This window comes from Polypterus senegalus, chromosome 3 (assembly GCF_016835505.1).
Source record: "Polypterus senegalus isolate Bchr_013 chromosome 3, ASM1683550v1, whole genome shotgun sequence".
Classification (NCBI taxonomy): Eukaryota; Metazoa; Chordata; class Cladistia; order Polypteriformes; family Polypteridae; genus Polypterus; species Polypterus senegalus.
This window is the reverse complement of record NC_053156.1, coordinates 115,381,690-115,525,868: the sequence shown is the minus strand read 5'-3', so window position 1 is coordinate 115,525,868 and position 144,179 is coordinate 115,381,690. Positions and strand designations below refer to the sequence as shown.

General features: G+C 37.9%; 2 protein-coding genes across 9 annotated transcripts in view; both read left to right on the top strand.

Moving 5' to 3' along the window:
* LOC120525496 (nuclear receptor coactivator 7-like) overlaps positions 1-38,009 on the top strand; it is a 179,874-nt gene extending 141,865 nt beyond the window's left edge. For 6 of the 7 annotated variants that reach the window (XM_039747841.1, XM_039747842.1, XM_039747844.1 and 3 more), the window contains 6 exons: positions 24,713-24,860; positions 29,605-29,730; positions 34,385-34,537; positions 35,139-35,234; positions 35,324-35,397; positions 36,336-38,009. In XM_039747841.1, the coding sequence (XP_039603775.1) occupies positions 24,713-24,860; positions 29,605-29,730; positions 34,385-34,537; positions 35,139-35,234; positions 35,324-35,397; positions 36,336-36,471 (733 nt within the window). In that variant the 3' untranslated portion in view covers positions 36,472-38,009. Of the gene's footprint in view, positions 1-24,712; positions 24,861-27,936; positions 28,202-29,604; positions 29,731-34,384; positions 34,538-35,138; positions 35,235-35,323; positions 35,398-36,335 lie in introns of those variants that run through there. The other variant, XM_039747846.1, reaches the window with a different exon arrangement.
* Positions 38,010-48,836: 10,827 nt separating this feature from the next.
* On the top strand, positions 48,837-122,574 carry ube3d (ubiquitin protein ligase E3D). 2 transcript variants are annotated; one of them, XR_005632963.1, is made up of 11 exons: positions 48,837-49,017; positions 73,901-74,103; positions 74,740-74,830; positions 82,940-83,171; positions 84,878-84,947; positions 91,261-91,339; positions 92,437-92,545; positions 94,354-94,523; positions 95,590-95,728; positions 106,355-106,461; positions 122,370-122,574. XR_005632963.1 is itself a non-coding variant. In XM_039747839.1 (10 exons), exons 1-10 carry the CDS (start codon positions 48,917-48,919, stop codon positions 122,403-122,405), a joined length of 1,230 nt encoding a protein of 409 aa, XP_039603773.1. In that variant the 5' UTR covers positions 48,837-48,916; the 3' UTR covers positions 122,406-122,573. The 2 variants fall into 2 exon arrangements, 1 of the variants encoding a protein (XP_039603773.1); XM_039747839.1 differs by lacking the exon at positions 106,355-106,461 and having other exon boundaries at positions 122,370-122,573.
* Positions 122,575-144,179: the final 21,605 nt, after the last annotated feature.

Here is a 144,179-nt window from a genome sequence, read left to right as displayed (position 1 = left end):
AGACTTAAACCGCAAAATGGAGTTAAGTAAAATAACAGAAGTATGCAAAATGTATATTATATGATTATACTATCATTTGATAAAAGTACTTTAAGAAGTCACTTAATCCATTTCTCCTTACATTTGTATTTATAAACCTGTATATTCTGTGTTAATCCATTTTGGTTAGGAAACACAATTGTATTTCTGAATGTCTTTACTACAACACCACCATTTATTTTATATAGAAAATCTTCTTCATATTTAAATGCAGCAAAGTATTTTAGAAATAGTTAGAAAAGCGGTAAAATGGAAGAATTCCTAGTTTGTTTTCAGTCATTAAAATGGTAAAAGTTAATGTCTGATTTGATAACATACACTATGGTCAGTTAGCCAGAGAGGAGAGGAAAAGAAAAAAATTGTAGCTGGAGAGATGATGAAGTAACCTCTAGGGGTTCCAAGACCAAACATTTATTTCAGGTACAAATGGTATGCAAGCAGGCTAATTCTGTCAACCATTTATCACAGAGCTGTTTCCTGAGAGCTGGAATGAGCATGCTGGTGCCCCAGTTTAATATACAGGGTAGATGGTTACCTGCAACTTTTTACAGCAAAATTATATTTAGCTTTGTCGTACTCAAGAGCATAGCACTCTTCTATAACAATATAAACACAAACAGCATCTTGGATGAGAATAATTTAAAGAATTATGTCATATTGATGCATCATGTTTTTTGAAAGTTCACACAATATCTTATCAAAAACAAACTGATACATGGCATTAATATTGTATCCTCAAATTTTATTTTCAGACTCAAGTTAGGTCTCTCCAATTAGTTTCTCTGTTAAACTTATCATTAGTCTGACTTTAAGGGCTATTCTGAGGTACAATATGTCATTTACAGTGTCATACACATTTAGTTGATCACAGCCAGTGTTCTGTGTATACAGCTGCATTAAAATTTGTTATGCTTGGACTATTAAGAGGCTCCTCATTTTAGTAAAGGTGAGGTTTAGGTTTCTAAAACATGTTCACACTGTGCCATTTTTGGGCTAATATTAGTAAGGAGCATTTTCACAACCTCCAATATACTTGTTAGTAGTCTAGAGCACAGTTCTGTTAACGGTGAGTTTCTTATTTATTTTTTTTAATTATTGAATTTATTTTTGTGACGGCATAAGGCACAATCCATTTCCTAAGTTTGAACATTTGAAAATTTGTGATAGAAGCATTGTTGGAACATTCAACCTATCGTGATCAACTGCTGAATATTTTGGGGTAGGGTACTTTTATGTATTAAAGTTGTACATTTCATAAATACATCAATATTTGTTAGATATTACAGGCTGACTAGTAAACAGTCTGTTTTTGTGCTGTCTTACTATTTCCAGCCTAAAAGTAGTTTTGCCTGAAATCAAAGGTCCGTGTTTATATGTGACTCCAGGATGCTCTCTGCGTGTACAGCACAGTATTTTCTCTGACTTGGCTGTGATGCTGTCTCCTCACTGTAGTCATGGCTACTTTGCAGAATATTTCATCTGCTAAAGTTTTTTTTCAGTATTTAAAAAAGTTATTGTCTTATTTATTCTTACCATAATGCTGCTTGTAATTATGATTACTTTCACTTTTAACTCGTATTGAAGCAATAATGGAACAGTTCTCCTTGTCCTCTTCTGTTTTGTTTATTTTAATCCATATCAAGTATACATTATTTCCTTATTTATATTTCAGTAAATGACATGCAGATACTATTTAATTTTGCCATTCTTGCCTTCACTGGTCCAGTTGCTTTACAGTTAAGCAAGAGAAACAATAGTGTTGCTTTACAGATTTGCTTCACAATTTTTCTCTATTGCTCACTAGTGTGTGCACATGTACATGCACACCCATTAACTAAAAGCGGGAGTGAGGTTAAGTTTAATGTTCTTGTGAGTGGGTGATATGCATGTCACTTTTCATTCATGTGAGCAGTTTCTATCATTCTTTGTCAGCAAAATTGATACTATCCGCTGTGGCATTGTTCAAACTGGCTATAAACTTCCTACTGTTAATCATGACATTGTCTTAGAATCCTTTGATCTAGTCTCACTTTCACAGTTAAAAAGAACTATTGACACCCTTAAACCAGCTCCCAGCCCCCTCAATATTGTACTACCATGCCTCTTAGTGGAAGCCTTTGACGTTTTGGGCCCATTCTTACTAGCCATTATCAATGATTCTCTAAGTGCGGGGGTTATGCCCCCATTATCATGGTGTTGAAACGGTTGTTGACGCTTGAAAGTATTCAACGACATTTCTATTGTTACCGGCAGTCCTTCTCCTCCTTGACCTATCCATTGCCTTTGACACTATTGACCATGAGATATTGCTGATGCGGCTTGAACATTTTGTTGGGCTTAAAGAGGCTGCTCTTAACTGGTTCAGGTCATATTTAACTGGTAGAAATTTTTTTTAGTGACTTTAAATTCCTCTTTTTCATCTAGTGCTCCTCTTAAATATGGTGTTCCTCAGGGATCCATTTTGGGTATTATTTTATTCTCTATATACCTTCATCCTATTGGAGCTATTTTTAGGAAATGTAACATTTCTTTTCACTGCTATGCTGATGATACTCAGGTTTATATTCCTGTCTGCAACTCTGCAATAACTCAACTCCACAACTGTCTTTCTGAACTAAGACCCTGCATGGCAAATAATTTTCTGGATCTGAATCAAAATAAAACAGAGGTGCTTATAGTGGGTCCATCAGCTAAAGCCCAAATTGGTCTTGGATGTCTTGGCTCTTTCTCTGTCTTTTGCAAACCTCAAGTCCACAATCTAGGTGTTACCTTTGACAGTAACCACTATTTTGAGAAACAAGTAAATTCTGTAGTCAAGATTTGCTTTTTCCAGCTTTGTCTATTAGGTAAGATCAAGCCGCCTTATCTTCTAGGGATCTTGAGAAAGCTACTCATGCTTTTATCTTTTCTTGCCTTGATTACTGCAACTCTCTGTATTCTGGGATTAACAAATCCCCGATACACAGGTTACAGTTGCTCCAGAATGCTGCCGCTCGCTTTCTGGTTGGGGCAAGAAAGTATGGCTCTGTTTCTCCTATTTTAGCTTCTTTACACTGGCTGCTTGTCAGTTTTCAAATTGATTTTAAAATCTTGTTGCAAGTTTTTAAATCTTTACATGGGCTTGCTCTTGCCTATTTATTTGAATTGTGTGTTTTACACCAGCCATCCAGAGTTAGATCTTCTGTTCAGATGTCTCTTGTTGTCCCTCGTACAAAGTGTAAAACCAAGGGGGACAGGGCTTGTGCAGCTGCTGCTCCTCGCCTGTGAAACTCTTTACCTCATCATATAAAGGAGTCGTCTACAATTGAACTGTTCAAAACAAGATTAAAGACTCATTTCTATGCACTTGCATTCCATGACCTTCAGTAATACTGATGGTTTCTTCATTGTGATTATATAATATTACTTCTATTTTTTATGTATTTTATCTATGTTCATATATTTAATTTCTATTTATGTTATTTGTTTGTTTTCTTTTCTTTTTTTATTCTATTGTTGTAAAGCACTTTGGCCACAGCATTCCTATGTTGTTTTAAATGTGCTATATAAAGACATTGACATCGGCATGTCTTCTTTGCACTGTGCTGACCTATTGTATCATATTTAGAACTTTGTTTGTTATTCTGGAGTCTGCCTAACCTATCTGTCCTTGAAATTCACAATTCATGATACATAGCACCGTGTCTGTCAGTTTTGCTCGTCTTCCCTTTTGTAAGCAGCGTGATTGCGTCAAATATAAACCAAGCTTGGTGGGGGGAGTTTGTTATAGCATTCTGGCATGCTGTAAGCAGCTGACTATAAAAACAACACCAAAGATACAATTGTTCATGAAGATTTGTGTCTTTTGTTTTTATCAGATTGTGTTTGAGCAGGAAAATATTGTATGGTCCAAAGATCCAAAACATCTGCTAGTCTGTTGGACTATGTGAATCTGTTGTTTGGCATTGAAACCTTGTAGTCCCTGGTGTCTGTGCTACTACGGGAGAAGGATATCTCCTTAGTACTTCATAACACAAAATAAACTGACATGATGCTTGTTTCTGCAGTATTTGTTAAAAGATGCTACAAAAGTTGAACATTCATTTGTCATAGCTAAAGGCAGCACTTGAAATATGGTTATTGGATGTCTCCATTAAATGTGACAGAAGGTAGCACTTGGAGTGCAGTTATTTATATAATATATACGTTTTAAACCAATTAATTTTCATGTTGTTTCTATTATTGTAGTTTGTGTAATATGTTATGGTCCTATCCTAATCCCTTGGGCAAACTTTCAGTATTGGGAATTGCTTTAACCCCTGAGAGTACTTTGGTCAAGTGGCATTGGCATAGAATGCCACCACAGAATATTGGAAAATGAAAACAAAGTTACAAAACTTATTAGTAATCAGAAAAAAAAACATTTTTAGGGATTAGATTTTATGAAAACATACTAGTTGCTGTTAATGTATCCATGGTGTAAAATATGTGATAATGCAGTATTAATTTTAATCTTTTACCACAGATGCACTATAAATAAATTAATAAAAAGTCAAAATTAAAAGAAAACGGGCTTTCAACAGTTTTTTTGAAATGTTCAGCAGGACTAGCCTCATATACCTGTACTAGCATTTTTTTTTTCCAGATTTTAGGTGCATAAAAGCAAAAGACTGCCGCACCAGGGGCCTCATGCATAACGCTATGCATAGAATTCACACTATAACATGGCGTAAGCACAAAAGCGGAAATGTTCTTACGCACAAAAAAATCCAGATGCATAAATCTGTGCGAACGCCAACTTCCACTTTCTTCTGCTACATAAATCCCGGTCAGCGTGAAAAGTAACGCACGTCCACGCGCCTGCTTTCCTGCCCTAACTCCTCCCAGAATTACGCCTCTTTGAATATTCAAATCAATATAAAGAGCCCTTAAGCTCAGCCTTCTGTGAAAAGACAATGGCAAAAGCACGGGGGAAAAATAGAAGAATTTCAGCGAATACCAAGTGGAAGCAAGGAAAAACGTACTATTTATTGGTTTAAACAGTGGTATAAAAAACAAAAGGAATTTGATCAAGTGACAGAGTGTCGGAGAAACTCTAAAACTCAAGTTCACAAAGTCGCACAGTGCTCGAAATAAAAAAGAAGTTGTCACATATCAAAGTCGCTGTGAAAAGGTGAGTAGTAGCCCACCGTCTGAGTGTCGTATGAAAGCTTATTAGGGTACAGAGAAAAAAAAATAGGCACACAGTGCCTAGGGAAAAAGCAAGAACTGTCAACTTTAATCTCGAAATTTCCACTTTAATCACGTAGTTTATTTTGTCACTAGCAACATACCCGTGCTTCGCAGCGGAGAAGTAGTGGGTTAAAGAAGTAATGAAAAAGAAAAGGAAAGATTTGGAAAATCGCAATATTTTGCTCACCAAAAATTTGGATTATTTGTAAACAAAATCCATCCTCCTCTCTTTCCTCAAAAACAGTTCAATCACTCTGTCGTATGGATTATCCATGCGCCTCAGTTCCATCAAAAAGTCCCTTTCTATCGCCATTGAAGCTAATGCTAAAAGTCGAACCTGTGGCTTCTATCCAATCAATGGGTCTGAATACGGTGACGTCGTACTGACACCAACTCAAAATCTGATTGGTTGAAGCAAGATTGGTTGAAGCAACAGGTTAATCGACATTTATTATGTGTTAGAGTGTCTGCACAATGAATTGTGAAGGCCTCTCTGCCTGGCAACAAATGATGGCTGAAATGTGATTGGTTAAATGCTTTAATATGAAAATGCATGCCTGGAAGCAGCACAACCATCGGAAAAGCTATGAAAGGAAGCGAACAGACTATTTGGAATTATTTAATAAGTATTCATGGACAAAATATAATTAACATCAGTTTGTGATTCAGATACTTTTACTTATGAATATGCTTAGCACAGTCCTTCACCCGCAAATACTTACCTTATATGGATAGGCACTCAATTACGTGGGAGGCGTGATAATGTGAGACGCAACTCCGCCTCCCACGGCCATCGAGCTTCAGTCTATTACAGTATATGGACGAAATAATAGGTTCCAGTAATGACCATTACGCGTAGAATTTCGAAATGTAACCTGCCCAACTTTTGTAAGTAAGCTGTAAGGAATGAGCCTGCCAAATTTCAGCCTTCTACCTACACGGGAAGTTGGAGAATTAGTGATGAGTGAGTGAGTCAGTCAGTCAGTCAGTTAGTCAGTGAGGGCTTTGCCTTTTATTAGTATACAGGGTGGGCCATTTATATGGGTACACCTTAATAAAATGGGAATGGTTGGTGATATTAACTTCCTGTTTGTGGCACATTAGTATATGTGAGGGGGAAAACTTTTCAAGATGGGTGGTGACCGTGGTGGCCATTTTGAAGTCGGCCATTTTGGATCCAACTTTTGTTTTTTCAATAGGAAGAGGGTCATGTGACACATCAAACTTATTGGGAATTTCACAAGAAAAACAATGGTGTGCTTGGTTTTAACGTAACTTTATTCTTTCACGAGTTATTTACAAGTTTCTCTTTGTTTACAGCCATTGACATGTCGCAGAGGTTAACACATGAGGAGCGGATAGAAATTGTGTTGATGTCTGGTGAACGCAGTAACCGGGTCATTGCAGCAGATTTCAATGCAAGACACCCTACGAGACCACCCATTTCCCATGCTACAGTTAGCAAACTGCTTGCTAAGTTTCGTGAAACTGGTTCAGTGTTGGATTTGCCAAAATGTGAACGCATGAAAACTGTCACTAATGAAGAAACATCAGTGGCTGTCCTAGCTTCATTCAGCAAGAGCCCACATCGTAGCACTCGCCACATGTCACTGGAGAGTGGCATTAGTCGAACATCCCTTCGGCGGATATTAGCTACTCACAAATGGCACCCTTACAAACTCCAGCTACTGCAGCATCTCAACGAGGATGACTCAGATCGGCGCACTGAATTTGCAGAATGGGCAAAACAAAAATTGGAACAGGACCCTCAGTTTACACAGAAGATTTTGTTCAGTGATGAGGCAAACTTTTATGTGAATGGTGAAGTTAACAAACAAAACCACCGCTATTGGTCCACACCATGATAGAACAATTTGAATCCACCTGGCCTTACTCCCCTTCCATTTAGTCTCTTGCACACACAATATATCAACCTTCCTTCTCTCTGTCATATATGCTAACTCCCCCTTACCAGTCATACTGCCAACATTCAAAGTTCCTACTCTCTGTTCCACTCTCTTTACTTTCCAATTCTCCTTTTTCTTCTTTCACCAACAGTAGCCCAGTTTCTGCCAGCACCATGTTGGCTAACAGTACTGCTGGCTGTCGTTGTTAACCCGGGACTTGACTGAGCCGGTATGGAAATTTGTATTGTTGTCCGCATATTGATTTGGCAAAACTTAACACCGAATGCCCTTCCTGACGTAACCCTCCCCATTTATCCAGGCTTGGGACCGGCAAGAAGAAACACACTGGTTTGTGGATCCTCTGTGGCTGGGTTATAATATCTCGCTTCACTCACCCACCCCCGGGTTTCGTTTACCGGATATACAGTTTAAAGAGATTATTTTCATGGTAATTGTTACATGTGCATTATTTTCACTTTTACTTTAAAAGTTTTGTAAAAACAGTACTTGTCCTTTATTTCTGTGGTTACATCTCCTTCTCGCAGGACGTATAATGCTGCTCGCATTGTTGGGGGGGGCTTCTGCGACTGAACGCTCGCTAAGGAGATGCCATCGGATCATCTCCTGTCTTACTGCTGCTGGCGAACTACGTGTTCTGCTTGTCTTGCTGCCCGATCATTTCTTAGCCTGTACAGCAGTTGTCCTTTTGCAATTTCATGTCTCTGTCGATTGGGTTGTAAATTAGTATGACTGAACGCACGTTAAGGAGAAGCAGTCGAATCATCTGCTGGCGAGCTGCATGTTTTGCTTGTTGTTGTTTTAAAAGCTGGGAGCACATGAAACAAGCATGTCTGCCAGAAGCAATCCCACAACTGCTAGGTAAGATGTCCGTGAACTTGTTTTAAATGATGTCTCACTGCCTTGTCTCGCTTGATGTTGTAAAAACAATACTTGTCCTTCATTTCTGGCCCCGGGCGTGGTTAAATCTTTCTCGCAGGAAATTGCTCACATTGTGAAGGGGGGTGTGGGTGAATGAATGCATGCTAAGGAGAAGCAGTCGGATCACTTGCTGCCGAGCTGCCTGTTCTGCTTGTCGCGCTGCCCGATCATTTCAAAGCCTGTACAGCAGCTGTCCTTTTGCCACTTCGTGTCTCTGCAGATTGCGTTGTGAAAGGGGAGTTAGGATGGTTGAACACACGCTAAGGAGAAGCAGTCGGATCATCTGCTGGCTTGTTGCTGCTGCTGAGCTGCCTGTTCTGCTTGTCGCGCTGCACGATCATTTCAAAGCCTGTACAGCAGCTGTCTATTTGCCACTTTGCATCTCTGGCGGTCGCATTGTGGGGGTGGTTAGGGTGGCTGAACGCATGCAAGGAGAAGTGGTTGGATCATCTGGTGGCTTTCTACTGCCTGTGAGCCACTTGTCTCTTGTCGTTGTTTTAAGAGCTGGGAGCAAGTTAAAGTGTCTCTTGCGGGACTTCAGATTGTCTTCCGAGAAGATAACGTCTCGTCTCCCTGTGTCCCTCCCCAAGATTTTTTTTTATAATAGAGAGATGTGTGTGTGTGTGTGTGTATGGATGGATGGATACTTTATTAATCCCCAAGGAGAAATTCACATAATCCAGCAGCAGCATACTGATACAAAAAATATTAAATTACAGACAATAACTTTGTATAATGTTAACGTTCAGCCCCACCCCCCCAAAAGGGTGGAATTGAAGAGTCGCATAGTGTGGGGGAGGAACGATCTCCTGAGTCTGTCAGTGGAGCAGGACAGTGACAGCAGTCTGTCGCTGAAGCTGCTCCTCTGCCTGGAGATGACACTCTTCAGTGGATGCAGTGGATTTTCCATGATTGACAGGAGACTGCTCAGCACCCGTCGTTCTGCCACGGATGTTAAACTGTCCAGCTTCATTCCTACAATAGAGCCTGCCTTTCTCATAAGTTTGTCCAGGTGTGAGGCGCCCTTCTTCTTTATGCTGCCTACCCAGCACACCATCGTGTAGAAGAGGGCACTCGCCACAACTGTCTGGTAGAACATTTGCAGCATCTTATTGCAGATGTTGAAGGACGGCAGCCTTCTAAGGAAGTATAGTCGGTTCTGACCTTTCTTACACAGAGCATCAGTATTGGCAGTCCAGTCCAATTTATCATACAGCTACACTCCCAGGTATTTATAGGTCTGCACCCTCTGCACACAGTCTCCTCTGATGATCACGGGGTCCATGAGGGGCCTGGGCCTCCTAAAATCAACCACCAGTTCCTTGGTCTTGCTGGTGTTCAGGTGTAAGTGGTTTGAGTCGCACCATTTAACAAAGTCCTTGATTAGCTTCCTGTACTACTCCTCCTGCCCACTCCTAATGCAGCCCACGATAGCAGTGTTGTCAGCGAACTTTTGCACGTGGCAGGACTCCGAGTTGTATTGGAAGTCTGATGTATATAGGCTGAACAGGATCGGAGAAAGTACAGTCCCCTGCGGCGCTCCTGTGTTGCTGACCACAATGGCAGACCTGCAGTTTCCGAGTCGCACATACTGAGATCTGTCTGTAAGATAGTCCGCAATCCATGCCACCAGGTATGAATCTACTCCCATCTCTGTCAGCTTGTCCCTAAGGAGCAGAGGTTGGATACTGTTGAAGGTGCTAGAGAAGTCCAAAAACATAATTCTTACTGCACAACTTCCTCTGTCCAAGTGGGAGGGGGATCGGTTGTAGCATATAGATGATGGCATCCTCCGCTTCCACCTTCTCCTGGTATGCAAACTGTAGAGGGTCGAGGGCACTGTGGCCTCAGGTGGTGAAGCAGCAGCCGCTCCATGGTCTTCATCACATGTGACGTCAGAGCGACAGGCTGGAAGTCATTCAGCTCACTAGAACGTGATACCTTTGGGACTGGGGTGATACAAGATATTTTCCAAAGCCTTGGGACTCTCCCCTGTTCCAGGCTCAGGTTGAAGATGCACTGTAGAGGACTCCCCAACTCCAACGCACAGGCCTTCAGCAGTAGTGGCGATACTCCATCTGGACCCGCTGCTTTGCTGGCACGAAGTCTCCTCCGCTCTCTGCTCACCTGCAGTGCTGTAAATGTGGGTGGGGATGTCTCTCCTATGCTGGTACCAGCAGAAGGATGGTTGGAGGATGCAGTACTCCGAGGTGAGCGTGGGTTAGGGTGGTCAAACCTGTTAAAGAAGTTGTTCATTTGGTTTGCTCTTCCATGTCTCTCTCGATGGTGGCACCCCGCTTCGAGCTGCAGCCAGTGATGATCTTCATCCCATCCCACCCCACATTTCCTTCATGCTGTTATTCTGCAACTTCTGCTCCAGCTTTCTCCTGTACTGCTCCTTCAACGCCTTTAGCTGGACTTGGAGTTCCTTCTGCACGCACTTGAGCTCATGCTGATCATTGCCTTTAAAAGCCCTTTTCTCCTGGTTCAATAGGCCCTTGATGTCACTTGTAATCCATGGCTTGTTGTTAGCATAGCAGCGTACTGTTCTTACTGGAACTACAATGTCCATACAGAAGTTGATGTAATCAGTAGTGCAGTCAACAACCCCGTCAATGTTCTCACTATGTGATCCCTGCAGGATATCCCAGTCCGTAGTTCCAAAGCAGTCTCTCAGAGCCTGCTCTGCCTCAGGTGACCACTTCCTATATAATATACTAGCAGAATACCCGCGCTTCGCAGCGGAGAAGTAGTGTGTTAAAGAAGTTATGAAAAAGAAAAGCAAACATTTTAAAAATAACGTAAGATGATTGTTAATGTAATTGTTTTGTCATTGATATGAGTGTTGTTGTAATATCTATCTATTTATATTATATATCATGTTACGTTATTATTAAAATGTTTCTTTTTACTTCTCCGCTGCCAATACTTGCAGGTATTTTGCTATATATATATATATATATACAGTGGAGGAAATAATTATTTGACCCCTCACTGATTTTGTAAGTTTGTCCAATGACAAAGAAATGAAAAGTCTCAGAACAGTATCATTTCAATGGTAGGTTTATTTCAACAGTGGCAGATTGCACATCAAAAGGAAAATCGAAAAAATAACTTTAAATAAAAGATAGAAATTGATTTGCATTTCATTGAGGGAAATAAGTTTTTGAACCCCTACCAACCATTAAGAGTTCTGGCTCCCACAGAGTGGTTAGACACTTCTACTCAATTAGTCACCCTCATTAAGGACACCTGTCTTAACTAGTCACCTGTATAAAAGACACCTGTCCACAGAATCAATCAATCAAGCAGACTCCACACTCTACAAAATGGGAAAGACCAAAGAGCTGTCCAAGGATGTCAGAGACAAAATTGTAGACCTGCACAAGGCTGAAATGGGCTACAAAACCATTAGCAAGAAGCTGGGAGAGAAGGTGACAACTGTTGGTGCAATTGTTCGAAAATGGAAGGAGCACAAAATGACCATCAATCGACCTCGCTCTGGGGCTCCACGCAAGATCTCACCTCGTGGGGTGTCAATGGTTCTGAGAAAGGTGAAAAGAATCCTAGAACTACGGGAGGAGTTAGTTAATGACCTCAAATTAGCAGGGACCACAGTCACCAAGAAAACCATTGGAAACACATTACACGCAATGGATTAAAATCCTGCAGGGCTCGCAAGGTCCCCTGCTCAAGAAGGCACATGTGCAGGCCCGTCTGAAGTTTGCCAATGAACACCTGAATGATTCAGAGAGTGACTGGGAGAAGGTGCTGTGGTCTGATGAGACCAAAATAGAGCTCTTTGGCATTAACTCAACTCGCTGTGTTTGGAGGAAGAAAAATGCTGCCTATGACCCCCAAAACACCGTCCCCACCGTCAAGCATGGGGGTGGAAACATTTTGCTTTGGGGGTGTTTTACTGCTAAGGGCACAGGACAACTTAATCGCATTAGCGGGAAAATGGGCCGAGCCATGTATCGTGAAATCCTGAGCGACAATCTCCTTCCCTCTGCCAGGAAACTGAAAATGGGTCGTGGATGGGTGTTCCAGCACGACAGTGACCCAAAACATACAGCAAAGGCAACAAAGGAGTGGCTCAAGAAGAAGCACATTAAGATCATGGAGTGGCCTAGTCAGTCTCCGGACCTTAATCCAATAGAAAACCTATGGAGGGAGCTCAAGCTCAGTGTAGCGCAGAGACAGCCTCGAAACCTTAGGGATTTAGAGATGATCTGCAAAGAGGAGTGGACCAACATTCCTCCTAAAATGTGCGCAAACTTGGTCATCAATTACAAGAAACGTTTGACCTCTGTGCTTGCAAACAAGGGTTTTTCCACTAAGTATTAAGTCTTTTTTTGTTAGAGGGTTCAAAAACTTATTTCCCTCAATGAAATGCAAATCAATTTCTATCTTTTATTTAAAGTTATTTTTCGATTTTCCTTTTGATGTGCAATCTGCCACTGTTGAAATAAACCTACCATTGAAATGATACTGTTCTGAGACTTTTCATTTCTTTGTCATTGGACAAACTTACAAAATCAGTGAGGGGTCAAATAATTATTTCCTCCACTGTATATATATATATATATATAGCAAAATACCTGCGATTGGCAGCGGAGAAGTAAAAAGAAACATTTTAATAATAACGTAACATGATTGACAATGTAATTGTTTTGTCATTGTCATGAGTGTTGCTGGCATATATATATATATATATATATATACACACACAGACACATATATAAACATATATATACATATAAACATATATATATACAGTTATATATATATATACATATACACACATACATATATATATATATACACATACTGTATATATACACACACACATATATACATACTGTATATACAACATATACATATCTACATATATACTGTATATACACATATATATACAAATCTACATATATATATCTACATATATATATATTAGGTGGGACTCGATTAAAAAATTAATCCAATTAATTAGAGGCTGTGTAAAATTAATCTTGATTAATCGTATGTAATCGCTACGTAAATTTGCCCCAAATGCAAATGTTTTTTTTTTAATTTAAAACGGTTTTAGTGGGCGACAGAATCAAATAATAGACATGGACATGAATATTGTAAACTGAAGCTGTTTTAATTTCTGAAAAAAAGCTTTTAAACTGCATTTGAATTCAAAACAGAAACAAAAATATCATCCCTGGTTAAAATTGGGCAGACTTAAAAATAAAGTGGTAGTTTAAGTACTTTAAGTACATTTTCAGAATAGTATTGTCTTTAAATAATAATAACCAAAATTTCAACATAAAGTGCAGTTTTCTTCTTAAAAAATAAGTCAGAAACATAAAAGGTAATTTGACCAGCTTACTCTTTAAACTCTGAGTAACATTAGCCAAAATTATTTTGTACATTAGGCTAAAACAGTGTGATCATTGAACATTTTGTAATTAGATGTATTTAGAATTACTAGCGGTCACGGAAGTCCAATGATCCCCAGTAAGAGCCACAAAGTCCGCTTTCTGTAATGCATCTAATTTTGCTTGCTTTTCAGTGTGCACAAAACCATGCTTTTATCAAGGCTTGCTCGGGTAGTCGAAATGATCAGTCGTAGGAGCGCGCTTTATTCCGACTCTAACATTTTTGTAGCTGTGATGTGTGCATCAGTGTAATGGATGTACCAGGAAATCATGCATTGACAAAAGTTCCGTTTGCTTGGAATTGAAAGTGTGATTAAATCGTTATTTTTAGCGCGTTATGGAGTACATGCATCAAGCTTCTCAGCTGTGCTTGTGCTAAGAAAGGGAAAATTTTAAAAATAGCGTAACATGATTCTCGTTAACCTAATATTTTTCATACGTCCCAAACCAAGGAGATCGAAGGTAAAATGAATCGGGTAGCGTACATAGTCAGTACATCCCTCTCGGGAATCGAACCTCGAATGTCGGCGTTAGAGAAGACTCTACAATTAGCCACAGCGTGTGGCTTGTCTATGCTAAAGTATGTATTGTAGATCGGGGTATATATATACATTTATATATATACCCGTGTACCGCAGTGGAGAAGTAGAAGTTATGAAAAGAAAAGGGAACATTTTAAAAATAGCGTAACATGATTGTCAATATACAGTAATTGTTTTGTGAGTGTTATTGAATGTTGCTGTCATCAAGGATTTGATTATCATTATTTCTTTCAATCAGGCTCGTATTTGTAGGATGTGTTCAAGTTACATTCCGTGTTTGTCAATCGTTGTAAAGATAAGAGGTTTCATTCATCGATTAGTTCCTTACTGCATCAATAAACAGCTCGTCTTCCTTTTTATCTGTGATGTGACAAACTGCATGCACGGTTTTTTTACACTGTCTTCCTTTAGCAGGACATTCACTTTTTCCACCGTGTGCTTTGTTTCCGCAGTAGCTGCACTTATGAATATGATTGTATGTATAAGACGCTTCATATTTTTTGCTGCCTTCTCAATTGTGTAATTCGGTTTTGTTCAGCACTCTTTGGAACTGTTGCTTTTGTCTGCGCATTGCGTCAGTTCACGTGAGCAGCTTGGTGTTCTTGCATCGAAGGTTCCCAGCTGTACTGGTGCCATCTCGTGTAATGTCAGCTAAGACCCGGCACTTAAAAGTTTCTCTCGCAGTTTCAATGAGTTTGTGCCAAACACCACCCTGACCATCTCATCTTCCTCTGCATAAGCACAGTCCTTCACCCGTGAATATTTACGGCAGTGTTTGTATTGGATTGCGCTGATGGGCGGCCTTATATGGGCAGGCACTAAATTACAAGCGCTAGTGGCAGCCTGTCTATGAACTTAATTTAATATAAACTTACGGTTCACGCCGTGCTTTGTTTCGCAGTAGCTGTACTTATGAATATGCTTGTATGCATCATTTGCTTCATAATGTTTTCTGCCTTCTCAATTGTGAAATGGCGTTTTGTGCTCATCGCTGTTTGGAGTTCTTCCTTGTTCTCTACGTACTTACGTAGGAGGCGTGATGATGTCACACGAAACTCCGCCCACGCCATCTCAACTCAAGACTCCATTACATTATATGGGGAAAAATAGCTTCCAGTTATGACCCTTATGCGTAGAATTTCGAAATGAAACCTGCCCAACTTTTGTAAGTAAGCTGTAAGGAATAAGCCTGCCAAATTTCAGCCTTCTACCTACACGGGAAGTTGGAGAATTAGTGATGAGTGAGTGAGGGCTTTGCCTTTTATATATATATATATATATATATATATATATATATATATATAGTATATATATATATATATATATATATATATATATATATATATATATATATATATATATATATATATATATATATATTTATAGATTTAAACTTAATTTTTGTCATGACAGAGCTAGCCTAAACATTTTACATTATAGAGATTGGAATTTGTATTTTTTTATCTAATAATGTCAATATGTACCATCTGAGCTAAGAACAGAACATAGCTTGGTTGGTTTTACAATGTTTAGTCTTTATTTAATGCCTTAGTTTTTGTAGAAAAATTAAGACAATGAAGTTCTAATTCAACAAGTACTGTATAGGACTAGGGATTTTAAGGAAACTGGTGGTATCTCTTTGGTAACATTGATTGCAGTGTGCAAGACATGCTGAAATTTTGTTAATCTGCATGTTATACATTAAAAGTTCTAAATTTCAGTCCTGGAGCCCACTGTGGCTTTTGTCTCAACAAATATGTGCTTTAAATTTGACTCTTACCTTAATTTAGCAAGCAGATGTTTCTGTGTTTTGATATCAATCCCAAAACTGGATTTGCTCAATTTTTATTGTAATGTGGAAAACAGGTGTGTATGGTGAATTCAAAAAGTATTTAGGCCCCTTCACTTTTCTTCACATTTTCCTTTATTTTAGCTTTATACTAAAATCATTTTAAAAATTGCCCTTGAGTGACAAAGTTAAACTTTGACTTTTTACTTTTTTTTTTGGAATTTTTTGCAAATTTTTTAAAAATAAAACACTAACATGTCACTTTGATAAAAGTATTCAGACCCTTTGATATGACACTTGAAATCTGGTTCAGGTGCATCCGATTCTATTGATCATCGTTGAGATATTTTTTGGAACTCACAAATGATCAATTCATTTGTTTGGACATGTTTAGGAAAGGCGCACACCCTTCTCTATAAGGTCCTGCAGTTGTCTATATGTATCAGAGTAAAAACCAAGCCATGAGCTTGAAGTAATTTACTGCAGAACTTACAGAAAAGATTGTGTTGAGGCAAAGGTTCTGGAGAACGCTACAAAAAATATCTGAAGTACTGAAAGTTCCCAAGAGCATAGTATCCTTCATAATTCTTAAGTGAAAGGAGTTTGTAACAACCACAACGTTTCCTAGAGCTGTCCACCCAGCCAAACTGAGCAATAAGGGGAGTAAGTGCCAATGTAAGATAGGTCACCAAGAACCTGGTTGAGGAACAGAGAGCTTGTGAGGAGATGGAGGAAAATACCATAAGGAAATCATCACTGCAATGCTTCACCGATCTAGACAGAAGCCTCTCCTCAGTAAAAGACAAATGGAAGCTCCCTTTGAGTTTGGAAAAAATGCACCAAAAGGACTCTGTGAGAAACAAGATTTACTGGTCTGATGAAACCAAGATTATCATAATGCCTGGCTTAAACTAGGCACCACTCATCACATGTGCAACACCATTCCAACACTGTTGCTTGTTGGAGACAGCAATATGCTCTGAGGTTGTTTTTCAGTGGCAGGGACTGGGAGACTAGTCAGGACTGAGAAAAAGAGTGAATAGAGCAAAGGAAAGAGAGAGATTTTTAATAAAAAAACTTGTTCAGAGTCCTTTGAACCTCAGACTGGGCTGGAGGTTTACCTTCCAACAGGACAATGACCACAAGCACAAAGCAAATATATTAAAGCAGTGGTTTAGAGACAACCCTAGAAATATCCTTCAGTTGCCTAGCCAGAGCCCAGATTTGAACCTCTGGAGCAACTTGAAATTAGCTGTCTGCCGAAAGTCTCCATTCAACGTTGAGTTTGTGAAGATCTGCAGAGAAGAATGGCTGAAAATCTCCATATCCAGCTTTGAGAAGCTTGTCACATAATACCCAGAGGCTGGAATCACTGCCAGAAAGTGCTTCAACTATCCATCCATCCATTGTCCAACCCGCTGAATCCGAACACAGGGTCACGGGGGTCTGCTGGAGCCAATCCGATCCAACACAGGGCACAAGGCAGGAACCAATCCTGGGCAGGGTGCCAACCCACCGCAGTTTTTGCTTTGTCATCCTGAGGTGTTGTTGAGTGCTGCTTCACATGGGTGGAAAAATTATACTAGATTAAGGCAGCAACCTAGCAAAATGTGAAGGAAATGAAGGGGCTTGAATACTTTTAGAATCAACCATACATCACATGGAGAAAACTTTGCGTGATTTTTCTTTCTTTTTTTATTGTTAAATTTTGATTTTAACATTGTCATTATCATCATTATTTTCATTCCTCTTTTTCCAGATGTTCTAATTATTTAGCCTTTAATTGTTATTGACTACACTTCTAAGATTATAACACTAAAGCAGATGCAGTTTTTCAACATTTGGCATTATTTGCTTTGGAGTCTCCTTCTCTTGTTGTTACCTGTCTTTATTAGGATACAATCAAGGAAGGAAAAAAGACAAAACAGTTAAATGTCTAAAGCTATGGCAAAAATACATACCTTTCTAAATTTCATATAAATGTAAATCTCACACCATTGCTCATTTCTAAATGTGGAATAAGAAATGATAAAAAGAAGACCAACTAATTAAGCAATGAAGTCAGGTACAGGTAACATGACTCGCTGATTGTGAAAGTGGTTGGAACAAAAACATGCAACCACAAGGTGCTCCAAGGACTGTACTTATATGTCAAAGGTTCTACAGGATGTTTAACCTATTTAGCAGCATTTTATTCTATTAACCAGCTTGGTGAAAACGGAAACCCGGCTGCTTAAAGCAAGAAATCTTTTCAAATTACTGAGTTCAACTTGTCAAGCAGAAAAACAGTTATTAAATTTGGGTTTTGTGACAGTTGATAGAGTAAAGACACTGAATGCTCACTCTTCAAGTTTTTTTTCACATTTTTTGAAAAAGAAAGTACTTTTGGCTCTAGCTGCTCTTAACTTAATTTAACCTTTATTTAACTAAGTGTATGCATACGGGAGAAGAGAGATCTGGTAACAAATAATTGTTTTAAATCCTTATAAAGACTGGAGCAGTATTATTTGTGACATTTTGGTTGAATGCTATCTGCCTACACTGTTTCCTGTTTATGTAGCTTGTGTATCTTCCAAGGCTTACGTCTGCCAAGGAGAATCGTATTTACCATTTAGTTGTATCTTTAGTATCTGCCTGAAAAGCTGATCTGAATGGTATAGTTAATATCTCTGTGGTCTTAGTCGGATCATGTCCATAATATCTGAAGATCATAATGTTGATTGAAAACGTAAAAATAAATGCAGCCTTTTAAATTCTGTCTTTCTTGATTATTTCTTAATACTATACAGGACTGCATCAGGCCAGACAAAAGTCTGCTTATCTCATAGACACAGACTTATCCTGACTAGCAGTTCTTTATTTCTTGAAGCCATCCTTGCACTACCCCTTTAATGAAACAGGGACTTAACTAGGGCAGTGTATAATGATCAACTTTAAAAAAATGTGCTACTCAAAATTTAACTTTGAAAATAGAACTACATTTTGGCAATGATCTGTACAAGAACAGACTTGAAGTTAAAACTAAAAAGGAATGTAATAAAGCAAAATATGCAGATTTTATGCCTGGGTGAATGAACAGTGGAAATTAAAGATGCTACTGTAATTTTTTTTCTTAACTTTGCGTTTAAAATTTTTTTTAAATCATGTAGTTTGCTGGATAGTTAATTTTTAAAATTACGTTCACATTAGTCATAACGACTTTGACATGTTTTGTGAAGAAGTTATTGTGCAACATTAGATGAAGATGAAACATTATATCAGATTAGTTGACATTTTCTACTGTATATGCCTTGGTGTATGTGCTTGCCTGGTAATAGACTTGTTACCCATCTGCAACTCCCTCATGTTTGTACTTGTTCCTGCTGGTATGAGTACTTGTTAATGCTAATGGCACTGTATTAGATAAGAAAATTTTTTAAATGGATGTATGCTGACATGCCTTGTTGCTGCCCGTTCTAATTTTTCTCTTGTGTTGCCATACAAAGAAGATAAACAGAGCGATTGTTTGTTAGTGAAGATGTACACGTCCACAAGAGATTAGTTAAAGATGACTCAACATCTCAGAACCTCGTATAATATGTCATTTTTCTAATACTTTGCTGTATTTAGGGACATTTTCATTGTACAGGATCATTACCACTTTAATTATTACAACCTTGAAATAGTTAACACTGAATAATTAATGTCTCTTGTTGCTGACAAGATTTTTTTATGTTACTTAACTGCTTTGGATCTCTGCATCTTACTTGATAAGGGCAGGTTTCAGCTCATTCTGAAAGAGCAGTTACTGAATTTACACTAGTATTATCCTCAGGGAAAATTACATTAATATTTTCTGATGTACATCATCACAAGGCCTATCATTTTGAAGATACTTTGGCAATCTGCATTCTAGTATCTGCAGATAAATAGCTTATTATTCAATACTAGCAAAATACCCGCGCTTCGCAACAAAGTAATGCCTTAAAATTTTTATTAAGAAGAAAATTAAACCTTTTTAAACTGAGGGAAAATATACCAAAAGTATTTGTTAAGGATCTCTTTGTATACCACATTGTGAGTTCGGCCCTCCGGTTGTAATATGACCAAGCTGTGCGCTGAGCTTACTCTTGAGCATGCAATGTACAGTTGGCCATGTGAACAGTAATCTTGTTTCAAATCTCACAGCTTGGATTGCTGCTGTCATAATCGGTTTGAGTTTCATGGTTTGTTTTCATTACATTAGTATTTGCAGGACTTGTGTTGAAGAGACATTCGGTATCTGTCAAGCGTTGTAAGTATACAACCGGTTTCATCGATAACTTCACATTCAGCTTTTAAGAGTTTAAACATTCATAAACATCAAAGTGTCCACTACTGAAATCATCACCTGTGAATCTAAGATGTTTAAGAGGCATTGGCGGTTGTCGAAAGGTGTAAAATATTTGGCCATTTCGGTACACTTGAAAGCGACAGCCAAACAATTCAGGGGCAGCCATCAACTCACATGCAGATCCATAGGTGAAGGGCTTAAGCATTTCACTCTTATAGTGCTCCTGTGTAGTATAATTATCTCCTGTACCATCATAAGTCCACACCTTGAACCTGTCCCAGTCATTCAATACATAAGACACGATGTTCCTCCAGATATCAAGAGTGAGCCTGATATGGCCGTGCAATATGTAACAAAGAGAATGGAAAAGGTAGGTGCCATCTCCGGGCATGGAAACCACTCGGTAAGTGACAGTTCTTTGATCGATGGTGATCACCTCGATAGACATGTTAATGGGGGTACGGTTGGAATGATAAAGGAAATGGGTACCTGAACAATGTAAAGTAAGTCTAAAATACCTACACAATAACTACAATCGTAATAAATGAACAATAAAACAGCGGAGAAGCTGTGGATTAAATAAAAAGGCTGTAGTTATCAGCAGGGAGACGTGAATCCCATGGCGAAGCAAGGAAGGGAATGTAGAGACTGGAGCGACGGACGGCCTTATATAGGCAGGCAGCCAACAATGTGGGAGGCATTGGGATGGGGGACCCAACGCCGCCTCACACGGTGACCGAGCTGCAGGCTATGGAGGTATATATGTACGTAAGTAGGATTCAGTTAGCGTTGGGAACCCGCGTACCAAATTTTCTTGAAGATGGGCCCATAAGTAACAAAGACAGTTGAAAAGTTCAAAATGGCTGCTGACAGTGGCATCATACCACCGAAATAAGTACTTACATTGGTTTCGGTTGGCGCAGGGAAGCCGCCCACCAAATTTCGTGAAGATGGGGCCATAAATAAGAAAGTTCAATATGGCGGACGTTGTTGACCGTTATGACTGTTACGTGTAGAATTTCGAAATGAAACCTGCTTAACTTTTGTAAGTAAGCTGTAAGGAATAAGCCTGCAAAATTTCAGCCTTCTACCTTAGTGATGAGTGAGTGAATGAGTGAGGGCTTTGCCTTTTATTAGTATACAGTAGATTTGTATCATTGCCTGTCTTTAAGGATCTCAATGTAAATCTTGGGGAAAAAAAGAGTTGAAGTACAACAAAGATGAATGACCTGTTGTTTAATAAGTAAATAGATATTTTAAAGTAAAGTGAGAAAGTGACTGCCTGGTATCCCATGTTATCTTTACACGTTTAGTAACCTAAAACCAAGTTCATTATGATACAAAATCAAGATTGCTGTAGCAAGGTATGGAGGTGATTAGTTTAGGTTTCTTATTAGAGAGCCATATATCAGGCTTGACAGTTAAAGATTATTTCATACCAAGAAAGTCTCTGTAATTGATTTATCAACCATGTTAACAATTGCATTCATTTGATAGGGGATTAATTATTTCTGTTTTTGAGATGTGGTAGGCACAGCTTGCTAGAGAACATATGAATGTGACAGTAAGCCATAATAAAATCATACTGGAATGCCCATGTGGAATTTGAGCTCCCAGATTTCTTATTGCCAGTTTGTTGAAAAATCTGTTTGACAGAGGGATATGTAGATATCCCTTTAAACTCTACTATGCAAATATGAGTTTGGAGATATAGTATACGTGTTTGGATCAAAAGACTATATTCTAGTGTAGGAATCTGTAATAAATAGATTAATTCTGATATCCCATCAAAATGTGGATTTTGCATTTGCTACAAATCCACAGGCTGTATGACATAATAAATGGTCAGAAGTAAAGGGGATGATATAGAAAAGAAATGAATAAAAAAAATCTCATGAAAATGATTCTGAAACTTTGTGTATGTATGTACGTAAGTGTATAAATGTATGTGTATATAAAACAGTATTTTCTGTTTAGTTAAAAAGCTGAAATTTAGCAGGATTGTACGTCTAGGCCAATAAGTTTCCACTAAGAAAGGGCAGTTCAATATATCAATATTTAAGGATAAACCCCCACCATCAGAAACACTAAGTACCTTAAAATCACAAAAATGCCTTGATGGATTTGATTGAAATTTAGAGTTTTCTTTTGTCATCATGTTGTAGTTTTGGCAGGAAACTGACTCACCAAAAATTGGACTTTCCAGATACATGTGTATTTATAGTATAGTGACTTGGAAAAACCTGGGCTGTACATGGGATGTCCGTGACTTCTAAAACCAGTTGACTGCACCAGTGATGATTTAGGGATGTCATAGTAAAATGCAGGTAGTGTTTAATGATTGTAATAAATTCAGTAGATTTGTTTTAATTTTGATATTTAAGAGTGTTTTTCTGGTGATCAGTGCCAAAAAAGCCTAATTAATTCCAAAGTGATTCAATGTTCTAAAACAACAACACATGGAAAAGTCCAAGGGGTGTGTTTCCTTTATACAGTAGGCACTGTATATAGTTATATGTATTAATAACTATATTTTTTGCTGTCAGTGACTAAAACTTACACAATAGGGAAAATTAAGTTTACAGTTTTCATTTGCAAATATATTGCATATAGAAGGACAAATCATTTATGTGGTTCATTGTGCAAGATTTCCATGGCAAATGGCACTAAGAGCTGCTGTTGATATCCTATTTCAAATCCTTTTGGATACTTTGTAGCACACTGGTTAGCACTGTTGCATTACAGCATCAACTCTTCGGTTTGAATCTAGCTTGGACAGTCTGTGCAGAGTTTGTCTGTATAGCATTTTCTTCAGGTACTCTGCTTTTCTTTCCACATATCAAAGACATGTTGGTTAGGTTGGTTGGTGTTTCTAGGTTGGCCCCATGTGACTGAGTGTAAGTATATACATATACGTGTTCAATAATAGATGGATGGATTTCAATACCTTTTAAATGAATGAAGCAGCACATTTTGGCTGCTATTCTCTATGATTTGGCAGTTAGAAGTGCTACGTGATTTCTTACTGATGAGCCTGAATAATCTTCTGCTAAGGTGTACAACTCAAGTTAATAATCATCTACAAATGGCTGACTCGTTTGATTAACTGTTCCCCTTGGTAAATGCTACTAAATAGCTTATCTTAGCTGAAATGTTTTACTATAAAAGTGCTTGGAAGAAGCAACCCCTTCACATTTTTGGGTAACTGGAAACTTGTTGCTTTCATCTTGAGCAAAGCTTGTGTATATCTGTGACAATGGGTATTGCTTATAGCGTTGGAGAGTGAGTATTTGAAGGAAATTAGTGACCACTGAAGTCAGTTACTGTCTTTTTCTTTTTCATCGGATATATGAATAACCATTTTATTTCAGTAAATTCTTAAAATACATGTTCTTGTGTAGCTGCTTGGACATTGACACATTAAGAGTGAGAAACAATGCCATACTCCTGGCATCATTATGGGAATTTGTTTTTCCCTATAATGTAAACTGTAATTTTCTAATAAACTGTTAAATTGGTAGTTAAAAAAGAAGAGAGTTTTACCCTGAAACTTTTAAGAACTTTATGAAGAGCACATTTTGAATTAACAGGAGGAAAACGCAGAGGTTTTGCATTGTTTTTACGAATTGCAAACACTTTATTAATTCTGGCATCTCATGCTTAAAGTAAAGTCTGATCTAGACATTAATTGTCAGTTGAGAATAAAATAAATGGTGTTTTCTCTTTAATTGCTGTATTTTTCAGCTACTGGAAAAGGTTGACCAATGATCTAATAACCTTATTTAGTGTCAAACGTTTATCTCCTAGGAAGCACCTATTGTATTGTTTTTTTTCCCTAAAATACATAATGATATGATTATGATTATTACCAAACTGAAAAGATTCATGATTGCATATTGAAACTCTAAAAATAATTGATTATAATGCATTTAATGTTTGCTTCTTCGTGCCAATTCATAGGCTCTTGATTTTATTCATGAATTTCTGTTTCATATTTACTTTTTCCAAAACTGGATTGGGGGACCCAAACCTTATATTGGAGGAAATGATCTTAAAAGGAAGGCTATTTTATTACAAGGCAAACTCATACTGTACTACCACACTAATTCATACAGGGCCAATGCAGAGTTTTCCATTCAACCTGACCATTAGGTCTTAAAAGTATGGAAGTCAGAATATCTAAAGAAAACACTTGTAATGTATGCAGTAATGCTTTCTGTTTTTCATATTTCCCATTCATGAAGAAAGTTGATGGAAATTGGTCATAATAAGCAGATGTGAATTTGTTTTTCTTTTTATATTTTTAGTTCATCTGCTTTATTTTTGCTTGGGTGAAACTTAACCAGTGCGATTTTAGTGAACCTGTCTGTATTGCTTAATTTTAACTAAATAAAAATACATTTTAGCTGCTTGTTCTGGCTAAAATGGGTAGAATGTTTATTTAAATATGAGTTGGGAAATGAGTTTAAAATGAATGTGTGTTTATTAGTGGTAAGATATAAATTCTTTTAAAAAAAACACTGAACTTTATTTAATAATTCTCTTTTCAGAGTGGATCACCTTTACACTTTTTTTGTGCAGTGGTCACCAGAGATTTATGGCAAGGATGCCAAAGAGCAAGGCTTTATTATTGTGGAAAAGGAGGAACTTAACATGATAGACAATTTTTTTAGTGACCCAGTCCCCAAAAGCTGGGAGGTAAGTTTTGCTTTTAACCATCACTTCTCAGCATTAGTAATTAAAAGTTAAAATTTGTGTGGCTGCTACATAGCATTTGAAGCCTTTGAAATTATTTTTTTTATAACATCCATGTTGTAAGATTATTTGTTGTGTGTAGTCAGTCTGAATAAAAGAATCATGCTGTAGTTCATGATCTGAAGTGTTTTTTTTTTTTTTCTACAATTGGCTATTGACCTGGGACCTGTCAGTATCTCAAAGCGCCTAAATGTCTCAAATACTAACCCAGTCACTGTCTATGTGGAGTTTTCATGTTCTAAATTGGTTCAGTGTGAGAGGATGTAGTTGAGCATTTCATGTGATAGACTGGCAGCCAATCCAAAATCATAAATGCCAAACATATGTTTTTTTTTACTATAAATTGTTTCCTAAAAGCATATTTTCAATTACTGATTGTGTAGCAGCCCATAGTTTTATTTGGTAAAGTCATTATAATATGTGAAGCTATATTCTTTACATACTGCCTGCAATTGTATTATTGTATAAATAATACAAAATAGCTGTATTCAGTTAACCTTGCCCCAGAATTAAAAGTATTGTCTGAGGATACATTAAAGAAATTTAAAACAGAAAATATTTAAATGTCTTCAATAGTACAGCATGAGAAGAGGCCATGAAATATGTTGAATAAAAAGTATGAATGATTAATAGATCTGTAAGTAGCAAACTAACGAGATTCAACAGGAAGTGTTCCATCTGTCATGATCATAACAAAAGAGCTTTATTGAAAAATGTATATTTTCAAAATAGAATCCCAATCTTATTATAAGACAAGGCTAAATGCTACTCTGTCATCATCCAATTGTATACTACATGCTGAGACCTTATTGGATCTTTTGTTCAAAGAGTAGTTCCAGTGTGAGACATGCTGTTAAGTAATCTCGCCTTTTTGTGATTCAGATAAACTGAGCTGATCATGAGCCTGGCAAACTGAGGTATTGAGGTGGCATGCATTTAGAGATGGCTTTTCTGTGCTTGATGATTTTGTGGCAGCTATTGTGGATTGCTGTATACAGTATGCTTTTATAATATTGATAAATTGTAGAACAAGTAATAGTCTCTTGTGTAAGTTTAATTGATCAGTTGATTAATGCTGTAACTTTATTTAAACCTGCAGATTGAATCCAATGTATATTAAAAAAAGTTTTATAATTTTATGTAATTGTGACATTTATATTTCACATATGGCAGTATCGTTTGCTTTAGTGTAGCCTCCTACATAATTTACCATTGCATCATTTAACATATGAAGTGATACTCTATCTTTTTGGGAAAATTCTTCTATTACATTTTTTGGGTGTTTAATTATGTAAATACACTTGAAGCAGTTGTATTTGTTGCATGTCCATGTTTACTCCTAAACGCAATGATAATGTCACTATAATAGTTCTTTCTCAAACTTATAGTTGACTAAAATCATTTAGTTGAAAAGTTTGGTACAAAGCTGACACACATACACAGACTTGTGATATGTACATCCATTTACCTACACTGGGCTACTTTAAGCCTAAAGTGACTAATCACAGTACTGAAAAATGAAAACCTAATTAGGGTATAAGGCAGCAATTGTGAGGTCTTGATGTAGACTTGGAAGTCTTTCTAATACCTCACAGCCAAATAACATTTATTTCGACAACCTGCTATATATGTTTTTCATAGACTGATTTACCAGTTAGGATTTAGGTCAGTAAGCATCCTGTACACTCTAAGTTGGCCCCTGTAAAATTGGCCAAAAAGCCTAAAAATCAAACCCCAGAATATAATCACTTGCAAATATGTACTTGCATTTACACAAAAGAAGGTGGCTCATTGCTTTATGTGATGCTGTGTTATTTGAAATGTATGCTGAATGGAAAAAGTCATTCAGTGGCTTTTGGTGCCACTTCCATCCAACTGGACCAAAAATAGACAGAATTGCATGAAGCAGAGGAATCATCAGTTGAGTGTAGTAGATCACCTTGTCAGTGAAACCTCTAGCATGCAATCTGAATACTATAGTTCAGATCTTTCTCTAAAATATATAACTAGACTATTCACAAATTTCAAGAAATAGTATGAGAAATATTAAACTGCATTCCTTTCACCATGGATTGATCCTCCTGACAGGTAATGCATTTGGAAATCCATATTCAACTTAAAGAACTCTGCATTTGTTTACCTGTAACATTTGAAATGTATATAATGCTGATGAAAACTAGAAACTATTGGTAAGTAATCAAATTATTACAGAGTCAAGTGTACAAGCACATTTTCATTAAACAAGCTACATTGCATTACTTTTTTCAATTTAGAAACTAATATACCAGTTCTTACTTGTAGAACAAAGCCCTGCATTCTTAGCAAACTATCATTGTTGCCTCTGTATTTTTCTACAGAAACTTAGCGATATGTATCAGTATTTCAAACTAGACTACCTATAACTGAGTAAGATAAAGTTAGGAGATGACGTCTGGAAAGAGAAGAGAAACACTCAGAAAATTAATGCCTTTAATAACATGCTATGACACTATAAACCTGAACCTTTGGAATATCCTTGTTTAGAGCATTTTTATTTTCAGTATCAACCCTTGTATTGTATATCTGTGTTTTTAAATGTCTGGTGTTTATAAAAGACACCCCATGAACACAGGGACCAAGTTTTAATTCTACGGCTTTCTCCTCCCCCTTCATATGTTTAAGCATGTGCAGCTTCCATTTAAAGATAATCATCCACTATTTTTAAAATTTGAGTTTAGATCAAAAACCAGTAAAAGAACAGGGTAAAAACATTAGGAACTTGTGACATATTTAAATATATCCTATAACATGTGGCACTCTGTATCTTTAAACTGAATAAAGAAATATTCCACCGTTTTACATATATAAGTAAAAAACTACTAACTACTAATATGTAATTTTCTTTATGGTTTAGCAAAGAAGCAGCCAGGGGCACACTGCAGTTTGTAATTCTCAACATTTGTTCAATAACTGACTTCCTACACATCCATAGTTGAACCACTTCTGAAGAGTACTAGCTGATTTCCTGTACTAACCATATATGGGCATCCAAAACCCTACCACTTCCAGGAATGTTTACTTTCTATTTTAGAAAGAAACAAAACTTATTCCACTAGCTTAATGTGTCAGATCCTGGCTATATAAATAATTGCAAGCCTTTGTCACTTGGCAAACAAGCTGCAAGCATGACTGGACATGGAAAGCAGCTACTAACTAAAACGCTTTTCACATTGAAAGGAAGACCGATGCTACCCAATATCCAGATAGTTTATTATGCAAAGGAAAATAAAGATCCTTTTGTGGAGGTTGGGCTTTTTTATTTACTATGAGATATTTCGGGTGTTTAATAGTAAAATATATGAAATGCATGTTTTGTTTCAGTCAGAGTAAACTAATTTCATCACCTTTTTGTGTTTTGCTCTGTCACTATTTAAGCAAAGGAGTGCAATGGGAGTGTAGATGTGATATCTACTAGTATATGAAATTTACATAAAATGCTAGCCGTTATTTTTTGTTATTTCTTTTGAGATCCACTATTAAAATGTAAAGCTGACTGATTGAAAAGGCATTAGTTATACTCCTTTTTTCATTTCAGTGTTAGCAGTTATACATGTTCACTTTTTTTATTATTATTATTATTTCCAAATCTTCGGCACACTGCATGAAGTTTCCCATGTGAAAAGCAAGGAGTGTTTAGGCAAAATGTATTGATAAGCATCATAAAAACAATTGCTGGTTACAGGATGATTTCTTAGAAATATTTATAAACATATATAAAAACATCAAAACAGCAAATGTAGCCTTTGTAAATGTTGTTATATTTTTGTTTAGAATTATTATGCTAGTTGTGAATTTACAAAGAAAAAAATTGTGATTGTACTGGAAATACATTTTTATTTATTTTGTTGTTATTAATGAGCTTTTTTAATTCTTGCGTGTCCTCATAACTTTGTGAAAAGAAAGTAGGGCTTTTGAATATCATAACACATTCAGCTGCAAGGCATACTGTGAAAGAGACACTCCGATTACCACATCCCATATCTAACTGGCAGGGGCGACTGCTGAAGGCCCAACATGTAAAGAAAGATCAAATCCATTTTGTAAAAAAGTTATTGAAACAGATCTTTGGCATACTGTAAAGCATTTGAAGTTACTGTTTTTTTTAGTTAGTGATTGTTTTTTGCTTTGCATTAAGCAAGCATTATCACAAAGCATTTTACACAGTAAACAAGAAAAACGGAGATGGAAGCCAAATTACTATACGTGACTTGTGTCCTTGATTTTCCACTATTTCTCTAGTCATTATAAACACTTGAAAGTAAATTCATGTAATAATATAAGCTTCTATGGTTCGGAAATCTATATATATTTAACTATTATTTGAACCTGCCTCTCTAGTACATATTTCAGGAGGTCAGCATTGGATGCAAGGTAGGAACCAACATGGATTAGGAACCCAGTCCATAGTGGAATAACTTGCGTCACGCTTAGATCTAGCAGTCTTTGGAACTTTAGGAAAAAAAATGGTTTCCTGCGTAAATACCCACATGAGTGGTGGGGAAAACATCCAAGGTCCATAAATAAGGCACAACTACCAATTTATATTGTAGTTTTATTGTGTTTGTCATATTTGCATTAAGAAAATATGTATTTTCTTATAGAATGTAATGTAGAAGAATATAAATTGTGCTTTATTTTTAAACTGTAGATTATTACAATAAATGAGGCAAAACGACGACAAAGCTGTGGGAGCTATGAGGATGAACAGCTGGAGGATCTTCTTCCAGTCTTAAAGGACCAAAGTGCACTATTAGATGATATTCATGTTGAAAAGGTGGGTTCTGAATAAATGGCAACATTTATTTATCTTTGATTTGTTTTTTAGTAATATACTGTACTTGTTGACTTTGGTACATAAATGTTGTTAAAGTCTGTTTTTGCAGAGTTTTCCCATTTTTAAAAAATAAATGGAGACTCTAGGCATTCACGAATAAATTACTGTGAATGTGCATACGTGTGATAGACGGCTGAAATCTACAGCCTATTGTTCTGCAGAGCAGCAAACAGAACTGAATGATGCATCAGTCTGTTGAACTCCTCTCCGACATGTTTCAAGCTGGCTTAAACATCTTTTGAAAGCTAATGTAGTCACGGCAAGAATATGCCAACTAAAAGCGTACACAAAGCAGCCCAGGATCGTAGCTCCGTCTATTTGAGCGCATGTCAAACTGAAATCAACATTGCTTGCACTGTTTATTCTAATATAAAATGTATATGTACATTCTCAAACTGACTTGATCCAATATAAAACCATGATGTGGGCAGAGCCAGAATAGGGTACAAGTCCATTGTAGCACACACACACACACACACGTTCACACATTCTAACACACACTGGGGTCAGTTTAGTTAATCCGTTTACGATCACATCTTTGGGATATGGGGAGAAAACTGGAGCACCTGAAAGAAGGACCACATAGACACCAAACATCATACACATGAGAACTAGATATGTGATTCGAATATAGGACACTGGTTCTGTGAGGCATCATTGGTGACCACCCCGGAGATACATAAATTGTACAATTTAATTAAGCTTTTACTTTTTGACACTTATCCAATGTAAAGCTGTGATAGTAGTCACATAAAGTAATATTCAGTGTTGGGGATAATCTGTTAAAAGTATCTTGAGGGACACAATACAGTAACTCTTCATATTCACAGGCAGTGTGGCATAGTGGTTAAGGCTTTGGACTTCAGCATTTGAAGTTGTGGGTTGAATACCTGTTACTGACAGCATGTGACCATGAGCAAGTCCAATTGGAAAAACAGAAGAAATGTAACCAAATGTATCATATTATTGAAAGTCGCCTTGGATAAAGGTGCCAGCCAATTAAGTACTTCTGTTCTTAAAGTGTCCATTTAGTTTTAATCCAACAATTTGCTATAGATATGTTGAAACTGTGTGGTCTGTTGTTGCAGTGACCAGGGTTCACACCGCAAATTTTGGGGATTTGTGTTAGGGAAGGGATAAAGGGGATGGATGTTATTTGTTTCAGAGCACACGAAGGACTGCTTGTATTTAAAAAACACAAGAAAAATATCAAATGTAACTTGTGCTTCTTCTCAATTTCATTAAACTTATTTAATAGGCTTAGGATTTAATAACAAATGATGGCCAATGAAATATACAGTTTTTATACAAAAGAAGAAAAATTAGTGCACTGTTTATAACTTTTTACATTTTATAATAATTATGTAATATTAAGTTACGTATTTTGTAAGTAATGAGTAATGTAGCCAAGTTTCTGTTAAAAATAACATTCTCCAATATTGGTAAAAGTAAATACTGTATATATGACTGTACTAATCAGCAGGAGGTATACATATATATATGTTGTAATAGACCCTGCTCAATTCATAGAAGCATTGTCTGGAATAATCTGACCCAAAATTCATCCTTTCTTTAAATGAAAATTGTGTTGTGACTTTTGTTTACAGAAGCAAATCACAAAAAGCAGTTCCACTGTGATAGTCGGGGTTTTATTTGTAATGCTTTTCCACCTAACACAGTGAGGTACACAAATCAAATGGCGGTGTCTCCGTTCTAACCAGTTTTATTTCAAAGAAGTATATGGTCCTAAAATAATAGCTGCTTTTAGATGCCATGTAAGTCACATTCAGCTACCTAAGCAGAGTGTAAACTCTTCTGAATATATAACTGGAGTGTGAAAGGGTACAAATGAAAAGTAATTTAGGATATTTTAAATTAAACAGTTACATGAATATAAATATTCTCAGAGAGATTTTCTGCCCCTTGTGTAAGTGCATCCCCTAGTTACCTTGTATTGCATTTATCACTGTTCAGCTGTATTTTTGGTGATAAAAATTGAAACATAACATTAAATTATTTCTTTTTAATGTTACAGATAAATTTCTGATTGTTTTTAATTTTATCATAGAAAAAAATAAAGGATAAGATTGATATTTTTCAACTCCGAAGTTATTCCTTCATACATGCATACATATATAGTGTATATATATATATATATATATATATATATATATATATATATATATATATATATATATATATATATATATATGCATTTGCCATGCAAATTTGTGTGCTAAAGTTATGCGATTTCTTTAAATTGAAAAAAATAAATAGCTAGCCTAGCAAGCTTATGGGGCACAAGGCACCACCAGTAAAATAAAAAGCCTAAAACCTTGGCAAAAGATTTAATTTAAGAAAACATGCGTTCTGTGTTTCCAATGCATGCATGTGACACCAAAAGTGATCTGTAAATAATTATTTTATCTCATATCCCTGGTTCTATTGTTCTCAAGATAAGGATACATATTCCGTTCTGTAGTGTGAGTTCTCACATAAATATGGAGTAAATCAGAATAAAACCAACCACTTGACACAAACAGCTTACTGTGATTTGGTGTTTTAAGAGGAAACCATGCCTTGGAGGGTGAAAATGTGTTGTGGAAGAAGACGAGGACTGAGAGAGTGTGCACAACTGGTGTTCTTTTAAAATGGCTGTATCTCATAATGTTTTTTTTTCACCAATGACATGTATAAACTATTTTACAATGTGTGCAGAATTGCAAGAAGCAGATCAATACTTCACAACTGTCTTGGCTTGAAAAATGGACATTCTGAAATTTTTAGGCTTTTGTTTTCTGAGCCTCCTTTGCCCCACAAGGCTCCACTATAAAATAGCAGGACTAGCTATATATTTTTAAAAATGTATAGAAAATTCTTAACTTTAGAGCATAATTTCATGTGGCTAACATTAGGGCTGCAACTAATGATTATTTTGGTAGTCGACTAATCGTTCAATTTATTTTTTGATTAGTCACGATTATTTCATGCCTGACTATTTTGATGCCTGTGAACTGTGGTTGCACATCCTGTTCTGGGCTCCAGTGCATGTCTTAACCTCATCTGCTCACGTCTGTCAACCTGTGAATGTCACCCAGATGTCTCTGCATTAACACAATTAAAATTAATAATAATCAAATTAAAATAAACCAGTGAAACATGTGAATTTGAAAATAATCAGATGTTTTTATATTAGTGTGACCATCACAATAAAAAAATACATTACACAATACAAACTAAAGTGCATGTAGTCTTTAAACAAAAAAAGTGCTTTTAACTTAACCAAAAAATACATCATTACAACTGAAACGTTTTTCATATTTTAGTAATAAATGACAAAATGTCTATATAATGTGTATAATCTAATATAATGTGTAAAGCCTGAAGTGTAAAGATCAAATAAACACTTTCACAAAAGATTCAAAGATGACACAATAGCTTCCGTGGTGCAGTGGTAGGAATTGCTGACTTATAATCAAGAGTCCCCCGGTTCGATCCTGTCTGCCTCGTATATTTACCGTTTTGTGTAGTGAGTTGCTCTTATTGTTAATATTATACAATAAACACATACATTTGATTTGCGTCTGTAACAGCCACTGTATTAAATGTATTGTACTTGTAAAAGTTATTATTTTTTTTTTTTTTTACTTTTATTCTGTCAGTCACGATCACGATACATACTGCAACATTCTTCTTTGTTTGTAGGACTGTGTGAAGTCTTGACAAACAATAACAAACGATACTGCCTCCAGACGTTCATGTAGTGCATTGCAGTTACAAAAACCAATGTGGTTCTTTGTGACTGGAGCCTCTATTGAAGGTTCTGTTCATGACGCGTCAACGTCATCGATTTCGTCGCCTAATCGTTGCAGCCCTAGCCAACATATGTGTGTGTGTGTGTGTGTGTGTGTATATATATATATATATATATATATATATATATATATATATATATATATATATAGTAATCTAGATGCTGTACAGCGCCTGACCTGGCACAGACTGATGCAGAGGCACGTACAAAATAAACATTGACTTTATTCTTCTCTTCGGCCGTGGGACACGTCTTCCCCGTGTCACACAGCCCAACACAGTCCCAAAGCAAAAGTACAACACCACAAAACACTCTCTTCGTCCGCCACTCCTCCTCACCAAGCTTAGTCCTCCTCCTCCTCCTGACTCTGGCGTATGAGTGGTGGTGCCTGGGCCCTTTTATAGCCCACTCGGAAGCGTTCCAGGTGCTTGACCACCTGGTCCTAATTGCACTTCCTGGTGGGGCTGAATACTCATCCAGCCGGGCTGTTGACTCCACGCAGTAACCCCTAGCGGCCATCCCATCTCCCAACCTGGCTGTGGAGGACTCCATCTCCCATGGAAACAGGCGGGAGGCTGGGGAATCATAGTCGGCCCGGGAGGCTACACCATGTTGGTGAAGAAATCAATTTGACTTGGAATTAAAGTTATTTAAGTACTGTATTTGATATAGTCCACCCTCTAGAGTGTAAAATTATTTTTTCAACACATAGTTTTGTTTTTATCCTAGAACTGTTGTATTGCAGTGATATCTTGTGCTAAACATTTGTTTCTCTTTCAGTTGGCAGCACACCTGCCTGCAAGAACTCAAGGTTATCCATGGCGTTTGGCATATAGCACAGTACTACATGGCACCAGCCTAAAAACTCTATATCGCAACATGGTTGAGCTTGACAGTCCTGTAATTCTAGTGATCAAAGACATGGACAATCAGGTATAGTTACCATATGGAAATTTACATTCTGCTGTTCCTTATAAATATATTTTGATATTTTAATGGTTTTAGAATGGTTTGAAGTCCATAAGCAAACTGAGACAAAAAAAGTTGATTTTATGCAACAAATATGACAAGTAAAAACATCATACATGAAATAACAGTATAGCTTATTCAGATGCTTCTGGAAGTAGGCTTCATATCTGACAGGCAGGTGTAAATATCGGTGTAAAGATATTTACAACAGATATTATATATTTATATGTTATAATAATATTAGTTGCATTGATTTTTTTTCTCTAAACTACATATTTTAGGAATAAACCTGATGACAATTGTGAGTGGACTTTCAAAAGTATATACTGAAAATGATCAAAAATGCATACATTATTTGCATTATTTTATGAAACATTCTATAATAACAGGTGCCCCAGGGGGTTTCTACTTGTACATTACAACACACAGGAACATTTTTATAGCTGCCTTACAAGTACATTTGCCCTCTTCCTAAGAGCCATTCATTAGGCCTTTGCTGGAATGTGAAATCCACATGGTCAGTCATAATGTTAACTGTTTGTTTTCTTAACAATCTCTTCTGCAGGTTTTTGGAGCTCTAGCATCTTCCCCTTTCAGAATAAGTGATCACTGTTACGGGACAGGGGAGACATTTTTATTCACTTTTAACACAGACCTTAAGGTAACTTACAACACCATTGTGTAAAATGTTAATTGTAACATCCAAAGTTTTGAAAAATAAGCTCTAAACATTTTTTAATCAAATAATAGGTTTTCCATTGGAGTGGTGAGGATACATATTTTATTAAAGGAGATAAGGATTCATTACAACTTGGAGCTGGAGGGTAGGTATTCTCAAAATAAGATTAAATTCAACATTTTTAACTTACAAATTAGGAAAGGAAAAAGCTAAAGGGGAGAGCTGGTATACATTTATTGTAATGGCTGTCAGTCCCAGTTCTATTAGAGTTGCAGTTACAAAGAAACCTATGGATGTAGCAATTTGTAAAATCTTAACCATTCACTTTGCCAATATGAAACTCATATAATCCACTTTAGGGTTTTTACAGGGACTGGAACTCATGCTGGCATCCTCAGGCACAAGGCAGGACACCCAAGTTTTTTCAATTGTGTTTCAAACTTTGCCATTCTTGAATTTTAAGACTTTATTTTATTGTTACATTGCCCTTGATTAGTCAGAAGTTAATTCAGGTATATTATTTAATTAATCTTTTTGTAAAACGCTTCTTAAAAAGTGCTTTCTGATAAAAGAGCTATATCACATAAAGATCAAATAAATGTAATTACTCTGCTAAACCTACTAACTGAACATTTTCAATTTAAAAACATCACTTTTTCTTTGTATCTCATACATACTGTTTTAAGGTTTTTTACGTAAATGCTGCCATATACAGGATAAAATCCAGTTATGTGATGTTGCTGAATTTTTTGTGTCCAAAGTGACTTATAAATCACAAATGTTCTCAACAATCAGTTGCAGTTGGAAAGTTAAGTAGTTCAGTCAGTTTCACACAGTGAGTTAGTTATGGAGACTGAACCAGCACCCTTACCATTTTATAGTCCATCTCTCTCCTTATACTATATACGTGTTCTTTAACAATTGGCAATTAAAGTGTTATTTTTTGATCACATCTAATGACTACATAGTTTTTCTGAGGTGTCCAAAACAACATGCAAAGGGCTCTGCAAATAGAATTGGGAGCATTTCCAACAGGTCACTATATTTTAGTAATAAAGTTTTATTTGCCATCTCTTTTTGCAGGGGGCATTTTGGTTTGTGGCTGGATGCCGATTTATGTCGAGGCTCTAGCAGTCCCTGTGAAACGTTCAACAATGAAACTCTATCAAAAAGAGAAGACTTCATCATTCAAGACCTGGAAATTTGGACCTTTGACTGAAAACCAATGTGAACAACTGAACTACCTTAGTCTTGTGCTTAATTTACACACCAAGGGCTAACATTCAGCTGAGTTAAAGAACTAAAGGCTGCCTGCCCTTTCTAATGCAGCATCTTCAATCCTGCCTTGCTCACTGCATGCTGTTGGTTGATCGTAAGCTGCTTTATAAAATCAAGTGCACATTATGTGAGAAAAGGAACCTCCCGCTGCAAAGGCAGAAGACTCTGCAGCTTCCTTCCTGCTGTGTTATGGAACTGGTCTGACTGAGAGCTAAGGAGCTTGAGGACTGTTTTAGTTAAAGGGAGCTGTTTCTGCAGAATTGTTGTTAAGCTTATTAAATATTCATTTGCTTTGTATTGATTTGTAATGTAATGCTGGACAAATCTTGAGTAAGTTGCCTACAAAATGAATTGTTTAACAGCAGACAGGTAGAAAGAAGTGCACAAAAGTGTTCAAAACTGGAGAAAAATGGATTGGCATTCCAGGAGTGGCTCTCTGAAATTTTTGCTTCATTTCCATGCTGTGTGTCCGAATGTGGCCTTTTTTAGTACCCAGGGAACAAAGTTGGATTACAAAGTTGATATTCATAGACTGAAAATATATTTGACTTAATTTTACCCATCAAATGAGTAAACCATATTAATGGTATAGATTTTTCGCTTCTTTTTTTTTTAAAAACTGCAATATTTTGACTTGTGTTCATTCCAGTACATTGTGTGATCCATGTGGCTTCTTTTTTTTATGAGATTTGGCATGGGTGATCTTTCAGTGCTGGCACTGAATTGTCTGAAATTTTGATTTTTTGTTTTTGTTACAATTCTTGTTTTTTATATTTTAAATGAAAGTTGGCCTGATTTAACCCAGTGGGTAAATAAGTAGGGTCCAAATTCTCTGTACAATAATTCTTGGCTTGAAAAGAAAGTATATTGAAATGTGAAATTGTACCTGAAGGCAAGTGAGTTGGCTATGACCAGAAGGAAGAACACACTAAAAGGCAAAAAAAAAAAAAAAATGTCAGTGTTGTTTTTGTTATCTTAAGCTTGGATCAAGCATGATACAGGGTATCTAACTGCAAGCTGGTTTTATAATTAAGTAAAAGCAAATATAAATGCACATTTTGAACTAACACTGTTTTAAAATGTGTCACATGTTAAAAGCAAGGTGCTCCATTGGATATTTATTTCTTCTAGTGACAAAACATCCCATTTCCCTGCTTTTGCAGCACTGATAATTGGCTCTTCTGATGTTCCAATCTTTCTTTATCATCATGTAAAGGGAATCCATTTTTTTATTCCAGATATTTACAACTACATTTAAATGATTGCTACTACTATAAAATGTCAATATTTAATTATTTCTTTACATGTTTTGCAAGAAAATGCAAGTGCACTGTTTACAAGACCCACTATGTACAGCAGTTCTTGCAGTGTTCTTTGTGAAACCAGTGCTATATTCTCTGATCTGTGGTATTACCAAAATTGTATTGATTGTGACAGAAGCACTGTTTTCAATAAACACATATATGCATAACATCTACATTTAGTGCGTCTCGTTTTTTTGTTTTTTTTTTCTTTCAGCTGAAGATGTTCTTCAAGGTATTCATATTCAGAAATTACCAGAAAAGCTGCTTAGCTTTCCAGTAAATACAACAAAACAGATGGAGTATCCTCTTCACGTGCTCAGCATGAGCCACAGTATTACAGTGGCTTTTAATAATAATAATAATAATAATTCTTTGCATTTATATAGTAGGTGAGCAGTAGCTTTGCTTTACTAAAGTACATTAAATAACAAGAAAAACCTCTTGGAACACAGTTTCAGCCTAATTCTCCAATAGCTACTGAACACCAGGTTTCTTTTTAGTTTGGATTAAATATGTCACACATGGGTATATACAGTACATCCACTGGCTCAGTATTGCCTTCTGACTGAATGCTAGGAGTGCCCAGGGTCTTTGCAGGATTATCAGTGGGCTCATAGTATGTGAATGTTACCTGCAGTAGGCTACTTAACAGATTTGAACCCAAGACTTGTCAAAAGGTCAAGGTGTATGATATTAATGCCATGAAAGGTGAAAGTCTTTGTCTTGTAAGTCATAAAACACTGTATGAGACCAATAACATAGATATTTAAACTACTATATCCTTACAGGGTGAGGGTTAGCTGCTGAATGTTTAAATAAAGTACATCTTTATAGATATAGAAACTAAACTGCTGAGGGGCAAGTGTAACTGAAAGAGTGCTAAACCTGGTCTGCCACTTAAACTGCAATTACCAAAATGCGTCAGTAGGATTTTGCATGTCTTATGTTTTGAGTAGAGTTGCTGAAACCCACTGTATGAAGTGTTGAAGTTTCTAAACAAGGCTGCTGTTTATTCTTCTAGAGCAACTTCTTTCACCTACAATATTTTTTCTTTAAATCAGCTTTACTGTATTTGTGAGTATTGTCTAGTATGTTAAGGTATTAAGTGGAAGTCAAATTAATAAAAGTAAATGCAATTATCATGATATTCTAAAACCAGCTTAAATCAATTCAGGGTTGGGAGAAGCTGGAACCTGTCGCACCAAGAACAGAAATTGGCAGTTAACATAACACACAGGTCTTTGAGAACGTGAGAGAAAAACTCACGCCAATATGGTGACAACACCAGATGGACAATGACCAGGCACAGGATTTGAACCCGACATGCTGGATATGCAATGGTGTACTAAGCATGTTTTATTCATGGCAGCCATTCAGTTTTATGAGCAAAATCATTTAGTCAGCACATCCAGATGCAAGCATTCAAGGCCTCTGATGCATGTATAAATGTATTCAAATTAGAATGTCTAGTGTTTGTATGAGAAAATTAATAAAATTAATTATTTCATAACTTTGTGTACATTTAGAAGCATTAACCTCACAGTTCTCAAAGAACATAGTAAGAATTAAATATGATTTGTTAATGCATGGGGAAACTTTCCCAAAATGAATGAAAAACAATATATTTCCTTAGGGATCAATATGACCTAGTGTATAAATTCTACTGATAACCTCCTAGATTCCAAAGAACCCAAAAGGAAATCTATATTTTTTCATGCACCACATCATGGCAAAATAGTGTTGCAGCCTCCCAGTTCTACAGTATTGGGTTCAAACCCCACCTGAGATACTGTCTCGGTGAGAGCTCCTCAGTTCTCCCTGTGTCTGTGTGAAACTTTCTCCAGGTATTCTGGTTTTCCTCCAAAGTACAAAAGTTGTGTTTTAGGTTAACTGGTGATTTTAAAATGGTCATATCTGTGTGGAGTGCACACTGCAATGGATTGGTACACCAGATGCAGTTGGTTTCTACCTTGAAATCTTTAACTACCCACTTCTTGTAACTCAGAACTGGGTAAAGCATGTTACTAAATTGATGTTCGTGTGTACTTATGCAGGTTATTAAAATAACATCATTGCTTCATTACCAGACGTTGCACTGTATATTCTCAAACCCACTTAATTCATTTTAATGGAGCTAAAATCATTACGTCAATTGTATAAACTAGCACCCTGTTATGTTAAGTATTTTGGTACCGGAGGCAAGTATTTTGTATGTATTGTGCCAAACAACATGTTTGATAAATAGACACAAAATATTTAAAGCAGACGTGAGGGAAAAAAACTAGAATAACGAAAGACAGCTAGCAGTCGAAGTGAGTCAGTATGGCAACAGGGGTAAGGAGTAAATTGGCAGGCTGGTTTGTGTTTTCTATTGATTAAAATGTTCTGTAATTTAATAAATTCTTATTTATCATGCCACCAGAGAATAGTAAGGTCTTCCTTGTTAGTGTGTCATGGAGTAAGTATTTTACTTTACTTGGTATATATGACAATACTAAAACTATGGGATATGAGCAGTAAGTGCAGACAAATTCTGACAGCAGGATATGTCAAGCTTTTGTAAAATGTTTTGTATAGACTCTCAATCAATAATTTTTGTACACCAGTGGTTCTAAGAATTCAAATAAAGCACTTCTGTTCTGCAAGTTTCTTCTTATACGAGTATTCATCTATAGCTCCAATTCCAAAAAAGTTAGGACAGTATAGAAAATGCTAATAAAAGCAAAAAAGTACTGAATTATAAATTCTTTTGACTTGGTACTATATTGAACAAAGTACAACATATTCTTTGATGTTTTACCTTATCATTTTTTTAATACACTCATGTCAAATCTGAGCACTGTACCACACTCCAAAAAATGTTGGGACAGTCAAGTGTGTACAATTTCTTTTAATAACACTGATTTAGCATTTGGGCACTGACGGCACAAGCTGTTTAAGTTTAGCAAGTGGAATTTTTCCCTATTCATCCATTATGCAAGCCTTGTGCTGTGCAGTTGTACGGGCCTTTCATTTCCGCATTTACCACTTCATAATACGGCATCTCAATCGACGACAAGAAGACTACTTGCATTCTTATCTTACACAGCCATTCACTTGTCATCAGAGCAGAATGTTTGGCATCGTCCCGCTGGAAAATGCAAGGATGTCCCTGAAAAAGATGGCATTTGGATGGTACATTTTATGTTGCTCCAAAATATACACACATCTGTCTGCATTATTGTTGCCCTCACAGTTGTACAAGTTACTCCATATGTACTGAGGCACCTCCATACTCTGGCAGACGCTGGCTTTTGGACCAAACATGGATAGCAGCTTGGATGAACCTTTTTTCTTTGGCCCAGAACACAACAGCTGTTTTTACTAAAAATATATTTGAAATGTTGACTTGTCAGACCACAAAACACGATTCCACTGTGCTGCTTTCAATCCCATAAACGTTGATGGTGCTTTGAGACAATGTTGATGTATCGCTACCGCTTATCATAGTAAAGCCATAACTTGCAACTGTGGCTTCAGTGGTGAATATTTATGACTAACAAAGGTTTACTGAAGTGTTCCTCAACCTGTGTCATGATATAAATTACAAATGCATGTCGATTTTCAGGACAGTGGATCTGAAGGATTAGAGATTATGCACATTCAGAAGTGTTTTTTTCGCTGTGCTCATTCTTTCAATTATATCGTGCATTGTAGAGGGTGAAATGCCCAAAATCCTACTGATTTTTGTCTTTGGGGAAAGTGATGGATTGTTCGCTGACACATCTGTTGGAAAATTGCCAAGCCTTGACCCATCATTGCTCTTGAAGGACTAGGCCTCACCTGTTTTAAGATCATCTTGTTATTTCAACCTGGTATATTGTTATTAGTTTTAAACTACTCTGTCCTCAATTTTTGGAATATGTTGCAGGTATCAGTTTCAGAATAAATGTGTATCTTCAAAAAACAATGCAGTTGATGATGCAAAATGTGAAATACGTTGTTCCAATGTTGCTTTTGTCGGAATACAACTCAAAGTAAACTTACAAACCATTCCCTTTTGTTTTTAATAGCATTTTCCATACTGTCCCAATTTTGCTGGAATTTTGGCTGTAATTATCAATTGTGTGAATCTGTTTGGCCCACTTCCACTGATTATGCTTGTTCACACATCTTTAATCACTTGCACCACATGAATATGAATATGACATCACATTCTTAAATTCACTACATCCAATTCATGGTCACAGGGGTCCACTGTTGATCCCAGCAGCACCAGTCACAACGTAGGAACCAACATTGAAAGGGGCACCAGTCCTTCATAGGGCTTACTCACAAAAACACTAGGTCAATTTAGAATCACCAACAAACCTAACATGCATATATTGGAAGGCTGGAACACCCAGAAGAAAACCTACAAAAGCAGGAAGTGTTAAGTCAACATAGAAAATGTACTGCCCGTAGATAGATTTAGTGTTAGCTCATTTTATTTTAGATAGTTCTTTTAAAAATGGAAAAACATTGGACCAACAACCCACCTTATGGTACCATTTACAGTTTCTAAGATATAACTGGTGTGAAATTGGGGTTAGAGCTGCTGCTACCTTACAGCACCTGAAGCCTGAAATCAAATCATTTTTTTTCCAAAAAATAATTTCAGTCTGGCATAGAACTCTTGAGCGATGATTTTTCCACACCAGTGGTTTATAAAAATTCTTAAGATTCAATACACTACATTTCCAAGCATCCATGTTTCAAAAGAGTTGTCATATTTACTATATTTGCAAGCAAAATCCATTTTAGAACTGTCAAAAGTTAAGAAAAATTGAAAAGAACTTGAATAAAAGAAATTCCTAAAGAAAGCTGAAAAGATGATCGTATAGCATAATATAATAAATATACAGTTGATCTTTTTGTCCTCTCAGATTACTATTTGCTTAAGGCTCAGGTATATTTATTTGACTTGTGTTAATAAAAATTTTTATTAAAATGCATGGTCCAGTCCAGACTTGCTTGCAAGTTTCTTGTATAATTATTTTTCTACAACCCCAATTCCAAAAAAGTTTGGAGAGTCTAGAACATGCTAATAAAAACAAAAAGTAATGATCTGTTAGTTCTATTCTTCCTATACTATGCTGAGAACACTACAATGACACTTTTATCTTGTGAATTTATTTCAGTATTAATATTATACACCCATGTCAAATTTGATGGTTGTTTACCATGGTGTAACATCGCCATTTCTTTTAATAACATTTACTTATTAAACATTTGGGCATTGAAGACCCACCTTGACTGTGTGGAGTCTGCACTTTCCATGCCAGACAGGTCTGAGTGAGTAATGGGTGGGTGTGTATGGTTAAGTTCTCCTCTGTGCCTGATTGTCCTGAGCCATGTTACTGCAACCATGAACTGGAAGAACCAAACCCAGAAAATGGATGAGCAGGATCACTTTTGCTAGAAGAGATAATAACTTTGACAATAAACTGTGACGAGCACTCTTCTATCTGCTTGCATCTATAAAACAAAACAACAGGTACTGTATATCCCAACAACTTGTACATTTCTATGAAAGTGAAAATCACTAGTTGATTACCAAAACAAAACTACAGTTTGTCACAATCTCACTAATATAGGAATACAATGATGGATTATTTGTTGATTATATATATTTTGTAATTTAGACATTGTATGTACTATATAACTTTGTAATTATAAAAATAAAAAGAAACTAAAAAATATATTGAGTTTTTATTTTAATATAACTTTTAAAAGTAAATTTTATTTTCACATTGAATGAAGACGCTTAGACAATTTAGTAACTCCTGAAAGATATTTAAAAGGAATATGCTGATCTGTGTCATTAAAAATATTTTGTAAAATAAAATCGGAAAACCTGGCAAACTGCTTTATCTGCAGCATACTGCAGAACAAACTATGAAGAATGTGAATTGGGCAGCCACTTCATTTTATGACAAGGGTGAGACTAGCTACAGACATGGACAAATTTGTTGTTACCCCTTTGCAAATCAAGAAGAACCCACAATTTTCTCTAAAATAACTTGAAACTGACAAAAGTAATTTGCACCCATTGTTGTTTATTCTGTATTCAACAAAAATCAGACTTGGCTTTTGATTCAACAGAATATTTCAAATAATAGCACACATGAAAATGGCGCAGGCAAAAATGATGGGACCCTTAAATCTAATATATAGTTGCAAATCCGTTAGAGGCAAACGCTGCAAACGAGACTCCTGCAGTTCTCAATGAGATTTGCTTATCTGTCAACAGGTAGCTTGGCCCATTCTTCCTGAGCAAACTGCTCCAGCTATGTCAGGTTTGAAGGGTGCCTTCTCCAGACTGAATGTGTCAGGTCTTTCCTTAGATGTTTGATAGGATTCAAACCAGGGCTCATAGAAAGCCACATCAGAATAGTCCAATGTTCTTTTCGCTGTGTGTTTTGGGTCATTATCCTGTTGAAGGATCCATGGCCTGTGAGTAAGACAGAGCTTTCTGACACTGGGCAGTATATTTCACTCCAGAATGTCTTGAAGACCTTGAGATTTCACTGTTCCCTCTACCAACTCAAGCCCACCCCCACATGCCAGACACAGCAAAGCAGCCCCCAAAAACTAACCAAGCCTCCTCCATGTAGGTAGGTACCATACAGTGCATCCGGAAAAAATTCACAGCACATCACTTTTTCCACATTTTGTTATGTTACAGCCTTATTCCAAAATGGATTAAATAAATTTTTTTCCTCAGAATTCTACACACAACACCCCATAATGACAACGTGAAAAAAGTTTACTTGAGGTTTTCGCAAATTTATTAAAAATAAAAAAGCTGAGAAATCACATGTACATAAGTGTTCACAGCCTTTGCTCAATACTTTGTTGATGCACCTTTGGCAGCAATTACAGCCTCAAGTCTTTTTGAATATAATGCCACAAGCTTGGCACATCTATCCTTGATCCATTTTGCCCATTCCTCTTTGCAGCACCTCTCAAGCTCCATCAGGTTGGATGGGAAGCGTCGCTGCACAGCCATTTTAAGATCTCTCCAGAGATGTTCAATCAGATTCAAGTCTGGGCTCTGGCTGGGCCACTCAAGGACATTCACAGAGTTGTCCTGAAGCCACTCCTTTGATATCTTGGCTGTGTGCTTAGAGTCGTTGTCCTGCTGAAAGATGAACCGTCGCCCCAGTCTGAGGTCAAGAGCGGTCTGGAGCAGGTTTTCATCCAGGATGTCTCTGTACATTGCTGCAGTCATCTTTCCCTTTATCATGACTAGTCACCCAGTTCCTGCCACTGAAAAACATCCCCACAGCATGATGCTGCCACCACCATGCTTCACTGTAGGGATGGTGCCTGGTTTCCTCCAAACGTGACGCCTGGCATTCACACCAAAGAGTTCAATCTTTGTCTCATCAGACCAGAGAATTTTGTTTCTCATGGTCTAAGAGTCCTTCAGGTGCATTTTGGCAAACTCCAGGTGGGCTGCCATGTGCCTTTTACTAAGGAGTGGCTTCTGTCTGGCCACTCTACCATACAGGCCTGATTGGTGGATTGCTGCAGAGATGGTTGTCCTTCTGGAAGGTTCTCCTCTCTCCACAGAGGACCTCTGGAGCTCTGACAGTGACCATCAGTTTCTTGGTCACCTCCCTGACTAAGGCCCTTCTCTCCCGATCGCTCAGTTTAGATGGCTGGCCAGCTCTAGGAAGAGTCCTGGTGGTTTTGAACTTCTTCCACTTGGAAATGGAGGCCATTGTGCTCATTGGGACCTTCAATGCAGCAGAAATGTTTCTGTAACCTTACCCAGATTTGTGCCTCGAGACAATTCCTTTGACTTCATGTTTGGTTTGTGCTCTGACATGAACTGGAACCTTATATAGACAGGTGTGTGCCTTTCCAAATCATGTCCAATCAACTGAATTTACCACAGATGGACTCCAATTAAGGTGCAGAAACATCTGAAGGATGATCAGGGGAAACAGGATGCACCTGAGCTCAATTTTGAGCTTCATGGCAAAGGCTGTGAATACTTATGTACATGTGCTTTCTCAGATTTTTTATTTTTAATAAATTTGCAAAAATTACAAGTAAACTTTTTTCATGTTGTCATTATGGGGTGTTGTGTGTAGAATTCTGAGGAAAAAAAATGTAATCCATTTTGGAATAAGGCTGTAACATAACAAAATGTGGAAAAAGTGATGCGCTGTGAATACTTTCCGGATGCACTGTGGGTGTGGTGTTCTTTTCTTTGAAAGCTTCATTTTTTTCATAGAGCTGATGTGTCTTGCCAAAAAGCACCACTTTGGTGTCATCTGTCCAAAGGACATTCTCCCAGAAGCAGTGTGCCTTGTCAATGTGTTTTACCAAATTTCAGTCTACCTTATGTTTTTTTCCAACAGTGAGTCCTCCTGAGTCCACTGTCACTCAAAAAGAAATGGATCGTGCAATCACATATTGATGGACCTTGACTTTGAGGTCAGCTTCTACCTCTTTGGAAGTTGTCCCTGGCTTTTAGTCTACCATTCTCATTATCCTTCTGCCCATTTTGGAGTCAGATTTCCTCTTGTGTCCAGAGATGTTCGGTAAAGTTCCTAACACCTTAAACTTAATAATATTTGCAACTGTGGTCACAAACTGCTTGGATATGGTCATATAGCCTTTGCCTTTAAAATGATTGTCTATAATTTTCTTCCTGATCTCCTCAGACAACTGTCCCCTTTGCTTTCTCACGTCTGTGTTTATTATGGTACATGCAATGATTCCAAACAGTAGAGGGACTACTGTTCTCCATTTAAATAGGCTGAATGACCTATTATATGATTGGGGACATGAGTGATACTAATTAAAGAAAACAGCTAGTTTGAAAAATCACAACACATTTTATTTATATAGCACCTTCCCCATGCTCAAGGTGCTTAATCAGTCTAATCCAAATATTTATGGTCTTTTTTAAGAGTACCAACAAACGTGTCCAGGCCCTTTTAAAATATCCCTTTTCACACTTGCTTTGTTTTACTCAATGACATACCAAAGGCATGCATGTATATAAGGGCAACTGCTTTTTATGTAATCACTTTTCAGGAGGCACAGAGCACTTTTTCAATGAGCTATTAAGGGTACCAACAAATCTGTCCACGTCTCTGGCTAGCTACTTGCTTGCTTCCAGCCAGCTACTTATTCACAGAGAGAGACGGTTTGGGGGGGGCTTTATTTCACAGTCCATACGCATCTTGAATAAGGAAAGCATCTAGAACTACACAAAGCCCTATTGTTAACTTAAAAAATTACTAAGTTATTTATTATTTAGCACATTTTAAATTCTATTAATGATTTTTCATATGTACAAAGGCACATTCATTGAAGTTCATTGGAGCAACTAAGCATTTCCCCACACATTGCGCTGTATCATTTGTATCTGAAAAATAAAATTTGATTTGAGCTTGTGCAAACCAGTTACTTATTCAAAGTTAGCAGCAAGACAAATTTTTCTACAACATATATTAATGGGCATCATTAAAATTGTTCCATTATTAAAACAATTCAGTATTTCACCTTTAGCACAACCACAGGATGAAAGGAGTTACATCATGTTGGGCCACCTTCATTTTCAGAGTACTTGGACATGACAGTTGCCTTCCTTAAACTGCAGTTACTCTATATTTTGCCTGGCCTAGTGAGGGTACCTGGCTGTAACTGACTGGCAAAGCTGGCACACTCCCATCTAATAAATGAGATTTACTGTAATGAGGCGGGCAGAACCCCAGCTGCAATTTACCAAAGGCGTCCGTCTTGTCGCAAAATTGAAATGTGAAGGTGGCACAGCATGATGTCATTTCTACCTGTGTTGGTAAGTTGAATAAGTTGAACTGGGTTGCATAAGCTTTGTTAATAAGTAGCCAGCCGACTAAGAGCGAACTTCAGCCCAGACGTTTACAAGGCTCTGTGTCTGCCAATGTTCCAGAGTGGTATACCCGCATTAGGGCAGGTCGATTCCAAATCGGAGAACAGTTCAGAATAAACATGGCGCAATTCAACCATCTCAAAACATTGTAGCTTATCCTGGGCTGTGCTGAAGCTATCGGTTTGCCAAAGCATCTGACTTACGTTACCTCCCTTGCAATGTAGAGAAAAGCCAAGCAAAATGAAACCTTTTATTGGCTAACGTGCAATGAAACTGTGGAAAAGTGTTCTTTCCAATTACGTTATACTTTTAAAGCCAGCCAATCTAATGAAATACCCTTTTAGACATCATACCTGCTAGTCGTCACCGAAGCCTCTTCCACGCGCCTCTGCCACTGTGTAAGCAGCTTAGACTAAACGTGTAGTAGGTGTTGAGGATTTAACGCTGCACAGCCTTTACATTTGGCAAACTCTGCCAGGCTTTGCCCGTAACAACGAGAGCCCAAAAGTGACATGTCTTTATATGTGCAAGTAAAAATGTAATTGTATTCTGTGCACGTGAATATACTACTATTACTACCACTGTATGCCATTAAAATAGCTTATTTTAAAAATAGCACGTGAAGTGTTCATACCGTTAAATTACTGGGTAACTTATACGTATTGTATTAAACCACAATGTGCGGATCTGACGGTTAGGGCAAAAATTTGTAAGGAATACTTAAAAAAATAAGTTAGACGACCGCTGTGCAATTCACAAAGCAACCCCACGCATTTGGGGCTGAGACGCGTGCATCCCGTCTTGTGCAGTAGGTAAAACAGCGTCTGACTCGGCCTTTTTTTAAAAAAAATACATACTTTCCCAAAATTATACTGCGTGCCTGATATTTCAAGCAGAAAAGGCATACGTTTAGGTGTCTTTATCAGATAGACGAATTGAAAGTTCTTGGCTTTCGTAAGCGACCGAGTTTTGCAAGAAATGCCCACTCGGTACAAATTAATAATTGGCAAGAGAAGCGCCCTCCCTATCGTCATATCCGGTTTCATTGCCGTTCGAGATTACAACTTCCGGGGTATCCGTAGCCGCGGCTCTTGATTGGTGCAAGAGTGTCTAGTAGGCGAAGGCTGGGAAAGCAAAGCGTGGTCTGTGTTGATAGTGGATTTGTGTGTAGACGATCGACTAATTTGATGTACAGTGGACAGCTGAATAAAATGAGCGACTCTGCTACTCAAAGTGATGTTTTCTTGGAAATAAGAAAGAAACTACAGAGCTGTCTTTTAGTATTAAGGTAACCTGCCTTTAAGTTATTTCTAAATATATTTAACATGTTCTTTGAAAGTTGTAGTCCCTTAGTGACTTAGCTTCATTGTCATGTATTTTAAAAGTATGTACTGTGAGTTTTGGTTTTTCATTGGCGTAGTGGGTGACGTCCTTGTCCATGTGAGATCCATTCGTCTTTCTCGTGCTTTAGTTTACGTCTGGGAGCTCAACTTTTTAAAGAATCGGCAATTCCACATTGGACCCGCATTAGTGAGGCCATCCTTTTGGTTTGGCCAGTTTCCAGTGTTTACAGAATACAGTATGTCTCAGTCCCATTCCACACGTAGTTGGATAAATGGATTTGAGAATACAGTACATTTATGTAAAAGTAAATAATCAAATTTTCTGCTACATATTATTATAAACTTTTTAAATCTATAAGCCAAGATTCTGTTTCTTTTTTTCTCATTACTTATCGTATTTATTTGTCTAATTGAAGTGGTCCACAGCTGACACTTTAATTTCAAACTTTTAGCCTTAGCAAGGTTTTCAGTTGGGATTTAAAGAACACACACTCACTGAGCCAATTATTAGCACACACTTGACTTAACACTTGAGCACCTGCATCGTTTAATTAGCCAATCATGTGGCAGCAGGACATTGCATAAAATCCTGCCAATGTAAGGCAGAATCTTCAGTTAATGCTTACGTCAAACACCAAAATGGTGATTTCGACTGACTGTGGAATGATTGTTGGTGCCATGCGTGCTGGTTTGAGTATTTCTGTAACTGCTGATTGCCTGGGATTTTCACAAACAATAGTCTCTTGAGTTTTCTCAGGATATTACAAAAACAAAATACATCCAGTTCTGTGGATATAAATGTCTTCCTGATGAGTGTGGTCAGAGGAGAATAGCCAGATTGGGTAGAGCCAACAGATAGGGTAAAATAACTGATAATTACTCCATTTAACTGTGGGGAGCAGAAAAGCATCTCTTAAGTCTTGCTGAAATTTGACGTATAATAATATAAATATCTGGAGTCAACTGTGAGTGAATTTTGTTTAAAACTGGGTTGGAACAATTAGATGACTCCCTGAGTGTCACATTTCTAAACCGATCCACCACCTCATGAAGGTGGCGCACAAAGGAGCGGTGATTTTGAACTACAAAGATCAGAGTTGCTCTCACTAACCTTGTCTGACATATAGCAAGCTTTTGATTACAATGAAAAGTCTTCTAAAAAACATATTAGACATATAAATGTGTGTCACATGTACAGAGAGCCCCTCTTTGAACTGCCACCTTATCGTGGTGGAGGGGTTTACATGTCCCAATGATCCTAGGAGCTCTGTTGTCTGGGGCTTTATACCCCTGGTAGGGTCACCTTTGCACGGTCTTTTCCCTCGCCTGCACGTGGGTCACTGGGGACCCTCTCTGGAGACAGGCCTGGAGGTGGGGCTTGATGGTGAGTGCCTGTTGGCCAGGCCTGCACCCATGGGGCTCACCACCTGTAGGAGGGACCAGTGAGGTGTGGTGCAGTGTGAGTTGGGTGGTGGCCGAAGGTTGGGACCTTGGTGGTCCGATCCTCGGCTACAGAAGCTGGCTCTTGGGATGTGGAATGTCACCTCTCTGAAGGGCAAGGAGCCTGAGCTCAAGGTCGAGAGGTTCCGGCTAGATATAGTCGGGCTCACCTCGACGCACAGTTTGGAATCTGGAATCAATCTCTTTGAGAGGGGCTGGACTCTCTACCACTCTGGAGTTGCCCCCCAACTTGGAGTCTGTTCATTGGGGTTTACCCCATTCAACGAGAGGGTAGCCTCCCTCTGCCTTCGGGTGGGGGGATGGGTCCTAACTGTTGTTTGTGCGTATGCGCCGAACAGCAGTTTGAAGTATCCACCCTTTTTGGAGTCCCTGGAGGGGGTGCTAGAGGGCATACCTTCTGGGGACTCCCTCGTTCTGCTGGGAGACTTTAATGCTCACTTGGGCAATGAGAGTGAGACCTGGAAGGGCATGATTAGGAGGAATGCCCATGTGAACCTGAGTGGTGTTTTGTTATTGGACTTCTGTGCTCGTCACGGATAGTCCATAATGAACACCATGTTCAAGCATAGGGGTGTTCATATGTGCACTTGGCACCAGGACACCATAGGCCTCAGTTCAATGATCAACTTCATGGTTGTGTCATCGGACTTGCGGCCACATGTCTTGGACACTCGGGTGAAGAGAGGGGCAGAGCTGTCAAGTGATCACCACCTGGTGGTGAGTTGGCTTCAATGGTGGGGAAGGATGCTGGTCAAGTCTGGTAATCCCAAATGTGTTGTGAGGGTCTGCTGGGAATGTCTGGCAGAGTCCCCTGTCAGAAGTAGCTTTAACTCCCACCTCCGGCAGAACTCTGACCACGTCCCGAGGGAGGTGGGGGACATCGAGTCCATATGGGCCATGTTCCATGCCTCTGTTGTTGAGGCGGCTGACCGGAGCTGTGGCCGTAAGGTGGCCAGTGCCTGTTGTGGCGGCAATCCCCAAACCTATTGGTGGACACCGGCGGTGAGGGATGCTGTCAAGCTGAAGAAGGAGCCCTACAGGACCCTTTTGTCCTATGGGACTTTGGAGGCGGCTAATAGGTTCTAGCAGGCCAAGTGGAATGTGGCTTCGGTGGTTGCTAAGGCAAAAACTCGAGCGTGGGAGGAGTTTGGGGAGGCCATGGAGAATGACTTCCGGACGGCTTTGAGAAGATTCTGGTCCACCATCCGGCGTCTCAGGAGGGGGAAGCAGTGCAGTGTCAACACTGTATATGGTGGGGATTAGGGAATCTCAGGAATGAAACTGCTGTAATTCCCAGGAATCCGGGAACGGCCAAGTTCGCATATATAGCATGTAAAAGTATAAAAATTGGTCAAGAAATAACAGAGTTATAGTTGAAAATAATTAAGTGGCACGTTTTTTTGGCCCACGGTGTAGTGTGTTGCCGATTAATTCAGTCAACAACAGACCAGCAGCAGTCAGTCTCCCGGCTCCGACTAAGACTGAGCACAGTGGACTGGGAGGAGTCCGCACTCTGCAGCTCACGTATGCTGGGACAGGGCAGACTTCATTGACGTCTGTCAGACAACATGTTTGAACAGCAACTTGAAATTGCAATGCATCAGTCTGTTGCATCCGCATTATCTGTGCCAAGAAACTTGCCATCACAGAATGATGACAAGAAACTGGATGCATCATTGAAAGCTGAAATGGCGGTGTTTCAGACCAACGGCAAGCGCGTGCATTGTGTAGAACAAGTGTATCGGTATTTGATGACTGTGCCACCTATTTCAGTAGAGACAGAGCATGCTTTCTCAGTGGCTGGCTTACTGTGCACGAATGTGCACTCTCGCCTGGACGACCGCATGCTGGACACGTTGTGCCTTCTATGCTCTTATTACCGCAACTAACTAGATACATGTACTTATATGACAGCATGAACTGGTTGTAGATAAGGTTAGTCTTTTATTGGTGTCAACATATTGCAGTAGTTTTATTAACACTAGAATTACCATAGCCTACGAAAAAACTCGTAAATCCGTCCCACCTTAAATCGCTTCTTAAAATCGTTCACAGCTCTCCACCAGCGCCCTTTGTCATCTAAATGTGCTGATAAAATCAGGCTGCAAGCAGCCGGCTATACCATCCCCCCCACCGACTTAAAACGTGCACAAACTTCTCCCAGATCATGCCTTGATTGATTTTCTGGGAGTGAAGTGGAGTTTTAGATTGGAAATAATAGATCGTTGTTTGGAACACACGCATTTCATGTCTGCTCCGTTTCTACAGTAATCTGTGTAAACACATTGTTAAAACAGAAACTTTTTTATATTCTAGTAGTATATGACAAAATGTAGGCATAAACTATATAATGTATGAAGCCTGAAGTCCAAATATGAAAGAAATACTTTCACAGAAGGTACAAATCTAGCACAACAATTACGCTTTTATTCAAAAATATAACTGCAAAAACAAAAAGCCGCCTTAACATGCGACATTGACACCTGTTTATTATGACTGCCTCGGTGGCACCCTGTACTTTTTACAGACGAGAGCAGGTTCACCCTGAGCAGCTGTGATAGACGTGAAAGAGTCTGGAGAAGACAAGGAGAACGATATGCTGCCTGCAACGTCGTTAAACATGACAGGTTTGGTGGTGGGTCAGTGATGGTCTGGGGAGGCATATCCATGGAGGGACGCACAGACATCTACTGCGTAGGAAATGGTGCTCTGACTGCCATAAGATATCGAGATGAAATCCTTGAACCCATTGTCAGACCCTACGCTGGTGCAGTAGGTCCTGGTTTCCTCCTAATGCACGACAATGCCCGGCCTCATGTGGCAAGAGTATGCAGGTAGTACCTGGAGGATGAGGGAATTGAAACAATTGAACGGCCTTCACGATCCCCTGACTTAAACTCAATAGAACATCTGTGGGACATTATGTTTCGGTCCATTAGGCGCCGCCAGGTTGCTCCTCAGACTGTACAACAGCTCAGGGATGCCCTCATACAGATCTGGGAGGAAATGCCACAAGACACCATCCGTCGTCTCATTAGGAGCATGCCCCGACGTTGTCAAGCATGCATACAAGCTCGTGGGGGCCACACAAGATAGTGAAAAGCATTTTGAGTAGCAGAAATTAAGTTTTTGAAAAAATGGCCTAGCCTGTCACATCTTCATTTCACTCTGATTTTAGGGTGTCTACACAATTGAGCCCTCTGTAGGCAGAAAACTTTTATTTCCATTAAAAGACTGGAGTTCAAGTATCTCGTGGTCTTCTTCAGATCGACAGAGAGATCGACAGGCGGTTCGGTGCAGCATCCACAGTGATGCGGGCTCTGCATCTGTCTGTCGTGGTGCAAAAGTAGCTGACCCGTAACGCAAAGCTCTCAATTTACCAGTCGATCTGTGTTCCTACCCTCATCTATGGTCATGAGCTGTGGGTAGTAACCGAAAGAACAAGATTGCGAATATAAGCGACTGAAATGAGTTTCCCCTGGCAGGGTGTTTGGGCTTTCCCTTAAAGATAGGGTGAGAAGCTCAGTCATCTGGGAGGGGCTCAGCGTAGAGCCACTGCTCCTCCGCATTGAGATGAGTCAGATGAGGTGGCTCGGGCATCTGATCAGGATGCCTCCTGGACACCTCCCTGGTGAGGTGATCTGGGCACGTCTAACTGGGAGGAGGCCCTGGGGAAGACCCAGGACATGCTGGAGGGACTATGTCTCTCAGCTGGCCTGGGAATGCCTCGGGATTCCCCCAGAAGAGCTAGAAGAAGTGGCTGGGGAGAGGGAAATCTGAAGAGGATGGATGGATGGATGGATGTACAGAGAACACATTGCACATTTTAAACATAAATATTACTTGATAAATGTGAAAAACTTTTCTGTAGACAGATTTATGGATTTTCCCCATTTTAGATTAAATTGTGGCCCCATGAGGCTACAGATTGCATAACACGTCGATCCTTGAGGTGGGTTCCATTCCTGTAATCTAAGAACAGAAAGCTGAAGTTGCAGTGAGCACAGGTTCACCAAAACTGAACAGCTGAAGCCTGGTCTGAGGAATCTGAATTTGTATTGAGGCACACATATAGTATGGTCAAAACTGGGCTCCTTCAGTGTAAATCCATCCTGCCTTTTATCAACAGTCTGGGCTGGTGGCAGTGGTTGTTGTGTAATGGTATGGGGAATATTTTCTTGGCACACTTTGGGAATTTTGGTACCAATTTAACCACCCTTGAATGCCATATCCTGTTTGAGTATTGTTGTTGACCAAGTGCATCCCTTCATGGCCATAATTTACTGATCTTCTAAAGGCTTGGCCTTTCCAATCCCTAGATCTGAATTTAACAGAGCACCTAGACAATTGGTTCTTAGACTCAGTCCTGGGTACTTCTTGTTGCTGCAGGTTTTTGTTCCAACCAAGTTCTGTTTTTTAATTGGACTCCTAGATTAATGAAGCAAGTTGTTATTTTCCAGTTTTTATGTTTTGGGGCCAATGTAGAATGTTACAGTCATATGAAAAAGTTTGGGAACCCCTTTCAGCTTGCATAATAATTTACTCTACTTTCAACAAAAAAGATAACAGTGGTATGTCTCATTTCCAAAAACATCTGAGTACTGGGGTGTTTTCCGAACAAAGATTTTTAGTGAAGCAGTATTTAGTTAGAAATTAAATCAAATGTGAAAAACTGGCTGTGCAAAAATTTGGGTCCCTTGTAACTTTGCTGATTTGAATGCATGTAACTGCTCAATACTGATTACTTGCAACACCAAATTGGTTAGATTAGCTTGTTAAGCTTTGAACTTCATAGACAGGTGTGTCCAGTCATGAGAAAAGGTATTTAAGGTGGTCAATTGCAAGTTGTGCTTCCCTTTGACTCTCCTCTGAAGAGTGGCAGCATGGGATCCTCAAAGCAACTCTCAAAAGATCTGAAAACAAATATTTTTCAGTATCATGGTTCAGGGGAAGGCTACAAAAAGCTATGTCAGAGGTTTAAGCTGTCAGTTTCAACTGTAAGGAATGTAATCAGGAAATGGAAGGCCACAGGCACAGTTGCTTTTAAACCCAGGTCTGGAAGGCCAAGAAAAATACAGAAGCGGCATATGTGCAGGATTGTGAGAATGGTTACAGACAACCCACAGATCACCTCCAGAGACCTGCAAGAACATCTTGCTGCAGATGGTGTATCTGTACATCATTCTACAAGTCAGCGCAATTTGCACAGAGAACATCTGTATGGCAGGGTGATGAGAAAGAAGCCCTTTCTGCTCTTACATCACAAACACTTGTTGTATGCAAATGCTCATTTAGACAAGCCAGATTCATTTTGGAGCAAAGTGCTTTGGACTGACGAGACAAAAATCGAGTTATTTGATCATAACAAAAAGCGCTTTGCATGGCGGAAGAAGAACACCGCATTCCAAGAAAAACACCTGCTACCTACTGTCATATTTGGTGGAGGTTCCATCATGCTCTGGGGCTGTGTGGCTAGTTCAGGGACTGGGGCCCTTGTTAAAGTCAAGGGTTGGATGAATTCAACCCAATATCAACAAATTCTTCAGGATAATTTTCAAGCATCAGTCACAAAGTTGAAGTTACGCAGGGTTTGGATATTCCAACAAGACAATGACCCAAAACACAGTTCAAAATCTACAAAGGCATTCATGCAGAGGGAGAAGTACAATGTTCTGGAATGGCGATCACTGTCCCCTGACTTGAATATCATCAAAAATGTATGGGATGATTTGAAGCAGGCTGTCATCCAATTGAACTGAACTGGAGAGATTTTGTATGGAAGAATGGTCAAAAATACCTCTATCCAGAATCCGGACACTCATCAAAGGCTATAGGAAGTGTCTAGAGGCTGTTATATTTGCAAAAGGAGGCTCAACTAAGTATTGATGTAATATCTCTGTTGGGGTGCCCAAATTTATGCACCTGTCTAACTTTGTTATGATGCATATTGCATATTTTCTGTTAATCCAATAAACTTACTGTCACTGCTGAAATAATACTGTTTCCATAAGGAATGTCATATATTAAAAGGAAGTGGCTACTTTGAAAGCACAGCCAAAAATCCAAAGAATTAAGATGGGTTCCCAAACTTTTTCATATGACTGTATGAACTAAAGACATCCCAAGCAGGAAACTCCCAGTGATAGTGAGTAATACCCAGAAAGCCCACTAGAGGGGGGAAGACCATCAAACCCCAGCCAGTTAAAGAGGGCAATGGAGAATCTTTATATGTAGATTGATTTTTTTTGTGGCATTACTCATCAGATTCTTACAGATGAAAAGCTGAAAAGAACACCTGTATTCTGTATTTGTTATCATTGTCTGCTTGTTGTTTTATTTGTTATTGTCCAATGCGTATTGACATTTCATGTTACACTTTCTATGAAGTGAGTTAAGAACCTTTCTAAACAATAGTGTACAGCACAGCAAACAACAAAATCCACTGGCAGAACAATAACTTTGCATTCCTGAATCACCACAACTGACCAAGAATTTCAAAGTCAGAAATAACTTTAGTATCATGAATTCTGATCTGATGCAAGTAAGTGCGAATCTGAAACCCTAAAATACCTCTAAAGAGTGGGCAGCGCTAACATCGATGTAGTTTTAAAAGGTGAGCAGAGTGGCATCTAGCTGTTTAGCTATCTCTCTCTTCTTCATGAGGCTGTAGTATCTTGTCACTGTGTTAAAACACTAATGTTCTTTGTTAGTGTGGTGTTTCACTTTTTTAATATTTTTTCTAGCAAGTCATTAGCTGTTCCTATTTGAATTAGTTTAGCAGCTGTAATGCGCTGTTTTGGGCAAATAAAAGTTATCAGACAATGAAGATGCATTTTAATGGTTGGTATTGCCAGATACATCTCTTGGATATGCTTTGATGCATTATTAGTGATGTTTCAGAGGTTATTAGGGAGGTTTTGGGACGGGTCTTTCAAAATCAGACCTCCTCACTCCGGTGACCCAACTGGACTTCCAACGTGACCTAGTGGCTTTCTCTACGGCTTCAGTAATGTAAAGTGTGGCCCTCCTCTTTAATGCGTTGCTGATTCCCAAGCCTGTTGGAACTTTTATAGAATGACTGCCCTGCAGAACCCTGACAGCCCACCTTAATTAGCACACAATGAGCCTGCCAATCTTGGCTGCTACACTAGATTCTGGTGTTTAGTAAGTTTCCTGTCGTGGGCCTCCTTCATGCATACTTCCAATAGTATAAATGTAATCCACCTCTATTATGTAAGGATACAATCAATGTATGAAGCAAGTATTAAAGAGGGTGCATTGAGGAAATGAACCCATCATCAATGGCTATATGTAACATATTGAATACAGATCATGAGGGCAGCATTAAAAAAGGTCCACAGGCCTTGACTTTGATATCCCTAGAGCAGAGAAATGTCAGTAACAATTCATAATTATTGAAATACTTGTTTATATATTTGTCACTTTCTTAAAGATTTGTACTGTGCTTATTATTTGTTGCTATGTGTCATAGAGCATATATTTTGGTAAGAAACAAGAACTACATAATTAAAATGGTAATCAATATTTATAAATACACCTCAAGAATTATGATTGTCGAGTTAATACGCTGAAGGAAAAAATGCACCTGTATGAAATATAGTAAATGTACACTTTAACAGTAAAAAAAGCTGTAGTGCAATTTTTTTTTATTTTTTTTTTTATATAAGCCTTGCTTCCGATAGGTACATTACAGAAGAATTAAACAATATGATAGTTTGTAATTATAAGAAGCATTTTATTTTTTATGCCATTTGTATTATTGATAAATATTTGTGTACATATTTTATTTGAATGTATTTTAAGGAAATTTTGTTTTAGCATTTTTATGGTCACTGGGCAATAAGTCCACATAATTTCATTTTGTTAATAAAATATGAGCAGCTAACACTTGTGGATATTTAGTTTAATAATAAAAATACACTTTGATATAGACTTCTATGTGTCTGGTTATGCAGGAGGTTAGTGCAGTAAGTTTTTTAAATGGGTAAAGGAAGGGAAATTGGAACATGAAATCAGTTATCAGTATTAGCCATAAACAACACCTGATTGGAGCATCCCTATATTTGTTCAAATAACTAACAAATGAACTCTTTGCTAATCAGCAGCTCCAAAATCGGTATACTAGTAAGTTTTCAGCCTTGATTTGAAAGCAGAAATCAAGGAAGCATCTGTTATTTGATGTAATTTTTTTCCTTTGAGTTTTCCTCAAAAATGAATCATGATCTGACTTTTGACTCAGTTACAGGGTGTCTATTTTGTTTGCCAGTAAGAGTGGCAAACCTTCAGCTTTGTTTTAGATGTTCTTCCATGCTTGCAGTGTGCTACACTTAAGATTGTTTTTTGTTTGCTTTAGTAGCCACTGACTGTGTTTTTGTTTTTGTAATGCTACACAGGCTGTTCATGGAATAATGCCATGTCTATGAATCACTTTCTTCTGAATTAGTATTTCTTAAGCATTTTGGAAAACAAAGAAGGTAGAGTATATGGGTTTAAGTTATACCCAGCATGTTTTGCTTTTGTTTAGCAATTGTGGTAACCAGAAAAATCAATACGGGCTTTGCATTATAGCTATCAGGTTATATGCTGTAGAAGTCTCAAAGTCATATGTACAAAGCAGTACTAATACTCCATCTGTCGTGTTATTGTTGGTTTAAGGGCTGGAGGTGATCCTTAATGGTGGTGTTTGTTCATATCCCGTAAATAGGCTTGGATGTGGAGTGTATATGTTTTCTGTTGTTCATGTATTTCAGCTTCTTACAGAACCTTATGATTTCTTAGGTCTTTATCTTTTGTTGTTTGAGGTCTAAAAATTTTATCCTCTCTTGATAATAAAAAAAAACAATCAGCTGACTGTTAACCCTTTCTTTCAGGAATAAGAACTTGCTGCTTTCTCTACTTTGCGTACCTGATTTACCTTAGTGTGACAAGAGTATGCATCACCCACTCCAGAATCTGTCGAAAGGTTCCCGATTTGTACTTGCTCCTCAAATTGAATTTAAACATGAAATAGATGTAAAAAAAACATGCTGAAAATAATATGATTGAACAAATTGATCCATCTATCATCTTTCCAAAATGATGAAAGAACAATTAATGTAAAAGATCAAGATTTTAATATTGCTATATGATCTTTTGCAACTGTACACTGACTGTCATTTCCTACACTTTAAGGCAGTGGCCTATTCATTTAAAAGTTTGATTTGAACTATCTAACATAAAGGCCTTTTTTCTGTTTGCTATATTAACCACTGATAATAACAATAAATATCAAAATAACAGAAACGTAAATGTAAGTGTAATCCTCTTTAATAAAACCCCTGTGTGCGACCAGGTGTCAGTGTGTGTGTCTTCTGGTGAAGTGCGCATGCGTGGAGCCACACTGCACATGTTCAGTCTCTTCCTGTGCAGAGAGAGACAGAGACAGATAGACAGACAGACAGACACACACACAGGCGCGTGCCAGACAGACAGACAGACACACACACAAGGCGCGTGCCAGACAGACAGACAGACACACACACAGGCGCGCGTGCGCCAGACAGACAGACACACACAGGCGCGCGTGCGCCAGACAGACACACGCATGCGAGACAGACAGACAGACACACCAGACAGACAGACATACACACCAGACAGACACACACACACACGAGAGACAGACAGACAGACACACACACACACACACACACACGAGAGACACAGGCGTGCGTGAGACAGACAGACACACACACGCAGGCCTGCGAGAGAGACACACACAGGCGTGTGCGTGCATTGTTGCAGTGTTACTTTTCTTGGTTGTTTATTAAATTACAGATTTTTCAAATGTTGATTTTTTCCCCTGTGCTTAAAACTCATTAAAAAAAGTGTTTTTAGCGAGCGGGTCATAAGGCTGTAGCGCAAACTCTTGCAGTGTTAGTTTTCTCTGTTGTGCAAGGTTTTCTTAGTGTTATTCAATGTTTTTACATTTAGTTTACTATTACTCTGTGAATTCAATGGTATAATCTATACTAATAAAAGGCAAAGCCCTCAATGAGTAACTCACTCACTCACTGACTGACTGACTCACTGACTGACTCACTGACTCATCACTAATTCTCCAACTTCCCGTGTAGGTAGAAGGCTGAAATTTGGCAGGTTCATTCCTTACAGCTTCCTTACAAAAGTTGGACAGGTTTCATTTTGAAATTCTACGCGTAATGGTCATAACTGGAAGCTATTTTTCTCCATTTACTGTAATGGAGTTAAGCTCAAAAGCCGTGGGGGGCGGAGTTTTGTGTGACATCATGACGCCTCCCACATAATCACGTGAACTGACTGTCAACGCAGTACGTAGAAAACCAGGAAGAGCTCCAAAAAGCGCTGAAGAAAACATGCATTATATAATTGAGAAGGCAGCGAAACAATAAGAAGCGAGCGAGTGACATATACAACCATATTCATGAGTGCTGGGAAACTTCGATGCATGTACACCGAGCGGCTCACGCGAACTGATGCAGTGCGCTGACAAAAAGCAACAGTTCCAAAGAGTGCTAAACAAAAACTGAATTACACAATTGAGAAGGCAGCAAAAAAATATGAAATGTCTGATACATACAAGCATATTCATGAGTGCAGCTACTGCGGAAACAAAGCACACGGTGGAAAAAGTCAATGTCCCGCTAAAGGAAGACAGTGGGAAAAGAAAACCAGTGCATGCAGTGTGTCAGGTCTCAGATAAAGAAGACAAGCTGTTTATTGATGCAGTAAGAAACGAATCGATGAATGAAACCTGTTATCTTTACAACGATTGACAAACACGGAATGTAACTTGAACACAACACATCCTACAAATACGAACCTGATTGAAAGAAATAATGATGATCAAATCCTGGTATGCACTGAGTATGTACGCGCGCTTCACGATTCATTTTACCCTCGCATCCCCTTGGTTTGAGACATATGAAAAAATATGCGGTTAACGCAGAATCATGTTACATTATTTTTAAAATGTTTCCTTTTCTTAGCACAAGCACAGCTGAGAAGCTTAGATGCATGTACTCCATAACAAAAAATAACGCATTTAATCACAATTTCTATTCCAAGCAAAGGGGAACTTTTGTCAATGCATGATTTCCTGGTACATCGATTACATTGATGCACACATCAGAGCTACAAAAATGTTAGAGTCGGAATAAAGTGCGTTCCTACGACTGATCAGAGGAAAATTTCATTTCAAAAGACTACCTGAAGGAAGCCTTGATAAAAGCATGGTTTTGTGCACACTGAAAAGCAAGAAAAATTAGATGCATTACAGAAAGCGGACTTTGTGGCTCTTACTGGGGATCATTGGACTTCCGTGACCGTTAGTAATTCTAATTACATCTAATTACAAAATGTTCAATGATCACACTGTTTTAGCCTAATGTACAAAATAATTTTGGCTAAGGTTTCTCAGAGTTTAAAGATGAAGCTGGTCAAATTACCTTTTATGTTTCTGACTTATTTTTCTAAGAAGAAAAACTGCACTTTATGTTGAAATTTTGGTTGTTATTATTTAAAGACAATACCATTCTGAAAATGTACTTAAAGTACTTAAAATACCAACTTATTTTTATGTCTGCCCAATTTTATCCAGGGATGATATTTTTGTTTCTGTTTTGAATTGAAATGCAGTTTAAAAGCTTTTTTTTTTTTTCAGAAATTAAAAGAGCTTGAGTTTACAATATTCATGTCCATGTCTATTATTTGATTCTGTCGCCCACTAAAACCCTTTTAAATTAAAAAAAATAATTTGCGATTTGGGGCAAATTTTCATGTGTGATATTACATTTAATTAGATTAATTTTTTTAATCGAGTCCCACCCCTAATATATATATGTAGATATATATATGTAGATCTGTATATATACACTGTGTGCACAATTATTAGGCAAGTGAGTATTTTGACCATATCATCATTTTTATGCGTATATTCCAACTCCAAGCTGTATTAACTTGAATGCTTATTGGATTTAAGCACGTCAGGTGATGTGTATTTGTGTAATGAGGGAGGGTGTGGCCTAAGGAGATCAACACCCTATATCGAGGTGTGCAGAATTATTAGGCAGCTAGTTTTCCTCAGGCAAAATGGGCCAAAAGAGATTTAACTGACTCTGAAAAGTCAAAAATTGTAAAAAGTCTTTCAGAGGGATGCAGCACTTTTGGAATTGCTAAGATATTGGTGTGTGATCACAGAACCATCAAACATTTTGTTGCAAATAGTCAACAGGGTCGCAAGAAACATGTTGAGAACAAAAGACGCAAATTAGCTGCCAAAGATTTGAGAAGAATCGAACGTGAAGCTACCAGGAACCCATTATCCTCCAGTACTTTCATATTCCAGAGCTGCAACCTACCTGGAGTGCCCAGAAGTACAAGGTGTTCAGTGCTCAAAGACATGGCCAAGGTAAGGAGGGCTGAAACCCAACCACCACTGAACAAGAAACATAAGTTGAAACGTCAAAACTGGGCCAAGAAATATCTGAAGACAGATTTTTTTCAAAGGTTTTATTGACCGATGAGATGAGAGTGACTCTTGATGGACCAGATGGATGGACCTGTGGATCAGTAATGGGCACAGAGCTCCACACCAACGTGGAGGTGGCGTACTGGTATGAGCTGGTATTTTTAAAGATGAGCTAGTTGGACCTTTTTGCATTGAAGATGAACTCAAAATCAACTCCCAAACCTACTGCCAGTTTTTCGAAGACACTTTCTTCAAACAGTGATACAGGAAAAAGACCATGACTTTTATGCAGGCCAATGCTCCATCACTTGCATCGAAGTTCTCCACTGCGTGGCCAGCCAGTAAAGGACTTAAAGATGAAGGAATAATGACATGGCCCCCCTTCCTCATCTGACCTAAACCCTATCGAGAACTTGTGGGCACTTTTTAAACGCTAGATTTACGGGGGAGAAAAACAATACACCTCTCTGAAGAGTGTCTGGGAGGCTGTAGTCACTGCTCCACAAAAAGCTGATCGTCAACAGATCAAGAAACTGACAGACTCCATGAATGGAAAGGCTTATGACTGTTATTGGAAAGAAGGGTGGCTATATTGGTCATTGATTGATTGATTGATTTTTTTTGAAATGTCAGAGATGTTTATTTGTAAATTTTGAGGTGTTTGTTTATTATTCTCACTATAACAGATGAAAATAAACAAGTGAGATGGGAAAATTTTCATTTTCCTTTAGTTGCATAATAAATCTGCACACTAATAGTTGCCTAATAATTGTGCACATATGTATTCCCCTGATGATGTTCACACTCACATTTCCGTTGTGAAACATTCAGGTTTCAGGTTTATTAACATTTTGGATTGACTGATAGCAGTGTGTTTGTTCCATATTAAAATTAATCCTCAAAAATACAACTTGCCTAATAATTCTGCACTCCCTGTATATGTGTATATACAGTATATATGTAGATATGTGTGTGTGTGTGCAAATATTTGTGTGTATGTATGTATGTATATGTGTGTGTGTGTATATATATATATATATATATATATATATATATATATATATATATATATATATATATATATATATATGCCCGCAACACTCATGACAATGACAACACAATTACATTGACAATCATGTTACATTATTTTTTAAATTTTTCCTTTTCTTTTTCATAACTTCTTTAACACACTACTTCTCTCGCTGCGAAGCGCTGGGTATTCTGCTAGTTAACTATATTTGTGCTTAAAAACTTAAAAAAATATATATTTACATACAGTTCATACGGTCTGGAATGGATTAATGGTATTTACGTACAATCCTATGGAGGAAATTACTTCGGTTCACTGTATTACTGTCAGACAAAATTACAGACATTTTTACGAAAATACAAACCAGTATTACTGAGAGAGAAAATTAAAGGCACACAATACAGTGACGCATATTACAGCCACGTAAAAGGCCCCTTGCCATTTAATATAGACTGTTCCTACTAATGTTTATGCACTACTGTTCTAGCGCCCATTATTATAACAGGCTTAATTTATAGTTATGATATAAACAATAAAGTGCAGCATCAACAAATAATACAACTTCTTTGTGCCTGTTTATCTTGATTCAAAATTCATTAACACATGAAAGAAGTAAAGAAAACAAAATGTGAACTGGGTGTCCAGTGTTGCCCTCTGAATCTTTCCACGTTGTATCTTTCACAGCTCCCGTAGTTAAATTCAGCAGTTTGGTAAGGACGTTGGCAATATCCATCTATCCATCCATTTTCCAACCTACTGAATCTGAACACAGGGTCACGAGGGTCTGCTGGAGCCAATCCCAGCCAACACAGGGCACAAGGCAGGAACCAATCCTGGGCAGGGTGCCAACCCACCGCAGCTTTGGCAATATTCTACATCTAATGACCTTCTTTATTTAAATATGAGCCTGTGCATTGGGGTTTACCCCGGTGGACGAGAGGGTGGCCTCCCTCCGCCTTCGGGTGGGGGGAAGGGTCCTGACTGTTGTTTGTGCGTATCGCCCGAACAGCAGTTTGGAGTATCCACCCTTTTGGAGTCTCTGGAGGGGTTGCTAGAGGGCATACCTTCTGGGGATTCCCTCGTTTTGCTGGGAGACTTCAATGCTCACGTGGGCAATGACAGTGAGACCTGGAAGGGCGTGATTGGGAGGAATGGCCCCCCCGATCTGAAACCCGAGCGGTGTTTTGTTATTGGACTTCTGTGCTCGTCACGGATTGTCCATAACGAACACCATGTTCAAGCATAAGGGTGTTCATATGTGCACTTGGCACCAGGACACCCTAGGCCTCAGGTCGATGATCGACTTTGTGGTCGTGTCGTCGGACTTGCGGCCATATGTCTTGGACACTCGGGTGAAGAGAGGGGCGGAGCTGTCAACTGATCACCACCTGGTGGTGAGTTGGCTTCGATGGTGGGGAAGATGCGGTCAGACCTGGTAGGCCCAAGCGTGTTGTGAGGGTCTGCTGGGAACGGCTGGCAGAGTCCCTGTCAGAAGTAGCTTCAACTCCCACCTCCGGCAGAACTTCAACCACGCCCCGAGGGAGGTGGGGACATTGAGTCGAATGGGCCATGTTCCGTGCCTCTATTGTTGAGGCGGCTGACCGGAGCTGTGGCCGCAAGGTGGTCGGTGCCTGTCGTGGCGGCAATCCCGAACCCGTTGGTGGACACCGCGGTGAGGGATGCTGTCAAGCTGAAGAAGGAGTCCTATAGGACTTTTTGTCCTGTGGGTCTCTGGAGGCAGCTGATAGGTACCGGCAGGCCAAGCGAACGCGGCCGGTTGTTGCTGAGGCAAAACTCGGGCATGGGAGGAGTTTGAGAGGCCATGGAGAACGACTTTCGGACGGCTTTGAGGAGATTCTGGTCCACCGTCCGGCGTCTCAGGAGGGGGAAGCAGTGCAGTGTCAACACCGTATATAGTGGGGATGGTGCGCTGCTGACCTCGACTCGGGACGTTGTGGGTCGGTGGGAGGAGTACTTCGAAGACCTCCTCAATCCCACTAACATGCCTTCCATGAGGAAGCAGAGCCTGGGGACTCTGAGGTGGGCTCTCCCATCTCTGGGACTGAAGTCACCGAGGTGGTCAAAAACTCCTTGGTGGCAGGGCCCCGGGTGGATGAGATACCGAGTTCCTTAAGGCTCTGGATGTTGTAGGACTGTCTTGGTTGACACGCCTCTGCAACATCGCATGGACATCGGGGACAGTGCCTCTGGATTGGCAGACCGGGGTGGTGGTCCCCCTCTTTAAAAAGGGGGACCGGAGGGTGTGTTCCAACTATAGAGGGATCACACTCCTCAGCCTCCCTGGAAAAGTCTATTCGGGGGTTCTGGAGAGGAGGGTCCGTCGGATAGTGAACCTCGGATTCAGGAGGAACAGTGTGGTTTTAGTCCTGGTCGCGGAACAGTGGACCAGCTCTTCACCCTTAGCAGAGTCCTGGAGGGTGCATGGGAGTTTGCCCGACCGGTCTACATGTGTTTTGTGGACTTGGAAAAGGCATTGACCGTGTCCCTCGGGGAATCCTGTGGGGGGTGCTCCGGGAGTATGGGGTACCGGACCCCCTGATAAGAGCTGTTCGGTCTCTGTACAACCGGTGTCAGAGCTTGGTCCGCATTGCCGGCAGTAAGTCGAGCCCGTTTCCAGTGAGAGTTGGACTCCGCCAGGGCTGCCCTTTGTCACCGATTCTGTTCATAACTTTTATGGACAGAATTTCTAGGCGCAGCCAGGGTGTTGAAGGGGTCCGGTTTGGTGGACTCAGGATTGGGTCACTGCTTTTGCAGATGATGTTGTCCTGTTTGCTTCATCAGGCCGTGATCTTCAGCTCTCTGGATCGGTTCGCAGCTGAGTGTGAAGCGGCTGGGATGAGAATCAGCACCTCCAAATCCGAGCATGGTCCTCAGCCGAAAAGGGTGGAGTGCCCTCTCAGGGTTGGGGAGAGATCCTGCCCCAAGTGGAGGAGTTCAAGTATCTCGGGTCTTGTTCACGAGTGAGGGAAGAATGGGCGTGAGATCGACAGGCGGATCGGTGCGGCATCCGCAGTGATGCGGCTCTGCATCGGTCTGTCGTGGTGAAAAGGAGCTGAGCCGTAAGGCAAAGCTCTCAATTTACCAGTCGATCTACCTTCCTACCCTCACCTATGGTCATGAGCTATGGGTAGTGACCGAAAGAACGAGATCGCGAATACAAGGGCTGAAATGAGTTTCCTCCGCAGGGTGTCTGGGCTTTCCCTTAAAGATAGGGTGAGAAGCTCAGTCATCCGGGAGGGGCTCAGAGTAGAGCCACTGCTCCTCCGCATCGAGAGGAGTCAGATGAGGTGGCTCGGGCATCTGATCAGGATGCCTCCTGGACGCCTCCCTGGTGAGGTGTTCCGGGCACGTCCAACCGGGAGGAGGCCCCGGGGAAGACCCAGGACACGCTGGAGGGACTATGTCTCCCGGCTGGCCTGGGAACGCCTTGGGATTCTCCCGGAAGAGCTGGAAGAAGTGGCCGGGAGAGGGAAGTCTGGGCCTCTGTGCTTAAGCTGCTGCCCCCGCGACCCGACCTCGGATAAGCGGAAGAGAATGGATGGATGGATGGATTTTAATAAAGGAAAATATTGTTACTATGGGGTTGAAGATATTGTTAAAATGAGAGTCAAATCACATGATACTCCTTTTGATGGCTTTAATTGTGGTCACATTTTTTACCTGATAAAATATGCAGTTTTAATGTTTAGTGACTTACGGCTCTTTTGTAAATGTTCTGTTATGAACAGGTGACTGAGATTAAGTGAGAGATCCCTTTATCTTGGCAAACTGACATACTGCAACAGTCAGCAGTGTTACAGTGCCATAACACATCTCCCTTCGATTATACTGGTAAAAGTGGCCACTACCAAGGTTCTAGAGTTAGATTAATGTATGAAAAGTGTTACAAATTTGGTGTTTGCCCCAGTGTGTTCACTTGAAGTGATTATGATATGTCATGAACTTGAGTATAGTTTAATCGCCACACAAATAAATTCATTATTCTACATTCCTCAATTAATATTCATCATGTTATATCAGAATTGACACTATTTTATTCATTAATTTGTGTAAGCTGTTTAAGAGTGAATACTAATTTGCCTTGATTTGTCCAGATTGAGCTATTTTAAATTACTATAAAAAGGTAGTCATCTTTTTCTTTCACAAACTGTTGCTACTGTGACCCTAACAGAAAATGGGAAATGAATGAGATATAAAGATAATGTATTGTAAATTTTGTTGTTTTGCTAAGATGTTCAGCAATACTGAAAATACAAACTATGTGATCAATGGGTTATAGGTTTTGTGTACAGAACATGATAAACATTTTTGATAAAATGTAGTATTGTCCACCAATAAAGACAAACAACCAGTCGTTATATGAAAGTTTCAAAATTCAAAGGAACATTGTGATGAACAATGAAAGTTAGGGAAAAAAAGATTTTGACACAGAGAGCACAGGCACAAACGAATAGCCTCAGACTCTCTTCTTTGTGTCCAAGGTGCACATATTTAGAGATTTGATCTGAAAATGAGTACCCTTTCATTTGTAAATCAGCAAGGTTCATTAATGAATTTAAGAGTTTTTGAAATTTACAATGATTATTTAAGCAATTGATGATTCAATATAATATGTTTAGAAATATGATTCAATTTGCAGCATAAATACATTTCTCCTTATGTTTTGACTCTTCTGTTCACTGAAAATGCATGACTTTGTTGAAACATTTCCTTAGAATGAGCCATCATATAATACCACACAAGAGTCAGGAGTGCAGAATACCTCATACTTTTGTTTAAATTAACCTCATATCTTCTAGTGAGAGAATCTTGTAACAAAAGGCCAACCCCAGTGTCTGGTGGTTCTTCAGTGTCATGCTGGCTCTAGGGTCCTCATTATAACTTTCTAACTAGGATGAGTCAGCTCCAACAGGGAATTAACTAATCATTGACCTATAACCTTTTAGTGAATCTCCTCTGCTATGTTAATGACTCACATGCCCAGGAAAGTGGCTTGTTTGTTGAATTTTTTTGATTTATAGTCTGGTGTTTAATTGGTTGATGTTTCATCATGGGGCAGTTAGCAGCTTGTTTCTGTGATATACTGTATTTTGCTACATATGAAGGCATTTTTTCCTTATTTAATTTCTGACTTTCTTTTGAAGCAGTCCTGTCTACTGTGTTATCTCTATTAATGATTAAACAGAGATATAAATGTCTAAATGACATTGGCAAAGGATACTTGTAAGTGGCTTCGCTCTATCTTTGAGTGGTCATTGTGTATAGCTTATGCTTCAGGCACATATCGGAAATCAAGGGAAAACCGATGCGGCAGGCTTTTCATTTATTTCAAGGCAATCAAGAATTCAAAAACCAAACCTCTTCTCATGACAATAAATTGTATTTCAAAAGAATTAACAATTCGTTGCATGATTTTTCAAATAATTATGAATAATGATATCACTGGCAAGAAATAATGAGCAACAAGCCACCACTTAGGAAAACTGTAAAGAATTATCCAGTTTTAAATTGAATCATCTACTCAATGCCCCTTGGTAGTAGAAAGACACACAAATGTTGGGACTGCTATTTTTTTTTTTTTTTTTTTTTAGTTTTTCTTATTTAGAGTAGGGAATTATTCAAAAGGATTTGTAAAATTGCGGATGTATACTGATTTTCTTTCATTTTTAATAACAGAATAATTTTTTCCTCCCTAATTTTGCAGGGAAAAAATGGTGCCGGGTACTTGGCAATGGATTTGATCTTGTGTTTGGTTAATATTTTACTGTTTTTGTTTAGTTTGTAATCTGTCCATTTGTAAACTGTTTTAATTGTTCTTTGGTGTTATAATTTCCTTCATAGAAGGGTTTGGCAGAATAAGCAATTACCCATATTTAAATTTGTGCTTCTTCAATTTAAGATTGAATTTCAATTCTATTCCATGATCCAAAATTAGATTAATAAGGTCTGATAATATTATTTATTTAGTATTGAAAAATCTTTCAAGTTTTGTCTTTAAGTTAATTTAATTCAGCTATTTACAGGTTAAAGTTAAAAGTCTACAGACAGCTTTACCTATGTGTGTATACAGCTTATAAAAATATCAATAGTTTTTTTTTTATTTCACAAGTTTAAAATTAGAAAATTCCTTTCAATTTATTCTTATTAACGACACTTGCACTTATGAGATGAGCATGTAAGTACATATATATATATATAGTGTGGCTGAAAGACAGACAACATAAAACCAAATCATAATACTGATATATTTTTAAAAGTGTTACAGTGTATATTCTGCCATTTTGCTCAGTTTATAACCTGTTTTGTAATATACACTATTAATAAAGAAACTTATGATGTTATCAATTACTATATATTTGGAAATATGTCAACCACTTTAGATTTATTATTTGTCAGTTCACCTGTTGTTCAAAGTCTAATTTTGGAGTTAGCAGTGTTTTCATCTGGTAATCTGGAATTCTTTTCAGAGTGTAGATTTCAGAGAGATGCCTTATAGACTTTAATTATTTCAGCACATGCAGACCAATACTCTTGCAACTTGTTTGATCACCATTTATGCTCTAATTTGAGGCTTATATATTTTAAGGTGATGTGTGTTCTCATTCACCTTGATTATATTTGTTTTGGGAGGGTTCTCTTTATCAAAAGCCAGTTATAACTATTATTAGTAGTTGTTTGACAACTGACAATATACATTTTATTGGCTTTTAAGTTAATATACTGCCAATACATTATGAAATATTCTTGTTTTTTAAATGTTTTGCAGTTTTTATTTCAAACTGAGCATTTATCTGTAATGGAAGGAGACAATCAAAGGTGCTAATAAAAACTAAAATGTTACTGTGACATTGAGTTGGACTTTTCGTAATATGGAGAAATTACACAGAATAAATCAGGGAGAGAAAACCTTTGCTAAGTGTCTGTTTTCACATCAGTTTAATTAGTGAAATCACCCAATTTGACAGCATAATTAAATATTTAGAAAATTTGAATAAATCCAATAAACTTTATTTAATGCTGCATTTTCTGAGAAGTTACATTTAATGGACAAGTCAAACAAAATTAAATATCAAATGTCAAAAATACTGATTGTGTCTCTCCTTTTTTAAACATGTATCCCCATTTTATGCTACATTTGTGAAAACAAAGATCAGTCTATCATTTCAGAATTCCTGAAAAATATCAGATTTTGTTCTTTTGTTGTTATAGACCACATTCTGGAATGTTTTGATGTGAGGAGACTGTTTTTATTTTAGCTGGTAATCTGTTGTAAATTATTTTGAAAGGTGTCTTTTCTGGAGGATGCGAGTTAAATCTATGAATGTATTATAGTATCTGTATGTTTGCTGTAATTGTTATGCATAATTGATTTTGAATTATTAGTGAAATGTGGTCTTTGAGATGCCTCAAAGCTGGTTTTGAAATTATATTGCAGTTACTCTGCACCTCTTTCGTCAAGTTCATTAGTTCCTTCTGGCCATCTGGCTCACAATTCACCCGGGATACGACAAATGAAAAGACTTCTCATGTATTAGTTTCTGAACATCTAGAATTTTGGAGTTAAATTTATATCATAAAAGATTTCTAAAATCGTTGTCTCATATAAAAGGATTTTCTTCTTAAAAAAATAGTAGTACCATCTTTAATAATAGACTAATGAATTGTTTACTTTTGTTTTATATTGCAATATGGTCCTTTTGTTTTTATCATCTTTATAATCTAAAATACTATTTTAGTACCTATAGTTATAAGAAATACCTAGTGATGCTTTTGGAATCTAGATTCCTCTATAAATAAAATTTAAGTTGATCTACTAAAATTAATGAAATAGTTTTATTTTAAAGAAATGTGTCATTTACATTGCATATTTTTAAATACTCAAAATGAAGTGTACAGCTGCAATAAGCTTAACTAGATGCTTCCTATAGACAGATGATTGGGCCCCATAATTATCAAACATCTCAGGAATTGTGTTTAAAAGTGACACTAGGATTTGAATTTGTACTACTTCAGTGTTGGAAATGAGAAGTACTTACAAAATATCCTACAACTAGGCCTAGCAATGAGTGGGAGGTCATCTCTGAGAATAAATGACATCATGATATTATGGCAGCCCTTGCCACAAATTAACACTCATGATAACATTTTGTAGTTTTCTGATACTAATGCTGAGGCTTTAACACAAACATAATAATAATAAGGATAATGATTATAATAATGGTCAAAGTAGAAGTAGGAAAACTATAATAATACTACATTTCTTCTGTTGTGCACCGATGGAGGCCCATGGTTTTCAGAAATGCTTTTTATAGCATTTCATAGTTTTATGGTCTTCAACAACTATTCTTCTGAGGACCTATCAAATCTCTTATAACAATATCATGTTGTACTTCAACAGATATCTGTTACAAAGAGCAGGAATCTAAAAGTGTGGGATTATTTTTAATTATTTAGGGTGTATCAGACTCGCACCTGAATGTTATCTCATGGATTGGAACACTTTACTTTGATTTTTTGGTTTCCTTAGGTTTCTCTAACTGTTTCCATCCATACCCTTGACTATTTAAATATGTTTGTTCTAGAAGGCCTTTTTGTGCTTTTTGTCCATTTGTCAAAACTGTCTTCATCTGGTGGTATTATCACTTTTTAGGTTCTGTTACTGCAGGGATTTAGAAAGAACCAATAATTGTGGCTCATAATATTCTTCTATGGCAGATGCCTTAAACACTTCAGTTCTTTCTGTTGACTCTCTATTTTATTGTTGTGGCCACAGATTCACTTTTAAGTTCTTAACGCTTCAGAGGACGCTTCTTTTTTTATTGGCTGCTCATTGAACATTGTTTTTTAAGAGGCCTGCAGTTTAGTTCAAAACCTCTGAGAGGCTGATTTGTCATGAATAAGCTGTAATATGGCAAGGAAATATACTAGTAGTTAAGCAACAAGCATTCAGGATTCTACATCCAAATCAACACAAAAGACTTGTTCATCCTGTTGTTCAGCGAGAATTAGCAGAAAACATCAAAATTTACTGTCAGTTATCTGTCTGCAAGTCACTTTTACACCATAAAATGGTCTAGAAATGTCTAGCATTCTGGCAGCAGATGAGAAATGATCTTATGTAGAATAATGTTTAAATGTGTAGTTTGGATTTCCTTGTTTTAAGACTGTTGATTAGACTTATTTTTATTGTTTTGATTCGTAGAAGTACATTTCACCTGTTGAATCAAACTGTGATTGCTGCAGCTTTCCTTTATTTCCTGCAGGTTTACTTGTGTGCATATGACTCTAAACTGCACTGTGCTGTGAATACTTGAACTTTAACTGTCTGAGTATGCTCCTTACACTCAAAGGAACATACTCTTACAACAAACTGCTTTAACATTTAATGCCTTCTTTTGACTAGTCATAATTTTGCCTTGTCAGAATATAACACATTTGAGACATGTAAAATATACATTTGAATGAAGAAATGCTCTCTTTGCGGTAAAGAAATTGCTAACATTTAACTACTTCAAGTATACAAATGACTCACTACAGATTGAACTTGACCACACAAAAGTTGTTTTAGATTTATTAGCTTTTACAGTACCTCCAAAGGGTACAAATGGTTTAAAGAACATGGCAGTGATTAATCCATTTTCCTTGGCCCTACTTATAAATTACAAACATACTAAGCTCATATAAGAGATTCTGAAGAGTGCCCTCTGATGCAGTAGCAGCATTTAACAAAGTGTGTTTTTTATGTACATGATAAAAATCAATTATTTTAAATTAAATATATTTGTGCTTTATTTGTGCTTTAATGTTTTAGTGGCGCTTTGGCAAAAGAGCCATCTGATGTGGAAATTTCAACACCACCACCATCATTGTTGCAAATCAGAACTTCTGATTTCTGCTGTATCATAGAACTGCCAGCAGAGGTCAGCATTACACTTCCTCCATCTAGAGAGCTGCCGAAGATAGAGGAGGATGGATTGTACATGAGACTTCACGTTCAAAATAATGATAATACAGGTAAACACTGAATTGCTTTCATGAATTAAATCTAGCTGATAGTTTTAACAGAATACTTTATGATTTGATTTGGTTCTGAACTTGTGCTTGAGGTTATGGGTAGAAAAAAATATTTTTTTGTCAGTAATTGTAAATATTTTGTGAAAGAAATTTTCAGAGACAGATATTTACGATGTTATTTATTGGTTATGTAAGTCACACTTCATGCAGTTGTCTTTTGTATAACGTTTACAAATAAGAAACATTTTGGTTCAATGGTAGAATTGAAACTTTGATCAGTGAAAGTACAGCTAGCTTCAAGTGAAAACACTGTATATTGCTTTTGTGCAGTATTTTTTTTTCTTTATTTTACCTTATACAATTTCTTGTATTAGGAATTTGTTGGTTTTTGCATACCCCTTGGGTTTTAGCGATTGTACAGCGCCCCTGAAGCAATTACAGATTAATGGGCCCAGCAGAGTAGGATCTCTTTTGTCAGTGACGGGGATTCGAAATGGCAACCTTCTGGATACCAGCACAGATCCTTAGCCTCAGAGCCACCACTCTGCCCAATACTACTAATAACTAATACTATTAATAACATTACTTTCTGTTCAATACAGAATTTACCAAATACATTTTTTTCCTACATTTTAGAAGTCCTTCCAAGTCTGATCATGAGTTTGAAAGCACAGAAAAGTTATGCACTTGCCTGCCAGTCCTGTGGGAATGTAATTGTGTTTGACAGGTAAGTGAAAAGTGTTTGAATAAATAAATCTCTCAAAGGGGAAAGGGAAAGTTGATCAGAGTTAGAGACTGTAGGTATTATTGGCAAAAGACCATCCACATCTTAAGAAAAACATTTGTACAATTACAGGACCAACTGACAAACTATAATATTGTTAGGTTTTATACACTTTTTTTATTAAATGTTAAGAATTTATAATTATCTACTTTTACACTATGTTGCTGTTCTACTAGTTATTTGTAATCCTTATATGAACACAGTGGAAAAACATTTTCAATAAAAGTTTGTACAGAATAGACAGTAGTATGAATATGTGTTGTTGTTTAACTTTTGATTGTTTTCCCCTAAAAGTAATCCTGTACCACCAGTAATTTCATTTAAAATTATTTTTGTCAAATGGAATAAAAAAATAAACATTCTTCGCCAGCAGTTGCCCTTAGGATGGAATGGATTTCAGCTACTGGTTGAAATTTACAGTTTAAAGCCCTTTATGCAAATGATTAGATAAACTCTGCTAGATACAGTATGCAGTAAACCCCTTGCTCTTTTCAACGATATTTAAGAAAAACTACTTATGGGGCAGTTTCCTCATTCGCATCCTGTAATTCGAATAATTATCTACAACTTGCATTACAACATAAAATTCAGAAAAGAAGCATTTTACTTGTAAAACATTTATGTGGTAGTCCAGTATATTAGTAGAAGAGATGAAAATGCACATTCACCTTATCAGACCATTTGCCCTTTAAAAGTATGCTTATGCTTCAATTGATTTAAATGAAAGATCTTACTTTACTTTAAGTGCTTTAACCTTAAAATTATTGTTTTAATGAAGTACCAATATCTGTGAGCAATGTTGCTATCAAACCAACATTTATTTTATTTGTATTTATTTACTCCATTAAAAGAAAGGATTGACATTAAAGTTGCCATTTATTTTTGTAATACTACATTAGTTCTAATAAATTTAGATTTGTTTGCATTGAGGAAAAAATAGTTAATATTCTTCCAGCAGGCTGGTCTCTGTGTAAAGAACTGGAACCTATCCAGAATGCATTAGGCACAAAGTAGAAACTAGATCTGAACATTATGCAAATGAAATAATGTACTTTATGCCTTAAATATTTAGTGTCTGTATATATTATTGTATTTTTTTTGTATTATTTGCCTTTTTCTTCTTAAAGCTAAAGCTATAAAGCTAAAAAAAAAAGTTGTGATCTGGCCGGAGACTATGGGGCGAAACGGCTACTGAGCACTGTGCTTGCAAAAGGTGCAGTGTGATATGTTAATGAAACACTTCAGCAGAGGGAGGGGGGGTTCCTGGAGGAAAAGATGGATTGTTCTAGAACAGTGTGCACGTTCTATTGACGCTGGGAACCAAAGGATGGGGAACACCATGTGTGTGCAGTAGCGGCACTTGCGATGATAAGAAGGAGCAGCACGGTGTGCAGCAACAAAAAGAACATAGGAGATTGCTGATCGCAGGCGCAGCACTTGGTGAGCACTTTGAATGAATTTTCCAGCTGCTTCGTCCCTTTGACTGCTCATACAGGTGGTCCTCTTTCTGACTCATTCCACTGACCTGGCATCACTGGCAACTCGTATGTCCACTGTCCCTTGGCTCTGCAGGAATCACTGGCAAACATGCACCCAGGTAGATGGACCCCCGACACATCTCCTGGCTGCTAAAGTGCTCTCTTAAGTGTTGTATCTGCAAAACAGCAACCACTGAACTATTTTTATTCTGGTATTTCCGGGTAGTCCCATCATCTTTAGATAGGTCTCAACCACCTGGGGAGCATGTCTCTCTGAGATCAGGATCCAGGGGCACTAAACTGTTATTTCCACATTGCCCCAGTTTAGATTATACACTTATACAGAGTATATTTATTAAGTCGATAGCAGTGTATTTATTGAGTTTTGCACAAGTTTTAATGTATGCCCATTTAAGAGGTGCTTATTCTTTCATTTAAATCAGTCTTTAGCAGTGCATTCAAAGTCAACAGTCAACGTTTCGATTGTTTACTTTTTACTTTGACATGTCTGTGTCTCATATGCTATCCCAGTTTGATAATTAATATATTGGCCTTATTTTCTTATTGCCTACTTTTCAACTTGAAGAAGACTTTCAAATTCAGGTTGTACTTGCTCAATTAGTATTTTGTTAAAAGTTCAGATTTAAGATCATAGTTTAAACTTAAACAATGCCATTATTTGTTTTAATTCCTTTGTGTTGATTCAGTGTATATTTACTTCATGATTTATGTATTCATTTTTAAAATGCATGTTTTAATGTTAGATGCGTTTAATCGCAATTAAAAACATACATTTATGTGAATAATTACTTAATGTTTTAATAGATTCCCAGACTTAATATAAACGTTATACTGGACAGAGAGAGAGAGATCAATTGCAATTTACTGTTATACTAAAAATGGTTCACTAACCAGACAAGCTAAACTGAGTATGTATTTACATGCATAAAAGTGCATTATAAAAAGTCTAAAAAGTCTTTCTGCATCTTTTTTGCTTTTAACATGCTGCATGTAAATCAGTGTCTTAGAACCACAACAGCTTACTACAGTTTGCAAATTGTCACATAAGTTTAACAGGTAGATCTGGTAAATGTTTGGTGTTAACATGAAAATGATTGAAAAGCTGCTTATAAGTTTTAAGATTTTATTCAGCAAAATATTTAATGTTTTAATGCCTATTTGGTTTTGACAGGATAAATTATACTAGAAATGTAATAATCTCAAAATTATAGCTTCAGTGATACTACTGGTTCTTGGTTTAGTATGTTAAACGTTTTACTTTAAATATACACATTCTGAAAATAAGATTCTTAGGTGAATGTTGTAATTCCAACTAGGTTCTCCACTGTATTTAAATGCCTTACTAATTGCAATATATGAAATTTAATTAAAAATCAAAATTGCTACTTTGTAGGAGTAAATCATGAGTTTGCATTCTGGGTCCTCACTGTGTGGTGGCACTTAGAGCAGCGAGAAAAGCGCTATTTAAATGTAGAGAATTATTATTATTATAAAATTAAAGAATAGAGTTTTGTTAAGTTTCCCTAAAATATTTACAGTATATCCTTAGCATTTGATTACTACAACCTGTGCCTAACAAGTAGCACTATACATGGGTATGTAATTCCTTTACTAATGCATCTACATCTCTATCCTCACAGATTGTGAATCCATCTTCTTTTGTGCAGTCTGATTCAGTTAACCATTTAACTAGCAGAAGACTGCACAACATATTGATTTTTCCAAGTCCATTTTCCATCATTAAGTAAAACATTAATTTGAATTGGATTACAAGAAGCTCCACTTTGGATAGTAATTTTCACTATTTTAACTTTTGTTTTTGTTGGTAATTAAATGTTGTACAAGTCTTTTTTTAATGATGCAGAGGTACATTGTTTGTGAAACAATTTTAGGGAGAGAAATGTTTACTTGCAGCATTTGCAAAAATGTCTGAAAACATAGTATAAAAAGGACTTTCATTGACTCTAAAATATAATTTTTGCAAGAAAAGAATTAGAAGTCAAAGAGTGGTCATATATTTTACCTACAACAAAGGAAAACGTTCCACATAAGGAACCCATCCTTGGTAACTGGAACAACTGCACCCCCGCTAAGCTTTTCTGTACAAATTCCATTGGGATCTGTTAAAGACATGTAGGAGGTACTGATGAGATCAATGCACATAAACTTCCAAGAATTACTCATGGCATACAGAGCACTTAATCATTTTGACAGGTTATGCACTATGGCTTCAATACCAGGGGTTGTCCCTTTTGGCAGACATAATATTATGGAAAACTTTCTTGTAAACTCTTGTTAGGCACATTAAAGTAAGAATTTCACTTTACCTTTTACATGTAACGATACTTCTACTGTTAACAGTCACTTACATTAAAAGTCGGGAATTTTTGTTTACTTGCATTTATAGCTTGTGCTTTCCTCAAAAAGCTTGAAGAAAAGAATAATTTAAAAAAGACTGAGCCACATGCTGTATAGCTGAAGCATTTGATAAAATACTAGATGAGGAGCTAATGACCAAGCTACAGGAGGTTGGATAAAGGCACAATTTTTAGGTGGTGCAAAATTGTCATAAAAGTGGAGTCCTTTGAGAATTAATTCTATGTCAGGTGCTGTTTAATAATTTGTAGAATTAAAAAATAAAAAAGTAAACAATGAGATTAAAGATTAAAGTTTGTGGATGGTATTCTAGGGGGAATTTAGGATATCCTACATACAGCAAAAATCATTAATTTTGGGCCTGGACAGAATTCCTACTTTAACAAATATTCAGTAAATTTACTTTAATTTAAAAATGTAATGTTCTACATGCAGGAAATAAATATTTTAGATGTAATTGCACAATCAGAGAGGAGGCTGAAAGTGCACAACTCATATTTGATTCATCACTGTCCACTACCAGACAGCATACAGAAGCAGTAAGGAAGCTGAAAAAGATTTGTATGCACTTGGAAGGCCTCATCTGTAATATTTTCTACGGATTTGGTATCTCTATTACAAAAATGTTATAATAATGGTCTAGAAAACAGTGAATAGACTTATTCCAGATTTGTGGGCTATGAAGAAAAAGTGTAATAGCTGAATCTTTTCAGTTTAAGCAAATTAAGCGGTAGTAAGAAGTGTTTGAAATTATAAAAAGACTTTAAAAAAATATCAACAACTAGAACATGGGAGCACAGGTGGAAGGTAGTTAATGGTGAAATTTGCACAAACTTTAAACACCTTTTCTTCACATAAACAATGAAAGAACTATAATTATATGGATCAAGCCTCAAATTGACTGTATTGTATGTAGTAATATTTCAGGAACTTTCAAATCTCAAAGGTTTTGTTATATTCACTTTTTTTTACAGAAACCCCTGAAAACTAGGTTTTCCAGCATGTACTGTGGCCACATACTACTTCCATTACTAGGAAAGTTCTTCAAAATATCACAACTGCCAGGTGGTTTGTTGGGTTCCCTGACAGGAATTCCTGGAGGATGTCACTCAGCCAGAGCTATTAATCGATCAGGAGTATCAAACAGGTGTTATTTACATCTCTCAGCACTTTGTCCAGACTGTTAATGGTTCAGTGCCATGATGCATTCAAGCTTACCATTCATTGAATTGTGGACATACTTCTTACTGATTTTTTTTTTTTTTTTTAATGAAAATTTGAAAGCCTTTCCCAGAGCCTTGTACTTATTGTCATTTGTTTTATATAAAAAAATAATAATTTGTGCCACATTTTGTGAAAATTCCAATTTAGACAAATAGATAAAACTTTATTTGTCCCCAAGGGAAATTTGGCTCTTCAGAAGTCCAATAAATAATTATATACATCAGAATGTTTAAAAAGAAAGAGAGATGAAAAGAAAGAACACTTCTGACTTATGAGTCAAAGTCCTAGTGTGGCTTTATGAAGGTTTATTTGTGTTGGTATGAAGGAACCCCAATAACATTTCTTGACAAACATAATTTATTGGGTGAAAGCACACAATGTGTCATAGAGAGGATATTCATAATGGCACCACCGCCTTTTATTTTTCTGACTTCCAGGGAGTTAAGAGTGTGTACCATAACTCAGCCCTGCCCTTTTATTAACGTGTTAATTCAGTTGGCCTCTGTTGAAGTGATACTATTGGCCTAGCTCACCACAGTGTAGAAAATCTCACTGGTCATCGGAGTTGTAGAATATGTGAAGGATTGTCATCCCCCACATTAAATGGGGACAAGTAAAGTCCTATGTAGTCTAAATTAACACAGTCTCCTAAGAAAATAGAGACTGCTCTGCCTTTTCTTATTCAATGTCTCTGTGTTATGAGACCAGTCCAGCCTGTCACTGATATGGACCTCCAAGAACTTCTAGCAATACACCTCCTCTACAGTACATCCATTCACTGAATAGTAACTTGGCGCAGAGGCTCTTTGGTAGGTGAACAACAACCAGATCCTTCGTTTTGCTGGTGTTAAGTTGCATACAATTCTTTCTGCACCAAGAAACAAAGTTCTCCATCTAATACCTATACTGTCTTATTCTCCTCATCAGTAAAACCTAGATGTGCAGAATCATCAGAAAATATCCACACCTTATTTTCAGTGTATATAAATTTGACTTTTTAATCTTTTTGAGTGTTTTGAACAACTCAGCCATGTGTATTCCTCATATTGTAAGATCAAAACAAAATACATAGCTCTTTTTTTCAGTTATGTGTGAGTAAAACCAGCCAATGTAAAGAATTGACCTGACCCCTTGTAAAGGAGTATTGTATAAAAACATTTAGAAAGTACTGTTTTACAGTTCAACTCGATGAGTAATGTGATTATATGTATTCATTATGTATAAACATGAGAGTAGATATAGTTACATTTTGTTGTTGTTGTATGTTAATGAATTGCATTTTGCTATGAAATGAATGGCACAGAGAAAGCAGAAATAAGAAAGCTTCATTTGCAACAATATTGGTGATTGGATTTATAAATATTATTTGTTTAGGAAAATGTTTTATATTTATTTTTTGTTTTAATTGTAATTGTGCCATCAATATTGTATGTGTTTAAGTGTTTACCTAAAGCAACATACTGTAATGCTTAAACTTTTAGCTTGTTTTCAGTGGTAATATTTTGTATACAGAAGCAAAAAATACAAAATAATTGAAAAACGGCAGTACAGCAAGATGCTTTATTATAATTGGTTTTAAACTTAATATATATTAATCATATTAGCCAGTAAGGTAGATGACTTGGTGGTGCAGTGGTTAGCCGTGCTGTCTCAAATCTGCAACAACCTAGGATGTGATCAAGCATGATCATATTCTACTTGTGTCTGTTTGTGTTTTAATCTTGATGCTTTGGTTTTCTTCCCACAACCTAAAGTCATATAGATTGGCTTGCGACTCAAAAATTGTCTTATGTATTTGACTTATTGGTGTGTGTTGTGCATGTATAACCTACAGGTTATAATTAATTAAGATTAATGGCTTCTGTCAGAAACTGCCGGGATAAGTTAATTCCACTGCTTTCCAAACTTGAATTGATTGTGTTTTAAAATTATTAGATGGATGATTTAAATTAATTTTAACATTTTATTTTTATATAAATGATGTTATAATACTTGGTAGGATTATTATTTAACAAAAAATGAAATAAGTCAAGAATATATAGTGTACTAAATATTATTTTATTGAACTAAGACACAAGAGAGTGGAAAGTAAGAGCATAATGTGTTAAAGAAACCTATGCCAAAATAAACCTTAGTTAATGCAGTGGATCTTTCTCACATCATTCACTGAAGTACTGTACATAAAATCTATAATATTAAAAGAGCCTAGTCACAAACTTGTTCTTCTTTCTTCCTGCACACACTGTGCCTCTGGCAGAGATTGGCCTTTAAGCATAAGTTAGAGTTCACGCGTAGGCTAATTCCCAGAATGGCCTCCAAAACCATGAATCTTTGGGGAAAATCTTGGACCCATATGGACAGTACTGCTCTTGCTGCTCCATCTTTTCCTGCATTCTTTATTCTTTGAGTTTCTTTGAAGAATGAGACATTTCATTGTAATGATGCTTTCATAAAAGCAGTGACAACATTAATACTACCATTACCACTACTACTAACTTTTGATGTCATCTGCCAGTATGGGAATATTCTTCTGATTCCCCCCCACCACCATAGGTTGATGTACACCTTTACAACATAAGTGATACTGCCACTAGGTTACTTCCTGTATAGCCACATTAGTATCTGAAATAGATTTGCAGTCACCATTATTGACTTGTCTTCTGAAGTATTGTCCCAATCGGGAGTTCATCTGCCACTTGCCATACTCATGCCCATTTTTGCTGGCAGTCAGGCAGTCTGATACACATAACTCACACAAACATAAAGATGCTGTCAGCCTTTAATAAACTATTGATTAATGTATTCTGAAGCTAAATACACCTGAACATAGTGGCTGTAGGTTTTTTTTTTTGGGCAGTGTGTTAAATCAGAAATATAATAATAGTAAGTTACTTTTAATGCTTTCGGAAATTGGTAACTTATTACTAATATGCTTTGATGTATCTTTTTATAGGACATTTCACCGGGTCCTCCCTTTGCCTAGTGGGAACTGGAATGCACTTGTTGAGGATTGGTGCTGCCATCCTGATCCCTTTGCCAACAAGAAATTGCTTCCAAAGGAAGAAGACTGTTTGTTAGGAGATACCTTTATTCTGCTAAGTTGGCACAGTGTTGTAAATGAGGCACTGCTAAAGAACTCAGAAAAAGCAGACAGCCAACAAAAGTTTCATGAAAACAAATTCCAGGTAAATTAATTTATTGCTATATTCATTTTGGCAGTTCACTGTCTTCACATATTATAATGAAATTTTATTACTGTTGTAACAGGACAGTTATTTGCACCAAACTGTTTGTGGGGAGCCTTATTATAGTAACCGTAATTACTATAACTTCTCATTATTAGTTTTAAAATGTATATATTTCTTTAGGTAAGGACGTGTCCCCAACACTTCTAAAACACATATTCTGTCATATGAACTAAATTATAGTTTTTATTTCAGTAGTTAAAAGGATCAAGATCAGATATCCTGGCACCATTAGAGAAAAGATGAGACTCAACCCTGGACATTGCGGCTGTCAATCACAAAACACACACTCCCACAATTGCAAATGGTCAGTTTAAAGTCACCAGTTAACGTTCATCTTTGCAAAGTGGTAAGAAATCCAAAGCTGCATAACTCCAACCAGGTTCCATTTAAAAAAACACACACACACACACACACACACACACACGAAAATAGGTAAACTCCATACAGATAGTGTCCAGGACTCTGAGGCAATGCTAACTCTTCCACCCAGGGGTGTAGCACAGAACTCTGGGCTCTATACATAAGCAGTCTCTGTGGGCCCCTTCATCTTGAAAACTTTTCATTCCAGGATTCGTGGCCCCCTGGGTAATCATTGCCCCCTTTCTCCCCAAAACGATACCATGCTTCCACCCGAATCACATGAATCTGTTTTAACTATAACTGTTGACACTTAAAGCTTTTTTTTTGTTTGTTTGATTTTGGTAGGAACAGGTGGATATATTGCCAACATCAGATGCATATCTAATAATGTATTTTAAAAATCCAAGGCTGAAATTTTACAGAAAGTTTGAAGGTTTCAGTAAAAGCCATGGCATGTTTTAGAATGACTGTGTTTCCATTAAATTGCTAGCGAAAAATTTAACTATTTCAATTATGCATGCTAAGTCTGTCATATTCTTAAAGCTAATATATATATAGTATCTAAAACAATACTGCAAGCAGTTGTGTTAACTGTGACAGTCTGCAATAATTGAATTCTTATGATAGAATAATGTGATTTGCAGTACATATACATATACAGTATCTACTGAATGTTATAATATTATAATGTTAATTTTTTGCAGAATTATTTGTCTATATCAAATCAGTCCTCATCCCAACATACCATATAATAATGCTTTAATGTAGAAACAAGCTAGGCCCCTTTTTATTACTAACCTTTTTGGAGTACCTTTTCTGCACTTACATTTAGTATCCTGCTGGAAGTACCACTATGCAAAATTCCTCCTGATAGCCTTATCAAAATGATTGTAATCCTTCAAGATGCTTCCATTACATATTGGGTAACATAATACCAGCTTCTTCTGCCCAAAATGGAAATGAATTAAATGTCACAATATTTAATACTTATAGGATAAGTGCTGGTTCACCCATATCATGTAAATCAATACTAATGAATCATGCCCCCATGCAAGCAGGCCCAGGCTCCAGTACCTTAACATACAGTACTTCAGAAAAGAAGATTGCCTGTATAGCTTAGATAGAAAACATAGCAGTGTTAACAGCTTGAGAGCTGAGAATTAAGAGTTTTGTGTGGTTGTTGTTTTCTCCAAGTATATATAATATAAATTATTATGATTAAAAGTGGTTTATTATTATTTTATTTTACAGATATCTTTTAACTAATTCTTTTGTTTCTACAGAAATCAAAAAAAGTTGTTCATGTGACTTGCCAGCATTGTCGAAGAGTGCTTGGTGAAAGTGTTTCTTCAGGTATTACCTTAACTAATTTAAATGCTGTTTTGTTTGTGCTCAAAGCCTTCATTGCTTTTTACTAATTTTATTAAGCAGTTATGTTTTATTGTGTTGCACTGACTTAAAATAGAACATTTTGCCTATCTTATATTGTTTTTAAATATTCTGAAAGTAATTTCAGATTCCTTTTTTTGTATAAAAAATGAGAGCTTATTATTTGGTTGTTAGGACTTGAATTTCAATGCCAGAATATAGCGTTTTCACGTTTTTGTTTAAAAATCTTGAAAGGCGTACTTACTAAAAACATTGCTGCTCTTTCTAGTCAAAAAAGACTTTTGTTGTTGCTAAGTTTATCCAATGTGGACACTGGCCCGGACACAGACAGGCAGACATCTTTTAAGCACCACAACACGTTTATTTACTACAATAATATTTACAAGGTGACGCACACAAACCCAAAACTCCCCAAAGTCCAGGTCCCACAATGCCTCTCTTTCTCTGGTGCACTTCCACTCCTCTCCTCCCGATCTCTGTCTTGCTTCCTCCAGACTCCAGCCATCGAATGGAGGGAGGCGACCCCTTTTATGCACACCCGGACGTGCTCCAGGTGCCTCCCGGTTAGCTTCTGCCAGCAATGTCAAGTGTGGCAGAAGTACCGGCTGCAAACCCGGAAGCACTCCAGGTGTCCCTGGTCTTCTACCCCCCAGCACTTCCGGGTGTGGTGAAAGTGCTGAGGTCCAGGGCTCCTCAGGCATTGGGGCGTCCCCAGTGGTGACCACAGGCCCCTGTAGGGTTGAGCTTCTAAGCTCTGTTCCGGTGGTCCCCAAAACCCTCCTCTGGTCTTCCTGGGCGTCCCAGCTGGGTCTCACCCCCAGCCACTCACCACACCAAATACTGTATTAGTTGTTGAAAACACCTCACATAAGACTATTTTAATAGGAAATTGGAAATAATAGATTGATCCTATTTTCAAAGGCAGCCCTAAAGATTATGTACTTATGAAGTCATAGTTATTTTTTCCACAATTGTGGCATGCATTTGTTTTCCCTGGAAGCTTACATTGCCAAATGAAGCATTATTTATACATTAAACAAAAAAGCATCTCCCCAGTGGCTTAGTATGACAGTGAAAAGAGCTCTTAAAGAAACACAAAATGTAAACCTTAAAACCTTCTTAAAAATGGCTCATACCTGGGCCGGTTCTAGACAGGCATATATGAGGGGGCAGACAGAAATGTGAAAGGGGCACATGGTGATGACGGAGGCGGGAAAGAGGTGGCGGTGCTCTGGATAACTGTTTTTGTCATATAATTGGATTGCACTTTGTCAGGCCTCTACCCTAAGACCTATCCATCTTAGGTGTCCCACCTGAAGGCTAAGCTTCTGCTGGTGTAGCTCTTATGGTCACTGAGGCACGCAAACCCCCTGACCACAATAAGGTGGGAATCCCTCAGGAGGAAAACTGAAAAATAAAACAACAAAAAGTAAAATAAAACATTCCTCATCAAATTATAACAACTAAAAACATGACATTTACCTTAATTTTATGGCCTATATCAAATATATTCGAACCCAACAATAACACTTCTCACTATTGCCAATACTAACAAAACTAAAAAGGGTAGGCCAAGTTATAAAAAAAAAATCAATTCACCAAGTCTTGAAAAAAAATAAAATAAAATAAAGAATAAAATAAAATATCCATCCAGATCTTTACAACCAACAACATAAAAATTATCTTAATTAGATGGCCTAATTCTCAAATAAATTTACAAAATAAAGTAAGAATAAAATAAGACCTCTCAATATAGCCAATATTTACAAAACTAAAAAGGGTTGGCATAGTAATTAAAAAAAAAAAAATTCACCATGTCTTTTCCTACAATTCTCAAACTAATTTGTAGAACACAACAGATTTAGAACAGAACATTTGAACTTTTTTCTTCTTTTTTTGTCTTGTTTTAAGCTTGTTTGTTTTGCAAGCAACTGAACTCTCTGTTTGCAACTAAACAGCTCTGCTCTCCTTTCTCCTCAATCCACTCTACAACAACAGTCTCCTGTTTCCCTTTGCAAAAAACTCTTACAAATTCATCCATATCCAAGTTATTTGTTATGGACTTCTCATGGGCCAAGATCACCAAATTCCTCTTTCTTTTATGTAACATGGTGCAACGATAGGGGGTTAGGACCCATGACAAAGTGGAGAAGGAACTCTCACACGATGCTGAAGACACACCAATTACCCAGGCTGTTACATACAATTATGCAACTCAGGAAAGGCTTCCTTGTACTCCTGCAGGAGTTTACACACAGTGGACAGTTCTGTTTCCTTTGAACATTTTTTGAGCAGCATCTGTTTTGCCACAAGAACTTCATTTTTCAGACTTACAACATCTGCTACAGTGCCAGCCATCACAGCCAGAGGGTGCAACAGGGTGGGATCTAGAAATGCACTAGATTTGGGTGCAAGACTAGATATGGCTCTCATCAGGTCAATATTCTTGTGTGAAAATCTAGTTTCCATTTCTGAAATGGCCCTGTCAAGGATGTTGAGCAGGGATCTTTTCAGAGACTGATGGGGGGAAATGGTAGGGTCACCAGAGTCTGTATGGCCCAAAGTTGAGAGCACAACACTTTGACCCAGGTGTTTGCTCATTGTTCTCCTTCACTTTGTTGGATGTGACTCATCCTCAGCAGGAGATGACACTCCCAACAGTCATCCTCACGGATGTTTTTTAAGGAGTCCAGTGCTGCACTAACAACCTCAGAAGCACTGCACAGATCAACTGACTGAGACTGTAGAATAGCATTTGCTGGTTTCAAGACACCAAGCACCGGCATTAGGAACTTTCCAACCTCAAAGAAGTGATACCTCTTAATTTGGCATAGCAGGCATCATGCCTCAGTGCACAGGTCAACTGCAGCATCATCATCCTCTGTCATCTCAGATAGGATACTAAGGATTTGTTCTTGATTGTCCACAGTGCACCTTGTCACCTCATAGTGGCTTGTCCATCTGATCTCAAGCAGCCTTTTTAGACAAGGTGCATCATGTTTATTGAGCACATAGTGGTGGTGAAAAAGTTGTAGAGTGAACTAGATAGGCTAAAAATCTTATGCACACGGCTCACTCTGCATGGCATGCACAACCACTAAGTGCAGTTGGTGGTTGTAGCAGTGGATGTATGGGACATATCTGTCAAGCTTCTTTTGGAGCAGAGCTTGTACACCACCTCTAACCCCATCATAACACTGGTTAAGTATACTGTCAGCACTGTAGCCAGCATCAGAAAGGTGTAACAGTATCTCAGAGGTGATGTACTCTGCATCAAGTTGTTGCAAGTCAAGCAACCCAATAAGATGCTCCTCTGGCATGGAATTTCTGACAAACCGTATTATCACAGACACATTTTCCACATTGCACCTATCCCTGGTCCCATCACTTTTGAGGCAAAACCCTGCAGAATCAGCACTTTCATATTTTTCCTGACCTTCCAAGCACCATGTCAGCCAGTGTTTGGATAATTTCATTTTGGATATCCTTAGATGTGTATTTTGCATTTTTGGGACACCCTTAGCAATGCTTGCTAGCTTCTCATCCTTCTACAAGGTATATTCCATCAGTTTTAGAAAAATACCTGAAGCAATGTCATCATCATTACCCTGCATCATGTCTCAAGGTTTCTGCAGTCCCACGGAGCCCCAACTCATTTACACAGAGAAACCTTACAGCACTACCAATACTCTTGACATAGTAATGTTTTTTTTCAAGTTGTGTTTTACCAACCAACATTGAATCCACAGTCCCCTGTTTGGCCTCTCTGCTTTTATGCTCAGTCCAGATGGTTGAAGCATGCACATGGTTGTGGCTGGACACATGCCTCTGTAGCCCCTTGTCTCGATCAAGTGCTGCTTTCCAGTTGTTAAAACCAGTTAAGGTAAAAACTACATCCCTCTCATTAACAGTGCTGCCATATTTCCGACATGGGAAACAGAAGCATGCGTCCCGCACAACAGAGTACTCCAGCCATGGTCGTGTGTGGTACCAGGCAGGATTGAATGATCTTAATGTTGTACCACCAAATACACGTTTGGGGTAACTACCCAGTATTGGCTGGGATGGTGTATTACCATTTAAGTCACTGGGTAGCTGAGCGGGTTGCTTTGGGGCAGCAATTGTTGGCAGAGGTACAGGAGAAGCAGTGCCTGTTGATGCCACAGGAGTAGACATGCTAGTTGCTGTCTCTGATCATTGCTACTGCTATTGGTACAGCCAGGAGCAGCGCCACACTTTTTAAAAGCTTGGGAAAAAGGATGCATCTCACAGCATTAACTTTCCCTTTGTGAACTGCTGGAAGCTGGGGAGGAAAGTAATTAAGCTTTACTAAAATCGCTGTGATTTCATCAGTATATGAAACGAGAAAACTGTTGAGTGCAGAGTTGAAAGCTGGGGCGGGGCTTTGTGTCGGGGTCTGACAGACAGACACGGGTCCTCCAGTCGGCTCTATGCAGCAGCAGTGGTGCTTGTGGGATTGAGAAAGAAACACTTCTCTACCAGACTGAAACTGTGAGAAGAACAATGGACTAGTCCCCCATTGACTGTACAAATATAGATGTATTTTTTAGCTGTTGTTAATTATCTCACGAGTCGCTACGATTTTGACGACAGAGATTTGCTGCTTCCTCAAAGCCTGCCGCTGTTGCGCAGCCCTGCCTACTGAGAAACCTGACACCTGGTCATTTGCATAGTGATTGGATGTTCAGCTGGGGGAGGGTGAGTGGGGGATCTCTGCGGAGTCAGTGCACGCCGAGGGAAAGAACGAACAAGAGGTGAAACCTATCATCTCATTTGTGCCTTTTCCAGTGGATTTTTCAGCTACTGTAGTACATCTTGTCCATATTCAGTTTGTGGGTAATCTATTATTTCCTCTCTCAGCTTCTAAACGTTTGATTTAAGGGGGCAGGATGTTTGTTTAAGGGGGCATTGCCCCCCCCTTGCCCCAGCGTATAGCCGGTTCCGTCTCATACCGTAAGTTTCTTGGAGGAAATAGGTTTATGCCACAAGTATGGAAAAAAAAAGCTTTCACTGTAAAAATACCAAACTTATCATTAAAACAGGGACAAATGTAATAAAGGAATATATTTGAAAAATTAAAGCATCATTGGTTTGCATCATTTGAAATTTTAATTAATTTGACTTAAGTAAGAGTTGTTAACCATTGTTGTGACAATGCAAACATAATTCTAAGTAGCAAAAATGTCAGAAATGCAATGTTACAACCACAGGATTAAGAAGTTTGTATAAATAAGTGTTGAAAGTACTGAGTAATCTTGATATTTACTATTTCATGTGGCACTAACATTGGTTTGAATTTGTGTGATTTTGATAATGTGTTTATATTATTATTTATTTAAAATCCAAGAGCACACCCTTATACCAGACTTAATACACTATAGTTCAGAAGTTTTATTTCTTAAAACCGACAGTGCTGTTCGTTCTGTCAGAAAACACAAAAACACTATTAGTGACAGTGTCATTAGTCTATATGTGTAGTCACTTGTTTTTCGTCTTCTATTACCTTGTATGTAGTTTTAGCATTTTTTTATTTCAGTATGCAAACAACTTAACAGTACAAGCAACTTGTATCCTGTATTTAACATGGTTGGTACATACTTCCTCTTTTTTAATTATTATGTATTGACTGAGGGGTGATAAATCATAACTGAATAAAGGAGCATATATGTTTGTCTGTATTTCTAATTTATTAAAATCTTTGACCATCCTTGCTATAATGTCAGTGTGAATTGTTTTTTTTTCTACAGGCATGCCTAGAGAAGTCACTCTGGTAAAGCACTACTGTTGCATATAAAATGAGTTGAGCTAAACTTCCATTTCATACCCCTCTGTCTGTCTGATCTGAAGGACTATCATACTCTCAAATGGCCGTGTATCAGGAAGGCGTTGTCCTTTGTCTACTAGGGTTCCCTTTGGGGGCTTATTTTTGCTTGTCTACTTTTGATCTCCTCCTGAAACTGAGAGCAGAGCAGGCTGTGAGGCATCTTGTGTTCTCATTCTCCCTCTCCTTGGTTTCCCAGCATGTGTCCTCCAAGGAATACAACTGAACTGTGACAATATGTAGAAATCTTTTATAGTTCGTATACTTGCATACATTTTAATTAGGCTTTCTAAAGAACAGTTATGTTTTATACGTTTTAGGCTACTTTTTGAACTTATAAGCTGATGTAGCATTAAGCAGTACATTTTTGATGAGTTGTTAAATTGTGCTTTATAGGATGTTCTGACCATAATAATTATTATAATTTTCTTCTAGATACCGTAAAGCTCTATATAACTGAACTGATAGTAAAATCTCCCACAAACCTAACCAACCACTTTGACATGGAAAACAGGTAATTATTGCTTTTTTTGTGCAAGCACAGCATAATTTCTATGATCTTTCAACTGAAATACGTTTGGCACTGTTTTTGCAAAATTATTCTATCATTAATTTTAATATTTCATTATATAGTTAATCTCTTAGTCCACATTTGAATGAATACGAGTGACCTTTATCTAACATCATTAAATGTTCAATCAACTTTGAGACATTTAAGATTTCATAGATGCTTTTCACTAGGATTATCATAAAAATCACATATATTCAGTGAGTGTGTCAATCAATTTTTATTTAATGCAGCACAATAATGACTATTAATACACTTTAAAAGGCAAGCAAAAGTATATTTAACTATTAAAAAAACACACTCACAAATGTGGCAGTTACAAGAAATGGACCACTGATAGATACCCGGACATACTTAGAAGTATAAATCTGTTTCACACAGCAAGTGTCAGGAGTGGGTGTACACATCCAGCACAACCAACATGTACGACAGTCTGAATTCATTCAGAGCTTAACACACTAGGAAGTAATATATATTGGGTACACAGATACATTTTTTACTTATTATTAAATTAGCAACAACATTTACATTTTATTTTACTTTGCAAGTAACTTTTACAAGTTAATAGCAAAAGAAAAATTGTAGAATTGTGAATAGAGCTTACATGGTCTTCAGACCAATGTTGTATTATTCAGTGGGGTACAATTGCATTCAATAGGAGGGCCCATGGTACATAAGATAAAGGGACAGATTAAATAGCCAGGGAGTCTTCAGCCCAGATCTTAGTGTTGACATAGATGGAGACTCATGAACAAACTTTGAAAGATAGTTTCAGAAAATAGGAGCCACATTGCATTTGCTAAGGGTTGTAATCCGTGGTTTTGGATAACTAAAAAGGTCAGCCATTGAATATCTCGCTTGCCTAGCTAGAGGGAGTAAGTGAGTAAATAATGTTTATGTATAATGTATTCATACTTTTATTTATAGTTTTTTTTTTTTTTTGTTAAATAGTTATAGAAGACTGATGGATTCATATGGATATGTTATATCTTGTTATTTATAAAATATATCTATGCATTTATGAGCTTTATTTCTGGTTGCAGATATCATTTTGTTGAGAATGCTGTAGCTTGCCGTCTACTGGAAATCTCCTCTGTTTATAGCACTTTCCGCTTTTCAATTCAGGGTCATGATGGAAAAATATCACTCTTGGTAAGAAAATACTGAAGACTTTAAACTATTTTAGTATGTGTTTGTTCAACTGTAGGCAGACACATATAACTAATTAAATAATATATAAAAAATATTGTATAAAGATCAATTTGCACTTACATAGCAAAGTAAAAATAAAATGTATTTATTTTTTAACTAATGTTAGCAGGAGATTAATGTTTTTATCTGTGGCAATGGTAAAGCTCTGAATGAATTCAGTCTTGTGTAATAAGAAATAATTATTGAAGGTACAGTATGTGTTTTTTTCTTTTTTTCTTTTTTTCAAAACCCAATTGAAGGTACGAGTGAATCAAATGAGAAAGAATTGCTTAAGTTTAAAAGTAAACACAGAACATAGTTACTTTTGTTATTTTTTTTCCTTATAATTATATAGGTAACAGGAGCAGTAAATTGTTAGATTTCTTAAAAGGAAAATTAGTTGTAGTTTTGAAAAAAAGACTCTGTGCCTCTGAGGTTGTAATTTATAGACAATTTCAGTAATGTTGTGGCATTTGATTTCAAGAATGTTGTAAACCCCACCAATATTGTCTACTTTGTTTTAGAAGTGAAGCATTGTATTTGATGTGCATTGTTTACCCACCAAAGTATGCGCATTAAATGGCAGTAAAGCTTCCATCTTCCTGCTTTGTTCCTTATCCTGTGTAGGTCATCTGATGTGCTGTTTTAGGCACACCTACAGCCAGGTATCTGTTACAGATATGACCATTATCCTTCCCTATTCACAGTCCACATGTGGGGCACACTTTAATCTACTGCTTGTTTTAATACCTCAAACAAACCAACCTAAGCCATATTTAATTGCAGTTTTGTTAATTACAAATTTCCTCTTCACTCTTAATATATGATATGCCTTAAACTGGCACAGTCCTACATTTTAGAAAAAGTACTTGTATCCTACATAAAAGACAAAGGGCACCACTGATCTCCAAAACCAGAGATACAACACACCAAACAGTCCCAGGTGCAAAATAAACAGTTTTATTTCACAAAAATTCCTTTTTACAGACCAATCCACAGTCTTCTAGTTCAGATCCCTCCTTTTCCTCCTTTAGGAGAGCTTTGTCTTCTGCATCCTGATGCTGACACCTCTGAAGGAGGCTGGACAGCTTCCTTTTATGTTAGACCTGGGAGTATTTCCAGTATTGGGGCATAGCCCAATGAAAGCAGTTCTGGGTCAGACGGAAGCCTCCTGAAACACTTCTCGCTACAGTGCACTCTGTTGGCATCCAAGGACCCTGAGAGGGTTGTTCCTGAAAACTAAGATTCTCATGAATTCCTGCAGGTGTCCATAGTGGGTCCACGCCAGCAGAGCACTGCCATCTATAGTACTGGGAGAAGAATTGCTGTTGAAGCACCACCTTGCCATACTATTCACTAATTTTTCCCTTTGCATAGGGTATTGATTCAGTCTAATCCTGGTTGGGTTATGCCTCCTTCCATTATGGCTTCCTTGCCAGGATAGGATCTAGCACAAAACTTTACACATGTTTACAGGTTGGTAACTTTATGTGTTTGGGGAGTTTGAAATAAAAATTATATAAAATTGGCCAAATTGTGTAGCAGCTTAAAACTGTTTTAGTGTTATCTGTCATAGATAATTTGAACCTCTAATTTTTTTTGTTAATGTCATTTTTACAGAAGAAATTAAGGCATGTGTTAGACTCCGCCGTAACTCTAAATATTATGCATGCTATTGGTAAATTTTCTTTTCTTTTCCAATAACATGTCATTTGCAAACAGGTTTGTATTTCTCAATGATGGCGTATATTTTTTTTTTCTTTTTGCAGTTGTGGCTTCTAAATACTGATACACTTCTTGTTTCATCTTCAAAGACAGCAACTGTTACTACTGAATCAGATTTATTTACAAATGATTCCATCACAAAGCACCATTCACACAAAGCAAGAAATGTGATTAAAATTCTATACCTTCATTGCCTAACATCTACACATCACAAGTAAGTTTTATATCAAATTTTATTGGTACAGCATAAATTCATTAACAGTATCATATACACATCTTTTATCCCTTTTCTTTTATTCTACTTTAAATTCATTCATTCATTCATTCATGTCTGCATTTTAATAAGGGTTCATTTGGGTTCATGGCTGAAAAATTAATAATTAATGCTTATTCTTCTTTGTTTACAGCATAATTATACAAAGTTAGTGGTTGAAGTGTATGTACTATATGTACGTATTTTTATAATGGCCTCTTACCAAGTGCATATACGCATGACATTGTTGAAGGGAATTAGTTTCTGCAAGTCTAATAATGATATTGGGCAGGGAGAATTAATGAGTTCCTTAAGATTTGCAGTTGAAAACATAATATGTCATGAATTTATCCAGCAATACATACAGATGTTTTTAGTTATGTTACTAACTTGAATAAAAATTAAAATCCCACGGTAGTTTAGCTGCATTGCACAAGTACTACTTAAGTCACATATCATTAAGTGTAGTTATAGATCATTAAAGTCTTACAATCAAAATACAATAAATACTTTCTATTGGTAATAATCATTTGCAGAGTCACATCTCTTGTCTATAACACCTTTAAATATTATTTAAATAGCACAGTACAATTTTTTTAACAGTTTCTGAAGATGTCTTCTATTCTTCTTTCATACATTGCTAATATTGTTGCAGATTAAAAATTTTACAAATAAGCTGAGAACATTTTGAAAAACTGCTCAGGTATTATTCGTTTACTAAAATGACTGTTAGTCTGTTAATGCAGTTTCATTTTATTGCAATGCAAGTTTCTTTGTGTGTACACTTGCCATAACAACATAATATTCTGTAAAATCAAGTTAAATGCCTCACTCAAATCAGTGTTTCAAGTAAACTTATGGTATGTGGCACTCAGTTAATTCAGTAATCACTGAAAGTACTATAGTACAACCAAGTATCTACTTACAGAATGCCTTTCTGTCTGCTTCATTTAAACTTTTCTATTTTTATAACATTAGTGTCATTTTATTTTTAGTAGTTAGTAAATAAATTTTGTATTTCTTGAAGTGTTATTGAAGCTTGGGAAAAAGACATAGGCGTGCAGCCTTTAACCTTGCCTATAGAGACCTGTCATGAGTTGATTCACATTTTGTCTACAAGCAATGCAACTCTGCCTTCCTCAATGCGAACACTCCGGACATTCCAGGTGAGCTGAAGAACCTTTCAAGTTTTTATTCTTCATCGCAGTCCATTTATTTAAGTGAATGAACACAAACATACAGTTAGGTCCATAAATATTTGGTCAGAGACAACTTTTTTCTAACTTGGGTCTGTACATTACCACAATGAATTTTAAATGAAACAACTCAGATGCAGTTGAAGTGCAGACTTTCAGCTTTAATTCAGTTGGGTGAACAAAACGATTGCATAAAAATGTGAGGCAACTAAAACATTTTTTTAACACGATTCCTTCATTTCAGGAGCTCAAAAGTAATTGGACAATTGACTCAATGGCTATTTCATGGGCAGGTGTGGGCAAGTCCGTCGTTATGTCATTATCAATTAAGCAGATAAAAGGCCTGGAGTTGATTTGAGGTGTGGTGCTTGCATGTGGAAGATTTTACTGTGAACAGACAGTATGCGGTCAAAGGAGCTCTCCATGCAGGTGAAAGAAGCCTTCCTTAAGCTGCAAAAACAGAAAAGACCCATCTGAGAAATTGCTACAATATTACAAGTGGCAAAATCTACAGTTTGGTACATCCTGAGAAAGAAAGCAAGCACTGGTAAACTCAGCAACGCAAAAAGACCTGGATGTTCACCGAAGACAACAGTGGTGGATGATCGCAGAATCATTTCCATGGTGAAGAGAAACCCCTTCACAACAACCAACCAAGTGAACAACACTCTCCAGGGGGTAGGCGTATCGATATCCAAGTCTACCATAAAGAGAAGACTGCATGAAAGTAAATACAGAGGGTGCACTGCAAGGTGCAAGCCACTCATAAGCCTCAAGAATAGAAAGACTTTGCTAAAGAACATCTAAAAAAGCCAGCACAGTTCTGGAAAAACATTCTTTGGACAGATGAAACCAAGATCAACCTCTACCAGAATGATGGCAAGAAAAAAGTATGGAGAAGGCGTGGAACAGCTCATTATCCAAAGCATACCACATTATCTGTAAAACACAGTAGAGGCAGTGTGATGGCTTGGGTGTGCATGGCTGCCAGTGGCACTGGGACACTAGTGTTTATTGATGGTGTGACACGGGACAGAAGCAGCCGAATGAATTCTGAGGTGTTCAGAGACATACGTCTGCTCGAATCCAGCTAAATGTAGTCAAATTGATTGGGTGGCGTTTCATGATACAGATGGACAATGACCTAAAACATATAGCCAAAGCAACCCAGGAGTTTATTAAAGCAAAGAAGTGGAAAAATCTTGAATGGTCAAGTCACTCACCTGATCTTAACCCAATTGAGCATGCATTTCACTTGTTGAAGACTAAACTTCAGACAGAAAGGCCCATAAACAAACAGCAACTGAAAGCCGCTGCAGTAAAGGCCTGGCAGAACATTAAAAAGGAGGAAACCCAGCATCTGGTGATGTCCATGAGTTCAAGACTTCAGGCTCTCATTGCCAGCAAAGGGTTTTCAACCAAGTATTAGAATTGAACATTTTATTTCCAGTTATTTAATTTGTCCAATTACTTTTGAGCCCCTGAAATAAAGAGATTGTGTTAAAAAAATACTTTAGTTCCCTCACATTTTTATGCAATCTTTTTGTTCAACCCAATGAATTAAAGCTGAAAGTCTGCACTTCAACTGCATCTGAGTTGTTTCATTTAAAATTCATTGTGGTAATGTACAGAACCAAAATTAGAAAAAAGTTGTCTGTGTCCAAATATTTATGGACCTAACTGTATATATTGCAAACTAGGTGCATCAAAATTAGTGTTCAATTGATCTTTGATTGGAAATGTTACATAAATGTACATGTTACGCCGTACGAAAGCAAAGCTACAGCTGATACGGTAAATGGCCAGGTTAAGAGTGTGATTGCTTCCCATTGAAGTACTGTTTAGGAGGAGGTTTTGAAGGACAGCTGTGTTTCTTTGCTGTTGGTTTACTGTTTAACAGAGAGTCAGCTCACAACTAAGAGAGTATCAGCGCACAGCAGCTGACGTTATAAGGTAAGAATACTGAGCAAAGGAACCACCAAGCCGTCTTTGAGTAACTGCCACCGCTGTTAACAATGGAAATTGGCCGAGACACCAGTCATTGTTTATATTATACACACACACAAGTCAACTGGGCACACGTTTAACTGGAACACAGCACAAGTGAAATTTAAGACAAATACCATTGCCATAGTTGCTCTGTAGGACCATACAGACAAGATTGGCTACATTGGAACCCAAAAAGTTGACCCTGGGGGTCGCAGTGGGTTTTTTCTCCCTTGTGTGCTACAGTTTATATATAGCTGAAATGTGATGCTCCTGCTTACTGTAAAAAAAGATACAGAAAATAAAGAGAACTCTATTTTTTTAACCTAATCTTTCCAAGTAAGTATACTCCAATTATGATTGCTAACAAGCATTATTAGATGAGTAGAGATTTTCTTCTTGTTTGCTTTAGCCAAATGTTGATTTTTCAATACTCATAAAATAATTATGGATAATACACACTCATACAAAGACAATTTTGGCTAGCTAATCAATCTGCCTTGTACATATTTGGGTTGAAGGAGAAAAACTAGGTTATCTAAAAGAAAGGAAAATGCTATGGAGGCATGAGGAGAAGCTATTCTTTACACTTAGTCAGAAACCAAGCCTGGGTCAAGCTTAAATAAAACGAGTAATGTTAATAATTTTGATTAGTAATTTTAATTAGTAATCAGAACAGTCCTTGTAGAGACCGTTTATAATTTCAGTCTAACCAGACCAGCAAAGTTATTCCACTTATCTTTATAGAAAGTTTGTGAAGCATTTAAAAATATATATTTTCTGCATGAGTGATTCCTAACTTTTGACATTGTCCTTATTTAAGTTACAATAATAGCTAATGATAGCCTAATTAAAAAAGTAACACAGAAAACTGTAATTGTCATATGTTTATTGTGTATATGTTTTGAATATTTAATGTCAATGATTGAAAAAGTACATAATCCCTTATACTGCGGGGAAAATAATATGGATTGCATGAACATTTTTTCAATAAATATATTTCTAATGGGGTTATTGAAATGAAATTTTCAACAGTTGTCGGTAACAACCCAAGTAATCCACACATACAAAGAAATCAAAACAAACATGTCCATAAATTATGTGTAATAAAGTAGAATGACAAAGTATTGAGCACGCTTACTGAAATGTATTTAATACTTGGTAGAAAATCTTTTGTTTATAATGACAGCTTCAAGATGCCTCCTGTATGGAGAAACTAGTCGCATGCATTGCTCAGGTGTGATTTTTGGCCCATTCTTTCACACAGTCTTCAAATCTTGAAGGTCCCAGGGGCCTCTTCTGTGATCTTCAGTTCTTTCCATAGATTGTCAGTTGAATTCAAGTCGATGATTAATGGGCCATTCTCTGTGTTTGGGATCATGATCTTGCTGAAATATCCACCCTTGTTTCATCTTCAGCATCCTAATAGATAGCAGCAGATTCTTATCAAAAATGTACCCAGTACATTTCTCCATTCATCCTTCCTTCAATTATATGAAGTCTGCCAGTACCATATGCTGGTAAACAGCTCCATACCATGATGTTCCCACCTCCAAACTTCACTGTTTGTATGGTGTTTTTGGAGTGATCTGCAGTGTCATTTATCCTCCAAACATGGTGTTTGCAATGACATCCAAAGAGTTCAATTTTGGTCTCATCTGACCAGACTATATTCTCCCAGTATTTCATTGGCTTGTCCAAATGTTGTGCAGCAAACTTCAAACAAGTTTCAATATGCTTTTTCTTCAGCAGTGGAGTCTTGAGTGGTGCGTGTGCCACTAATTCCAGGTCTTTCTGAAACTCTCCATGAGTGGTCCTTGGCTCTTGGACAACTCTTCTGATTATTCTTTTGAGACCTTTGTCAAAAATCTTGCAAGGTGCAGCTGGTCGTGGCTGGTTTATTGTGAAATTATGTTTTTTCCACTTCCAGATTATGGCCCCAACGGTGCTCACTGGAACATTCAGAAGTTTAGAAATATGTCTATAACCTGTGCCATTAGTATGTTTTGCAACAACAAGGTTGTGAAGGTCTTAAGAGAGCTCTTTGCTTTTACCTATCATGAGACGCTTCTTGTGTGACACCTTATAATGAGAAACCTTTTTATAAGCCATCAATTAGAACTAAACCAGCTGATATTAACTTGCACTGATAGGGGGCAGGATTGCTATCTAAATACTGACAGATTTCAGCTGTTTTTTTGGCTTTTATGGACTTACTTGTTTTGATTTCTTTACATGTGTGGATTACTTGGGTTGTTACCAACATCTGGTGACAATTTCTTGTCAATATCCCCATTAGAAATATATTTACTTAGAAAAACGTTGACACATTCAATACGTATTTTCCCTGCTGTATTTAGCAAATGGTGAAATCTCCTCTAACAACAATAACCTTAGCAAAAAGTTTCCTGTAACTGTGTTTAGGCATTAATTTAGGAGATTCTTAAAACACATTCATTTATATTTCTAGGCCGTCTTGCATGAATAAGTTGCTTAATATCATGCCACAGCATTTCACTGAAACTAAGATTCTGAACTGGCCATAATACTACATGGTCCCTTCCATTGCTCTGTATAGCCTTTTTCTCTTTGGAATCTGTTTTTTGCAGTAGATGATAATGAGTCACTATTGTCATTTTATACTCGGACCAAGTATTTAAAAAAAGAAAAGAAAAACAGTTAATAATGTATTTTTGTTAATGTAAAAATTGTAAAATTATGAAAACTGTACATCTTTAAAAGATACAGTAACTGCCAGAAAGAGAAGGAAAAGATAAATGTGTCATGCCATGTTTTTGTCAAGCCATGGTACCACAAAATGTTAGAAAACCATAAGCTTTAATTTGTAAAAAAAAATATGCCATTCACTGCTGTGAAGGCCAGGAGCGTCAGTATTCAAGTGTGTTTTATTTAAAATCCTTATTTGTTCCTTCATGTAATTTTTATTTGCTGGAATCCCTATTGATCAAGTCACATTATACTTATAGCTTTCTGTATGTTTCATATTTTTATACTTATTTTAGGACCACGGTGTGTGAGTTAGGCTGAATGAAAACTCTAAAGTGGTCTGGTATGATTGAGCAGGAGTGCATGTGTTACTAGGTTTGAATTATACCCCTTCCAGGGACGGGTCCTGACTGGAATGTGTTGGAATAGTTACAGTCATTTTTGCTTTTAGTGGTTTTATTGCATGATGGACATTTCAAAAGTCACTTAAAATCAAAACTTAAAGTAATGCAGCTTTCTGTAATAATATGCTATACACATTTAAATGCATTGGCTTATTACCACAGGAGGTATACAGCATCGCCTACAGAGATATGCACTCCCCATTGGTCCTCTGCACAAGGCTACAGATAGTGCTGTAGTAGGAACAGGATTTAATGTTAAAGTATTCAATCATAGTGTTTCAGTTTTAAGTTAAGAAAGTTGTGTAATGCCATGGACTGAAACATCTTTTAGTAATTCTATAATGTAAATGGTAAAATACTATTTTATCATACTTAGTAATGACATTATCTTAACAAAGAAAAGATAAGGAGGTTTATTTTCTTCATGGAAATTCTTTATCTTCTTTGCAGTAATATGAATGTAATTTTATATGTAGAATTACTGAGTAAAAAGAAACTATCCATCCATCCATTATCCAACCCACTATATCCTAACTACAGGGTCACGGGGGGTCTGCTGGAGCCAATCCCAGCCAACACAGGATGCAAGGCAGGAAACAAACCCCGGGCAGGGTGCCAGCCCACCGCAGGGCACACACACACACACACACACACACACACACACACACACACACACACACCAAGCACACACTAGGGACAATTTAGAATCGCCAATGCACCTAACCTGCATGTCTTTGGACTGTGGGAGGAAACCCATGCGGACACAGGGAGAACATGCAAACTCCACGCAGGGAGGACCCAGGAAGCGAACCCGGGTCTCCTAACTGCGAGGCAGCAACGCTCCTAAAAAGAAACTATTATGTTTAAATGTATCTCTTTCTGAAACGAAAAAATATTCACAATTAATTTGTAACAGTGCCAATCCATTTTAATCTTTTAGTCATTTTAGTAATGAATAGTGTTACTCAAGTTGCCAGTGCCTTCTCTTTACAGTAGTTAAGCCTTTCCAAAGACAAATCTGTTCATTATGTAACCTGAAGCTTTCTTTTGTTAATGAAAAATTGTTCATTATTACAGTCTGTAAGTGACATACATGCCACAAACAGGTATTTAATAACTCTTCACACTTACCTGTCCTTCATCTTTATAGTAGACCTTGGGGCATATAAAAAAATTTTAATGATTGCTTTATTTCCTTTTTGTTTGTGTAATTATTATTGTAAATATTTTAAAATTTTATCTGTTAAGCACCACACCTTATGTAAGAGTATGATGTGAAAGCTGGTATTTTCAAGTACATACTACTGTATGCCTCATCACCAAGCCAATTATTGCCTTACTTTGTTTAGTTAACTGACCAACCAACATTCAAATTTTTGGTTTGAAATCCAAAGACATAACAAGCACCTCCCTTTTATTTGCAGTATAAATTACTTACACTTGAGTCACACCAAAGATAAAACTATGCACATTTTTATTTAAGAAATGCCTATATTGGTTCCTTGTTTTATCTGTCTAATTTCAGAAAAAAAGACAGTGATGGTCTACTAACAACACACTTGTCTCTCTAAATACCTTCTTCCACAAATGTACCCAATATTTGTTAAAAGAGATAAAGGGAGAGCATCAATAAAATAAGGAATATTTTTCCACACTTGAACCATTTGAAATCCAACCTTACTTGCTAATGAAAAGAGGTTTTCTCTTTCAAAATCTTTTCCTCACCTATTTCACATTCATAACCCAGCATAACACTTTTAATTCTTTGAACCATGTCCAAACTGTGTTATACTACAAGATGTTATGCAACAGCTGCAGGACAGTTTATCAGATGTTCATGTACAAGTAACAGCTGAGTATACACTGTGTGCACAATTATTAGGCAAGTGAGTATTTTGACCATATCATCATTTTTAATGCGTATATTCCAACTCCAAGCTGTATTAACTTGAATGCTTATTGGATTTAAGCACGTCAGGTGATGTGTATTTGTGTAATGAGGGAGGGTGTGGCCTAAGGAGATCAACACCCTATATCAAGGTGTGCAGAATTATTAGGCAGCTAGTTTTCCTCGGGCAAAATGGGCCAAAAAAGAGATTTAACTGACTCTGAAAAGTCAAAAATTGTAAAAAGTCAGAGGGATGCAGCACTTTTGGAATTGCTAAGATATTGGTGTGTGATCACAGAACCATCAAAACATTTTGTTGCAAATAGTCAACAGGGTCGCAAGAAACGTGTTGAGAACAAAAGACGCAAATTAGCTGCCAAAGATTTGAGAAGAATCAAACGTGAAGCTACCAGGAACGCATTATCCTCCAGTACTTTCATATTCCAGAGCTGCAACCTACCTGGAGTGCCCAGACGTACAAGGTGTTCAGTGCTCAAAGACATGGCCAAGGTAAGGAGGGCTGAAACCCAACCACCACTGAACAAGAAACATAAGTTGAAACGTCAAAACTGGGCCAAGAAATATCTGAAGACAGATTTTTTTCAAAGGTTTTATGGACCGATGAGATGAGAGTGACTCTTGATGGACCAGATGGATGGACCTGTGGATCAGTAATGGGCACAGAGCTCCACTCCAACGTGGAGGTGGGGTACTGGTATGACCTAGTATTTTTAAAGATGAGCTAGTTGGACCTTTTTGCATTGAAGATGAACTCAAAATCAACTCCCAAACCTACTGCCAGTTTTTCAAGGACACTTTCTTCAAACAGTGATACAGGAAAAAGACCATGATTTTTATGCAGGCCAATGCTCCATCACTTGCATCGAAGTTCTCCACTGCGTGGCCAGCCAGTAAAGGCCTTAAAGATGAAGGAATAATGACATGGCCCCTCTTCCTCATCTGACCTAAACCCTATCGAGAACTTGTGGGCACTTCTTAAACGCTAGATTTACGGGGGAGAAAAACAATACACCTCTCTGAAGAGTGTCTGGGAGGCTGTAGTCACTGCTCCACAAAAAGCTGATCGTCAACAGATCCGGAAACTGACAGACTCCATGAATGGAAAGGCTTATGACTGTTATTGGAAAGAAGGGTGGCTATATTGGTCATTGATTGATTGATTTATTTTTTTTGAAATGTCAGAGATGTTTATTTGTAAATTTTGAGGTGTTTGTTTATTATTCTCACTATAACAGATGAAAATAAACAAGTGAGATGGGAAAATTTTCATTTTTCCTTTAGTTGCATAATAAATCTGCACACTAATAGTTGCCTAATAATTGTGCGCACATATGTATTCCCCTGATGATGTTCACACTCACATTTCCGTTGTGAAACATTCAGGTTTATTAACATTTTGGATTGACTGATAGCACTGTGTTTGTTCCATATTAAAATTAATCCTCAAAAATACAACTTGCCTAATAATTCTGCACTCCCTGTAGTGTACTTCATATTCCCTACAATTAAACCTGGCAGCTTATTTGTTAAGTTCATACAAGTCATAATTTGGCTAGGCAAACTATTTTGAAATTATATAGAATACAACATAGATATTTTTTCTACGCAAAATAAATATAATTTATTTTATACTTGGAGGCAGATTTCACTTTTCATTAATCCCACAAACAGCTGTATAGTTAATTGAAAGGCTTTTTCCTACTTGTACAGTAGCTGCATTCATTGTTTGGCTGTAAGTAAAGTCCAGGGTCAGAACTCATAAGAGTCCCAGTCATTTTCATCATATACAGTATGTCTTCATTTTGGTACTTTGTATGGAAGCACAGAAAGTAATAATTTTGCAAAGATACCTTTTGGTTTGTATCTGACATAGAAATTCTTTGTTTCAAACCTTTGTCTAAGTAGTGTACGTTCATCCATTCTGTCTCATGTATTTGTATTGTATCCGGCATGGTACAGCTGTTTTAAAGTAACAGTAGCATGACTGTCTATCTCGAGGAAACTACCAGTCTCATAAATAAAACTGTAAATCCGTATATATTTTTAAACATACTAGTAGTACCTAAAGTGGAGGAGGCACGTAAAATCCACTGCTGACAGGTTTAAATGAAATTTTTTGTACCAGTATAAATTCCTAATATTAGAATTAGTCTCAATTAATGTGTTCTGTGGCTCAGATGAAGGTAGAAATTTTGGTAACAGTAGAAATTCTTAATGTTAGCCTTAGTCACAATTAAAGTATTCTGAGGCACAGTAATAGCATAATGTTTGCTCCATGACTTTCACAGCAAAGTTTTTGGTGCAATATTTGCATTGGTTAAACATAATAAAGCAAACACAAAAAGAAAAAATGGCTTTTGTCCATATGTGAATTTCAGAATAACCAGCACAATACAAAATATATGTAAAATTTAATCCTTCTGTGATCTTGTAGAGAATGTTAGCAAACTGTGTAAATTACCGTGCTTTAATGTAAACAAAGCTACAGTGTTGTTTTTAGATGGAAACAGAAATGTGAAATCCTATGTCATCCCATCATGCTAAGCTAATAGTGAGGTGTGCAGTCATAGTACGTTTCTTAAATTGATTACATATTAAAAAAATCTTAGCAGTTATTTGGTCACCGGAGAGTTCTTCAGTTCTATATCATGTGTATTAACAATTAGTGCTGCTAAATAAATCTGTTGTTTGTCAGAAGTAGTAAGTTTCAAAGAGGAGTTCTTCTGCAGTTGACCATGACAATGAATCTTTCAAGTAGACATCAGCTATTCTGTGAGACGTGTGTTTTTAAAGAAAATGAGATGGCTAACAATGGAATAATGTAATGCTGTTTTGCAGAATAATTCAGGATGATAAATAAGAACATCGTCATATATGCCAATGTTGATCTATAGAAAACACAAACTGAAGAGGGCAAGGAAAAACAGTAGAGAAAAATTGAATAGATCAAATTTGGGATACATGAGAAAATGCAGGGCTTAAACAACTAGTGTACACCAAAATAATGACATAGCCTGTTATGTAAGCAGTTTTCAAGCAAAGTGGGGCGGCAAAAGAAGAAGAAGAAATTAACCTTGCACTCTTGTGTGAAGAGAATCTGCCTAAATGCTGTTTACAGCAAAAGGCATAACCAGAGAGCAATGAATATTTATCAAATAACCTTTTTGCCCAATAAACAATATCTCTGCCTTTTTACACAAGCATGTGTTTATAATGTATTTACCAATAGAAGATAATATATTAAATCTGTTAAGTTGTTTTAACTTTAGACATTCATAATTTCCTTCTTTTTCCACTATATTTCGTAATAAATCTTGGCTGTCTTACCTTTTTAGTTTATAAAGACTGCAGTAGTTCTTTTTCCTTTTCTTAAACTATGCATGGCCCTATGTTGTATCTTTGAAATTTTGGTGGATAATAAAACGGCTTTATGTCCCCAAAAAAGCAATTTCAAGGTGTGTGCATTCATTTTATTGAAGTTGTTACAACCTGCATTTAGAAATCTACTTGGAAATGAACATTTTCCCTTTGGCAAACTAAAATTAGATGATGTCATTTTTGCTTCCTTAGTTCATGGGAACCCTGATCACCAATGGCAACCACAGCTACACATTTTCTCAGTAGAATATCTTCTATTGTAAAGGGTCATTGCTGTGTTTTGAACATGTTCAGTCCAGGTAAAATGTGCATATGCCATTTTTATATTAATGTAAAAATTTGATTTCTTGGTACCCTTGATTCTGTCCCCTGTGTCTGTATTAGAATTAAAAGAGAGAACCATATTATTTGGCCATGGGATTTCTGTAATTATGAATAAGATGCTGCCCCTTTTTTTGCAAACATTTAACCATTTTTCCTTTTTGATGTGAGTATAATATGTTTCTGTGTATAGTGAAATATTCATGTGTTTGTCCTATTTAATGAATGTGTGCCACTGTAATTTTTTATTTCCAAGAATGTGCTTTGGCAAGACAGACTTTGCCCTTGGTAAGGCTCTGTGTAAAGCATCTGTGACTGTTTTGTCAAGGTCATTTAAGTAATGCGTTTTGGTTTAGTACTTATATGTGCCAATTGCATAGTTCACAGGGGTTTAACCCATCTAAGCCTCTAACTGTTGATTAGCTATTTTATTTATTTAAAAAAAAAATACAATCTTGAAAGTTGCAGGCAGTTTTGACCTAGTTAGAAACTGTTTGAGCTAAAGAAAAAATTAATTTTTATAGCTCTGCATTGCAGATGTACATGATGCATACAGTAAACGATTGGCTGTTCATGTTAATATAGAATCATAACTTAAACTAGTCTTTTTCTGAATGTAAAAACATTATGTTTAAATTCAATTCAGTAAAGCAATCTTTTTTGTGAATATGTGTTTAGAGCATAATATAATAACACACTCGGTGTTGGCTACAATTCCAGTGATATAGAATGTATGTGCACTTTGTATAGTAATAAACTAAAAAAGAAAATCAGTTTCTAATATGGCAAAAACCTTAGAATACAGTATTAAGAATTATAGTTGGAAATAAATACCCATGTGTAGATTATAGTGTAGTACTTTCTTACTTTGTATATTGTTGCATATGTGAATAAAATGAAGACATTAGTAATAACATGCAGAATATCTTAATAGAATTTCATTATATATTAAATTTATTGTTTTTGTAATTCATATGTTCATTATTTTTATAGTACTATTAGTTGTCAAGCTTGATAAATTATTTGAAATAATTGATATTGATCTGTTTCATAATCTGAGTTAAGAAATCAAGAGTACTAGTGGGAGGAGCTAAAAAATAGGCCTTTATATTGTACTTTGTAAGTGGCATGTCTTTCTCATCATACCCCAGTGGCAACTGCTGTGCTGTCAAGATTTCTGCCTCCTACACATAATTTACCTCACATGTCATGTTTCAGAACCACTGATGCCAAATCAGTTAAATGGTCCATGCCACCACCAGAAGGCCGGACATATTTGTGGGGGAAGGAACACAGAATAGTTATTTACTTATTGGTAGTAACAGATTCCTTAAACTGTGAATAAATTATTCTGTATTATAAAATAAGGAGTATGTTATGGAAAACAGGGTGTGCTCATAGCATCATCACAGTTCAGAACAATGGCAGATAATTCAGAATATCAAAATAAGGTTTTTGTTTTAGTAACTACACACAGGGACAGATAATCCAGCAGAGTAATGCAAATACAAAGTAATAACAGTGAAAAGAACAAATCAGTGTGGCCAGAAAGAGCCAATTTAAGAGCAAAATTTTCCACTCTATCTTAACAGAGTGGCTGCTCAGCAACCTGTCTACATCCAAGTACTGAGCTCTAACCACCTCCTTTCATGACTTATTCTCCTTTCTACCCCCACCTCTCTCTGTCTCTCTCTTTCTCTCTCTCTACTTTGGTGAGTATCATAACTTGCAACGTTTAATGCTGTTGTTCAAATGATGAGTAGGTCTTCACTACACTGGAACACTAACTTGTCATTAATGGAATGGGCTCACCACTGATCAATTTTCTTTCAGCAAAAGTTTGATTAGCCTTATGGCTTAATATACAATACAGTACATAGTCCAACAGAGTTATAGAAGTAATTATGCAAAACTAAAGCAACAGAAGAAAAAATGTAGTAACAGAAACATAACTGAACATAGTCCAAAAAGTTTGCATTTGATTTAACACCTTCTGTTGTGCTTTACAAATTAGTGTATAGATATTGATGTGCGTCCTGCGGTGGGTTGGCACCCTGCCCAGGATTGGTTCCTGCCTTGTGCCCTGTGTTGGCTGGGATTGGCTCCAGCAGACCCCCGTGACCCTGTATTCGGATTCAGCGGGTAAGAAAATGGATGGATGGATGGATATTGATGTGCAAAGTAGCATGACTAATGTGTTGTACCCAACCTGAATGATTATTTCTCTTCTTTGTCACAGTATTTGTGCATAACAAGAAATTGTAAGTAACTTAATAGTGATTTGCTTTATTTAAATTAGGTTGTGTTTTCACATACTGTAGATGTTCACTTTGAAAGCACATACTATTTTACCACATGACATACTGACACAGTAGACTGGTACCATTTGGACCAGATATGGAGTTAGTCAGCAGTATGTCTATGTCAGTTGTTTTTACAGCCGTCGGCTCTGAATGTCTTTATATGTTCTTTGCAGGATCTTAGGCAGTGATAGTGCAGTACAGAATTTTTTAGGTTACAGTCATGAGGTAGAGAAAAGCTGCATGACTTTGAGCACCTCCATATTATTGAGCCACTGATTAATTTTCATGTGAAAAATAAAAATGTTGAAACTACCTTACTTGCAATAATTAGTTTGCAATCACAAGAATGCTTGATGGTTTTTCTTTCTCGTTCTCTGCTATATCTGTACTTAGACATGCAAGCATTTTGATAAGCACAGTCTTCAGGCTATAAGAAATATTTAGTTAAGTTATTGATCTTTTAGTTATTACATTTTCTGCTTTAAATAATACCTTTTTAAATATAAGTTAGAGTTTTGAAATAGTGATGTTTCACCTTACTAATGTATTTATAAACCAGTAACATCTCTTTTCTTTGTAATTGTGATCTCAAATATTTTCCTTAAGTCAATTAAACTGGTAATTTGAAAATATATTTACATTAAGACATTTTTACTTATGCTTAAGCAAGATTTGTACCTGAAACTGATCTGCAGTTCAGAATCATGACATTAAACAGACTATATATATGTTTAGTTAGTTTAAAATCAATGTGTAATTTGCCTTGCTGCAAATACATGTATGACTGTTAGAAAGATACTATTTGTTTTTATATTGGTGTCTACCTCATCTGTCAGTAATTTAATGCAAAACAATCTGAGAGCATCTCAAGGAGAAATTGAACTTTTCTACAAGAGGCATCAGTAGACATCAGCTGTTCTGTAGCACATGTCTTCTGGATATAAAACTGATGTAAAAAAAAAAACAACAAGTGCAGAGTCAAGTTAAAAAACTTCTAAGCATGGTGTCCTTTAGAAATCATTTGGTCTGTTGAATTGTGTTTTCTTACTATATATAGCAATCATTATTGGTTTGTGTTAAGAATAATTCTAATGTTTTTGAAGATTAACTTATACCTGAGTCACTTTAACATCTCTGTTCTTAGAACTCTTAGAGAATTTCATATAAACTTAGCAAATGATTAACTTTTGTCATTCTCTCCAACACCAACTTGTTTAATACACAAACACAATTAATTTGATTAATTTTGTTTTAAAATTTCTCACACTGTGATGCATCCATTAATGGACTTCATGGAGAGCTTGCATCGTCATTATATGCATGGGGTGTAAACATATGCTAGTGAACAGGTGAACCAGCAAGGGCAAATTATGATGGAAATTTGGTGTTTAAATGTGTTTACAACATAGATCAGGGTAGTTTATCTACCACTTAGTATTTAAAAATGATGCATTTTTATGCATAAATAGTACATTACCAAATGAAACATGTCTAATAAAGCCTTTTTTCAGCAAAATATTCCAAATATTTAGGGAAGGAAGGGGAAATATAATAATTCCAAATATAGAATAAGGAGTTGAGAACAGGGCGGCACGGTGGCGCAGTGGTAGCGCTGCTGCCTCGCAGTTAGGAGTTAAGAGACCCCTGCGTGGAGTCTGCATGTTCTCCCTGTGTCTACGTGGGTTTCCTCCCACAGTACAAAGACATGCAGGTTAGGTGCATTGTCCCTAGTGTGTGTGCGTGTGTGTGTGTGCACCCTGCCCGGGATTTGTTTCCTGCCTTGGCTCCAGCAGAGCCCCTTGTCCCTGCAGTTAGGATATAGCGGGTTGGATAATGGATGGATGAATGGAGTTGAGAACAGTATGTTTCTGTTTTAGCAGCATCCATTTTTTATTATATAATGCATCACAGATAGAGCATCCCCAAAGCATTGTGTTCACACCATCATGCATCACTGTAGTTTGATCTACTGAGACAGGATTACACTAAACGTAGCACTTAGCACAAAGATCTAATAAGTTTCACTTTTGATTAGATTAAATAAACTTTATTAATCTCAAGGAGAAATTTAAATGCATACAACAACAGAAGCATAAAAATCAAAAATAAAAAAATGATACTATCAGCAATATATAGCTAAATAAATAAATTTATATTGTGCAGAAATTGCAAAGGCAACTAACTTAAAGAGTATAAGCATTTAGTTTGGTGTGACAGGAGGAAGCATTGAATTGCCAGTGTAATAGAATAAGGTGCTCCTCGCACCCTTGTACCCTCAGACTATACGTCAGACACCAGGTAAAAGTCCAATGATGATATTTATTATAATAATAAAGTGCACAAAGCACGCTCCTCTCCACAATTCTCAATACACAATACAATAATTAATAACAATCCTCCACTCCCAGACGCTTAGCCACCCTGCCTCCCAACTCAGCTCATCGCCTGGGAGCTCCCACAGTCCTTTATATTCCCTGACCCGAGGTGTTCCTGCCCAACAGTCCAAAAGTCCTTATTCCTTCCGGTCAGGGTAAATAGTCCTTTCTTCAACCCGGGAGCATGTCGTTTCTTCCTGTCACGTGACCGTGACGCACTCCCGGGTTATAGGGTATATAAGAGCCTACGAGCCCCCCTACAGCGACGCCTGGTGGCCCCCAAGGTATCCAGCAGGGCTGTGTACAAACACTACATAGTCCATGATGCCCTACTGGAACTCGGGGCATGATTATGCTGTCGGGAGAGCTCCTCCTGGCGGCCTGGGGTTGAGGGCCGGAGTGAAATGCCGGCAATCCACCACACCAGATAGCAGTGGGCAGAAAAGACCCCCAGAGGTGCTTCTTAGCACACTGTGGTGGAATGAGCCCGTGGCTAAAAGTGCTCCAAGAGAGTAACTGATGGAGGGGATTTTTGATGATGGTATCTAATTTTGCCACCATTCTCTTTTCCACAACAGCTTCCAGTGTGTCAAGGGTTAGCCCAGTGATGGGGCAGGCTTTCTTGATATGTTTGTTCCAACATTGTGTCCCTTTTATTCAAGGAGACGTTAGTATAGGATAATGCAGTTGTTACTGCTGGCTTGTAAAACATTCATAGCAGCTTGGGGCATATACCAAAAGTCCTGAGTCTCCTCAGGAAGTATAGTCTGCTCTAGCCCTCCTTGTACAACACGACTGTGTTGTTAGACCAGTCCAGTTTGCTGTTTACATGAACTCCCAGGTATTTGTCGCTATGTACCCCTTCCTTTACCTTCCTCTGTATGGTAAATAGTCTCTGAGGCTCCTTGGTATACTGGTTGTCTACCACCAACTCTTTGTCTTGCTGATGCTGAGTTGCAGGTGGTTCTCTGCACCACAAGATGATTTCCTCCACAAGCTTTCCTTACTCCGACTTGACCATATTATTAATCTGAAAATTTCTGTAGATGGCAAGCACTGGTACTATACTGGAGGTCTGTTGTGTAGTGAGTAAACAAAAAGGAATCTCTTCAGACTATAGACGTCCTCTAAATTGTAGAGTCTCCAATCTGCTTTTGGACAGAGTTCAGCTGGTGTGTGAGAGTTTTTTTTTCCACAACAGACTTTCTTCTTTCCACTGTCTCATGTTTTTGAAGTGTGCGTGCCATTGCTGTCTCCTGCAGCTTCTACTATCTTTGTCAAAGAAGACTGTAAATACTTCCCAGAAGCCTCTTGGTGGTGTCTGTTACCAGTCCCTCTTCTTGACCATGCACTCAGTTTTGGAAAATAGCCAGTTCTAGGTAGATTTATGCTTATACCATAACTTCTCATATTTTAAATGAAAGACTTCATTGTTCTTTGAGGTATATTCAGTGACTTGGAAATCGTGCCTTTGCCCTGAATGTTGGACCTTTTGTTGGATTTTGTTGGAATGTTTCTTGGTCTTTAGATGTAGCTTCCTTAGAAATGCACTAACTAAATATAGAAGCTCTGAGTTACAAGTGTATTTATTTTGAATTGAATTGTTTTGATTAAATTAGTGAAATTGAGTAGACATATCAATTTAGATTCCTTTCATGCATTAGAGGCTTAAGTAGACTTTAGAGGGCACACCTGTGTAATCTTTCTTTTCAGTCCTGCCCTGTGACCCCAAAGACACACTGACATTATATGTTAGAAGCACAACCCACTTGATTTTATTCATATTTCTCATTTGAAAACGTCTTCCATGAAAACAAGCAGACTTTGTTACAGTTGGTTTTTCCAGCTATAAATGTTTTATCTGTTATCCTTAACCAGAATAAAAGAGGTTTGCTATAGAAAGTGTTTATAATGGGCATTTGCTTTGGATAGTGTTTCACCTCAAGAGAAGACTGCACATAGGAAAATCCACATACATAACATGTATGACTTTACATTTTATTATGCCACTCCCTAGCATATTTCAAAGCTAGCTCCATGACATCTTGTTTAGCTACAGACCTCTAGCAGAATTAATTTACATTTTAGTAATAAGATTTCTAAGGTGAAATGAAATTTCTGAAAACCGATTCTTGTTAATATACTTTGCTAAAGTGCAGTGTTTTATATAAAGCCAAGAAATATTCTTCTAGGTAAAAAAAAATATTGCTTAATTTAACTAATAATAGTAATACCCTTTGTAGTCTATTTAGTCAATAGTCTTTTTTTAATGCCTTTTATGAAATATCTGTTGACAATTTACAGACTGAATAGCTTTTGAATTTTTTCTAGTCGTGCTGTTTCTCCACTTTGCTGTCAGTGGTTTCTTATGAATGGAACACTGCACTGTATTTTCCCTTATCAGTTTGCATTATAATTTTGCTGGCATTTGTTTTATTTCTTAATTAGTCTAAACCCTTGTACTCTTTATTTAAGACAGAAATAAAGGACTCTGAAAAATGCTGATTTTGTATGAAAAAATGCTTTAGCTTTACAGTTTATTTTAAAACTTATTTAAATAGGTTTATTCATAATTCATATAAGCAACATTGAATACACAGTATGCTTGGACTGCACTTTATATGATAAACAAAAATCATACAAAAATAATGAAAGCTAGTAGCAGGTTAATGATCTGTTAAGACTTTTTCCTTGCCACTCTACACTCTGTACTGCCTATGTTTGCAATAAGGAAATGTCATCAATTTATTTCACTGTGTCAGTCCCTAGGTTCACAATTAGATTTAATACTGATAAAGATAAGATGAGACGGTATTGCTTCAACAAATGCTGTTTACAGCAAAACCAGAAAGTATTCAGAATGCTTCACTTTTTACACATTTTATGTTACAGCCTTTTCCTAAAATCTTTTAAAATATTTTTTTCCCTCAGTAAACAACACTCGGCATGCCAGAATGATAAAGCAAAAGCGAAGTGTTAGAAATTTTTGCATATTTATTAAAAAAATTGACATTGACACAAATATTCAGACCCTTTACTCAATACTTCGTTAAAGCACCTTTGACAGCGAATATTGCCTGGAGTCCACGTAAGTTGATTACTTTGCACACATGCATTCGGGTATTTTCTGCCTTTCTTCTATGCAGATTATCTTAAGCTCTGTCATGTTGGATGGAGACCATTAGTGGACTGCTATTTTCTGGTCTCTCCAGGGATGTTCGATTGGATCGAAGTCTGGGCTCTGGGAAGGCAAATTAAGGACATTCCCAGAGTTGACCCTAATTGTGTTGTTTTTGCTTTGTACTTTGAAGTATTGCACTTTTGGAAGGTGAACCTTCGTCCCAGTCTGAGGTCCAGAGTGCTCTGGAGCAAGTTTTTCATTAGGAATATCTCTGTATTTTGCTCCATTCAGCTTTCTGTCAACCTTGGCTAGTCTTCCAGTCTCTGCAACTAAAAAACTGACCCACAGCATAGTGCTGATACTACCATGCTTCACCGCTGGAATAGTATTGCACTGGTAATGAACGGTGCCTGGTTTCCTCCAGATGTGATATTTCGAATCTCATTTCTCATAGTCTGAGGCTCCTTTAGGTGCTGATTTGCAAAACTTAAGTGTTTTTTCATATATTATCTGGCCACTCTACCATAAAGTCTAGATTCTCCTATTTCCCTATAGTTTCCAAAAATTCCTAAAATATTGTTTTTGCTTTGTCATTCAGGGGTATTGAGTGTTGTTTCATGAGGGAAAAAATAAATGTAAATGAATTTTACTTAAGGCTTTAATTAGAAAGGAGTGAAGGGGTCTGAATACTTTCTGATGGCACTGTATAGCACTGAGACACAGTACTGTGTATATTTGTATATATGTAATATATGTCATCTCATCTTCTGAAAATGCTTTCCCTGGTAAGAGTCGCAGTTACATGCACACATTTTATTTATTTATATATTATATAGTGTGTGTGTATATGTGTATATGCAGTATTGTATATATGCCACTAGAGGGCACTCCTGCCTCCCAAACTCTGAAACAGACACGGGACACAAGTTCAGCGCACACATTTTTATTTTTCTGTTTTTTTCCGTATGGGAAACGCCTTCACTGTTTCCCACTTGTGCAGCATAATTTAAGCATACATCACCTCTACACAAATAAAGTTCTCTTCTTATTACTTTCCTTCATCTCTGTTTCTTTCTATGTTTGCCTCCACTCCTCTTCCAGCAAGCTTTGTCCACCTCCTCCCGACTCCGTCTGTCCAATGACCTTATATAAATAAACTAGCAAAATACCCGCGCTTCACAGCGGAGAAGTAGTGTGTTAAAGAAGTTATGAAAAAGAAAAGGAAACATTTTAAAAATAACGTAACATGATTCTCAATGTAATTGTTTTGTCATTGTTATGAATGTTGCTGTCATATATATATATATATATATATATATATATATATATATATATATATATATATATATATATATATATATATATATATATACAGTGGAGGAAATAATTATTTGACCCCTCACTGATTTTGTAAGTTTGTCCAATGACAAAGAAATGAAAAGTCTCAGAACAGTATCATTTCAATGGTAGGTTTATTTCAACAGTGGCAGATTGCACATCAAAAGGAAAATCGAAAAATAACTTTAAATAAAAGATAGAAATTGATTTGCATTTCATTGAGGGAAATAAGTTTTGAACCCTCTAACAAAAAGACTTAATACTTAGTGGAAAACCCTTGTTTGCAAGCACAGAGGTCAAACGCTTTCTTGTAATTGATGACCAAGTTTGCACATTTTAGGAGGAATGTTGGTCCACTCCTCTTTGCAGATCATCTCTAAATCCCTAAGGTTTCGAGGCTGTCTCTGTGCTACTCTGAGCTTGAGCTCCCTCCATAGGTTTTCTATTGGATTAAGGTCCGAGACTGACTAGGCCACTCCATGACCTTAATGTGCTTCTTCTTGAGCCACTCCTTTGTTGCCTTTGCTGTATGTTTTGGGTCATTGTCGTGCTGGAACACCCATCCACGACCCATTTTCAGTTTCCTGGCAGAGGGAAGGAGATTGTCGCTCAGGATTTCACGATACATGGCTCCGTCCATTTTCCGTTAATGCGATTAAGTTGTCCTGTGCCCTTAGCAGAAAAACACCCCCAAAGCAAAATGTTTCCACCCCCATGCTTGACGGTGGGGACGGTGTTTTGGGGTCATAGGCAGCATTTTTCTTCCTCCAAACACAGCGAGTTGAGTTAATGCCAAAGAGCTCTATTTTGGTCTCATCAGACCACAGCACCTTCTCCCAGTCACTCTCTGAATCATTCAGGTGTTCATTGGCAAACTTCAGACGGGCCTGCACATGTGCCTTCTTGAGCAGGGGACCTTGCAGCCCTGCAGGATTTTAATCCATTGCGGTGTAATGTGTTTCCAATGGTTTTCTTGGTGACTGTGGTCCCTGCTAATTTGAGGTCATTAACTAACTCCTCCCGTGTAGTTCTAGGATTCTTTTCACCTTTCTCAGAACCATTGACACCCCACGAGGTGAGATCTTGCGTGGAGCCCCAGGCGAGGTCGATTGATGGTCATTTTGTGCTCCTTCCATTTTGAACAATCGCACCAACAGTTGTCACCTTCTCTCCCAGCTTCTTGCTAATGGTTTTGTAGCCCATTCCAGCCTTGTGCAGGTCTACAATTTTGTCTCTGACATCCTTGGACAGCTCTTTGGTCTTTCCCATGTTGTAGAGTGTGGAGTCTGCTTGATTGATTGATTCTGTGGACAGGTGTCTTTTATACAGGTGACTAGTTAAGACAGGTGTCCTTAATGAGGGTGACTAATTGAGTAGAAGTGTCTAACCACTCTGTGGGAGCCAGAACTCTTAATGGTTGGTAGGGGTTCAAAACTTATTTCCCTCAATGAAATGCAAATCAATTTCTATCTTTTATTTAAAGTTATTTTTTCGATTTTCCTTTTGATGTGCAATCTGCCACTGTTGAAATAAACCTACCATTGAAATGATACTGTTCTGAGACTTTTCATTTCTTTGTATATATATACACTGCTCACAAAAATTAAAGGAACACTTTTTTTATTGGGCCTGGCATGAAATCAGTTAAACCTGTCTGATAATTTTATGGTTGGTTAAGCAGCTGAGGTCATTGTTAATCACTTTCAGCTGTATTGGTGTTCATGGACTTAACGACAGGTGCACTAAAGTGGCAACAATTAGAAAACCCTCAAAACAGGACTGGTTTTACATGTGGAGGTCATTTCAAGTTTATCCCTCTTGATCTTTTTTGGCTGGTTTTCCACTCGTGCTAGTTTTGGCTTGAATAATTATCTCTACTGGCAGTATGAGGTGATTCCTTAACCCTACAGAAGTTGCACAGGTTGTCCAACTTCTCCAGGATGGCACATCCACACGTGCTGCAGCAAGAAGGTTTAATGTGTCTCCCAGCACAATCTCCAGAACATGGAGGAGATTTCAGGAGACTGGCTGTTATTCTCGACAGGGCCGTAGAAGGTCCTCAACCCATCAGCAGGACCGATACCTGCTCCTTTGTGCAAGGCGGAACAGGCTGAGCACTGCTCGTGCCCTACAGAATGACCTCCAGAGGGCCACTGGTGTGAATGTCTCTACCCAAACAATCAGGAACAGACTTCATGAAGATGGCCTGAGGGCCCGACGTCCTGTAGTGGGCCCTGTGCTCACTGCCCAGCACCGTGGAGCTCGACTGGCATTTGCTCAAGAACACCAGAATTGGCAAGTCCACCACTGGCCCTGTACTTTTTACAGACGAGAGCAGGTTCACCCTGAGCAGCTGTGATAGACGTGAAAGAGTCTGGAGAAGACAAGGAGAACGATATGCTGCCTGCAACGTCGTTCAACATGACAGGTTTGGTGGTGGGTCAGTGATGGTCTGGGGAGGCATATCCATGGAGGGACGCACAGACATCTACTGCGTAGGAAATGGCGCTCTGACTGCCATAAGGTATTGAGATGAAATCCTTGAACCCATTGTCAGACCCTACGCTGGTGCAGTAGGTCCTGGTTTCCTCATAATGCACGACAATGCCCGCCTCATGTGGCAAGAGTATGCAGGCAGTACCTGGAGGATGAAGGAATTGAAACAATTGAATGGCCTTCACGATCCCCTGACTTAAACCCAATAGAACATCTGTGGGACATTATGTTTCGTCCATTAGGTGCCGCCAGGTTGCTCCTCAGACTGTACAACAGCTCAGGGATGCCCTCATACAGATCTGGGAGGAAATGCCACAAGACACCATCCGTCGTCTCATTAGGAGCATGCCCCAATGTTGTCAAGCATGCATACAAGCTCGTGGGGGCCACCCAAGATACCGAAAAGCATTTTGAGTAGCAGAAATTAAGTTTTTGAAAAATGGACTAGCCTGCCACATCTTCATTTCACTCTGATTTTAGGGTGTCTACACAATTGAGCCCTCTGTAGGCAGAAAACTTTTATTTCCATTAAAAGACTTGGCATCCTTTTGTTCCTAAGACATTGCCCTGTCGTTATTTGTATAGATATCCAACTTCATATTGAGATCTGATGTATCTAATGTGTTTCTTTAAAGTGTTCCTTTAATTTTTGTGAGCAGTATATATATATATATATATATATATATATATATATATATATATATATATATATATATATATATATATATATATATCAAAATACCCGCTTTGCAGCGCAAAGTACTGCATTAAAATTTTTATTAAGAAGAAAATTAAACCTTTTTAAACTGAGGGAAAATATGCCAATAATTATTTGTTAAGGATCTCTTTGTATACCACATTGTCAGTTCGGCTCTCTGGTTGTAATATGACGAAGCTGTGCTTACTCTTGAGCATGCAACTTACAGTTGGCCATGTGAACAGTAATCTTGTCTCAAATCTGACAGGTTGAATTGCTGCTGTCATAATCATGTGAGTTTTATGGTTTGTTTCAATTACGACATTATTTGCAGGACTTGTTGTGTTGAAGTGACATTCGGCATCTGTCAAGCGTTGTAAGCACCGGTTTCATCGATAAAATCACATCCAGCTTTTGAGAGTTTAAACATTCATAAACATCAAAGTGTCCAATACTGAAATCGTCACCTGTGAATCTAAAATGTTTAAGAGGCATTGCCGGTTGTCGAAAGTTGTAAAATGTTTGGCTATTTCGGTACACTTGAAAGCGACAACCAAACAATTCAGCGGCAGCCATCAACTCGCATGCAGAACCATAGGTGAAGGGCTTAAGCATTTCACTCTTCTAGTGCTCCTGTGTAGTATAATTATCTTCTGTACCGTCATCAGTCCACACCTTGAACCTGTCCCAGTCATTCAATACATAAGACACAGTGTTCCTCGGGATATCAAGAGTGAGCCTGATATGGCCGTGCAATATATAACAAAGAGAATGGAAAAGGTAGGTGCTATCTCCGGGCATGGAAACCACTCGTTAAGTGACAGTTCTTTGATCAGTAGTGATCACCTCGATAGACATGGTAATGGGGGTTGGAATGATAAAGGAAATGGGTACCTGAGAAATGTAAAGTAAGTCTAAAATACCTATACAATAACTATAATTGTAATAAACAAACAATAAAACAGTGGAGAAGCCGTGGATTAAACAAAAAGGCTGTAGCTATCAGTAGGGAGACGTGAATCTTGTGGCGAAGCAAGGAAGGGAATGTAGAGACTGGAACGACGGACGGTCTTATATAGGCAGGCAGCCAACAACGTGGGAGGCGTTGGGATAGGGGATCCAACGCCACCTCACACGGTGACCGAGCTGCAGGCTATGGACGTATATATGTACGTAAGTAGGATTCAGTTAGCGCTGGGAACCGTGTACCAAATTTCTTGAAGATGGGCCCATAAGTAACAAAGACTGTTGAAAAGTTCAATATAGCCACCGAAATAAGAACGTACATTGGTTTCGGTTATTGCAGGGAAGCCGCCTACCAAATTTCGAGAAGATGGGGCCATAAATAAGAAAGTTCAACATGGTGGACGTTGTTGACCGTTATGACCATTACGTGTAGAATTTCGAAATGAAACCTGCTTAACTTTTGTAAGTAAGCTGTAAGGAATGAGCCTGCCAAATTTCAGTCTTCTACCTACACGGGAAGTTGGAGAATTAGTGACATTGGAAAGTTCAATATGGCGGCCGACAGTGGTGTCATACCAACGAAATAAGTATGTACATTGGTTTCGGTTAGCGCATGGAAGCCGCCTACCACATTTCGTGAAGATGGGGCCATGAATAAGAAAGTTCAATATGGCAGACGTTGTTGACCGTTATGCGTAGAATTTCGAAATTAAACCTGCTTAACTTTTGTAAGTAAGCTGTAAGGAATGGGCCTCCCAAATTTCAGCCTTCTACCTACACGGGAAGTTGGAGAATTAGTGACGTTTTGAAAATTGAATATGGCGGCCGACAGTGGCGTCATACCACCGAAAGTACCACCGAAGTACGTACATCGGTTTTGGTTAGCGCAGGGAAGCCACCTACTAAATTTCCTGAAGATGGGGTCAGCCTTCTACCTACACGGGAAGTCGGAAAATTGGTGACATTGGAAAGTTCAATATGGAGGCCGACAGTGGCGTCATACCATCGAAATAAGTAAGTACATCAGTTTCGGTTAGCGCAGGGAAGCTGCCTACCAAATTTCGTGAAGATTGGGCCATAAATAAGAAAGTTCAACATGGCGGACATTGTCGACCGTTATCGACCGTTATGACTGTTAGGTGTAGAATTTCGAAATGAAACCTGCTTAACTTTTGTAATTAAGCTGTAAGGAATAAGTCTGCCAAATTTCAGCTTTCTACCTACATGGGAAGTTAGAAAATTAGTGATGAGTCAGTGAGTCAGTCAGTGAGGGCTTTGCCTTTTATTAGTATAGATAAAAGTAAAATGACTTTTTTTAAATATTAAAGGAATTTTTTATCTTTTATCACAATGCATTATTATAAAACATTATGAGACGTGTTTTTGTGGATGATCGAATGATGCATTATTTTACATTCATTTATATGAAAATACATTAGCTACCTTTAAGTGGAATGTTTTGAATAAAGAACAAAGGTAAGAATCGACTTATAATAGGTAGATAAATGCATTACATGTGTTTCTGGTGTAATTCATAATGTCTTGCAGAAAAACCCTTTAGGAACCATGTATACATTCTAAATAGAAAACTAAAAGCATATTCAAATGTTGTAATTGTGAAAGCACAAAAGAAAAAAAAAAACACCCTCTTGATATATGCACATTCACCAAAAGGCACTTTTTCATTTCTAACTGCCATTGTTTTCAAAAATTTTTCACATACACTACTGTGCAAATTTCTGAAATTCCCCAGACTGTTTTTTTTTTTTGCTTATAAGTTTTGTCTTAGCTGTTTTTGACTTCTGCATTAGTGTGTCAGTAGGAAACAACACATTTCAGATTTTCAAAAGTAATGTGCAGCTCATCCTGATTTGATGTAGGCTTTAGTCCCCCATGACTCTGCATTTGATAAATCACCTATGACAATATACAGTATGCATGTTTAAAGCCGGTCATTTGAAACCGGGAGAGGAGATGAAAAAAAAACACATTTTGTCCCATGGTTACTAGGTGTGAGCGAAGAACGACATTTCTCTTTATAATCAGGTAAATCTCTGCTGTTGAATCAATTTGAGTAGCAGAGCAGAAACAAGTGCTTCGAATGATATAAGAGGAACACCCGTGTGCATAATTAATCATTAAGATTTTTTATTTGTTAAAATACAATTCAGTCTAAAAATTGTATACAAATATATCATGCTGGTGTCTACCAAAATCATAGGAGTTTCTAATTATACAGTGATATGGTTTTGTGACAACGCAGCCCACTACTAGTGTTGTTCTTATTTATAAATGTGTCAGGTTTTCATGTTTGGTGGTCTAGTTTACGTAAATTTTGTAAACATGGTGAGTAAAATGCTTTCCAGACTTACTTTGCTAATTTACTATTTCAGGTAAGTTGTAATCATTTGTGAAAATATGGCATGCCTGTTTCTAAGGTCTCATTTTCCTTCAGGATTTAAAAAAGAGCACAAGATTATAGGCCAGACATGAAGTACTGTTCCTTGCATATTTAAAAAAAAAAAAAAAGTACTTATGAATTTGGTTAACTAAATGCAGTTTACTCTTTCCTATTTATTTTTTTCTACAGGTGGCATTTTTGAAATTGCGATGTAAACAAAAGTGATATTTCAACCTGTCCTGGAAATCGACAGAAAGCTAAATTTACCTTCAGCTGCATACATCAAATAAAAACTAAAAGAAAAAAAATTAAAATGCCTGAATTTACTGAGCCTTATTATTAAGTAAAACAAGGTGAACACCAGTTGCATTTATCAAGATTATTATTTATGTAAAATGTTTTGAAAAGTAAATGTATTTGGAAATGATTGTTTTTTACTGTATAATGTACCTTATAAAGTGTATATATACTTTAGTCTGGTCTTTAAATCGAGTTTTACATGGTGTGTTTAACTTTTTTTTTTTTTATAGTACTGCTTAAACATATGTTCCCAAAAAATAAATATATTGTCACGCTTGGGTCACAAATTTGCACAGAGACACAGATGTTTGTAGAAAACAGGAATTTTATTCAAACACTGCAAACAAACATTTGTTTCTTTTTCAAAAGCTTAAACATGCTCCATGACAAGTCAGAAATGACAGTTCCGCTAGAGAGAGAGAGAGAGAGAGACACAAAACAATCAATTCCAAAACTGACAGGCGCTGCACAAGGCGTTTAAGCTAGCGGAGTGTCACGCGAGGCTTGTATTACACGTTATTGCGCAAGTGAGAAAGTAAGGAGCAATGTGAGGGTAGTCTGTGTTTCAGGGGTTGTGGTTTTCCCAGGGGTGTCTGTATCTTCTTGGGGTGCGATCAACCCTCCAGCTCACACCCTCCCCCTCAGCTTTATTCACATTCCTGTGAATCAAGCGACTCTCTGTACCAGGTTCATGTAGTCGTGATAATACGTCTGCGTTGACGTGTTTAGAACCTGGTTGATGTTTTACTGTGAAGCTGCAAGATTGTAAGCCCAGAAACCATCTCATGAGGCGAGAGTTTGTATCTTTCTGTCGGTATAACCATTAAAGTGAAGCGAAGCTTGATCAGTTACTAAAGTGAAATTTCGTCCCCACAAGTAATAGCGAAGCGCTTCCAGAGCCCACCTAATTGCCAAGCATTCTTTCTCAATTGTAGAATAATTACGTTCCCTAGGAAGTAATTTCCTACTCAAATATGTGATTGGATGTTCTTCTCCATCAAAAATTTGTGACAGGACTGCGCCCACACCAAATGCACTTGAGTTTGTTTGCAAGATAAAATCTTTTGTGAAATCCGGGTTCCTTAGAACCGGGTAAGAAGACAATGCTTTTTTTAAATCGCTGAAAGAACGTTCGCAATTTTCTGTCCACAAGATAGGTCGGTTTTTTCTGGCTCTAGTAAGTTCTGTAAGAGGAGCAGCTCTATATGCAAAATTTGGAATGAATCTTCTGTAGTAACAAGCAAGCCCCAGAAAAGCGCCTACTTGTTTCTGTGTCTCAGGTCTCGGGTAAACAAGCATTTCTTCTATTTTCCTTAACTGTGGCCTAAGTAAACCCTTGCCCATAGAATAGCCTAAGTAATGAGTCTCGGACATGCCCAGTTTACATTTCTTAGGGTTAGCAGTAAGGCCAGCCTGTCTCAAGCTTTCAAGAACGGCTTGAAGCCACTCTAAGTGTGTTTTCCAATCATTGCTAAAAATCACGACATCGTCAAGGTATGCCCCGGAATATTCAGAATGAGGACGCAGGATCTGATCCATCATACGCTGAAAAGTTAGAGGTGCCCGTGAAGACCAAGCGGAGTCTTGTAAATTCATAAAGTCCGTCAGGAGTCACGAATGCGGTTTTCTCACAACTGCTAGCCTCCAAAGGCACCTGCCAATAGCCTTTCGTGAGATCTAGCATGGAGATATAGCTCGCCTGATCCAGTTTTTCCAACAGTTCATCGACACGGGGCATGGGATAAGCATAGAATTTAGAGACCTTATTTAAGCGTCTGAAATCAATACAGAACCGAACCGAACCGTCTTGCTATGGGACTAATACGACTGGGCTGCACCAGTCACTTTTACTTTCACAAATTACACCCAGTGTCAGCATCTTTTTTACCTCTTCGCGCACAATATTTCGCCGCGCTTCCGGTATCCGGAACGGCTGCATCTGCACTGCGAACATCAGGTTCAGTGGTAATTTTATGTTTTGTAATGTTAGTCTTGCCTGGTAAATCTGAAAAGACATCAGTGTTCCGTTCTATCAAAGATAACAGTTCTGTCTTTTGCGTGTCAGTAAGATCGTTACCAATGGTAACATCGGTCTGAGAAACAGCAGCCAAGGAAGTGTTAACCTCTTGTCGGTCGTGCCATTCCTTCAAGAGGTTAATGTGTAAAATCTGGAATGGTTTTGCCGGCCTGGTATTCTAACCTTGTAATTTACCAGACTCATACGCTCCTCAATAATGACGGGGCCCTGCCATTTAGCTAAGAATTTGTGTGGGTCGGACGGAACCAGTACCAAAACGCGATCACCAGGTTTGAATTCACAGAGCTTACTGTGCCTATCGTAAAGACGCTTCTGAGTTTCCTGTTCTCGTTGTTGGTGTTCCACAGCAATAGAGGAAAGCATAGAAATTCTGTCTTGCAATGAAATTAGTCGATCTGCAAAGCTTGGTCCTTGAGCTGCTCTCTCGTTTCCTATCCATTCCTCTCGTACAACATCCAGGATGCCTCGCGCGCCTGCCAATAACAACTCGAAGGGACTCAAGCCAGTGGGCGCCTGGGGAGACTCTCGCACCGCGTACAAAACAAAAGGCAGGACAGTGTTCCAGGTTGTGGGATCATTATGAGCAACTCGCCTGATCATCTGTTTCAAAGTTTTGTTAAATCGCTCAGTTAAACCATTCGTTTGAGGATGGTAAACAGTAGTACTCAATTTCTTAATAGCAAAGCTGTCACACAATTGTCTCATCACGCGAGAAGTAAAAGGTGTGCCTTGATCAGTTAAGATTTCTCTAGGGATACCAATATGAGTAAAAGTATCACACAGAGCTTTGGCTACAGCCGAGGAGTTGGCCTTTTTTAGGACAGTCATTTCTCGATATCGTGTTGCATAGTCAACCAACGCCAGCAAATATTGGTACCCATTCTTAGTCTTAGGTAAAGGGCCTACAATATCTAATCCCACCCGCTGAAAGGGAACTTCCAAAATGGGCATAGGACAAAGGGAGCCGAGGAGGCTTATAAGCGGAGACGATCTGGCAGTCGGGACATGAAGTACAAAACCGTTCAACATCTTTTCCCATATTAAGCCAATAAAATCATTTTGATAACAAGCTCCCTGGTTTTGTCAGCACCGAGGTGCCCTCCCAAGATGTGAGAATGTGCCAGATGCAAAACAGTTTCCCTATGTGCTTCAGGTACAACCAGTTGTTCAATAAATTCCCCCTTTAAATGATCTGAGATCACTCTGAAAAGGCAACCGTCCTTTTCTATAAAGTGCGGGGTTTTCATGCCCACGGAATCACGCTCTTGGTAATAAGAGTCATTGGCAGAGCGAGCCTGTTTAAATGCTTATTCTAATGAGCTATCAGTATGCTGCAAACGCACAAAATCTGATTGTTCATTAATGCTCGGTTTGTGTTCGGAGGCGTTTGCAATCTGGGAAGATGTAGAAGGACCAGCCTGCCATTCTGGAAAATTGTCGGGGGTGACCTCCGTCTCACTGGAGAGATCGGGTTCAATATCTAAGTTGGGCTTTAGATTTTTTCCCGGCCGCTACCAGTTCTTCGTCTTGGTTTTCTTCTCCCCCCACTAAGTTCAATATTGGACTGGACTACTGGTCCCTGACATTTATTAATCAGTTTAGGAAAAAGGGCATTTCTCCGTCCTATGAGTAATGGCCATGGGCACGAGTCTGAAATGGCAGACCAAACCTTAAAGTGGCGACCCCTATAAGTTAAAGGAAGAAGTAATGTCTGATAATCTTTAACATCACCATGTACACAGCGTATTTTTACAGTCTCACAGTCTCTAAGGCATCGTTCATCAAGACGATACAAAGGTCACTTCCTGAGTCTAACAATGCTGAGATTTCTCTGCCCACCAATTTCACCAGGATCAACAAGCCATCTTTTCTATCCGAAGAATATGTAATATTTGCGCAATAAACCTCAGCCAGTCCAACTTCCATTGATTGAGCCGGAGACAAGCAACATTCTCTTGTCAAATGGCCGAGTTGATCACCCCGGAAACATCTACGGTCGCCTCCGCTTCCAAATTATCGATTATTGCGATGTCCACGGTTTCCTCGGCCCACTGTTGCCGTTTCCTCAGAAATAGGTATCTCTTCTTCGACTGGATTCCCTGGGGTCCTACCTGACCCCATTCGATTTTCATGTCCTGCAGCTTGACGATGTTGTAGCTGTCGATCGAAGCGAGGAGAATGTCCTAGACGTTCATTCACAGGTTGCGAAGCAGCACCAAATCCACCGCTCTTTCTCCAAGCGGACTGTGAATCCTCCAATTGTCTGGACATAATCGTTAAAGATTTAATATCATGAAGCAGAAATTCATCTCGAAGAACTGCAGGTATCCCGGTAAGTAGTATATTCATGACAACTTTTTCCATCACGTCTCCTTCAAACCAGCAGTGCACTTTATGTATCAAATCTTGAATTTGCGCACGGATTGGGTCATCCATGTTTAGTTTCCAGTCTTTAAGTGCATGACTTTTAGCCATTTGAAATAAGTCCTCGGCGGTATCCATCCGTGCAACCACTTCTGGTACCACTTGTCACACTTCGGTCACAGATTTGCACAGAGACATAGATGGTTGTAGAAAACAGGAATTTTATTCAAACACTGCAAACAAACATTTGTTTCTTTTTCAAAAGCTTAAACGAGCTCCATGACAAGTCAGAGATGACAGTTCCGCTAGGAGCAGAGAATGTCAGAGACAGAGAGAGAGAGAGAGAGACAGACAGACAGACAGAGAGAGAGAGATAGAGATAAAAGCAAAACAATCAATTCCAAAACTGACATGCACTGCACAAGGCTTTTAAGTTAGTGGAGTATTGTGCGAGGCTTGTACAGTATTACGCGTTATTGCGCAAGTGAGAAAGTAAGGAGCAATGTGAGGGTAGTCTGTGTTTCAGGGGTTGTGGTTTTCCCAGGGGTGTCTATATCTTCTTGGGGTGTGATCAGCCCTCCAGCTCACAGTATATACAGTATGTTGTATGTGGCATTAAAGCAACAATACAATAGGTTTCAGAAAAGCATAAGCTTTATCTCAGTCTGTTAACAACAGTCAGACTTAAAAAGTACATCTAAAAAGGTACAACACTGCTACTTTCATTATACATACTCTGGATTTGGGGGCAGAGCACGTCCCAGCAGCCCTGGGTGAAAAGCAGGAACCATCCCTTCCTACACACACACACACACACAGAATAAACCACTTTGGAACTGCCAGTTGTCCTAACAAGCATTTCTTCTAGGATGTGAGAGGAAAACAAAGTTCCTGGAGGGGAACCCATTCAAGTTCATGCAGAACATGCAGACTCCACATGGACCACAACTTTTTACCTTTTGGAACTAGGAGGAACTGGTATCATACCTGGTATCAAACAAAACCTTAAGGACGGTATGGTTCATTCCTCAAAAGAAGAGTGGATCTACAGTGGGAAGATTGCAGGCATTATTATAGTTTTTTGTATTGCATTTACATCTGCCTGGAAAAATACAACACACTCTTTTTGAATAGAGGTTTTAAATAGTCATCAGTTGCATTTTATTAACTATAATACTTAATGTGCTTGGAATATTTAATAGAATTGTTTTGTATGATGTCTCATGGCCATTTTATAATGAATTTCTTATATTGTTTACAGGCATACAGGATATTGTTTTAGTTTAATTATTAAAGGTGTATGTCCATGTGTTTTATATATACCCAGCTGGAGTTGGACTTGGAAGCAGTTGTCTATCAGGTTACTGTTGTCAGAGTCGATAGAAATGTACCAACTCCTTCTCCAACTAAATGTAAACTGAAATTTAATAAATTTGGTACATTTTGTCCCATGTTTAATGCTACTCAATGTTTGTGACATCTTTAATGATAAATATTATCCAGAATAGCATCCCTACAACCTTTAAACCCAAACTTTAATAGGTGAGGCTGCTAAAAAGCAGCCTGATGATTCACTCTGTCAGTGATGAATGACTAGAATCTTGTATGTTTTCAGTCAACATAGTAAATATATTAGTCTACAAACCGGATTCCAAAAAAGTTGGGACGCTATACAAATCGTGAATAAAAACTGAATGTAATGATGTGGAGGTGCCAACTTCTAATATTTTATTCAGAATAGAACATAAATCACGGAACAAAAGTTTAAACTGAGAAAATGTATCATTTTAAGGGAAAAATATGTTGATTCAGAATTTCATGGTATCAACAAATCCCAAAAAAGTTGGGACAAGGCCATTTTCACCACTGTGTGGCATCTCCCCTTCTTCTTACAACACTCAACAGACGTCTGGGGACCGAGGAGACCAGTTTCTCAAGTTTAGAAATAGGAATGCTCTCCCATTCTTGTCTAATACAGGCCTCTAACTGTTCAATCGTCTTGGGCCTTCTTTGTTGCACCTTCCTGTTTATGATGCGCCAAATGTTCTCTATAGGTGAAAGATCTGGACTACAGACTGGCCATTTCAGTACCCGGATCCTTCTCCTACGCAGCCATGATGTTGTGATTGATGCAGAATGTGGTCTGGCATTATCTTGTTGAAAAATGCAGGGTCTTCCCTGAAAGAGATGACATCTGGATGGGAGCATATGTTGTTCTAGAACCTGAATATATTTTTCTGCATTGATGGTGCCTTTCCAGACATGCAAGCTGCCCATGCCACACGCACTCATGCAACCCCATACCATCAGAGATGCAGGCTTCTGAACTGAGCATTGATAACAACTTGGGTTGTCCTTGTTCTCTTTGGTCCGGATGACATGGCGTCCCAGATTTCCAAAAAGAACTTTGAATCGTGACTCGTCTGACCACAGAACAGTCTTCCATTTTGCCACACTCCATTTTAAATGATCCCTGGCCCAGTGACAATGTCTGAGCTTGTGGATCTTGCTTAGAAATGGCTTCTTCTTTGCACTGTAGAGTTTCAGCTGGCAACGGCTAATGGCACGGTGGATTGTGTTCACTGACAATGGTTTCTGGAAGTATTCCTGAGCCCATTCTATGATTTCCTTTACAGTAGCATTCCTGGTTGTGGTGCAGTGTCATTTAAGGGCCCGGAGATCACGGGCATCCAGTATGGTTTTACGGCCTTGACCCTTACGCACAGAGATTGTTCCAGATTCTCTGAATCTTCGGATGATGTTATGCACAGTTAATGATGATAGATGCAAAGTCTTTGCAATTTTTCACTGGGTAACACCTTTCTGATATTGCTCCACTATCTTTCTGCGCAACATTGTGGGAATTGGTGATCCTCTACCCATCTTGGCTTCTGAGAGACACTGCCACTCTGAGAAGCTCTTTTTATACCCAATCATGTTGCCAATTGACCTAATTAGTGTTTATTGGTCTTCCAGCTCTTCGTTATGCTCAAATTTACTTTTTCCAGCCTCTTATTGCTACTTGTCCCAACTTTTTTGGGATTTGTTGACACCGTGAAATTCAACATTTTTCCTTTAAAATGATACATTTACTCGGATGAAACATTTGATCTGTCATCTACGTTCTATTACAAATAAAATATTGACATTTGCCATCTCCACATCATTGCATTCAGTTTTTATTCACAATTTGTTTAGCGTCCCAACTTTTTTGGAATCCGGTTTGTAATTAAAACTGAGGAGTTGGAGTCAAAGGTTTTGTATACTGAATGCACAGCATATGGTTTTCTTTTTCTCATGTTTTACACTACTGCTAGTGTTTAGTGCTGTGAATGTTTTTTTATTATAGCATATGGTTTGTTTAATTACTTAATTTTACATAATAATCTCTTGTAACTCTTCCATTTATCCTCCAAATGCAATGTTCTTTCATGGGTTAATATCTTGTAATGCCACCACCAGATTGTGGTTTGTCATTTACTGAGTTTCAATTGAATTGTCATGTAACGTGAACCCAGGCAGGACATGCAAATTCCATGTGGACAACAAGAAGATAAGGAATGTGAATCCTGGACACTGGAGAGCAGATGCACTGCTTTTTAGTAGTTCATATTTGGCTTATTTTCTTTGAAATATATGTTGCCCAATATGTTTGTTTTTTTTCTGAATGATACTTTCTGTAAAGGCTTTACTGTGAAAATGCCCTTTGTTTACATACAAATGCATACTTAAAAAAAAAAAAAAAACTAAAACTAAAACCCCTTACTGTTTAACAGACTGTGCAGGCAAAAGTCACAGAAGCCAAGATCATGATCTGTTTTTTACATTCAGCGCTGTGCATTGTGACACAAGAAAGAGCACTCACAACTCTTAAATTTTGTTGTCAATCACTTGAGCTTTATGGAGGAAACCATGGAATATCAAAGTGGCAGAGAGTTGTCATTTGAACATGTCTTTTTTTTCGATCTTGCCTGTACTGTACAAAGTCTGTCTGTATCATCCACCATAACACAGGGTACAGGCAAGTTCGGGAAAAAAAAAAGTTGAAATGGCATAGCGTTTTCATGTGCGTTTGTGAGAGAGGCCGAGACCGATTTTGATCTCATTCAAGTGGTTACTGGAATATAAAATAAACCCTTTCTCAAAGGTTTAAAGAAACAAGTCTGCTTTTATTCAAAAATAAAACTGAATAACAAAAAATTCAAATAACAAGATACCAAGAAAACAAGATTCACCAGTGTTTGTGTGTCTGTTTATACCTCTTCAGCAATATCTTTTACACTTTACACCGGCTTTTACAGACTGAAATCAGATGCTTCTTCTTTGTGGGCATATATACACCATCAGCACGGCAATGCCAGATCTAAACACTAGCGTGGCAAATTGCTTGCGTACTAAAGTGACTTTAGCTGCAGGTGCAAGTTCCCATCGCACTTTATGGTGCCAAGCAGAGTTGTGTTGCACTGCAACAGTCTATTAGCAAGCAAAAGCACTGTGAAGAAGCTTTCTATTGTTACAATTCTGCCTTTGTCCGGAAACGGCTCCAGAAGCTTTATGACCGCAGACTTGGAATGCCACATGGCAGATATGGAATATTGTATCTTTGATTGCCGGTACAACAAATAGTCCTGAGTAGGCATCAGCCACAGCACCAATAGTGGTCATCGCTGCTCTTGTTAAAAGAATGGAGATAAATGCCATCAACTCCGAGAGGGAGAGACAATTTCGTTGTACCACGTAAACGTCACTGACAAAATAAAACTGAATAATGTAAAAGTTAGTGCTCATTTTTTAAGTAGCCAAAATTTACACCAGGTGTTAGGTCAAATGTATGTTTTTATTATAGTAATAATAATAGCAGTAGCTCAATAATCGGAGCGCTGAGACTCGAATCCGATACCTTTGGGTTATAAGGCAACAGTTCTTACCTCTGTGCCAAGAATAAACATCAACTTCCTGTCCTGATTTTTTTTTCTTTGGTTATATTCTTGAATAAAAGTTCACATGTTTATCTGATATTTGGACTAAAGTCATCCCAAATTATACACTTCACGTCATTAGTATAACATGGAAAACGTTTCTGCTTTAGGTATGTGTTCAGCATTTCTTGCCTCACATTTATTTCCTTTCATCCTACACATACCCAGATCATTGTAGACATGGAACACACATGAAATGCATGAATTCCAAATAACGATGTATAGGGTAAATAATGCAGTATAACTCCAGGCACCTCACATACAGATTTGCAAATAAATATTCATAACTTTCCAATTTTTGTTCAGTTGACAAAGTGCTAAATGTATTGTACATACTTAAAGTGATTCATGATAATGATAACAACTAGTCCAAAAGCCATGAGATGTACAAGAATTGTGAACCACTTAGATTACATCAGAAAAAAAAAATCAATTAATGAGTAACTTAAAACAGCTGTAGCTTCCAGGCCCAAGGTCGAACTGAAAGGGTCTGATTGCATATGCGCACACACGAGCAAAGGTATGGCGAGAGCACCGCAGGGTCAAGAGCACACACAAGCAACCTGGAAACAAGCAGAAAGAAAATTTCATATACTTTAGCAATTTTCTACATAAGAAAATGCAATGACTTTGCTATAAACATTTAAAAAAAATAAAATGAGTGTTTCTTAAACTTGTTTTTCTCATGACCCAATCTTGCCTTCTAGGTCACTACGAAACCCAGTCTGTGCTAACTGTCCAAACTCTCAGAGAATAGCCACTGTCAGTCATCCTGGGTGGTAGGGGTGTTGTTCCCCTTGGAGAATCGCCGCCAATAGTCACTGACACTTCACAAATCTTATGCAACCCATTTCCTTTGAATGCAATGCTTATTCACAACTATACTTGGCCCAAAAGCTGGTAACCTGCAACCTGTGGAATGTCTGCTCATTGTGACATGGTCCTTTTGTAATGGCTTGTCCCTTCATTATCAGTGGGTCAGCATCATACCAGTTGGGTAATTTAATTTCTTGTAGTGTAACATTAAGCAATGGTATGATTATGAAGTCCCAGTGTCAGGCTCATTGTTTGAAGAGCACTGGTCTAACCAGTGTACCATTTCCCAGTGACTAGGTACAGAGTGATCAGTTTAGGAAGCATAAATGTTTTCCCGGACCACAACTTATGGGAGTTTCAACTTTGAAAAATTAACACAATTTTCTACTTCCCTCCTCTTTTCCTAAAATTTGGATATTGAACATATCAGTTTTCTGAATGCAAATAGCTGTAAATCTTACGTTACTTTTTCACAGTGTGTAACTAAATGAGATATTGTTCTTTTGCTTGTTGCTGATGCACTGATATTACCTAAGCCTGTATCATCTTAGCACTTAGTGGCAGACACAAAAGTCGCCGCCATCCACGGTGTCACATGAGCTGGGTTTTAATACAGACAACAGGATTGGTAATGATAATCAGGGTAAGGTTCAGTAGCATTTTCCACATGTATTTGACTTGCAACAGAGAGGGGTGTGGAAAAAAAGACGAGATTAAAAATAGACGGATTTAGATGACCCCATGGGCTGACTGGATAGCTTTTACATTCAGAGGTAAGCTGAGAGGCCACAAAGAAGTTAGCAGTTATGAAGAAGTAATCGGAGATGGTCAGCTTCTTAAGTAAGAGTGTACCGAACTTCAATCAGGGGAGTCCAGGAACCTGAGTGATGAATGGTCTCAGGAAAAAGGCTTCCCTTGAAAGAGAGAAATCAGACACAAACTGCACAGGGGTAGGAAGGCACCAATTAAATGGCTAAAAATAGCTTCACATTAGTATGGGGAGAAGAGAAGATCAAGCAATCCTCTGTCATGTCAAGGTGCATTATGGGTCAGCATAGCAGTACTGATTACCTACCATCAATGCAGCCTTTGAGGAATTCAAGAAATGGGGCAGTAGTGAGTCGGATCATGCAAATTAAAAAAAATATATTTGTACACTCAATGTCATCATATAGGGGGTATTAAAAAGTACAGCATTAATGTAACACCTGTTTATAATGATATTTTTAGTGAAATGTTTCAAAACCTAGCAGGAGTGCCTAAAATTATTTGGGTGAAAATGTTGAGCTCTGTGTGAAAGTGGTGTGAACAGCAGGGATGGGCAGGACAGGATAGCTTCGATATACAGGCAGAATTGTATATGTCACTGATTGACTACCAGCTCCACAACTTCAAGAAGAAAAAGAGGGTTTACAACTCGGAGTGGATCAAAGTAGCCTGAAACATCCACAGACGAGGATCAGAAAATGGTAAACCTCATTTTAATACTAGTAAATAAACAGTAATAATCATGGTGTTGAGTGGTGACATGTTGCATGTTCATTGGACATGCAAGTAAGAGTTTCAGTGTACTTTGTACGTGTATCAATACTACAATAACTATTACATGTAAGGGAATGGGTCCAGCAGACCCCCGTGACCCTGTGTTAGGATATAACGGGTTGGATGATGGATGGATGGATGTAAGGGACATAGGAGCGAATATTCAAATGAGTACTCCAAACTTGAGAGTAGGAGCTAGGAGCTTCTCCATGAGGTTGTGGCTGCCTGGCGCTCAGACACTGTGGTTTTTCATTCAATGGTCTGGGTGCTGCCCTGCTCTGATTTAGCTGTGCAAAAAAGGAAACAGAAGGGGTCTCGTTCAAAGAAGTGTCACTTTAAAATTTTGTTCTGATTGTATTTTTTCCACCCATCCATCCATTGTCTAACCCGCTGAATCCGAATACAGGGTCATGGGGGTCTGCTGGAGCCAATCCCAGCCAACACAGGGCACAAGGCAGGAACCAATCCTGGGCAGGGTGCCAACCCACCGCAGTTGTATTTTTTGTGACTGAATAAACCGAACATGTTTAACTTTTGCAGTGGTCGGGTTCCTTCATACTTTAAGGAGAAACCATGACCAATAAACATTTAATACACACATCTTTGTGTAAAACTAACTGAGCCAATACTGTAAAAGAACTGAAGACATTGTTTATGTATGCTGGTGAATTTTGTAAAATTGACGCTAAAATTTCTTATGCATGCAATTTCACAATCATGAGATGTAAAATAAAAAGAGTTATCTGGGACACCGTTTTTTTTTAATATGCCAAGCTGAATATTTTTCCACATGAAAATGCACCAAAACAATTGCTCATGCACATTACTTCAGTTTCCACAGGAAAGCACACTACAAGTGAACCAACCACTTAACACCCTTTCATATTTTTTGTTTCCTACAAATAAGTCTGAGGAGATGCACACTTCAGGCACCACCATGGAGGGATGTCTCCAACACAAAGCCAAGGTTGTCATTATAATGGTGAAAGTGGGCGTCATACTACTGGAATAACAACAATACACATCATACAGGTCATCAAAATGTCTGAGTCCAGTGCTTAGTTTTATGTTTGTTTTTTTCCACTAGAGAACTTTATTTAAACAATGACCGATAGATGCAGAATTAGCACATGAAAACACTTCCAGACTGGACCTGAATGAACACCTTCATGTTATGTTCTGGTTAATGTTTTTATTTCTTTTCCTTGCCTTTTTATTTTTTCAGTTTGGATTATTTATTATGATGATTTCTTCTATTATTGTTCTGTTCATTTACAATTTCTACAATATCCATCCATCCATTACCCAACCCGTTATATCCTAACTACAGGGTCACAGGGGTCTGCTGGAGCCAATCCCAGCCAACACAGGGCACAAGGCAGGAAACAAACCCCGGGCAGGGTGCCAGCCCACCGGAGGGCACACACACACACCAAGTACACACTAGGGACAATTTAGATTTGCCAATGCACCTAACCTACATGTCTTTGGACTGTTTGAGGAAACCCATGCAGACATGGGGAGAACATGCAAACTCCACGCAGGGAGGACCCGGGAAGTGAACCTGGTCCCCTAACTGCGAGGCAGCAGCGCTACCCTATGCGCCACCGTGCCACCCAATTTCTACAATATGTTTAATATATTACAATTTTTGTTATGTTTAACAGTGTTTATGTACTTTTTTTTTAATGTTGCTTGTGTTTTGGTGGCGGAACCTCAGGAGGCAGGACCACTCTTTGCATCACTTTTGAAGGGACCACCCCTACCCCCATAAAAGGAAGGCTGGAAAGCATAGTCCTCCCAATGTATTAAAGGCATTTTGGTGGAGTGTGGGTTTTTCAGTGAGTACTGATTTACTGGTTTCTTTAACTCTTCCCCCTCTTTAAGGATTTTGTGTCTTGTAGGCAACTCCTTTTACTTCTTTTTTGCTCTTTTGAGCGTGTTATTACATTTTCTTATTTTGTTAATAAATCTCTTTTTCATAAAGATTTTTTTGCTGGTCTGTCTCTGTACAAGCCAGAATGTTATGGTAATTGTTCTCCTTTTGATTGCATTTTGGGACTTTATATTTTAGAACTTTTGAAGCCAAAGCCCATTCGGCACAGTGCATGCCAAAGTCAGCCATCGGAGTATGTTGTCAGGCTTCCTGGTAGTGAGTCTTATCTGGGAAGGCTAATAGGGAGTCGGGCCTTGCACTTCTTTGGCCATTTTGTGTGCTGCGGTCATAACACTTTCTTGCTCTTGTCACACACGTGCGCATGGGAGGCAGCTAAAGGGCTTGAGTGAAGGCAGTTCGGAGGCATGCCGGGGTGTGGCAGAGTGCACTGACTCTTTTTCTCCTTTGCCTGTAGACCATCCCCGGGGGATTTCACCTGGATCTCCTGACATCACTTCCGGGACTGAGCCAATGGAACTCGGCCACACCAGCTCCAGTCCCTCTGATGTCACCTCCGCCTACTGAGCCAATGGTGGAAGACCACGTGCCAGATCCATACGACCTCACTTCCTGTCTCCCCCTTTAAAACCTGCCCCCTTTCCTTTGTTTCCTCAGTCTTGTTTTGGACTCGGTTGTATGCACTTCAGTGCTCTGTATTTTTACAAGAAAAACGACTTTGCAGCCAGGATACCACAATATACGGGTGGCTGCCCCAACTCTTTATCTGTCCATGTCTCGTTCTTGTGACACTGTGTAAATGGTATGAATTTTTCAGGTTGAGAAACACCTTTTATTTCATGAAGTTTTTGTAGTAGTAGTAGAGTGTTGTATTGTGTTAGTCATTATGGAGGAAATGAGAATTCAAGCAAGATGACACCTTTTATTGGCTAAGTGAACCGATTACAATATGTAAGCTTTTGAGGCAGCTAAGGCCCCTTCTTCAGGCAGGTTGTAATGAAGTTTTTGCAAAGTGAAACACAAAGTTTTTCTCCAAATTCAATTTCTCGCAACTTGCTTGCTTTTCACTACTTGAAAGTTGATTAAGAAGTTGGGCATATTGCTATGATCAGAGCCATCTTAGGATATGGATACTGGCCAGGGCCCACAATACACTTGTGCTTGAAAGTTAACCCTTCAGAATTTTCTATATTTCTGCATAAACATGACCTAAAATATCATCATATATTCATTCAAGTCCTAAAAGTAGATAAAGAAAAACCAATTATAAAAATGAGACAAAAATATTATACTTGGTCATTTATTTATTAAGGAAAATTATCAAATATTACATATTTGTGAGTGGCAAAAGTATGTGAACCTTTGCTTTCAGTATCAGCAATAACTGCAACTAAATGTTTCCAGTAACTTGTGATCATTCCTGCACACCGGCTTGGAGGAATTTTAGCCCATTCCTCCATACAGAACAGCTTAAACTCTGGAATGTTGGTGGGTTTCCTCACATTAACTGCTCGCTTCAGGTCCTTCCACAACATTTCGATTGGATTATGGTCAGGACTTTGACTTGGCCATTCCAAAGCATTAACTTTATTCTTCTTTAACCATTCTTTGGTAGAACGACTTGTGTGCTTAGGGTCGTTGTCTTGCTGCATGACCCATCTTCTCTTGAGATTCAGTTCATGGACAGATGTCCTGACATTTTCCTTTAGAATTCTCTGATATAATTCAGAATTCATTGTTCCATCAATGAAGGCAAGCCGTCCTGGCCCAGATGCAGCAAAACAGGCCCAAACCATGATACTACCACCACCATGTTTCACAGATTGGATAAGGTTCTTATGTTGGAATGCAGTGTTTTCCTTTCTCCAAACATAACTCTTTTCATTTAAACCAAAAAGTTCTATTTTGATCTCATCCATCCACAAAACATTCTTCCAATAGCCTTCTGGTTTGTCCACGTGATCAGACAAGCAGCAATGTTTTTTTGGAGAGCAGTGGCTTTCTCCTTGCAACCCTGCCATGCACACCATTGTCATTCAGTGTTCTCCTGATGGTGGACTCATGAACATGAACATTAGCCAATGTGAGAGAGGCCTTCAGTTGCTTAGAAGTTACCCTGGGGTCCTTAGTGACCTCGCTGACTATTACATGCCTTGCTCTTGGAGTGATCTTTGTTGGTCGATCACTCCTGGGGTGGGTAACAATGGTCTTGAATTTCCTCCATTTGTACACGATCTGTCTGACTGTGTATTGGTGGAGTCCAAACTCTTTAGAGATGGTTTTGTAACCTTTGCCAGCCTGATGAGCATCAACAACTCTTTTTCTGAGGTCGTCAGAAATCATCTCTGTTCGTGCCATGATACACTTCCACAAACATGTGTTGTGAAGAGCAGACTTTGATAGATCCCTGTTCTTTAAATAACACAGGGTGCCCACTCACACCTGATTGTCATCCCATTGATTGAAAACACCTGACTCTAATTTCACATTCAAACTAACTGCTAATCCTAGAGGTTCACATACTTTTGCCACTCACAAATATGTAATATTCGATCATTTTCCTCAACAAATAAATGACCAAGTATAATATTTTTGTCTCATTTGTTTAACTGGTTTCTTTTTATCTACTTTTAGGACTTGAGTGAAAATCTGATGATGTTTTAGGTCATATTTATGCAGAAATATAGAAAGTTCTAAAGAGTTCACAAACTTTCAAGCACAACTGAATTTCTGATGCCTATGTATGTTTCTGCTTTGCTGTCAAAACAGGGGCTCCAGCTCACTACTTTCCCTGGTGGCCTACGATGCTGATAAGTCGACCCTGACTTTGAATAAAGAAAGTGAGCACACCCTGTCAAACTTGCTTAGTCCAGTTAAGTGTTAGGGGGCCAGAGCCTATCTTACATTACCATTATATGCAGTAACTGTGTTCCTTAGTGGGTAGTGATATCCTGCAGCTCTGTGATTGCCAGTGTGATTTTCTACACTTGTAGAGTTCTGGTGATAACATCAGGAGAGGTCGACTGAATCAACAAGCTAATTAAAAGGAGATAGTAGTAAAGGAGAGAATTAAAATAAAACTGACAACCATTATGAACAAAGCTGTACATCCACTCTCTGACACACCAGCACTGAGCACTTTCAGACAACGAAATATTGAGCAGAAGTGTGTCAGGAAATGCTACTGGGGCTCCTTTATATGCCTGCATTTTTTATCTTTCAAACTTGAGGGAGGTTGTTGAGTTTGTTCGTTCATAATATTTCTATATTTCTAGAGCTTCTTTAAAAACTAAATTTACCCCTTGGAACAAATAAAGCTTGCTCTCTTTCTCTATCTATCTATCATGCATTTCATATCTATCTAATATATAGTGCTTTCATATCTGTCTATTTATCCTACAGATTTGTTTGTTATTTTAAATTAAAAATAGGTAGGTTGAATAAGGAAACTGAGTGTAAGTTACCTTAGAGCTGTTCCTTTTTTGGATTTTAAGACAGTCACCATTCTGTGATCGCACATTCCAGCTTACTAAACAAATGTAAAAGATTATCTAGGTATAGAAAGTGGGTAGATGGTTGGTTTTTTCAATTTAAAGAAAAACAATTGGATGTAATTTATTGAAATAAAACCCAGTACCTCTCAGGAAGAAAGTAAGGTTAGAACAAAAAAAAACTATATACAAATAGTTGCTGCTTAGTTCTTAGAGGAAAGCCGCTACAATTCCCAAGCGTGTAAGAATGCTGTATTGTTGGTCCCTGTGCATGTTTGCCCACATCTTATCTGTATTTTCTTTTGTGAACACAATTTGGCAGCCTAGTAGAAACCCACTGAGTGACAGAAGTGTTGTTGTGCAACCTTTGCTTTGTCAGGAACTCTTATTAATCATCCTGTACAAATATCAGCTCCATGTGGAAGATAAAAGAGATCTGTTAGGGTTTATGTAAGCCGCACTTTTATTATTCTGTTTAGAGGCTTTTTTGTCAGTTTCGCACTTGTCTATATAAATTCAACAAAGGAAGTGCTGCCTGGAAAAACGGTGATTTATTATGGTGGCGTATGGGAAGGACCACAAGTAAGAAATGTTCAGGGTATGTGATGGGGCCTCCCCACTCTTTTATATTACGTGCATGCAATTAATCATGATGATAATTAACTTTTGTGAATATGAAAATTAATTAAAAGTTAATTCAGTGTCTACAGAAAGAGCCCATTTTTTTCTCCAGTGAAGAATTGTGAATGGCTGCACTTTGGACTTGCTTCTCCGTGTGTTTCGTAATGTGTGATATAGGGGTGTGCATTTGTCAGTACAGCACAGCGTGTGTGCTTGTGGGCACTATATTAATGCGGGGTGCCCTGTCAGCACAGTGTTACATCTGTTACCTGACATCAAATCCCAGCCCAATGGCTATCTGTGTGCAGTCTGACCACTCTTTGCATTTCTGTGAGATGTGTCTGACTGACAGTAGATCCCCGAGGGCACCATCAGGATTGTATTGGGCAGCCAGGCAGGAGAGAAATAGACAAAGCAAACTCCACACAGATAACGAGCGAGGACCTGAACATATCAGGTAGCAAACCAAAAGCTGCCAAAGGGTAGCACGTCCTTATCATGCATTGGCTGACACAGTGTGGCAGCTCAAGATGGGGGTTAGACAGAAACAAGTAATGGTCCCCCCAATGGTGTCTAACTCTCAAAATAAAACAGTAAAGCCACCAAGGGTCTGCAGGAGGTTGAAATGCCTTTTGACCGATAAGGGGCAGCATATTGTCCCAGGTATTGCCATTTTAAAGGTGTTTAGGATGGTAGGAGGCCAAGTAGAAAAATCCATCTTATTAGATGGCAGCACAGGGAGAAAAGTGAGGTTCTTTCAATCGCCCAGCACTCTCAATCTGCACAACAGCTTTCGTTACAAGTTTCTGGTTTTTGCATGAAAATTCAACAACATGTTTTTCTGAAATTGAAACCTTAACTACTTGAAACTGGGCATACTGGGTAACTTTTGACTCTGGTTTTAAATTTCCCATTTGACTCTCATTATAAGATGAAGGTAAAGGCATGGGTTTTTAAGATATGTAGAGAAAAGTCAAGCAAAATGACACCTTTTATTGGCTAACTAAAAAGATTACAATATACAAGCTTTCGAGGCAACTCAGGCCCCTTCTTCAGGCAAGATGCATTGAGAATGGGCCTGAGTTGCCTCGAAAGCTTTTCCTAGGACTGCAGATTGAGCAGTCAGTCCCCTAACACAAGTCTGTTTCTGTCACTGATGGAAGTCAATCTTGGCACCATCAATTTATAGAAATGGAGCACTGGTGCATTGTCTGATGTGTCTTTTGTTTGTCAGGAGCTTTAAACATTGAATCGCCTTCTTTTCAGTTAGTCTACATTCTGTTTATTCAACTAAATTGTCTACTCTCCAATGCTCTTTTATTTGTTAATAATTGTGGTATGGAACTGTGATAACTGTGTGATATTAAAACTGGATTCACCTTTAGTTTGTAGCCTTATTCTGGTTGTCTCTTAAAGGCAAATACAGTATGTTGAGGTTTTTGGTGTAACAAAGACAGAGGTGTGGTACTGTTGCTCACAACTCATGGTGCTGGAGAGTGGTGATATGTTGCAGATTGGTTAGCACATGCAAGAATATCACTGTACTCTCTACATTCAACAGTAATGACCCTATATACACCAATTCCTACTGTGTAAGGAGATGTAAAGTTATGGCAAAAGAATAGTTGGGTGTTTCACACTCCCTGTGACTGGCAAATGAGGGCATATCTGGGAGATGTCAATGAAGTGTCTCTTAGGTCTGTTCAGAATCAACCAGGTACACTGTCATGTTTGAGCTAATAGTACCATGGGAAGAACAGATGGAAGAGGCCTTGGGTAGAAAAAGTGTAAAGTATGAAGTCCTCATCAGCAACTATCTTTGGAAAGGGAAGTGTTAGGATTTTGTTAGGAAGGTCACTCTCAGCAAGACCTTTGCTACACTCGCCATTACAAAACTAAGGAAGATATTGGTACTGCCAATGAGACAGCTGAGAAAGCATCCCAATGAAGAGAGCAAATCTATAGATGACTCCTAGGGCACATGCTGGGAACTGATCACTCGTGACTAAGTCACCTGGGAGAAGGCTATGCTGTCTGAAAGACCGGAACCAATCCAATAACACCCAGATACCATCACTGATGATGCATTCTAGAGAAGCATCAAGCAATGTTTTAAGGATATTAATAAAGTTTATGGCAAAACTGTTTCTATATGTTGTGATATGAGTGCATTCCAAATAATGAACAGGCTATAAGGCCTCAAAAAGTCCCATAATCAATACAATGCCATTTATTTTTTGTATAGTGCACTTCACTGAGTGCAGGTGTGCAGTTTAAATAAAAGATTATATTAATTACTAAATACAGAACTGGTACACACATAAATGCAAATTTCTTAAAACACACAAAGAATAAGGTAGAAACTGATTAAACATAAATGAAAGCCAACAATGGCTGTCCAACAGTAAAGATTAAAATTGCAAAAGAGAAAGTGATTAACAAAGTCACAGTTCTGGAGACCTCGGCATACACACTCCTACCCACTAATCAGCAGCTCTAGTCAGGGTATGCTAAACTAAGTAGTTAGTCAGTGAGACTGAATGGGGCATCTCTTACATTAGCAGTCAGGCCATTTCACAGCTTTGGTCCCTTGGAAATAAAAGCTTAGCCTCCTACTGTTATTCTGTTAATGACTGGAATCATAAGTAAGTAACGGTCTTACCGAGCCAGCCTAGAAATAGACCTCACACCAGGCAGCCTGACCACACACTCCAATGGTAGGTAGGCTTACAGTAGCCTGTTCAAGACTCCCAAACAGGAAAAAGTATTTTATAATTTATACCTAGAAAACCATTAAATGTTTCAGAATACATTAAAAATTATTCTTTAGGGAAAAGAAAGGGTCACTCATGATTTGTATAGGAGTAGCTGTGGTGCTTCAATAATTAAAAATATTTAAACAAATTGATATTAGCCCAGAGTTGAATGTGCTGAGAAGATATTATGCATTGTAGGAGATTTAGATTAGAGGCTTCCATGTTGGCTAAGACTGCAGATTAGTGCTGTATTTGTCTGATATTTCTGATTGTCTCAATGCTCAAATGTCATTGATTGTACAAACTTGTATGTTCTCATCTAGAATATAACTGGCTTCCTTGTTTCTATGTTTTTAAATGAAGTATTGCTAGAGGCAAAGTAGTTTGGCTAATGGACAGACTTATGCCACGTTTTGGAGCCTTCAGTAGTTCGGCACCATGTAGTAGCACACTATGATAAAAAAAGAATTGTCCTATGTATGGTAAATTCCTATTTGTATCCGACATTTCCGAGCTATGCTCTACTCATCCTGAATTGATTTAATCAGGTTTGAGATGGTCACTTTATGTTATAACATTTGTCACTTTTTAATAGAAAACATTCCCTCATCTGTGTGAACAGATTTGTTGTTCTTTGCAATTCCATTTTAAAGACTTGGCTGCTTGGGGACATTTTATTGTATTGTTTTTCTCTTTCATACATCTTGTTTGTGTGAGTAGTTTGTGAACATTTGTAAACGTGATTTTTAGTTTATAGTTGCCCTTCATTTTCTGTACCAGTGTTTGAAGGGTTATCCCTGTAGATTTTAGGTTAACAGTAGGCTGCTACAGTTAAATTGCTATGTGTTTTCCATTCTCCTTCCAAATACTGATTATTTAGAATAATTTGGCAGGCAGATTAAAAAAGCAAAAAGTACTGTTTTGAATGAGACACAACCTTTAACACTGTATATAAAGATAAACTTTAGAAGCAGAAATGATTTCAGAAGTCCAGCACAAATGGCACATACAGTACTGCATGCATGTGTTGTTCAAATTGCTCAGATTTAGTTACGAATGAAGCAGCTTGTCACCATTTTTTCTTTTTTTGCAGCCTGCAATATAAAATATTGAACATTTAGGTTATTTAAAATGTTTAACTTAAACTGAACACAAAGGTATAAAGATAGAACAGAAGATGTCATTGCTGTTCACAGTT

What these genes read in the sequence shown, in the direction of transcription:
- ube3d (XM_039747839.1), top strand. Translation starts at nt 48,917, where the DNA reads ATGTACAGTGGACAGCTGAATAAAATGAGCGACTCTGCTACTCAAAGT. An exon ending in AGCTGTCTTTTAGTATTAAG is followed by an intron (nt 49,018 to 73,900) that starts GTAACCTGCCTT and finishes TTAATGTTTTAG; the next exon opens with TGGCGCTTTGGCAAAAGAGC. An exon ending in AATGTAATTGTGTTTGACAG is followed by an intron (nt 74,831 to 82,939) that starts GTAAGTGAAAAG and finishes ATCTTTTTATAG; the next exon opens with GACATTTCACCGGGTCCTCC.